The 132,120-nt window shown below is 40.6% G+C and overlaps 2 protein-coding genes across 7 annotated transcripts; one reads left to right on the top strand and one right to left on the bottom strand.

Moving 5' to 3' along the window:
- Window positions 1–18,986: 18,986 nt before the first annotated feature.
- CEP63 (centrosomal protein 63) lies at window positions 18,987–106,149 on the bottom strand. 6 transcript variants are annotated; one of them, XM_032630829.1, is made up of 15 exons: window positions 106,018–106,149; window positions 97,683–97,751; window positions 96,568–96,745; window positions 77,074–77,169; window positions 76,104–76,226; window positions 70,585–70,698; window positions 41,213–41,446; window positions 40,797–40,936; window positions 39,814–39,951; window positions 29,279–29,393; window positions 28,205–28,402; window positions 26,417–26,503; window positions 22,357–22,562; window positions 21,301–21,580; window positions 18,987–19,507 (listed from the first exon to the last, which is right to left on the bottom strand). In XM_032630829.1, exons 2-15 carry the CDS (start codon window positions 97,724–97,726, stop codon window positions 19,349–19,351), a joined length of 2,112 nt encoding a protein of 703 aa, XP_032486720.1. In that variant the 5' UTR covers window positions 97,727–97,751; window positions 106,018–106,149; the 3' UTR covers window positions 18,987–19,348. The 6 variants fall into 6 exon arrangements, with proteins under 6 accessions (XP_032486720.1, XP_032486719.1, XP_032486717.1 ...); XM_032630828.1 differs by lacking the exon at window positions 106,018–106,149 and adding an exon at window positions 105,872–106,006; XM_032630826.1 differs by lacking the exon at window positions 106,018–106,149 and adding an exon at window positions 105,428–105,835.
- On the top strand, window positions 105,983–112,487 carry ANAPC13 (anaphase promoting complex subunit 13). Its single transcript, XM_032630833.1, has 3 exons — window positions 105,983–106,110; window positions 107,432–107,557; window positions 111,468–112,487. Exons 2-3 carry the CDS (start codon window positions 107,459–107,461, stop codon window positions 111,591–111,593), a joined length of 225 nt encoding a protein of 74 aa, XP_032486724.1. The 5' UTR covers window positions 105,983–106,110; window positions 107,432–107,458; the 3' UTR covers window positions 111,594–112,487.
- The last annotated feature ends 19,633 nt before the right edge of the window (window positions 112,488–132,120 follow it).

The raw sequence follows: 132,120 nt of genomic DNA, 5'->3' as shown, positions 1-132,120 counted from the left end.
CTCCCATGATAACAGGGCCCTGCTAGCCCCAAGATCCCTACCACCAAAGCCACACCTGGGGGGACCTGGACCTGTCTTGGGAGGAGTTTCTGTGCTGATCGCTATCCTATGCTCCCTCCTCCCTTTCTCAGACAAGAGAGACCCCCAGGGCCCGCCTTCCGTAGGGACAGTCCGGAGCCCCTTACTTGCTCAGGCCTGAGAAGCATCGCTGCCCAGCCGGCCCTTAGCAGCACCTCGGGCCAACGTTGCCATGGCAACAGCAGAAAGGCTGGCTCCAGCAAGGGCAGCAGGAAGGGAAGGATGGAGAGGCCCCAAGAGGCCCTGCGTGGCCACTGCAGCACCATCCCAGCTCATGGAGACACTGGAGGTGGTTCCGCCTGCCCTCCTGGCTTCTCCAGCTCTGCAGCCCCTGCCTATCAGTGCCTCAGCCCCTGAGAGCCAGCACTGCCCAGCACTCTCCTCCCCACACATGCTCCACATGCCCGGGCTCAGCTACAGCCAGGGCCCCCAGGGATCCTCACAGCCTCCTGAGCCTTCATCCTCACGTTTGTATATTCAACAAATGTTCGTGGAGCACTTAATAAGCACCAGGTACGGCGTCGGTTGACCTTTCATGCTGGGGTTACAGAGGAAACCAAGGGGCCCCTGCCCTTGCCATCCCAGAGCTCAGGGTGGGTGGCAGCAGCCTCTCTTGCCCAGGCCTGTTTCAAGTTCCAGGCTCCTAACACTTCAGTCCATCATCCCCCTAGGATCTCTGCCCCAAAATCCCCACTGTCACCCAGTATGGGCCCAGTCCAGAGACATGTCACTACGGGGTGCCCATCCTCCACCAGGCGGGGGGCCCTGGAACTCAAGGGCAGTACACCGTGGAGGGCCAAGCTGCCCTGGCCTGTGTCCAGCCATCCTCTGATAGGCTCTGCCACGCAGGCATTCAGCACCGTGTCACTCATGTCTGGAAAATGCACAAAGGCCGCAGACGTGGAACCGCTGTGCACCACAACAGGGAAACAAGGGGAGTTTCTACACCCTGAAAACAGCCTTTTCTCACCCCTTTGATTTTATGGGCTGAAAGAATTGTGCTGTGTTCCATCAAAATAATAAGTGCCTTCTATGACTCATGTCACTCCCTGGACCCAGAGCTGGCTGCTAGTCCTGCCGGGAACAGCATGCATCCTTTACAAAACAATACAATTAATCTATACATTCTAGAGCACACAAAGGATGCCACCCAGAAAAATACGAGCTGTCCCTAGACGGAGACGGAGGCCCAGCCTCTCAAAGCGCTGGGGAGTATCAGCGGCCCTCCCTGCGCATTTCAACAGGCGCCCCCGCCCCTTGTAAAGACAGCTGTAGGCACAGTCAGACGACACGTGCATTTCTTCCCACTAAAGTAAAAATACATGAAATGAAATCCAATCTTCATGAATTTTTACACGCACGCTGCTCAGGGTAGAATTCGGGGTTGCATTTCGAAGTCTTTTATTCAAATCCCTATCTTTGTTTCCCGGTCGAGGCGTTCCAGCAGCCAGCGGAATGGCACGGGCGCCCCCTGGTGCCCGATGTGCGGAGCTGCGGGCGCTGCAAATCCCCTTGAGGCTGACTCTATCACCGGGGTTTTTACACAGAATTTGAAAAATGCAGCTGAGATGTTTATGTTAAATTCACGAGTGCTTTCTCGTGGATTCTCAGCGATTCCTCGTGTATACGTGGAGCACGTCGTTGCCACGCACAAGTTGTGAGGCGAGACTGGGGCCCTTCCTGGCATGGTGAGACGACGTGAATGTAATAGGATTGGGGAGTGTTTTGCCCGGAAATCCCTTCCCGTTGGAGTGGATGGAACAGTTTGACCACACTCATTCCTGCGCCAGTGAAGGATTGGAACTGATCGAACTCAGAGAGCTTTTGCTGCAAGTCCCCAGAAGGGCATGGAGGATCGTGGAGGGTGGGGGGAGTAGGATGGGGCAAATGGGCTACAAACACAACCGCAATTAACTTCTTTTCAGCTTGTTTCGGAAGCGCCACCAGCACAGCTGGACTCCGTTTTCAATCTGATTGTGATCATTGTGTGTTCCCCATATGTTACATTGTCCCACCAGGGCGAACCCCTCACAGCCTGCTGAGATTAAAAGGAAATAAATAGATTAACTGAAGCATGAAAGATTTAGGCTAGACATAAAGTATTTCCTGTTGTTAAGCAGGAGGGACAAGTTGCCAAGAAAGTTTGTGAAATCCTCTTCTTAAAGGACGGGAAAAATAGAAAAGTTTTCCCAGTGGTCTGGGGTCTTTGATGCCACACTAACCGGAAGGACTAGGTTCTTTCCAAACCAGTTTAATTCTTGAAATACGCTCGATCACCCACAGCAAACAGGGGACCAGAATGGTATGGTCGCGTCCTTTGCTGTTGGCTAAGCATTCAGAGGTTGTCGGCATCTGTGTCCCCCGTCAGTTTATCTGAGGTCGATCATTTCTTTTCATTTGGATGAGTAGTTGGAGCTCTGAAGAGGTGATTAGTTTTCATAACGTGTGCATTGAGTTGTGTGGGCCACTGGCTGTTGAGTATGCTTTCCCCCACATTGTTGCTCGTGTTGTTTTTCAATAAAATTTATATTCATTTTTATCCAACAATGTAATTATCGACCCATTCTTATCACTGTTCTCACAAGGGGGGTAAAGACCAGGAAAAAACACTTTGATGTTCAAAGGGAACACTAGGAAAAAAAATCAATGTCCCAGATATTTGAATGTGATGGTGAGATGCAAATAGAATGTCAGGCAAATAGCTATTTCACATTAAAGCAAACATAATTAGGTTAGCTCCAGCTCCTCTCCGGCACACGTGCCTTTGAAGAACATAAAGGCAGTGTTGGTTTCATTGAATCTTGTTTAACTTGAAATTTTTTAATTCGATCCTAATTTCTGTTTTTAGTGGGAGAAAAAAAAAAGTTCCAAAAATGCCTATCAGCCTACTTTTTGTTGTCGTTGTGAATATATATAAATATATATTCCTTGATATACGTATACTTGCAGAAACTTTCCAGGTTATCTAAACAGATTATTCATAAATTAGACATTTAGGGAAATATAGAAAATGAAAATCTAGACACCTCTAAGAAGCTGCCATAACCATGGAGACCATTCTCATAGCTGTCGTGTGAAGGACAAAAAGAATTCGTGTTCCCAAATCTGGCCTTGTCACGCCCCTCACTGCTAGACCCACAAACACAAGCCCCAGCACGCTTCTCCTTACGAAGGAGGCCCACAGGTGATCTTTAACAGCACGATAAGGGAAAGTCAGAAGACACACTTTCCACATGATAGAAGGGGGGACTCTCAAATTCTTAGACCAGTTTGAAAATGCCAGCCCCGAGGCTGCAGTGGATGACCTCTAAAATCCCTTCCAGTCCGGAGAGTTTGTGATGCTGTGTCTCCGTGAACAGATGCTGGCAGGCAGTAGGCCTGGGATTGTCAGTGACGGAACATCTGAAGGGCCCTGCTGGGTTAAGAGCCTGCCCTGCAGCCCCCAGCAGACTGCGCTGCTGGCTCCTCTCTTGCCTGAGGGACCAAAGGGGAAGCAGCAGCCCCTGACAGGATCTCTGATTTTGTGAGCAGAACTAAAAACTAAAAGTCAGGCGGCAACTGGGATGCCGTCTCTTGGAATGTCCCACCCGCATCCCTGAGTCAAAAGATACTGAACCAAAGTCACTTCTCTCCCCCAGATTACCTCCACCTCCTCCTGGGCCCCCAACAAATGCATCCCCATCCCCTAAGTCAAACTCATGGTGGCCACTAGTAACCCCAACATCCCCTTCAGTGAGGAAATCTGGTCCATTGTGCCGTGTTCCATATTGGGAACAGTCCAACGCCGTGCGCGTTCCTTTGAGCAGCCTTTGCCATAATTCTGGCCCTTCTCGTCTCCCGGTGACACTGTGTGCTTGCTTCCTCTGATGACATGAACCTCCACCTGCCCTGTGACTCTCCATGCTTCCTCTTACTTGAGTACCAGGACTAGTGTGTTGGTTAAGACAAGGTGTCCATGAAAACCTTCCAGAAGTTCGCCACCTCTGGAGAAGGCATAATTTGGTCAGGTGTTGGTGGAAAATGTAGGTCTTCAAACAAAACCTGGTTTTAATAGGGAGGCAGGTAAAATCCCAGAGTCTCCTCCTTTTCCTGGACTCTGAAGAGGCAAGGTGCTGAGGACGTCTCTAGGAGACAGTGTGGAGGATAGCTGTTAGCACCACAGCCAGGGGAGACCTCTGACAGGTGCAGCGGTGGTGGCTGCAGGTGGTCACCCTGCTGGTAAGGGTGATGGCAGAGGATGGTCAGGGACCCTCTGGCCATGAATAGTCTAATGGAGTTGCCTTTCCTTCATCTAACGGTGTTTCCTGCCCCAGCTTTTCCCCCAGGGCCCAGTCTGAAGGAGGCTCTATAACCTAAGCTTGGTGCTTCCGTTCAGGAACACAGATACCCTTGGAGGCACCTGCCAGTCCCACCCAAACAAGCCCAGCGAGTAAACCTTCCTACAGGAAAGCTTCTAAAACCCCAGGAAAACCTGTTACCTTAGGAAAGAGCTGCAAAAATGGCACATCTTTTGTTATTTAAGACCAAAAAGCATAAACATTTTTTACTGACAAAGCCTGAGTATTTTCAGGCCTATCTTCAGGAGGGAAGGTTGATGTCTCAGAAAACAATGGTCCAGTGAACACTCAGAGCTCCTGGTTCTTTGAGCATTACTGTCCCCAAGGCCGATCCTCTAAAGAGAAGCGCCTATAGGATGAGACATAGAAGAGACAAAATGCCTCAAGGTCCTTGTGTATCCAGTGGCAAAGCTGAGTCACAAGGGTTTGAGAATGAGAAGGAAACCTGGACTTAAACTGGCTCTCCACATGTTTGGTCATTACTGCCTGGAGCATTGGGTTAAGAAGGATTCTGAGGTCACATCGGGCTCAGTAGGAAAGAGTATTGTGATTAGCTAGTGATCCATAGACACTGGACTGAAGGGTGAGGTGCACCACGCATTTGCCAATTCTGAGCTAAAGGCAGCCAAACTCAAGCCAAGACCAAATGATACAGGAGATTATTCAGACCAGTGGGTGAGCGCTGGCTTCCCGGCAACTCTGCCCACGGACGGACAACCAGCCACCTCCCACCATAGACCCAAGGTTGTTGCTCTGGAGGCGTCCTGACCACCTCTGGGCTCCAGGAGGTCACCACCCCACCCACCCGCGTGGAGCATACACACGCGCGCAGACATAATGCTCCAGGAAGGAGGAAGCACCCCGAACTTGTGTGTTATTTCATCTCATGATGAAACAGTACCTTGCATTTAAAATAAGCAATCAGTACGTGTTTGAAGTGAACATCAGTTTGTCCTTTCAAAAGCGAAATTATAAATCACTGGATTTATTTACATGGCTGTTGACCGGAAAGACTGTTGAGTCATCTTCTTTTTCCCAACTAACTGAAAGCTATATGCTGGGCGACGAGCTCCTTTGCCCCTGTGGGAAATGTGGATTTAAGGGACACAAAGGTTGCCACCTGGCTGGGCGTACTCCTGGTGTTCACCTCCAAAGAGCAACCAGGGCAACCGGTCGATCAGAGGAGTGCCCTTCTTCCCGGGGGAACTGCCGCCCTAGGCTTGTCTGAGATTGCTCTGTTTCCACTGGGGGGGACGGCTGAATGCCTCCGTGACACGAGGAATCAGACATAATTCCACCCCAGCTGTGCGGGGACTGGGTGAGGATGCCCCCTCTAGGGTGGCAGGGAGGACGGTGGGGAGGATTGTGCCATGAGGGCAGAGGGGCAGCCACACCGAGAATAACCAGGAGGAATTGGGCCACACGATTAATGGAGAACAGATGTTAGGAGTGAGGGGCCCCTGGCAGCTCCCATATGGACAAGGAGTGGTGATGAGGGAAGACGAGGAACATTTATGTAAAAGAAATGACTGCAGGATGACAAATTGTCTGGTGAGCGCTCTGCCGGTCTGCATATGTATTAGTGTGTATGTGAACACCAAGGGGATCTGAAAGTTAACATTGGTCATTTCATTATATGACAAAAAATTAAATGTAGCCAAGATACCGTAGGCATCTGGAGGCTGTTCCCCACCTTGCCCTCAGGACTGGATGATGAGCCTGGGCACTGTGAACCCTCTCGTGTCTGTTTCATCAGCCTCAGATCCCCTTCCCCACCTCCCAGGAGAAATGCAGTGGAGAGAACCTGATCTTGGAAATCGACTTTGTCTGTGAAAGCTTCACTTGACATTTTTAAAGCTCAACAAGAGTGTTCAAAGGAAAGATGGCCTCTTAGTCGCTGGTCACTGTTTGAGCAAAAGTTGCCTTGTGCGGTCAGGAGCCATTAATGCACGACTGAAACCTCAGTTTCGCTCTGTAAACATTGGCTTGACTCAGGGTAGAGGGGGGCGGGGCCTGAGGATCCCCAGGGACCCCTCCTCGCAGAGCTCCTGAGGCCGGATCCGTGGACGACACGAGGATGGTACCAACCATGCAGTCAGCCACCCGGATTCCAACCCAGCGCGGCCACCTGCCACTGCTGTTGGCAAGTTACCAAGCCTCCTGTCTCAGTTTTGTCATCACTAAAATGGGGATAATCATAGCACCCACCATGTAAGCTCCTTATAGGGTTTGAATGAGTGAAAAAGAACACAGTGAACAAAGTCCCTGGCACATAGGAAGGGCTCAGTGAGACTCAGCTGTCATCATCACCACGCCACAGTTGTCACCAGCATCACGAGGATGATACTGATGTGCTGTGTGTTGTTCCCTGAAGAATCCGAAGGTCGCAGGCCCCTCATAAAATCATACCAGTCACTGATTCCAGCCTAATAAGAAGAAATCCTGTCTCCAACACTTGGTTACCTTGCTTGTCCTAGAATCTTCCAGAGACCAGGAGCTCTGCACTCCACAAGGCAGCTATTACATTGCTGGGCACTTCTGCTGAAAGGGGCATTAAGTGAGAGCAGTTGACCAATCCGCCCACTGGCTGGTGGATATATCTGTTATATTCCAGGACCACCATGTGGCAGGAGCCCTGAGCCACCAGTACAAGACCCATCTGATGCATCCCAACCCCACTTTCCCTTCACCGTCTCCCTCTTCAGAGGATGAGGGTGGAAATTCTTGCTTTATCTCAGTAATGTTTAGGAAACTTTTTTAGAGCCTTGCATATCTTTTATTAGATATACTTCTAAGTAAGCACAGATGTATTTTTCATGATGCAGTAAATGGTATCAATTTTTAAGTTCATTTTCTACTTGTTTTTTTCTAGTGTACAGAAATAACAATTATAGTACCTGAAATCATGCAGTGTGTTCTTTGTGGATGTGTACAAATACAAAAATATGGTTGTGAAATGTTAACACTATCACCAGGATAGCACTTGCTTCTGGGGATAGAAGAAAGGGCAAGAAATTAGAAAGGATCACAGAAAAGTTTTCGGTAATCTTTGATGCTAGGTAAGTTTTGAAGCACATATGATGAAATGCTGGCATTTGTTAAATCCAGGGGAAAACAAATCACCCAATACCACCATCTAAGAAAAAGAATCTTTGCCTAACCCAGGATCACGAAGATCTTCTCCTGTTTTCTTCTAGAGGTTTTATAGTTTTAGCTCTAAATGGAAGTCACTCTCTTCTATGAGCTCCGTTCTCCCTGGAGGATGGAAGGAGCACATGGCAGACAGCCAGCTGCTGTGGCCTCAGTGTCCCTCGGAGCTCTGCAGACAAGGGAAGGTGGCCTGTCCTCCTGCGGCCCTCCCCAACCCCTGTCCTAGAGGCCTTGGCTGTGGTGATGCAGCCTGGCCCCAGGTCATCCTTATCACCTCCACACTGGTGTGGGTAGAGGTTACAAACCTTACTGTTCAGACTGCACAGTGTTAACCGCAGCCACCATTTAAAAATCCGGAAAATCACAGTAAAATCTGACTGGCAACTTTTCCCGAGAAGCCTGTGAACAGCTCCACAGGGAACGGAGTTGCAGCGCCCCCTTTGGACGGTCTGGCTGCCCAGGTCAGATGGTCCTCTCCCTCTGACCATCTCCCAGACCCTGAAGCCAGGGTCAGCTACCCGCCCCTGAGTGGATGCTTTCCTACAGCTGCCCCCTTCAGTGACGGATATTACCTGTGAGGCCCCATCAACAGCTTTTTGATTCTCTTCCCTATTCAGCATCTCACCTGGCCTCAGGACAACCTCACTGAGCGAGTATCAGAGTCCACATTCTGCATATGAAGAAACTGCCCAAGGGCATACAGCTGGTAAGTGGAGACCCAGCTTTGAGGTTTCCCTCTCTGCTCTCAGACTCATTTCACTCGGCCCATCCCGCTGGGCACTAGGGCCTTCTTTAAGCATTGGTGATGCAAATTGCTAAGGGCGCAGGTGTGTTACTAGACCCGTCACGCACACTTGTCAGAGGTTCTGGGAGCTGGGGTCTGTGTCGCCGGCATCTTCAGGGAATCACAGGAGCTCGGGCTTCTAAGATGAGGAGTTTGCTTGATTAAATATTTGATGAATGAATTAATAAATGGATGAACTGTCATCTGAGTAGCCCACATAGGTTTAACTATTAATCACAACACATTTTAACTGCAGAAATATTTTAGCTCAGGCATAAAAGAAGAGGAGGAAGGGTAGCCTACAATGCACCCATGCCAAACCCTCCCTCGCCCCCGAGGCCTCCTTCTCATTTAAGGGAAGACTTCCCATGAAAAGCATAGACAATAATATTTGCACAACCCTCTGGGGTAAACTGGAGAGGATTTAAGGGTGTCTATATGAGACAAAATTCATTACATTTTCTCTGCAATATGTAATTTTGATGATAAAAATAAAATGCAAGTATTAGGAAAGACATTGAATTTATATAAAACTTCCAATATGATCTTTTCAAAATTTTTAATGAAAACCCTGAGCTTTCTTTCATGACCTTAACTTTTTTTATTGCAATATAGTTGATTCACGATATTGTGTTAGTTTCAGGTGTACAGCAAAGTGATTCAGTTACATATATATTTTTTCAGATTTTTTTCATTATAGGTTAATACAAAATATTGAATATTGTTCCCTGTGTTACACAATAAATTCTTGTTTCTTATCTATTTTATATGTAGTAGTTTGTTTCTATTAATCCCATACTCCTAATTTATCCCTCCCCCCTCCCCTTTCCCTTTTGGTAACCATAAGTTTGTTTTATATCTGTAAGTCTGTTTCTGTTTTGTAAATAAATTCATTTGTATTATTTTTTAGATTTCACATATAAGTGATATCATATGATATTTGTCTTTCTCTGTCTGACTTAGTAGGATAATCTCTAGGTCCATCCATGTTACTGCAAATGGCATTATTTCATTCATTTTTATGGCTGAGTAGTATTCCATTGTATATATGTACCACATCTTCTTTACCCATTCCTCTATTGACGGACACTTACGTTGCTTCCATGTCTTGGCTATTGTAGATAGTGCTGGCAATGAACATTGCGGTTCATGTATCTTTTGGAATTAGAGTTTTTGTTTTTTCCAGGTATATGCCCAGGAGTAGGATTGCTGGATCATATGGTAGCTCTATTTTTAGTTTTCTAAGAAACCTCCACACTGCTCTCCACAGTGGATGTACCAACTTACATTCCCAACAACAGTGTATGAGGGATCCCTTTTCTGCACACCCTCTCCAGCATTTATTTGTATTCTTTTTGATGATGGCCATTCTGACCAATGTGAGGTGATACCTCATTGTGGTTTTGATTTGCATTTCTCTAATAATTAACAATGTTGAGTATCTTTTCATGTGCCTGTTGGCCATCTGTATGTCTTTGGAGAAATGTCTGTTTAGGTTTTCTGCCCATTTTTTGACTGGGTTGTTTGTTTTTTTTGATATTGAGTTGTATGAGCTATTTGTATATTTTGGAAGTTAACCCCTTGTTGGTCATATCATTTGCAAGTATTTTCTCCCTTTCTGTAGGTTGTCTATTCATTTATTTGGTTGATGGTTTCTTTTGCTGTGCAAAAGCTTTTAAGTATGATTAATGACCTTAACTTTTTATATCAGGATTTATACTGGAAATTGTTACAAACAATTCTTAATTAAGATATTTTTAGCTAACAGTGTCTTTAAATTCCTTCTAGTCCACCTTGATGAGAAACTTTACAAAGTAGTGATAATTTTCTTTACAACATTAATTTGAAAACTACCATACTACAAAATGTATTTAAAGACTCATTGCAATTCCTCTTCTTTAACTGACAAATTTATTGTTGAAGTTTCTAGTAATTTATGGAGAGATTTTGAATCCAATGAAGCATTTTTAAGTCAACTGTTTAGTTATGAGAAACACTAGTTTAGGGAACTTCTGTTTCTCATTGGAGTAGAGTCATCTTGTAGCTGGCTCGGGGTGAGAGGCAAGGGTACACAACAGAGAGCTATGATTATCTGACCATTGCTGGATAAAACATTTGCTCTGTTTGTAGGATTTAATTTTAGGCCAAGGGTCCAAAATGCATGTCCTGAGATTCAGAGACTACTGGATTGTTTTGTGAAGACAGAGATTCAGGACTGCCATCTAGAGTTGTACCCACAGGAACTCCGACTGGCCTCCCTGTGTTACCAACCAGGGTTCTTGGCCTCCTTAATCAATAGAAATTGATCAGAGGCCAGACAAGAAATTCAGGCAAGGCTTTACTGGGCCCCCTGCTGCAGCAGGAGGGAGCGAGAACAAACAACAGGCTCCCTTCCTCGATCCCCAAGGGGCGGGGGTTTGGTTAGCTGGTTAATTATATGGGGTGAGTGTAGGGTTTGGTCCAAGGGTTGGGCCGGAGGGGCGGCTTAGGTAGTCTGCCCACCCCCTTGGGGGTGCTATGTGGGTTTTTGGTCTTTTTGTATTTTGTTGTTCATAATTTGCCCCTACTGCACATGCATGCAGTTATTTTTAGTCCCTTATCGTTCTTTGTATTCCATTGTTGGAGGATAGGCGTGTCCAGGTGCAAGCACTGCAGCAAAGGCTCCCAGGTCCCAGCCTGTCTCACCTGCACCAGCTACCCTCCTCCTGTCCCTTGCCCCACAGTCCCCGGGTGGCCGCCCTTGGGCTACAGAATTCTGCTTGGGTACACAGAGCCCCAGCTACCCCCGTGTTTCATAGCTCCTTGTCCACAGTGGACGGTGGCACCCTCTGCAGCTCTGTTGGAGGAGACATCCAAGTGGTCCAGCTTCTCCCTGATCACATGCAGCAAGCCTAAGATGCCACTTGTCACCCACTGGGTTTGTCACCTACAGGGACTGTGGGATGCTTGGCCAAACTTAGCTTTCCTCCGAGGAGCCCCAGGCCAGGAGCTCTGACCCTCCCAGGCTTGACCTGGCTGCCCTAAATGCTGAGAGCATCCACAGCCCAGGGTCCCCTGTAACTCAGGGGAATGCTCTGAGCTGTCGAGTGCCTAACACTAGTTCTCCAAGATGCCCAAAGTCACTCCACGAATAATAAAAAATAAGGTTCCTCTTGCATAAATTGGTTTGTGATCTCATCCGTTTAAAGACTGAGTTCTTAGAATCACAGGTGACACTAAGCACAAATACTGCCCCCACTACACAAGTGAATGTTCACAGAGAAACAGACTGACCAGGGACAAGGTGAAGCATAAATAAGCTCTAAGCCTCTAAATTCTTAACCTGGAGTCCATGGACCCCCTACCAAGGGGTCCAAGGAGAGAATTTAAGCCTCCATGAACTTGAGGGGGAAAACCCAACATCCTTATTCTCAATAAGCTCTAACTGAAATTTAGTTTCCATTCTATTAGGAATATTGGCTATAAACTACAGCAATACTAGTAGTACCTGGGGCTTTATTCCAAGAGAAATCACAGGTATTTTCACCTCTCACTACAGTTGTTGCAGACACCTCAAAATAGTACCTTCATACATCATTGCTTCGAAACATAGTGGGCAATAGACCTGTCACTGGGTCTCATTATTGAATGAGTTAATAAAGAGGTGCATGTCATACTTTAATCACAAATTTGTTTTTTCTCAGGTTTTGATAACTGAATGTCAATGTAATTGGTTTTCTTTTTAACATTATATATTTCATTTTGTGGACTTAGTCACTGTTCTGAGGAGTTCATAGGCTTCATCCCTCTGCCAAAGAAGTCCCTGGCACACAAAATGTTAAGAACGTCTAAGTGCCTAAGGCCCCCAGCTCCCAGTGATTTGGAAAGCACAGGGGAGACCATCAGGGAGAGGGATGCAGGGGTCGTGGCCAGTGGGAGGAAGAGAGGCAGCTCTCCCAATTCCATCCCCGCTCTGGGGGGATGACATGCAGCATTTCCCATTCTGCTTTGGTACATTTCTAAGGAGCTCTTATTAACATTTTGAAAAATTTCAGGTGTCTGGAACACAGTTTGAGAAATGTGGATTTAAGGAATGACTTAACCTGGGGATATACTGGAATTGAGTGGTGTTGCTAAACCATGTGTTAGTGTTAAAACTTGAAGCAAATTAAAGAGATCAGGGGATGCCTTCTTAGTCCACAAGCGGCAGCTCATGCAGGAGGTAGCAGGTTGGACACATCACCCTTCTAGAACCTTCCCCATCCTTTGCTCACGGTCCAACTCTTATTAATAAGAACAGGCTGCTGCCAGCGTTCCACGCGGGGCTGAGGCGCCTGTCAGCCCAGAGGAGAATCACTAGGGAAGCCACAGGGCTCCTGCCTCAGCCACCACTCTGTCGGGTTACACGGGGACCTGCACATTGTAGCACATGCTCCTGCTGGGAGCAAGGGCTGTGCTCAGCCATGGCTGAAGGGACTAACTGGTAGAAAACACTTGTTGCCTTGTTTGTGGCATTGAATTTTAGGCTGAGGATCTGAAATGCATGTCCTAGGTTGCAGAAAGATTCAGACTGGTGAGTTGTTTTAGTCCATATTACACATTAGGGGCAAGACACATCCAAGAGATGGCCCAGCGAGAGGCCCATGCCGCTTCCCCAAGCCAGTGCTTCGGGCCTCAGGACAGCTCCCAGAGCTAGCAGCCAGCTTATCCACACCGGATGCCTCCCAGAGCGTGGCGGGTCCATAACAGCACCGGGCAAAGGGGTGTCGACCAGTGTCCTAGTTGATCTTCTATCCTCTAGCTGAAGAAATGAGCGGGTGTATGGCGTGTACCTGGCTTTTCTTCCTCTGTTTTGCTGTCACGCTTGTAAAGACACTGGGGACTGGCCAAGCAGTCTTAGGGCAGTCTCGTATTCCCACACTTCCCAGTAGTGGTCTGGAACTCCATCTAAAACGTTCTGTAATCAGCCCTCCTCTAACCACTGAGAGAGCGTCGAGCATTCCCGTAGCCCCTCCAGACAATATACTTGGCCAAGAAGCTCTGCCTGGTTGATGACCACGGACGTTGCTGCCAGGGCCCTCAGTCATCCTGGAAGCTGCCCCGCTAGTGGCAGCAGAAGCCTGCGCTCCACTGCGGGGAGAGCAGGAGACCTCGGTGACCCGGATCCCGGCAAAGCCCTTACCCACGGTTTCTCAGTGTGTAATCTTGTCCCCACACAAGCAGTTATTCAGACAGAGCTTGATCACCACCCTCTAAAGAGGGGTGCCACTGTTACTCCCGAGTGTGAAAGTGGAAAATATGAAATTTTAGAATAGCATGTGCTGTATGTGCTGTAATGTTTTCTGAATATAAACTTGACTTTTTTAGGTGTTGCTGTGCATCAGAGGCTTTTTTTGGAAAGAGCTTCATTAAAATATAATTCACATGCCATATAAGTCATCCATTTAAAGTGTACAGTTCAATGGTTTTCAGTTGTGCTATATTCAGAGTTGTGCATCCATCACCACAATCAAATTTTTGAACATTTTCATAACCCCCAAAGTAACCCTTACCCTTTAGTCCCAATCCTGCCATACCCCCCAGCCCAAGGCAATCAGCAACTACTTCCTGTCTCTACAGATTTGCACATCATGGACTTTTCAAATAAATGGAATCACACATATGTGTTCTTTTGTGACTGGCTTCTTTCACTTAGCGTAATGCTTTCAGGTTTCATCCACATTGTAGCATCAGTATTTCATTCCTTTTTATTCCCAAACAATATTCCGTTGTATAGATATACCGTGTTTTGTTTATCCATTCACCAGTTGGTGGACATTTATGTTTTCTCCATTTGGGGGCTATTATGAATAATGTCGCTATGAGCATTTGTGTGCAACCCTTTGGACATATGTTTTCACTGATCTTGGGTATATACCTAGGCTCGGTATTGCTGGGTAATATGGTAAATCTAAATTTAACTTTTTGAGGAACTGCCAAATTGTTTTCCAAAGTAACAACCATTTTACATTCTCATCGGCAATGTATGAGTATTCCAATTTCTCCACATCCTTGTCAACATTTGTTATTTTCCATCTTTTTTTATTACACGTGGGTGTGAAGGGTTTTGAGTTGCATTTCCCTGAGAGCACATTTTCATGTGCTTATTAGCCATTTGTATAACTTCTTTAGAGAAATGTTCATTCAGATCTTTTCCCCTCTTTTAAATTGGGTTATTTGTCTTTTTATTATTGAAAAGCTTGAATTTTTCATGACTATTCAACTGCACTTTAAAACTCAGCCCCAATAGGAATTCGTTGGGCTCCTCCAATTTTGTATCTCTCCCCAGGAAATGGAACACCATTCTGGGAGAATTCCAGCCCCTAAAGTTGTGGTTCTTAATCTATTTTTGTCTCACAGATATCTTTGAGAGTCTGGTGGGAACTATGGATCTTCTCCCTGCATTTAGTATCAGGGAATTCCTGGACTTTCCACCATTCAAGCTTTGCCTTGACTAGGATCCTTCTTTTCATAAGAGGAGTATAAACCTACTTCTGATTGGATTGTCAAATCATTTGAATGTGGCCTTAATGGGCAACATAAGTTTCCCAAATTCTAAGCTCCCACAGAGAGAAAGAGTGAACCGTGTTGTTAAAGTTACTAAAATCACACTGTGGAGAAATGGCTTTTGTAGAAGATTGCTGTCCATCATTCCTCTAAATGTTCCCCTTTGATCAAGCCAGGCCATGAGAGCTTCACATCGTCATGCTGGGGACTTCTGGGAACCGGTTCCTCTGAATTGCACTTCAGCCTTACGCCAGCAGTCCACACTGAAGCCCCCGGTAAGGAAGCTGTACCGATCCTCTTATTAGTCAGTTACAAAAATGCTATGTCCCGCTCCAACGGCTCATACACACACTGAGAAAGAGAGTGCTTCCCTTGAACCCATGGTGTTTTGATTTTGTAATAATTAGTTAATAAACAATAATTTAATTATGTACTTAAGTAAGTAATAATGTTTTCTTCTCTACTCTGGCCCTTAAGAAGCTCAGAGCAGCATTGCTACCTGCCTCTGGCAACTGGACTGGACTAGCTGTTTGTTTGGGACCAGCGTTTATAGCCCTCACCTTCCTTTGGCCCAACCCCACTTGTCAGTTCCTTTTTAAAGCATTTTTGTATACTATTTCAAGCTGTTTCTAGAACAAGTCAACACATTTCTTTTTCTAACCTTGCCATTCTGCACCTCATGTTGTGCACTTCATGAAACGCCATGCATGACAGCTGTTTGCTTAATGTACGTTCTCAATGACAGGTAGAGCTTATCTTGTAGTTATTTTTCTCACATGTAACGTTTAGGTTCTGGACTCAAGGATATTTTGCAAACAGACAACCATCACCTATAGTTCACCAGGTGTTACATGTCTGTGTATGAAAAGGAAGGTAGAATTTTTTGCAGCTAAGCAGACATAATAGAAACACATAGCATTGTATTGTTTCCATTCAACAAGATACTTCCATGTTTACTAGGCCAGGCACTGTTCTAAGTGCTTTACAAATACTTATCTTCACAAATCCTATGAGGTAAGTACAATTTTTATTTCCCCCACATTACAGATGAGAAAATGAAGTCATGGAGAGGTTAATTATTTTGCTCAAGGTCACAGGGCTAATAAGTGGCAGAGCTAGGATTAGGAACAGGGTTGTGTGCCTGCAGAGTCCACACTCTCTATCCCCAGGAGCTGCTAGAAAGAGCTGGGGCTTTGGGACCCTGGGCAAGCCACTTAAATCCTCCCTGTCACATGGGACAATGACACTCACTGCCTCCTAGACTTGTTGAAATCAAATGAGGCTCCATGGGAGGGTCATGTCCATCCCATAGTGGGAACTCATCTGTGTCTTCTTCGGCTAAAATCTGTGTAGAAATCCAAACACAACTTCACTAGAATCCAGGCCAAGGAGAATAACTCACCCAACAAAACATCATCCGAAAACCCAAAAGTAGACAACAGCACCCTTATCTTTTCAGCTAATTTGGGCACCCTGATCACCGAGAGGTTTTGTAAAATGTATTGTATATGAAGAAACGAACTCAAATTGAATTTTGACACATTTTAATATTTGGCATATCTTTTTTTTTTTTTTTTTTTTTTTTTTTTGCGGTACGCCAGCCTCCCACTGCTGTGGCCTCTCCCGTTGCGGAGCACAGGCTCCGGACGCGCAGGCTCAGCGGCCATGGCTCACGGGCCCAGCCGCTCCACGGCATGTGGGATCTTCCCGGACCGGGGCACAAACCCACGTCCCCTGCATCAGCAGGCGGACTCTCAACCACTGCGCCACCAGGGAAGCCCCTGGCATATCTTTCTGAAGAATGAAGTTGAGAGATGAAATTACAATCAGATGTTCTGGCAAATTCAGACCATCATTAACTACTTCAACTTTAAACAACACAGTATAAATTTAAGGAAATACATAGCACCTCATGGTCCCTTAAGTGCTTCCAGTGACTACAGAGTCTGCCATCGTTCCTCCTAGTCAACAAGTACCATGAGCAGTCCAGAAGCAGGGGTTGTACCCTATATATTCTAAGTGGAAGCTTGGGACAGTCTTAAACTCAGCATCTCCTCACACCAGTCCACACTGGTACAGTATTTTCAGAGTCTGCAAAGCCCTCCAAGAAATACCTTTTCAGTAAATCCTCTCAACCCCATGAAGTATTATCCCCGTTTTAGAGGTCAGTACAATGAAAGCTAGAATGGTGGTGATTTTCATCTACCTCGTGTTTGCTTAGTATCTATTATGTGTTAGGCAGCCTGCTGACTGAGGATGGCCCCTGCTTTTGAGGAGTTTTCGGTTCAGTGGGAGAGACAAATTGTAAGAGGAAGCACAGAGTGCTCAGCGCTTTGAGAGACGCACACACAGGGCGCTGTCAGAAACGAGGAACTCCTCCTGGGATGTACGAAAGCCTTGCCAGTCGAGGTGCTAAGGTCACGGGGGGGTGTGGGGGTGTGGGGGTGGCAGCGTGTGGGAAGAGGGGCTGGCTGAAGGGACGGCATGCACAAAGGCTCACAGGGAAAATGTATTGCCTCTGAGGAAGGACATTTATTCACTGCTCTTTGAACTGAGCACCTCCAAGTGCTGGGCCTGTGTGGAGAGATGAGGGCCCCACCAGACTGCCAAGTCCTTCCCCTCAAGGAGCTTAATTCTAAAGGCAGAATAGACAATAAAAACGTAAATCAAGTAACAAAATGACTGCACAGTGGCGAGTACTATGAAGGAAATAACTCAGGGCAGGGAGCGAGAGAAGCTGGGAGAAGCGGGTTTTGGAGACAGCAGTCAGGGAGGCTTTGGAGAAAGCGCCTATGGCAGGCACGGTGAGAGAAAGAGACACCAGGTAAACGGCAAGTGCAGCAACCCTCACAGGTTACAGCTGGCAGCACTCGAGAGGCAGAAAGGAGGCCAGCGTGGCTGGAGCACGAGGGAAGGACGATGATGCCGCGGGTGACGGAGGCGGGCACGGGGTACTGAGGGCCTTGTAGGCGATGACAAGCAATTCAGATTTAAACTGAGAGCAGTAAGGAGCCTTTGAGGGCTTGAGGTGTTTAACTTACATTTCTAAAGGATATCTCCAGAGGCGCTGTGGAGAATGAATTAGTGGGGTCAAGAGTAGGAGTCGTCGTACCAATTAGGAGGCTACTGCCAGAACCTAGGTGAGTGACTGGCCGGCAGCCGTGAGAAGGAGAAATGGTTGGACCTGAGATAGGCGGCAGCATGGACAGGCCCTCCCGATGGCTTGGATACAGACGTGTGGGTAGGAAGGAATTAAGTATAACTCCTAGCAATCGGCACACATGACGCTGTCCTGACACGGAACCTAAGCAAGAGGGAGAATCGAGAGTTCTCTCTTGGAAATGTTCAACCTGAGATGCTTATCAGACATTCAAGTGCAGCCATTCCATAAGCAGTTCAATATGTAAGGCAGCAGCTCTGGGGAGAGGTCAAGATCAGTTCTGAATGCAGGGGTCACTGGTCTACAGATGGTACTAAAAGCTTGAAGTTGAATGGAACAGTCTAAGGAAGAGCATGTTGAGTGAGAAAACCCACATGGAAGTCCCGGGGGGTGGGGGCTTTAGAAGAGGAAAAGCCACAAGAGTAGAATGAGATGGAGTGGCCAGTGGGCAGGAGTGTCAGGTCAAAGAAGCCAGGAGTGGAAGAGGGAGGAGCCAAGTGTGTGAAATGATGCTCGGGACTAAGGAGGTCACTGGCAACCTCTAGAGCAGGAGAGCAGTTTCAGGGAGGGAAGTGGGGATGGAGAGGGTTAGGAAGACAATGGGAACAGTCACTGCAGACAATTCTCACCAGAGGTGTCTTCGTGAAGGGGAGCAAATGTATGCAGCAGTAGATAGGGAGGATATGGAACCGAGGTTTTGTTTTGCTTTAAAGAAAGAATAACAGGATGTTTCCATGCTGACGGGAAAGATCCACCGAAAGGGTCAGATCACAGAAGCCCCATCCTTGGTGGCAAGAGCCCTACACCTCACCTTCTGGTCTCTAGTCACACATTCCAGCTCCTCTGCTGGATCTAATCATGGCTAATGAGAAGCAAAACCAGTACACCAACCTGGATCACTCTGAGTCCGAGATCCATGCTTCCACTACATACAACGCTACTGCTCTCAGAGGAAGTTCCTATAGTTACTTTATTTTCAACACGAATCATAAAATCTTTAGTTAGTCTACAGCTATTGACATTTAAGTCAGCATGAGAAAGTATCACTTTACGATAATAAATAGTAACATGAGAAAAAGTCTAGCAAAGTGGTTTATTTACAAGTTATTGCTGGAAAAAGTCCTTCGAACAAACCAGTGCAGTGAAAACACCTTAGAGCTAATATCAGTTTCTCAGACTCCTCATGGCAGCTTTATTAGTACATCTCATTTTTATGGTGTCTGTATGTTCAGCCTTTCAAAGAGCCGCTACTTCATGATGACAGTGACTCTTCGGTGTTTATTTTTATTTCCAAGGTGGTGATTTTTTAAGAGGCTACTTTCGGGCTGTGAATTGTTTCACTGTCTTTTCACTCTCTCTTTTTAGTTCTTCAATATGCGCATCCAGGCGCTCTAGAATGTGATGAGACCTCAGTTCCTCCTCTTCCAAAAATCTTGTGGCTATTGAACCAAGAGGAGACAGAGGCAAGGGGCGCTAGAAGAGAAACACATTTTGACATACATAAGTTGAATAGTATATTTCTAAGACACATTATTCATGATATTTTCTAACTAGCAATATTAAAAGGTGATGTTTTAAAAAATGCTTTCCTCTGAAAGCATTTGTATACCCTTCTACACCCCAGAAGAGAAATACTTAACGCCTATTATTTCAGACACACTTTTAAAATATGAATGTTACTTTTGTTTTAAAGCATAAAAAAGCTACCTATAATAAATCAGATATCAGTTAAAATCAATACTTTCCTTCTTCCAAATTTCGAGTCCACAGTGCTTTATCTGAAACCACTGGTTTCAGAATTTAGATTTTAGAAAGGTCACATGTACCAAGTTCAGTCAATCCTCATTTGCAGTAGTTATTTTCTAAGAAAGTCATCTCAAACACTGAATTAATGAATATTGAAACACTGTTCTTATGGGAAACACACACACACACACACACACACACACACACTTCACATAGACTATAATCCTAACTCCTAAAAACAACTCATCCAGTAGATTCTATTTTCTTTATTTTACAAAAGAGAAAACATGGTTGAGAGTGTTTAGTGACCTGCCCGAGGCCACCCCACTAAAGGGTGCCAGAGCTGGGGTTCAAACCCTGTTCAACGCCAGCATCCGAGCTTCTTGCGCTGCACTGTGCTGTCCCCCAGGGGCTCCATCCTCTGGGTACCTCAACTCAGCACAAGAGCTGAAACAAGAGGGCATAGTGCCACCCTGACTGACCTCAGCTGGAAACATGCAAGTCCAGTGACTCAAATTTTGTGCACCTCTGCACACGTTCACGAATGACTGTGGAAGTGCTCATGAGTACTGCTCAGGGCTTACAGTTTAGTGAGTAGACGAATTCGCAAATACAGACTCATGAGGGGTCAGAGGTAACTCCCATAATCAAACACACTGATATTTCTGAAGTAAAATGCTAAGTGGGATCAATAAAGTCTACACATACTATCACATCAGTTCAGTTCAGGCCAGGTGAGGTTTCAGCGCCAAGTAAGTTTTGCTGACAAACTTAGGAAGAAAGTTACTTGTCAGGACTTCTTTGGATTTCAGAAATACATATATTACATTTTGACAACTAAAAGAAAACCTTCCCATGGACTTGTTGGCACATTAAAAAGTCAAAAATACTGAACCTTCTCAGGTATACGACCACGGGAGGTTGATGGGAATGAATGGCCAGAGGCGAGTGCTTCAGCACAGAAGGTAAAGAAAAGATGGTGGAGTGGAGTCCTCACAGCAGCTGCGAGAACAAGGGGCCAGTCCACGTGGAAAGGCAGCCTCTGACACCAGGGCCACCACTGTGTGGCACCCAGTCCATGTTCTAGACACGTCAGATGCGACTCCTTCCCCCGCCTCTACCCACCTCTTTCCCTTTCCGACCGTTCCTTTTCTCCTTCCCCACTGTCTATGCCCCAGGACTATCTTGGCAGGTAGAGATATTCCTTGAACCAATCATCCCAACACAAAATTGACCCTCTCTGAAAAAGGCAGGAATGGAATTTCCCATTCAGGCTAAAAAGAAATGAATACCTATAACTTATGTTATATTTCTTAAGATGCATTTTGAAAAGTAGTCGTGGACGACAGTGTCTTCACAAGCAAAACCTTAAGACAGAAATAATTGAGGATAACAAAGGCTGCTTAAGAGAGAGAACCAGTAAGGGGGGTGGGAGGGGGAATACTGCTCCACCTTAAAATAAAAAATAAAATCAAACTAAATAAACTTAATACACTAGTAAGCTCAGCAAGTCTCCATACCGAAAATATAAAGTCTTCTTGGTCGTTTATACTTTCAGAGACAGTGTCAGAAAAATTGGTTTCATTTGCATCTAGCACTGAAGGCAAAGAGTGAGTTTTGCACAGAAAGTTAGAAGGCAGAGACATGGTGGAGCAGCAAGGGCTGATCTGATGACTCGGGGGGCTGAGGCCCCAGGACACAGGCTCTACGCTATCCAACGCTTGTCCTTGCGTAGAATGAAGACCTGCTTTGTAGTGCTCAGCCTCCATCCCATCATGCTTGCGCTGGCCACTGGCTGGCCTGGATAGCAGATTAGAAAATCAAACAGATAAACATTGTAGCAACTTTCCTCTTTTAAAACATACTTGTTGTTGAAGTTCACTTAAACTCACAGGACCAGGCTAAGAAGGCTGTAATTTACCAAACGAGCAGCCGGCTCCGACCAGATGGTCCTTCCCTCACTCCGGCCCCAATCCCCGATCCCCATCGCCAGGCCCCCGCCCCCACACACTTACAATACAGCAAGGAAGATAAGCAAGCTGCCAGGGTGACCCCGTGTGGTTGGTGCTTAGGATAGAGGGAAGCACTGTGCAGAGAGAAGGCCCTTATCTTCATCTGGGGAAGAGGTGGGAGTCGGGGTGAGGGTGTCAGCAAAGGCTGCCGGTAGGAAAACGTGTAAACCGTACCGTAGGAGCTGAAGCCAGGTGGTTTTTCACTGAATGCTGACTTCTTAAGTAACAGTCTATCATTAGTTGACCAAAAATACAAAAGAAGCTTTTTACAAAAAGCCAACTTCTACTTCTTATGGGGCAAGTGGGGCTGGAGAGGTAGGAGGCGGCATGAGGAGGCTCAGTGGAACAGGCTGCCATTTACACCTACGTCCAGAAGCCTCGATGAAAGTGCTCAGAACCCCTGCACCTCTTAACCTAACAGCTTTACTTGTGCACGGTGTACTTCAGGATTAAACAGAGTCCTTTGACGAAGGTTTAATTTCTGTAAATTGGAAATTATTCTCAAAGAAATGAGAATTATATTATAAAGATATATATTTTAAATAAGCTATGAAGAAATTTTACTTGAACTCCGTGTTCTTGAACTCAGGTACTCTGCTGTGTGTTGGTTTAAAGATCCTGTCCTGGTTTTTTTTGCAAATCTGAGTAGAAATCTCCAGCTGAGCTTTGGTATCCATCAAATCTTTCTGTAGTTGTTGATTTTCAGACACTAATTTATTTAATGCCTCAGTATAATTCTCCTGGAGGTCTGCTAGTGAAACCTCTTTTGCCTAATAAAAAAGAATACTAGAGTCACTTACTTTATACAAGAATAACTTGTAATCTGTGATACTGCTGTTGGAAAATTACTTTCAGCTGTGACTAGTTAATCTATGGCTTTACTCAGGAAAAAGTGAAGATTTGGTTTTGGTCCCCTAAAAGAGAAACAACGTTCTGTTTCTTACAGTAAATAGGGGCAGAAAACAAGGAGCACAGTGGGCTTCCCTGATGTGCCAAGGAATATCCAAGGAACTGGAGGAAAGCTGGAACTAGGATGGAAGAAAGCTACGGATGAGAATCAAAAACAGGGAAAAAGAAAGAAAATAGCAGCCATGGATTCTTCCTCAAGAAAGAGAACGTTGAGCTCAGTGAAATAAGTCAGAAAGAGAAATCCAGATACTGTATGTTATCACTTAGATGTGGAATCTAAAAAATAAAACCAACAAATGAATATTACAAAACAGAAACAGAACAAACTAGGGGTTTACCAATGGGGAGAGGGGAGGGGGAGGACCAGATAGGGGTAGGGGTTTAAGAGATACAAATGCATGTATATGTATAAATAAATGAGCCACAAGGATATATTGTACAGCACAGGGAATAAAGTCATTATTTTACAATAACTCTAAATGGGCTATAATCTATAAAAATACTGAATCATGTTGTATACTTTAATATAATATTGTAACTATACTATACAATTATACAACTATGCATTAACTTAAAAAAAAAGCTACTGATTAAAAAAAAAAAAAGGGAAGAGAAGGTTGAATAGCCCCAGAACACCTGTGGAAGAAAATCAAAAGACCTATTTCAAAGAAAGAAATTTGGACATAAGGCTCTGAAAAGGAATTCTGGCTGGCAGGGACAACTTTTAAATAAACAACTCTCTGGTCTTAAAGAGTTTTACATAATGTTGGCACCTATTCTGGTATGTGAAATAAATTTGGACGTGATAAGGCAGTATTCAAGGATAAGGTAGGTATGACTACTCTGATCTGGTCTGAATTCTGTGATTATTTATTGTTCTTCAATTCTAGGTGTTTCCTGGTAATACAGTACCTAAAAAAACAGAGGTCTGGACCATTTTCTTCTAATGACAAAATATTTTCATTAGCATTCTGAAAAATTATGGTTATCTTCTTTGGAATTTAATTCAATGTTTAGCTTGGTCTTTTCTATAAAGAACTTTCCAAAAATAAGCTGGTAAACAGTGGTGTGACAAACAGAATTTACCTAACACAAAAATAAATCTTAAAATGAAACCATTTAACTATCTGTTCTAGCAGTGACAGTAAGTTACAAAATGCTAAAATCTCAAAAAAGAATTTGCAGGACATAGGAGCTAAACTATAAACTACTGTCAATTTTTTTTTTTACTGTGGTAAATACTTTATCAGAGCTATTGCTTTTACTATTAAGATAATTAGATACTTTTATTAAAACAGTTATTTAGCTAAAATATTCATTTGTAAAAGTAATATCACCTTCCCCCAAGGTAAAATGCAAAACGGCACTTTCTAATAATTGTTCTTAATCCATACACCATGTTTACACTGTGTGTAACTTCAAAACCAGAGGAAGTATAAACTGCTAACAGGATTCTCACCAGCCAGAGTTTGATGTCTGATGTCATTAAATATACTTTTTAAAAGAAGATAATGTTTGCTTTTGCCAGGCAGGCATCTTTTAAATTTTTCTCAAATTTATTATTTTATTATCAACAATTACAGATAAATGAATGTGGAAGGTAATATAAAAAGTGCATAGCAAGCACACACCTTGCTGCGTAAAGAAAGGACATTACCACCACTGTTAGATAGAGGTTTCAGGAGAAATTAAGCTGAACAGATTCTCTGGTCATAGTCTGGCTTACGCACCCCTGAGAGTTCCCAACTCTTAAATATGAATAGGTAATCTCTGCATAAGATAAGATTCTGTCAATCAGCTATTGCCAAATCCTGAGACTTCTGAAGATTCTGTGGTACAAATCGGATTGGTTCTAGGTTTTCTCCACCACCAGCTTAGTATTGGGTTAAATCAGGGCATATAAAGTCATTTTCCTCCCTCCTTCCCTCCCTCCCTCCCTCCCTCCCTCCCTTCCTTCCTCCCTTCCTTCTTCCCCCTTACAAAATGTTTAGCTGTTGTCTCCTCTCCCACTTTTTCCATCCTTGTAGGTTTGTGTTTAAAAAAAAAAAAAAAAATCCTTTCATTATAGTTTTAGAGGGATTTGGGGAGGGAGCAAGATTAGATGTGCACACTCATCTGCCACCTTAAATGATGGCATATTTCCTAGTGTAGGAAGTCATGATTAACCATCCCTCTATAGATTAACATTGAGTTTTTTTCAAAATTTTGGATATTGCAAACAACACTGAAATGACCATTTTTATGCCTTTGCTCCTACAGGATGGGTTCTTTGGGAATGCAAACTGATATGACCTTTCTGGAAAACAATGATGATCAAAATCAGAAAAGCACATGACTCAGGACTTTATAGGCTACATGTATTTACATACAGTTAAATGGATATTGCTAAATTGCCCTCTAGAATAGTTATGTCAATTCACTTTCTCATTAACAGAGCACTGAAGAGCCTGTTCCTCTATATTTATTTATTTATTTATTTTGTTTTGATTATTAGAGGGGTGTAACTGCTTTTCTTCATTACTGGATTTTTGCATTACTTCTATGAATTATCTATTTATGTCCTTTACCCATTTTTCTACTGGATTCCAATCTTTTTATTATCTTTACAGGAAATCCTTATATATTAATATTTTATATTAACCTTTTATCTGTTAATAGATTGTTTTCCTCTAGTCTATTAGTCTTTTTTAATGGGGTCTTTTGTCATCCAGAAATTTTATATTTTTATGCTGTAAAATTCCTTATGTTGTAAAATTCTTTACGGTTTTGTGATGCTAAGAGAGTCTCACCCTCTCAAAATATTATAAAAATGGTCCCCCGTATTTTCTTTTAGCTGAAATAACGTATTCATGTAGTTTTTTGCATGTTCTGCCACCCCAGCCTCCATAATCCATGAGTGTGAAACTAAAACTACTTAGGAGCAAATAGGGGCATTGTGTGACCATGAATCTTTGGAGGCACACACTCTCTGGAAATACAGAAAAAAAGAATTTCTACAATCTCTGGGCATTTGATGTACATCAAGAAAAGATGGGTCAGAACAGATGGGTCATTTTGAAAATTATATAGATTTTATAACAAAATAGTTCAAAGAGCATCCATACAGTTTATAACTCACTGTTAGCTGATCATGTTCTCTGGTTTCACAGCAGTTTGTTTACATTTCTTATCCTCCCTACTAGATTACCCTCAATCTTGTAAAGGCAAGAATCTTATCTTAATTCATCTTTGTGTCCATTACACTGTCTACTAAAATACTCTGAACATAAAAGATTCTAGAATATTTGATGAAATGAACTATATCTTGTAGAAATATAACTAAAACCAAACTATTTAAAAGATCATATACTTTATAATGAAAAGATATTGTGAACACAATAATTTCAGTAATAATAATAACAGCATCAAACATTTATTGTGTATTTACTAAATGCCAGACACTATGCTAAGCCCTTTACATACATTCTCCCTATTAAGAACACATTATGTATTTTATCACATACATAATATTTTTTTAAATCTTCCAATTGCTGGAGTGGAGAGTCATATTTTGCTCACTCCCGTCACTGTCTTGACTTCTTTTCATTTGAGAAAGTTTTTGCAGAAGGATTGTTTCATAGTTTGATCTTAACTTTCTCTTTACAATATCAGTATTTACAAAGTGATTTCTTTAAAGGCTTGGATAGTAGAAAAACTTAAGTTTCTATTTATGTACCTCATGTAAACCCAATTCCAATTTCATCACCATTTCAGAAAGACGATGATTTTCTAACTTGAGTGACTCCAACTGAGCCAAAATCTCCTGAGAAGGGAAAAGCAAAAAACAAATAAATGTAACAAATAAATCAAACGCATCTTATAAAATTTTTCCACATGTAATTTTCATTAGGCGAGGTCACATTCTTCATTCATATATACAAATACTTTCTGAAAGGTTGTTGAAAAGGTGTTTCAACATGAATTCATATGCATGCAATTAGAATACTATTCTAAGAAGATGAATCAGGCACTGGTAACCCCCAGCACTCCTCTTACTGGCCTCCACCTCCAGCATCACGTGGACTGCACTCCTTTCACAAGGTAGTAAAACTTATTTTCAGTCCTCATTCTCCTTAGCTTTTCTGCTTAGCCATTCCTACTTGAAAAGATTCCTTCCTTCCCTGCCTTCCTACTTCCTTTGTGAAAACTACCTGATTTCCTTCCTTATTGCTACTTTTCTTTTTAGCTCCATTCCAACACCTTTTTACCCTAAATGAGTAGATTCCTAAGTTTGGTGCAAGTCTCTCCTCTTCATACTCTATGCCTTCTCGCTATAATATCAAAGTCTCTCAGGGTTTCAAATGCCAACTTCATGCAAAGATTTCCACAGCTAAATGTCTTACCTTGATTTTAATCTTGAACTCCAGGCCTTCTGTGGAATTGACTACTAGATATTTCCATGGAAGTCCAGCCTTTATCTCAAACCAGTGTCCCAGCTTGCCTATTTTATGTACCCTTTATACAAACTCATTATCCTCCTCAAACCTGCTCCCTATCTTTTCTGTATTTCACTAAAGAGCATCACTTCCTTTTCAGTTGCCCAAGCCAGAATCCTGAGTGACATCTTTTCCTAACTCTGTCTAACTCATTCTTCTGGTCCAATCAAATACAAAGTCCAGTCGATTTTCTCCAGAATGCATCCATTTCCCTCTGCCTCCCTGGCGCAGCGCTCGGGCCACAGTCCCGCTGCTGTGACAGCATCCGAGTGGTCTCTTTGCCTCCTCACTTATTCTCCACACGATAACCACAGAGACCTTTTACTCCTGCACAGGGTGGGCAGGCCCTTCAGGAGCAGGTCACTGCTTTCCAGTCTCATCCCTGACCACTCGCCCTGTCTGAACTCTGGTCTGTCACAGCGAACGTGGCACAGCCTTAATACACACCCTACACACCACAGAGAGGGTCTCTTCACTTGTCTCATCTACTCTCACCTCCCACCAATCTCCACTAGACTGCTTGTTAACCAGTCTACCCTTAGCCTGAAGGAGAGGGCTAATAAAAATTTACTAAATTAACTACTATGGAAATTATACCTTTAATAAATTGAATCTTCAAAAACAAACTTCAGGGGCTTCCCTGGTGGCACAGTTGTTGGGAATCCACCTGCCAATGCAGGGGACATGGGTTCAAGCCCTGGTCCGGGAAGATCCCACATGCCTCAGAGCAACTAAGCCCGTGCGCCACAACTACCGAGCCTGAGCTCTAGAGCCCACAAGCCACAACTACTGAGCCCGCGTGCCACAACTACTGAAGCCTGCACGCCTAGAGCCTGTGCTCCGCAACAAGAGAAGCCACTGCAATGAGAAGCCCGTGTACAGCAATGAAGAGTAGCCCCCGCTCACCACAACTAGAGAAAGCCTGCACACAGCAACAAAGACCCAATGCAGCCAAAAATAAATAAATAAATTTTAAAAACAAAAACAAAACAAACTTCAAATAAAGAGAATTTTTGTTCGAGTTTCACCTTGTGCTCTACTGCTTTTTCTTCTGCCTTTTGTATCTCTGCTTTGAGTTGCCTCTCCATGTCAGAGGAAGAACTTTTGGTGGAAGCAATAGTGATATCTCGCTGATGTAACTCTCGAGTTAGCTGGGAGATCTCCATTTTCATTCCCTCTAGTACAGAACTGTAACTCTGTTCAGCCTGCAAAATCTGTTCTTTCAACTACAAAGAAATAGAAGGCATTAAAAATTAAGAGAAAACATGTTAGATAGAAAAATATAATAATAAAGTAATTTTTACCTTACCTCAAGACATGAATTTTTCCCTGATTAAATCTGCAGAAAATTAGCAATTTACCAAGCTGCATATCTGTACTGAAGGTCAGGTGGTTATACCCACAATTACCTATTAGATTTCAAAACAGGGAGAGATGCCCTACTCAAATGCTGAGAACCAGTATCAAAGTCAAAGCCACATTGTTTAGAGGACAGCGCCTGTCACCTTCATTCTTTTTCTAGTTGCAAATCTAAAAATTTTGCTTATATAGTTTCCTGGTCCACAGAAGACAACAGAAAGGCAAGAGGAAGAAAGGGGCTAGAAGTAATCTCAAAGAAGTGATAAAAAATATGAGTCAACAAACAGGACAGCCAGGGCCCACTAACATAGAGACAAACTCTGCACACCTCAAATGCCAATGAGGATATAACTACCCACAGCACAGGAGAGAATACACATCCATCACCACCTTTGGTCAGTAAGAAAATATTAAATGCCAGCTCATATAACATGTTCATGTGCTTGTGCAAGCAAGAAGGTGCGTAGCTTCTAGAAAACTTTTCCTCAAGGCACATTTAAAATAACGTTGTAGAGTTCAAAGGGGCAGGCTTCAACTCTCTTGAAACTACTTACATGGCATCCCTGGGGATGACACAGAAAGACACTCTCCTAAGCACCTTCCAGGTACTCTCTACTTGTGAGCATCAAATGGCCTCTGGGTTACACTTTTCTCTCATTAAAAATAATTCCTGTAACCTCTCAACCCACAGCTCAGTCCATAAACACAAAGGGCTTTGCGATCCCAGGCATGCGGACCTTTACCTTCTTAATCTCGGCCCTGTACTCATTGTTATGCACTTCCATCTTCTTCAGTTCTTCATATTTTTCCATTAGCTCTTGGCTCAGCTGTTTACATGTTGTACTCACAGATTCCAAGCTGTATGACAAAATAAAGGTCACATATTTAAAATAAAACAAAACCCTGGAACCCACAAATTGAGTTATCTAACCTACCTTCTTGATGTCCAAGAAATACCCTTAAACATCACCTCCCACCCCAAAATAAAACTAATTTCCGATTTCCTTATCACTGGAGGCAGCTAAATCCAATTCACACTTCTGGAGATATTTTTGAGTTCTGTGTTTACCTATATTCTTTCTCTCTGCTTAGAATATTCCTGGTTATAAAATTCTAAAGATTATAGCAACTTAGGTAGCTTTTTTCTCTCTAGTTGTACAGGAGCTGCATCATAATCTCAGTCTTCACCAACTTAATTACAATCCCATCCTACACACAGCTGCCAAAAGAATCTTCTTCAAAGAGTTTCCAACTTGTTACCCTTACTTAAGAAAAAATCACTCATCAGATACAAGAACCTCAGGGGCACCATACCTCTCTTATCTCACAGCTCATACTTATAAAGTCTTTTTGCTGCTAAATTGCTGGGCTTTACTGTCTGCCATGTGCCATTTGCTAAGCCTGACTTCTTGTCTCTTCACACACCATCCCCTTGACCACACAGCGCCTTCCCCTCCTACCAGGCAATGGATAGTCAACACCCTTTCAAGAGTCAGATCAACATTTACCTGGATAGAGCCACACTGACACTCATTCCTTAATTACCTTAAAAACAGTCTATTTTCAATTGTTAGAGCTTGAATGTAGACATTTTCTAGAATTTTCACTTTAAATTGCTCTTAGGTCCTTTAATGTGCATATTATGTTTCTCGAACTACAAATTCTATGATTAAAATAATGTCTTTTACTTCTTATCTCCCTCTAACCTTGCCCACCATACCCTTATGCCCTGCATCATTTGGTTCCAGACTGTTCAATACAGGCTTAATAACTATCTAGGTTGTTTCACCCACACAGCCAACTTACCAAATAAGCTATCGTTCAAAAATACCATCTCTACAATACAACAACACAAAAACAATCACTTAAATTCCTACAGTTCCTGTTTCAGGGAATATTCTGTTCAAACTGAACAACACAAATAAGCTGTCTAAAAGGGTTCATTTTTCTACTTGTCTTTTGATACAGAAAAATAATTTTGAAAGTCTTTGTTTTACTACTGAACACTGGTATTTCTATCCATTTATTCCAACTTTACCTATTTCTAAAAATCCTAGAATGCTTATTTATTTGGTACTTAGAATGTGACTACAGTGTGTCAAACATTGAGGTAGAGCGAGAAGAAAATCAGATAATCTTGTCCTATCTACAGATGGGAAAATCGAGGCCTAAAGAGACTAAAGTGTACCAGGTCACAACGCAAGAGGCAGTGTGTCAGAAACAAGAGGCAAGCCTTCAGAGCCTGCTGAGAGCACAGCAAAACATGTAAAAGATCACTAAAAAGTCTATCAATGGAAAATCAGGATAAAAAATGTAAATATTAGTTCTAATGTCAATAAGAATACTAAGCTTTTATTCAATCTAAAGTATGCAAATATACCTCAGTAATGACAACTAAGAATATCTTAAGTATTCCAAGGTGAGAAAGAAATAAAGCAGGGGGGACCTTGAAGATGGCGGAAGAGTAAGACGCGGAGATCGCCTTCCTCCCCACGGATACACCAGAAATACATCTACACGTGGAACAACTCCTACAGAACACCTACTGAACGCTGGCAGAAGACCTCACACCTCCCAAAAGGCAAGAAACTCCCCACGTACCTGGGTAGGGCAAAAGAAAAAAAGAAAAAACAGAGACAAAAGAATAAGGACGGCACCTGCACCAGTGGGAGGGAGCTGTGAAGGAGTAAAAGTTTCCACACACTAGGAAGCCCCTCCGCGGGCGGAGACTGCGGGAGGCAGAGGGGGGAGTTTCGGGACCGCGGAGTAGTGCACAGCGACGGGTGCGGAGGGCAAAGCGGGGAGATTCCTGCACAGACGATCGGTGCCGACCGGCACTCACCAACCCGAGAGGCTTGTCTGCTCACCCATCGGGGCGGGCGGGGCTGCGAGCTGAGGCTCGGGTTTTGGTTTTGGACGGAGCGCAGGGAGAGGACTGGGGTTGGCGGCTTGAACATAGCCTGAAGGGGTTAGTGCACCACGACTAGCCGGGAGGGAGTACGGGGAAAAGCCTGCACCTGCCGAAGAGGCAAGAGACTTTTTCTTCCCTCTTTGTTTCCTGGTGCGCGAGGAGAGGGGTTTAAGAGCGCTGCTTAAAGGAACTCCAGAGACGGGCGCGAGCCGCGGCTAAAAGCGCGAACCCCAGAGACGGGCGCGAGCCGCAGCTAAAACCGCAGACCCCAGAGACGGGCGGGAGACGCTGGGGCTGCTGCTGCCGCCACCAAGGGGCCTGTGTGCGAGCACAGGTCACTCTCCACACCCCTCTTCCGCGGAGCCTGTGCAGCCCGCCACTGCCAGGTTCCCGGGATCCAGGGACAACTTCCCTGGGAGTACGCACGGCGGGCCTCAGGCTGGTGCAACGTCACGCCGGCCTCTGCCGCAACGTCACGCCGCCTCTGCCGCCGCAGGCCCGCCCCGCACGCAGTGCCCCTCCTTCCCCCATCCCCCAACCCCCGGCCTGAGTGAGCCGGAGCCCCCGAATCAGCGGCTTCTTTAACCCCGTCCTGTCTGAGCAAAAAACAGACGCCCTCCAGCGACCTACATGCAGAGGCAGGGCCAAATCCAAAGCTGAGCTCCTGTGAGCTGTGAGAACAAAGAAGAGAAAGGGAAATCTCTCCCAGCAGCCTCAGAAGCAGCGGATTAAAGCTCCACAATCAACTTGATATACCCTGCATCTGTGGAATACCTGAATAGACAAGGAATGATCCCAAATTGAAGAGGTGGAATTTAGGAGCGAGATCTATGATTTTTTTCCCTTTTCCTCTTTTTGTGAATGTGTACGTGTATGCTTCTGTGTGAGATCTTGTCTGTATACTCTTGCTTCCACCATTTGTCCTAGGGCTCTATCCGTCCATGGTTTTCTTAAAAAATTTTTTTCTTAATAAGTAATTTTAATCGTAATAACTTTATTATACTTTACCTTCATTCTTTCTTTCTTTCTTTCCTTCCTTCCCTCCTTTAGACAACGAATCACCCCAAATTGAGGAGGTGGTCTCTGAGAGCAAGATTTATGATTTTTCCCCCTTTACCTCTTTTTGTGAACGTGTATGTGTATGCTTCTGTGTAAGATTTTCTCTGTATAGCTTTGCTTCCAACATTTGTCCTAAGGTTCTATCCGTACCTTTTTTTTTTTCTAAATATTTTTTAATTCAATAACTATATTATACTTTTATTTTTACTGTATCTTCTTTCTTTCTGTCTTTTTTCCTTCTTTCCCTCCTTCCTTCCTTCCTTCCTCCCTCCCTCCCTCCTTTCTTTCCTTCTTTGCTTCTTTCTTCCTTCCTTCCTTTCCTCCTTTCCTTCTTTCTTTCCTCATACTTCTACTAATTCTCGCTACTTTTTCTCCCTTTTATTCTGAGCCGTGTGGATGAAAGGCTCTTGGTGCTCCAGCCCAGGAGTCAGGGCTCTGCCTCTGAGGTAGGAGAGCCAACTTCAGGACACTGGTCAACAAGAGACCTCCCAGCTCCACATAATATTAAACGGTGGAAATCTCCCAGAGACCTCCATCTTAACACCAGCACCCAGCTTCACTCAACGACCAGCAAGCCACAGTGCTGGACAACCTATGCCAAACAACTAGCAAAACAGGAACACAACCCCACCCATTAGCAGAGAGGCTGCCTAAAATCATAATAAGGCCACAGACACCCCAAAACACACCACCAGACGTGAACCTGCCCACTAGAGAGACAAGATCCAGCCTCATCCAGCACAACACAGGCACTAGTCCCCTCCACCAGGAAGCCTACACAACCCACTGAAACAACCTTAGCCACTGGAGACAGACATCAAAAACAACAGGAACTAGGAACGTGCAGCCTGCAAAAAGGAGACCCCAAACACAGTAAGATAAGCAAAATGAGAAGACAGAAAAACACACAGCAGATGAAGGAGCAAGATAAAAACCCACCAGACCTAACAAATGAAGAGGAAATAGGCAGTCTACCTGAAAAAGAATTCAGAATAATGATAGTAAGGATGATCCTAAATCTTGGAAGTAGAATGGGCAAAATGCAAGAAACAGTTAACAAGGACCTACAAGAACTAAAGATGAAACAAGCAACGATAAACAACGCAATAAATGAAATTAAAAGTACTCTAGATGGGATCAATAGCAGAATAACTGAGGCAGAAGAACGGATAAGTGACCTGGAAGATAAAGTAGTGGAAATAACTACTGCAGAGCAGAATAAAGAAAAAAGAATGAAAAGAACTGAGGACAGTCTCAGAGACCTCTGGGACAACATTAAACGCACCAACATTCGAATTATAGGGGTTCCAGAAGAAGAAGAAAAAAAGAAAGGGACTGAGAAAATATTTGAAGAGATTATAGTTTAAAACTTCCCTAATATGGGAAAGGAAATAGTTAATCAAGTCCAGGAAGCACAGAGAGTCCCATACAGGATAAATACAAGGAGAAATACGCCAAGACACATATTAATCAAACTGTCAAAAATTAAATACAAAGAAAGCATATTAAAAGCAGCAAGGGAAAAACAACAAATAACACACAAGGGAATCCCCATAAGGTTAACAGCTGATCTCTCAGCAGAAACCCTACAAGCCAGAAGGGAGTGGCAGGACATACTGAAAGTGATGAAGGAGAAAAACCTGCAACCAAGACTACTCTACCCAGCAAGGATCTCATTCAGATTTGATGGAGAAATTAAAACCTTTACAGACAAGCAAAAGCTGAGAGAGTTCAGCACCACCAAACCAGCTTTACAACAAATGCTAAAGGAACTTCTCTAGACAAGAAACACAAGAGAAGGAAACGACCTATAATAACGAACTCAAAACAATATAGAAAATGGGAATAGGAACATACATATCGATAATTACCTTAAATGTAAATGGACTAAATGCTCCCACCAAAAGACACAGATTGGCTGAATGGATACAAAAACAAGACCCTTATATATGCTGTCTACAAGAGACCCACTTCAGACCTAGAGACACATACAGACTGAAAGTAAGGGGATGGAAAAAGATATTCCATGCAAATGGAAACCAAAAGAAAGCTGGAGTAGCAATTCTCATATCAGACAAAATAGACTTTAAAATAAGGACTATTAAAAGGGACAAAGAAGGACACTACATAATGATCAAGGGATCGATCCAAGAAGAAGATATAACAATTGTAAATATTTATGCACCCAACATAGGAGCACCTCAATACATAAGGCAAATACTAACAGCCATAAAAGGGGAGATCGACAGTAACACATTCATAGTAGGGGACTTTAACACCCCACTTTCACCCATGGACAGATCATCCAAAATGAAAATAAATAAGGAAACACAAGCTTTAAATGATACATTAAACAAGATGGACTTAATTGTTATTTATAGGACACTCCATCCCAAAACAACAGAATACACATTTTTCTCAAGTGCTCATGGAACATTCTCCAGGATAGATCATATCTTGGGTCACAAATCAAGCCTTGGTGAATTTAAGAAAACTGAAATTGTATCAAGTATCTTTTCTGACCACAACGCCATGAGACTAGATATCAATTATAGGAAAAGATCTGTAAAAAATACAAACACATGGAGGCTAAACAATACACTACTTAATAATGAAGTGATCACTGAAGAAATCAAAGAGGAAATAAAAAAATACCTAGAAACAAATGACAATGGAGACACAACGACCCAAAACCTATGGGATGCAGCAAAAGCAGTTCTAAGGGGGAAGTTTATAGCAATACAAGCCCACCTTAAGAAGCAGGAAACATCTCGAATAAACAACCTAACCTTGCACCTCAAGCAATAAGAGAAAGAAGAACAAAAAAACCCCAAAGCTAGCAGAAGGAAAGAAATCATAAAAATCAGAACAGAAATAAATGAAAAAGAAATGAAGGAAACGATAAAAAAGATCAATAAAACTAAAAGCTGGTTCTTTGAGAAGATAAACAAAATAGATAAACCACTAGCCAGACTCATCAAGAAAAAAAGGGAGAAGACTCAAATCAATAGAATTAGAAATGAAAAAGGAGAAGTAACAACTAACACTGCAGAAATAAAAAAAATCATGAGAGATTACTACAAGCAACTCTATGCCAATAAAATGGACAATCTGGAAGAAATGGACAAATTCTTAGAAATGCACAACCTGCCAAGACTGAATCAGGAAGAAATACAAAATATGAATAGACCAATCACAGGCACTGAAATTGAAACTGTGATTAAAAATCTTCCAACAAACAAAAGCCCAGGACCAGATGGCTTCACAGGTGAATTCTATCAAACGTTTAGAGAAGAGCTAACACCTATCCTTCTCGAGCTCTTCCAAAATATAGCAGAGGGAGGAACACTCCCAAATTCCTTCTACGAGGCCACCATCACCTTGATACCAAAACCAGACAAGGATGTCACAAACAAAGAAAACTACAGGCCAATATCACTGATGAACATAGATGCAAAAATCCTCAACAAAATACTAGCAAACTGGGCTTCCCTGGTGGCGCAGTGGTTGAGAGTCCGCTTGCAGATGCAGCGGACATAGGTTCGTGCCCCGGTCCGGGAAGATCCCACATGCCGCGGAGCGGCTGGGCCCGTGAGCCATGGCCGCCGAGCCTGCGCGTCCGGAGCCTGTGCTCCGGCAACGGGAGAGGCCACAACAGTGAGAGGCCCAAGTACTTGAAAATTTAAAAAAAAAAAAAAAAAATACTAGCAAACAGAATCCAACAGCACATTAAAAGGATCATACATCATGATCAAGTGGGGTTTATTCCAGGAATGCAAGGATTCTTCAATATACGCAAATCTATCAATGTGATAAACCATATTAACAAATTGAAGGAGAAAAACTATATGATCATCTCAATAGATGCAGAGAAGGCTTTTGACAAAATTCAACACCCATTTATGATAAAAACCCTCCAGAAAGTAGGCATAGAGGGAACTTTCCTCAACGTAATAAAGGCCATATATGACAAGCCCACAGCCAACATCATCCTCAATGGTGAAAAACTGAAAGCATTTCCACTAAGATCAGGAACAAGACAAGGTTGCCCACTCTCACCACTCTTATTCAACATAGTTTTGGAAGTTTTAGCCACAGCAATCAGAGAAGAAAAGGAAATAAAAGGAATCCAAATCGGAAAAGAAGAAGTAAAGCTGTCACTGTTTGCAGATGACATGATACTATACATAGAGAATCCTAAAGATGCTACCAGAAAACTACTAGAGCTAATCAATGAATTTGGTAAAGTAGCAGGATACAAAATTAATGCACAGAAATCTCTGGCATTCCTATATACTAATGATGAAAAATCTGAAAGTGAAATCAAGAAAACACTCCCATTTACCATTGCAACAAAAAGAAAAAAAGATCTAGGAATAAACCTACCTAAGGAGACGAAAGACCTGTATGCAGAAAATTAAAGATGAAAGAAATTAAAGATGATACAAATAGATGGAGAGATATACCATGTTCTTGGATGGGAAGAACCAACATTGTGAAAATGACTCTACTACCCAAAGCAATCTACAGATTCAATGCAATCCCTATCAAACTACCACTGGCATTTTTCACAGAACTAGAACAAAAAATTTTGCAATTTGTATGGAAACACAAAAGACCCCGAATAGCCAAAGCAATCTTTAGAACGAAAAAAGGAGCTGGAGGAATCAGGCTCCCTGACTTCAGACTATACTTCAAAGCAACAGTAATCAAGACAGTATGGTACTGGCACAAAAACAGAAAGATAGATCAGTGGAACAGGATAGAAAGCCCAGAGATAAACCCACGCACATATGGACACCTTATCTTTGATAAAGGAGGCAGGAATGTACAGTGGAGAAAGGACAGCCTCTTCAATAAATGGTGCTGGGAAAACTGGACAGGTACATGTAAAAGTATGAGATTAGATCACTCCCTAACACCATACACAAAAATAAGCTCAAAATGGATTAAAGACCTAAATGTAAGGCCAGAAACTATCAAACTCTTAGAGGAAAACATAGGCAGAACACTCTATGACATAAATCACAGCAAGATCCTTTCTGACCCACCTCCTAGAGTAATGGAAATAAAAACAAAAATAAACAAATGGGACCTAATGAAACTTCAAAGCTTTTGCACAGCAAAGGAAACCATAATCAAGACCAAAAGACAACCCTCAGAATGGGAGAAAACATTTGCAAATGAAGCAACTGACAAAGGATTAATCTCCAAAATTTACAAGCAGCTCATGCAGCTCAATAACAAAAAAACAAACAACCCCATCCAAAAATGGGCAGAAGACCTAAATAGACATTTCTCCAAAGAAGATATACAGAATGCCAACAAACACATAAAAGAATGCTCAACATCATTAATCATTAGAGAAATGCAAATCAGAACTACAATGAGATATCATCTCACACCAGTCAGAATGGCCATCATCAAAAAATCTAGAAACAATAAATGCTGGAGAGGGTGTGGAGAAAAGGGGACACTCTTGCACTGCTGGTGGGAATGTGAATTGGTTCAGCCACTATGGAGAACAGTATGGAGGTTCCTTAAAAAACTACAAATAGAATTACCATATGACCCAGCAATCCCACTACTGGGCATATGCCCTGAGAAAACCAAAATTCAAAGAGAGTCATGTACCAAAATGTTCATTGCAGCTCTATTTACAATAGCCTGGAGATGGAAACAACCTAAGCGCCCATCATCGGATGAATGGATAAAGAAGATGTGGCACATATACACAATGGAATATTACTCAGCCTTAAAAAGAAATGAAATTGAGCTATTTGTAATGAGATGGATAGACCTAGAGTCTGTCATACAGAGTGAAGTAAGTCAGAAAGAAAAAGACAAATACCGTATGCTAACACATATATATGGAATTTAAGGGAAAAAAAATGTCATGAAGAACCTAGGGGTAAGACAGGAATAAAGACGCAGACCTACTGGAGAACGGACTTGAGGATATGGGGAGGGGGAAGGGTGAGTTTTGACAGGGCGAGAGAGAGTCATGGACATATACACACTAACAAACGTAGTAAGGTAGATAGCTGGGGGGAAGCAGCCGCAAGGCACAGGGATATTAGCTCGGTGCTTTGTGACAGCCTGGAGGGGTGGGATGGGGAGAGTGGGAGGGAGACGCAAGAGGGAAGACATATGGGAACATATGTATATGTATAGCTGATTCACTTTGTTATAAAGCAGAAACTAACACACCATTGTAAAGCAATTATACCCCAATAAAGATGTTTAAAAAAAAAAAAAAGAAAAAAAGAAATAAAGCAAAAACTCTGTGTGTGTATGCATGTATATTTAATATGTAAAGAAAATATTTAGTGGTTTGCAAAAACAGAAATAAAAGATATATTACTTAAAGATAGGACAAAAAACTTATTACTATACTTAAAAGGGTAAAACAGCAATTTTTTGGTTATCTGTTTGCCTAAAGGCTAACAGTTTATTTATTTTATTTTTATCTTCTACACAGCAGAAAATACTACTGTACAAATGACCATGATTTACGTTTAAACAAAATATCAAACTCTTCCCAATCAGCAAGTTCAGCGGGATGATAAAAAAAGTTCACAGTATGGTGATACAAGTGAACTGGGCATGGTATAGCATAAGTCAGGATTCAATCAACACACTAGGAAATATCAACAGCATTTCAGCACAGAAGGAAGGAGCACCATGTGTCCAGGGAGATCTTCCCAAGAGCAGCTCCACTGATGTGGCTGGTAGAGGGGAAAGGCTGCCTAACTGAAGGCCTTCTGCACAGGAGAAATGTGAAGACGTACAGTCAGTCAATAGAGACACCTCTTTTGAAGAATTTGGTTTTAAAGGACAGCAGACAAATACAGAAGTAACTTGACAGGGGTATAGAATTAAAGGAGGATTTTCATTTTTTTCCCAAGATGAGGAATATTAAAACATATTTTATACTAGTGGAAATGATTTAGCAGAGATTAAAAACTTGATGATGTAAAAGAGAAAAGGAGAAGCTGTAGAATCAGTATGTAAGTGGAGTCTTAGGAGCACAGACATCATCCATTGATTCATTCACTCTAACAGATTAAGGACACAGATAGATTGCAGGCTGACTGGTAGGTTTGGTGGTAAGAATATTAGGAAGTTCTCCTTTAACTGAGATTTACAGTTCTCCTTTAATCTCAATGAAATAAGAAGTTAGGTCATTTGTGAATGATAGAGAAAAAAAATTTTTTTCACTTGTTATATTAGCTTACTTTATCAACACGATGATTGAAAATAGTTTCTAACAATTTGAGTGTTTCTGAAATGTATGTAATTACCTACCTGCCTTCCAGACGAGTCACTTCTGCCTGCAGAAGTTCTTCACTAGTGTGGGTAAAATCCAGTCGGAAGAGCACATTCTCTAAGTCTCCCTGCCCTTGAGAGGCATACCTCCTTTCTGCCTGAGACTCCTCCAGTGACCTATGGGAAGATACAGGAGGACTGTTAAACGCCTTGTATCTTTGCAAACAAAAGCAACACACAGCCAGTTCATATTTCCCAACTCTTTTTGGTAATGAAACTCTTCAGAACTCTTCAGTTTGTTTCCTGATTTACAAAAAAACAAAACAAAACAAAAAACTGGGCGAGTAAAGAGGCAGAGATGATGCTTCTAAAAAAGTCAGCAACAGTTTACTCCTTTCTCAACTGGGATTTGGCCTGTTTTTCAAGGGAAAAAGACAAAATGGCAAAAATCACCTTGTTGACACTTGATACCTTGAGTCAAAGAAACTGAAAAGTTATAGACAAAAACAGAAATGTGCACCAGACTTAAATTACAAACTTCAGAGCAACAGTTCATACACAGAAATAAAATTAACTTTAGGAATTTTTTAAAGGGCTATCTCAATAGCTGGCTTATTGATGATAAGCAGCTACTAAACATGACCTGTTCTACCAAGGAAGGGAGGCCTCCCAGGAGACGTAGACTATAATTCCTTTCACGTTTGCAGTTTTGGCAAGGGTATGGATTGACAAAAGGGTTCCTAACTTTCTAAACATCAGAGTCTCTTGGTTAGGGATTGACAAAAGGGTTCCTAACTTTCTAAACATCAGAGTCTCTTGGTTAGGGGACCCAAACTGTAGGCAGAAAAAACTAATCATACAATTTTTTCTAAAGATATAAAAATTTAACTCAGAAATTAAAACTGAATAAGAAAACCCATAATATGATCAAACACAAAATTATGAATATGCAATATTAAAAATGGTGCTTCATACTAAACCACCCTGTGGCTAAGATTAATAATATTTAAGATTAAATATACCTTATGGTCTCTACTGTGTGTTGAGTGTCAGTTGCCTTTAATTTTGCTTGTAGCTTCTCCTTTTGTATTCTTGTCTCACACATGAAATTTTCTTGAGTCTGAAGAGCTGCCTTCAATTCTCTCTTTTCTTCTTGCAGAACCTGCAAAAATACTCAGAAAAAAAGTCAGATGTTATTAAATTTTTCTATTTCATGAGAAAACGTAGCCAGGGAATCAAACTGTAAGTTATATAACAGGCACCATATTAATAAGGCCTGTTATTAATATCTGATCCTGTTATTAATATCTATATATTGGCTACAGAGTAGGGAAGAAACCATAGATTTTGGAACCTAGTTCCAGGTTCATTAGTCTCTCTTAAAACACACATACACACATTTCCTCTGTTACAGTATATTACAATTTAAAAAACATACCTCTAACAGTTTTTCAGATTCCCTCAATTTTTCTTCTTTTTGCTGCTGGTCTTGCATAATAGTCATATTGGTTCCAACCAAGTCATTGACCCTCATGGTGAGGCGCTCTATTTCCAACTCATTGGCACAGATGGTGTCATTGGCCCGCTCCAGCTTACTGCTCAGGTGCTGAATTTCCGACTGGCTGGACAGTTCCACAGACTCTAATTTTTGTTTCCGATTGGCAAGCTGAGCCTAGAAACACATAAATTAACAACTGGTAAAAGTGAAAAGGTAAAAGAATAATCAATGAATAAGGAAAACTAAAATGAAACTGAGTTTTACTTCCATAAATACATATAGCATTAGCTCATTAAAAATATATAATCCAAAAAAAAAAAATATATATATATATATAATCCATTCATGATAAAAACAATTTCCATAATAAAAACTAGGAATAGAGGCGAACTTTCTCAATTTGGTAAAGACAATCTACAGAAACCTTACAGCCAACATTATACTTAAAGAGGGGAAACTTGATACTTTCCCACTAAGATCAGGTACAAGGCAAGGATGTCTCCTCACACCACTCCTTTTCAATGTCACACTGGATATCCTTGTTAATGCAATAAGGCAAGAAAAGGAAATAAAAGGTATACAGATCAGGAAAGAAGTCATAAAACTGTCTTTGTCCACAGATAACATGATCATCTATGTAGAAAATCTGAAAGAATCAACCAAAAAAAAAAAAATCTCCTGGAGTTAGTAAGCAATTATAGCAAGGTTGCAGGATATAAGGTTAATATATAAAAGTCAATCACTTTCCTATATGTCAACAATAAACATGTGGAATTTAAATTAAAAACACAATACTATGGGCTTCCCTGGTGGCGCAGTGGTTGAGAGTCCCCCTGCCGATGCAGGGGACGCGGGTTCGTGCCCCAGTCTGGGAAGATCCCGCATGCCGCAGAGCGGCTGGGCCCATGAGCCATGGCCACTGAGCCTGCGCGTCCGGAGCCTGTGCTCCGCAACAGAGAGGTCACAACAGTGAGAGGCCCGCATACTGCCAAAAAAAAAAAAAAAAAAAAAACCTCACAATACTACTTATAGTAACACCTAAATAAATCACTTAAGTATAAATCTAACAAAATATGTACAAGATCTATATGAGAAAAACTATAAAACTCTGATGAATGAAATTAAAAAACTAAATAAATGAGATATTCCATGTTCATGGAAAGAATCAATCCTGTCAAGATGTCAGTTCTTCCCAATATTATCTATGAATTCAACACAATCCCAATCAAAACATCAGCAAGTTATTTTATGGATATCAACAAACTACAGTTTATATGCAGAGGCAAAGACTAAGAATAGCCAATACAATATCAAAAGAGAAGAACAAAGTTGGATGACTGATGTTACCTAACTTCAAGATTTACTATAAAGCTACAGTAATCAAGACAGTGTAGTACTGGCAAAAGAACAGACAAACAGATTAATGTAACAGAATACAGAGCCCAGAAATAGACCTTTATAAATATAGTCAACTGATCTTTGATAAAAGAGCAAAGGTGATACAATGGAGCAAAGATAGTCTCTTCAACAAATGGTGCTGGAATAACTGGACATCCACATGCAAAAAAATGAATCCAGACAAAGGCCTTACACTCTCCACAAAAATTAACTAAAATGGATCATAGACATAAATATAAAATGAAAACTATAAAACTCTTAGAAGATAACATAGGAGACAACATAGATGACTTTGGGGACAGTAGGAGATAGGGGACCTACTGAGGTAGGAGATAGATGGACCCCTGGGCTGGACAGCTGGTGTCTGCAAGTGAAGTAAAATTGAAGCTTTGTTCTCACCCAGCCACTCCAAGGAGAAAGCTAGTGGCAGAAGCTGAGCTCTGCTGAAGTAAAAAGATGACCAGTCCTGAGGTCAAGGAAAACTTCCCTGTCTGCATATGTGCAGGAAGGCTCCTTGGGGGTCCAAAAGAGAGGGGGCGCCACCCCATAAGTGTGGACATATTCCCACAGGCCTCTGCAGTGGGATCCATCTTTGCAAAAAGTTGCGCACACATCTTGGGGAGGGTCCTAGGACCAGTCAGGTGTGAAAAAAGAAACAAGATAACTGGCCAAAGGTAAACAAAGACCTGGAAGAACTGTCCTACATAAAGGATTTAAATCAACTCTTTACTGCACTCCTCCTCATTAGACAGGACGCACATACTCTTTCTCTCTGGGTGTGTATTTATGCCTAGCTTCTGACTTACTGCACTCCTCATTCAGGATGACCACACTCCTCTCCTGGTATGTATTTCTGCCTTGCTTCTGTCTTAAATAAACTGCTTCTCTGTGTGCTCTCCTACATGATATGCTGTTTCTCTAATAATAAACTTTGTACCTGTTTTTACAGTTTTTGCCTCCTTGAAACATTCTTGCCTTCAATGGGGGTTACAGCCAGGGCCACAATGCTTCTATCCTCTAGTCCCTGGTGGTCTAGCAGCTAGGATTCCTGGTTTTCATCCAGACTACCCAGGTTCAATTCCTGGCCAGGAAACTAAGATCTCTCTTCAGGACCACTCACCACTATCTCTCCAAGATCAATATCTTTGTAGACACAACACCAAAGACACAATCCCTGAAAGAAATAACTGATAAGCTGAAATTCATTAAAATTGAAAACTTTTACTCTATGAAAGACAATGTCAAGAGATTGAGAAGACAAGCCAGGTCTGGGAGAAAATATTTGCAAAAGACACACCTGATAAAAGGACTGTTATACAACATATAAAAAGAACTCTTAAAATTCAACAAGAAAACAAACAACTCCATTAAAAAATAGGCCAAAGACTTGAATACAGATGGCAAACAAATATTATATATGAAAAGATGATCTATATCATATATCATCAAGGAAACGCAAATTAAAACAACAATTACATATCTATTAGAATGGCCAAAATCTGGAACACTGATAATAGTAAATTCTGGCGAGGATAAGGAGCAACAGGAACTCTCATTCATTGCTGGTGAGAATGCAAAATATTACAGCCATTTTGGAAGACAGTCTGATGTTTTCTTACAAAACATATTCTTACCATATAATCCAGCAATTGTGTTTCTTGGCATTTACCCAAAGAAGTTTGAAAATGTATGTCCACACAAAAACCTGAATATGGATGTTTAAAGCAGTTTTATTCATAATTGCCAAAACTTGGAAGCAACCAAGTACGTGTGGGGATAAGTAAACTGTGCTATATCCAGACAATGGAATATTATTCAATGCTAAAAAGGAATAAGCTATCAAGCCATGAAAACACATGAAGGAGTCTTAAACTCATATTACTAAGTGAAAGAAACCAGTCTGAAAAGGCTACATACTGTATGATTCCAACTATACAACATTCTGGAAAAGGGAAAACAATAGAGAAAATAAAAAGGTCAGTGATTATGGGGAGGGTAGGCAGGGGAGTGATGAATAGGCAGAGCACAGAGGAAATTTATGGCAGTGAAAATAATCTGTATGATATTATAATGATGGATATGTTTATGGATGGATGGAGAAGAGACGCTGCCTACCTACTGAAAAGACAGCTGCATTATTCTACCTACTTGTACAGAAGTTTAACTATATCCATGACTCATCATATAGGAAAACTGGATTTATCTCTTATTTAAAACATAGGAAAAAGGAACTATAGTGCCTTATTTTATTTCTTACAGAAGTGCAGAAATTAAAATTTTTTAAAAGTCACTAAACCACTTAAATTTCCAGGTCAAATTTTCCTCTCTCCCCACCCCCAAACATGTTTCATGTAGTTAATTATTGTGTTTTAACATTCTTTTCATGAAAATCACACACATTCCAATGATTCAAATTGACCACAAAAATGTTTACCTGTGGGAGGAAAGAAGTGGGGAGAAGAGAATTGTAGAATTTTGTTCCTTCAGGAAAAAGGTGTGTGGAGGGGAGGAAGGATTTGTTCTGTCATCAACTTTTGGACACTCCCTGAGCTAAAAGACTCAACTAAATACAGTGAATCTCAAAGTTTCCTTCTATGCTTTATCTACTGAGTTACATACCAATAAGACCACTTTAGCAACTGTCTCATGGACCTGCAGTACACAGTTCCTAGAACCTGGATGATTTTTTAGGCTATGTATCCCAGCTATACTGTTTTTTAGCTCCCAACTTTCTAGTTTTCAGAAATTTTAATCCAGCATCCTGAAAAGTACTTCATCTTCACACTGAAGATAAGCATAAATCATTTGTGTAAGTAAAACTTCCCTTATTCTAAATATTTTTAAAAGGTAAAGCAGGGCTTCCCTGGTGGCGCAGCGGTTAAGAGTCCGCCTGCCAATGCAGGGGACACAGGTTCGTGCCCCGGTCCGGGAGGATCCCACATGCCGCGGAGCGGCTGGGCCCGTGAGCCATGGCCGCTGAGCCTGCGCGTCCGGAGCCTGTGCTCCGCAACGGGAGAGGCCACAACAGTGAGAGGCCTGCGTACCACAAAAAAAAAGGTAAAGCACACAATTTTATTTTTAGAAATTTAAGTGGAAATGTCTCTGGGAAATCTATCTGCTGTGGATTTAAGGATTTTATTGTGAATAGTACAGGGCCAAAATCCTATATTGTGGGCACATAAAGTAGACGCTCAACAATGCCCATAAGCCAGAAAAAGGGTGGGAGGAGAAAGGCAAAGAGGCAGATAAATAGTGTTTATATAAATTACAGATCCAAGATTCCAGCACAAAGATTCAAAAAATTTTACCAGATTCCTGCAACAGTGTGAAAAAAGAACATCAAATAGGTTTAAATGCACAAGAATAACTGCCAGGATGCAACTGTCTCCAAACTTTTAAAATACAATATAAACTACCCGCCCCCAACAAGGGGAAATCTTACATAAAATTCTGTACAGAATATATAACTGAAGACATTGGATGAGGATGATAAGAAAGAGCCCAACATGCTGAACCTCCCCAACCCTACTTTAAACTGCACAGCAGCCCTGGGGCTTGACAGAACATAGCTAGAAAACTACTGTTCAACTGGATGCTCCAGATGAAAAACAATACATAACTGCAAAACACTAGCATTGTCTTTTTAACACTGTTAACAGCTATTTAACATTATTCAGTTCAGATCTGTGACCTTAAAGTAAACTGGTATTGAAGTTATAGTTTAACTAAGCTACAGTTTAACCAGCTGGCCAAGATTTGATACTTAAAAACTAAACAACTAGTTTTGTGGCATCAAGAACATAGCTTTTTTTTTTTTAACATCCTAATTGGAGTATAATTGCTTTACAATGGTGTGTTAGTTTCTGCTGTATAATAAAGTGAATCTGCTATATCCACATATACCCTCCCTCTTGCATCTCCCTCCCACCCTCCCTATCCCACCCTCTAAGTGGTCTCAAAGCACCTAGCTGATCTCCCTGTGCTATGCGGCTGCTTCCCACTAGCTATCTATTTTACATTTGGTAGTGTATAGATGTCAATGCCACTCTCTCACTGTGTCACAGCTTACCATTCCCCCTCCCCATGTCAAGTCCATTCTCTATGTCTGTGTCTTTAATCCTGATCTGCCCCTATGTTCTTCAGAAACTTTTTTTTCTTTTTTTTAGATTCCATATATATGTGTTAGCATTTCTCTTTCTGACTTACTTCAGTCTGTGTGACAGACTCTAGGTCCAACCACCTCACTACAAATAACTCAATTTTGTTTCTTTTTATGGCTAAGTAATATTGCATTGTGTATATGTGCCACATCTTCTTTATCCATTCATCTGTCGATGGACACTGGGGATGCTTCCATGTCCTGGCTACTGTAAATAGTGCTGCAATGAACATTGTGGTACATGACTCTTTTTGAATTATGGTTTTTTCAGGGCATATGCCCAGTAGTGGGATTGCTGGGTCATACAGTAGTTCTATTTTTAGTTTAAGGAACCTCCATACTGTTCTTCATAGTGGCTGTATCAATTTACATTCCCACCAACAGTGCAAGAGGGTTCCCTTTTCTCCACACCCTCTCCAGCATTTATTGTTTGTAGACTTTTTGATGATGGCCATTCTGACCAGTGTGACATGATACCTCGTGGTTTGGATTTGCATTTCTCTAATGATTAGTGATGTTCAGCATCCTTTCATGTGTTTGTGGGCAGTCTGTATATCTTCTTTGGAGAAATGTCTATTTAGGTCTTCTGCCCATTTTTGGATTGGGTTGTTTGTTTTTTTGTTATTGAGCTGCATGAGCTGCTTGTATATTTTGGAGATTAATCCTTTGTCAGTTGCTTCGTTTGTAAATATTTTCTCCCATTCTGAGAGTAGCCTTTTCATCTTGTTTATGGTTTCCTTTGCTGTGCAAAAGCTTTTAAGTTTCATTAGGTTTCATTTGTTTATTTTTGGTTTTATTTCCCTTTCTCTAGAAGGTGGGTCAAAAAGGATCTTGCTGTGATTTATGTCACAGAGTGTTATGCCTATGTTTTACTCTAAGAGTTTTATAGTGTCTGGCCTTACATTTAGGTCTTTAATCCATTTTGAGTTTATTTTTGTGTATGGTGTTAGGGAATGTTCTAATTTCATTCTTTTACATGTAGCTGTCCAGTTTTCCCAGCACCACTTATTGTAGAGGCTGTCTTTTCTCTATTGTATATTCTTGCTTCCTTTATCAAAGATAAGGTGACCACACGTGAGTGGGTTTATCTCTGGGCTTTCTCTCCTATTCCATTGAGCTATATTTCTGTTTTTGTGCCAGTACCATACTGTCTGTATTACTGTAGCTTTGTAGTATAGTCTGAAGTCCGGGAGCCTGATTCCTCCAGCTCTGTTTTTCTTTCTCAAGATTGCTTTGGCTATTCAGGGTCTTTAGTGTTTCCATGCAAATTGTGAAATTTTTTGTTCTAGAAGAACATAGGTTTACTTTTTTCTTTATGTTTTTAAACTGAAGTATAGTTGACATACAATATTATGTTAGTTTCAGGCTTACAGCATAGTGATTCTACACATATACATTACATATTGATCTCCATGATAAGTCTAGTAGCCATATATCACTATACAAAGTTATTACAATATTATAGACTATATTCCCTATGCTGCACATTTCATCCCCATTACTTAATTATTTTATAACTGGAAGTCTGTACCTCTTAATTCCCTTAGCCTATTTTGCCCAACTCCTCAACCCCAAACCCATGGCAACTACAGTTGTTCTCTGTATCTATGAGTCTGTCTCTGTTTTGTTGTTTGTTTCATCTTTTAGATTCCACATGTAAGTGAGGTCATATGGAATTTGTCTTTGTCTTTCACTTAGAGTAGTACTCTCTAGGTCCATCCATGTTGTTGCAAATGGTAAAAATTTCATTCTTTTTCTTGACTAATATTCCACTGTATACATATACCACATCTTGTTTATCCATTCATCTATCACTGGGCACTTAGGTTGCTTCTATATCTTGGCTACTGTGAATAATGCTGCAATGAATAGAAGGGTGCATATATCTTTTTGATTTTTTTTGGGGGGGGGAATGCCCAGAAGTATAATTGCTAGGTCATATGGTAGTTCTATTTTTAATTTTTGAGGAATCTCCATGCTGCTCTCCGTAGTGGCTGCACCAATTTACATTCCCACCAACAGTGCTTGAGGGTTCCCTTTTCTCCACATCCTCACCAACACTTGTTATTTGTTACCTTTTTGATAATAGCCAGTCTGACAGGTGTGAGGTGGTAGCTCAGTGTGGTTTTAATTTGCATTTCCCTGATGATTAGTGATGCTGAGCATCTTTTCTCATGTCTGTTGGCCATCTGTATGTCTTCTCTGGAAAAACGTCTATTCAGGTCCTCTGCCAATTTTTTACTCAAGTTGTTTTTTGATGTTGAGCTGTTTAAGTTCTTTGTATATTTTTGATATTAACTTCTTATCAAATAAATCATTTGCAAATATGTTCTCCCATTCAGTAGTCTACCTTTTCATTTTGTTGATAGTTTCCTTTGCTCTTCAAAGACATTTTAGTTTGATATAGTCCCACTTGTTTATCTTTGCTGTTGTTTTCCTTGCCTGAGGACACAGATCCAAAAGACTATTGCTAAGAATGATGTCAAAGAACATATTGCCTATGTTTTCTTCTAGGAGTTTTATGCTTTCAGGTCTCACATTTAAGTCTTTAATCCATTTTGAGTTTATTTTTGTACAGGGTATAAGAAAGTGATCCAGTTTCATTCTTTTGTCTATAGATGTATAGTTCTCCCAACACCATTTACTGAAGAGACTGTCTTTTCCCCATTGTATATTCTTGGCTCCCTTGTCATAAATTAATTGACCATATAAGCGTGGGTTTATTTCTGGACTCTCTATTCTGGTGCATTGATCTATGTGTCTGTTTTTTTGCCAGTACCATATAGTTTTTGTTTTTGTTTATGTTTTGCGGTACACGGGCCTCTCACTATTGTAGCCTCTCCCGTTGTGGAGCACAGGCTCTGGACGCGCACGGGCCCAGCTGCTCCACGGCATGTGGGATCCTCCCAGACCGGGGCACGAACCCGTGTCCCCTGCATCGGCAGGCGGACTATCAACCACTGCACCACCAGGGAAGCCCCATATAGTTTTGATTACTATAGACTTATAGTATAGTTTGAAATCAGGGAATATGACACCTCCAGCTTTATTTTTCTTTCTTAAGATTGCTTTAACTATTTGGGGTTTGGTTTTGTGTGTGTGTGGTTCTATACAAACTTTAGATTTATCTGTTCCAGTTCTGTGAAAAATGTCATTGGAATTTTGATAGGGACTGCACTGAATGTGTAGATTGCTTTAGGTAGTATGGCCATTCTAACAATATTTATTCTTCTAATCCATGAGTATGGTACATCTTTCCATTTATTTGTGTCATCTTCATCTTCTTTCATAAACATCTTAATAGTTTTCAAAGTATACGTGTTTCACCTTTTTGGTTAAACTTACTCCTAGGTATTTTATACTTTTTGATGCACTTGTAAATGGGACTGAAGTCTTAATTTATCTTTCTGATAGTTCATCATTAGTATATAAAAAAGCAACAGATTTCTGTATATTGATTTTGTAGCCTTCAACTTTACTGAATTAATTAGTTTTTTGTGTTTTTTTTTTTTTTTGCGGTACGCGGGCCTCTCACTGTTGTGGCCTCTCCCATTGCGGAGCACAGGCTCCGGACGTGCAGGCTCAGCAGTCATGGCTCACGGGCCCAGCCGCTCCACGGCATGTGGGATCTTCCCGGACCAGGGCACGAACCCGTGTCTCCTGCATTGGCAGGCAGACTCTCAACCACTACGCCACCAGGGAACCCCTGAATTAATTAGTTTTAATAGTGTTTTTTGGTGGAGGCTTTAGTTTTCTACATATAGTAACATACCATCTGCAAATAGTGACAGTTACTTCTTCCTTTCCAATTGGATGGCTTTCATCTCTTTTCCTTGTCTGCCTGCAATGCCTAGGACTTCTAGTATCATGCTGAATAAAAGTAGTGAGAATGGGCATCCTTGCCTTGTTCCTGATCTTAGAAGAAAAGCTTTCAGCTTTTCACAGTTGAGTATTACGCTAGCTGTGGGTTTGTCAAATATGGCCTTTATTATCTTGAGGTATGTTCCCTCTACACCTGCTTTCTTGAGAGTTCTTATCATAAATGAATGTTGAATGTTGTCAAATGATTTTCCTGCATCTATTGAGATGACCATATGATCTTTTATCATTTTTAAATGTGGTGTATAATACTAATTGATTTGCAGAAATTGACCCATCCTTCTATCCCTGGAATAAGTTCCACTTAATCATAGTGTATGATCCTTTTATTGTATTATTGAATTCGGATTAATAATATTTTGTTGAGGACTTTTGCATGTATGTTCATCAGGGATATTGGCCTATAATTTTCTGTTTGTTGCATCTCCATCTGGTTTTGTATCAGTGTAATGCTGGCCTTGCAGAATGAGTTTGGAAGTGTAGGAAGACTTTCTCTTCAATTTTTTGGGAACAGTTTGAGAAGGACAGGTATTAACTCTTCTTTAAATGTTTGATAGAATTCACTTGTGAAGCTGTGGTCCTGGACTTCTTTTTTTTTTTTTTTGAAGTTTTTTGATTACAGTTTCATTACTAGTGATTAGTCTGTTCAGAATTCCTATTTCTTCCTGATTCACCCTTAGAAAATTGAAATCTTCTAGGAATGTATCCATTTCTCCTAGGTTTTCCAAACTGTTGGCATAAAGTTGTTCATAGCAGTCTCTTATGATCCTTTGTATTTCTGTGGTGTCTGTTGTAACCTCTTTTGTTTCTCATTTTATTTATTTGGGCCCTTTCTTCTTTTCTTGATAAACCTGGCTAAAGGTTTATCAAATTGGTTATCTTCTCACAGAACCTTCTCTTAGTATCATTAATCTTTTCTATTGTCCTTTTAGTCTCTATTTCATTTATTTCTGCTCTGATCTTTATCATTCCCTTCTTTCTACTAATTTTGGGCTATATTTGTTCTTCTTTTTCTAGTACTATAGGTGCAAGGTTACACTGTTTATTTGAGATTTTCCTTGTCTCATGAGGTAGGCCTGTATCACGATGAATTTTCCTTTTAGAACTGCTTTTCCTGTGTCCCACAGATTTTGGAATGTTGTGTTTACAGTTTCATTTCTCTCAAAGTATTTTCTAAATTTCCTCTTTCATTTCTTCAATGATCTACTGGTTGTCAAAAAGCATGTTCTTTAGCCACCACGTTTGTGTTTTTTTCCACTTTTCTTCTTGTGCTTGATTTCTAGTTTCATACCACTGTGGTATTAAAATGATGCTTGATACAACTTCAAATTTCTTAAAGTTATTGAGACTTGTTTTGTGACCTAACATGTGATCTACTCTGGAGAATGTTCCATATGGACTTACAAAGAATCTGCATTCTGCTGTTTTGGGGTGAAATATTCTTTATATATTTATTAAGTCCATCTGGTCTAATGTATCATTTAAGGCCAATGTTGTGTCATTGATTTTCTGTATGGATGACATATCTATTCATTAAATGAGGTGTTACAGCCCCCTACTATTACTGCATTACTGTCAATATCTCCCTTTATGTCTGCTTTATGTATTTAGGTGCTCCTATGTTTGGTGCATATTTACAGGTATTACGTCCTCTTGATGAACTGGTTCCTTAATCATTATGTAATGACCTTCTTTGTCTCTTGTTACAGTCTTTGTTTTAAAGTCTATTCTGAAATTGATAAACCATTAGTCAGACTCATCAAGAAAAAGAGGGAGAGGACTCAAATCATTAAAATTAGAAATGAAAAAGGAGAAGCTACAACAGATACCGCAGAAATACAAACCATCCTAAGAGACTACTATAAGAAACTCTATGCCAATAAAATGTACAACCTGGAAGAAATGCACAAATTCTTAGAAAGTTATAGCCTTCCAAGACTGAACCAGGAAGAAATAGAAAATATGAACAGACCAATCACAAGTATTGAAATTGAAACTGTGATTAAAAATCTTCCAACAAACAAAAGTCCAGGACCAGATGGCTTCACAGGTGAATTCTATCAAACATTTAGAGAAGAGCTAACACCCGTCCTTCTCAAACTCTTCGAAAAAATTGTGGAGGAAGGAAAACTCCCAAACTCATTCTATGAGGCCACCATCACCCTGATACCAAAACCAAAGATACTACAAAACAAGAAAATTACAGACCAATATCACTGATGAATATAGATGCAAAAATCCTCAACAAAATACTAGCAAACAGAATCCAACAACACATTAAAATGATCATACACCATGATCAAGTGGGACTTAACCCAGGGATGCAAGGATTCTTCAATAAACGCAAATCAATCAATGTGATACACCACATTAACAAACTGAAGAATAAAAACCATATGATCATCTCAATAGATGCAGAAAAAGCTTTTGACAAAATTCAACACCCATTTATAATAAAAACTCACCAGAAAGTGGGCATAGAGAGAACCTACCTCAACATAATAAAGGCCATATACTACAAACCCACAGCAAACATCATTCTCAATGGAAAAAAACTGAAAGCATTTCCTCTGAGATCAGGAATGAGACAAGGATGTCCACTCTCACCACTATTATTCAACATAGTTTTGGAAGTCCTAGCCACAGCATTAAGAGAAGAAAAAGAACTAAAAGGAATACAAATTGGAAAAGAAGAAGTAAAACTGTCACTGTTTGCAGATGACATGATACTACACATAGAGAACCCTAAAGATGCCACCAGAAAACTACTAGAGCTAATCAATGAATTTGGTAAAGTTGCAGGACACAAAATTAATGCACAGAAATCTCTTGCATTCCTATATACTAATGATGAAAAATCTGAACAAGAAATTAAGGAAACACTCCCATTTACCACTGCAACAAAAAGAATAAAATACCTAGGAATAAACCTACCTAGGGAGACAAAAGACCTGTATGCAGAAAACTATAAGACACTGATGAAAGAAATTAAAGATGATACCAACAGATGGAGAGATATACCATGTTCTTGGATTGGAAGAATCAATATTGTGAAAATTACTATACTACCCAAAGTAATCTACAGATTCAATGCAATCCTATCAAATTATCAATGGCACATTTTACGGAACTAGAACAAAATATCTTAAAATTTGTATGGAGTCACAAAAGACCCCGAATAGCCAAAGCAGTCTTGAGGGAAAAAAACAGAGCTGGAGGAATCAGACTCTCTGACTTCAGACTATACTAGAAAGCTACAGTAATCAAGACAATATGGTACTGGCACAAAAACAGAAACATAGATCAATGGAACAAGATAGAAAGCTCAGAGATAAACCCATGCACCTATGGTCAACTAATCTATGACAAAGGAGGCAAGGATATATAATGGAGAAAAGACAGTCTCTTCAATAAGTGGTGCTGGGAAAACTGGACAGCTACATGTAAAAGAATGAAATTAGAAAACTCCTTAACATCATACACAAAAATAAACTCAAAATGGATTAGAGACCTAAATGTAAGACCAGACACTATAAAACTCTTAGACAAAAACATAGGAAGAACACTCTTTGATATAAATCACAGCACGATCTTTTTTGATCCACCTCCTAGAGTAATGGAAATAAAAACAAAAAGAAACAAATGGGACCTAATGAAACTTAAAAGCTTTTGCACAGCAAAGGAAACCATAAACAAGATGAAAAAACAACCCTCAGAATGGGAGAAATATTTGCAAACAAATCATCGGACATAGGATTAATCTCCAAAATATATAAACAGCTCATGCAGCTCAATATTAAAAAAACAAACAACCCAATCCAAAACTAGACAGAAGACCTAAATAGACATTTCTCCAAAGAAGACATACAGATGGCCAAGAAGCACATGAAAAGCTGCCCCACATCACTAATTATTAGAGAAATGCAAATCAAACTACGAGGTATCACCTCACACCAGTTAGAATGGGCATCATCAGAAAATCTACAAACAACAAATGCTGGAGAGGGTGTGGAGAAAAGGGAACCCTCTTGCACTGTTGGTGGGAATGTAAATTGATACAGCCACTATGAAGAACAGTATGGAGGTTCCTTAAAAAACTAAAAGTAGAATTACCATATGATCCAGCAATCCCAGTACTGGGCATATACCCAGAGAAAACCATAATTCAAAAAGACACGTGCACCTCAATGTTCACTGCAGCAGTATTTACAATAGCCAGGTCACGGTAGCAACCTAAACGCCCATTGACAGATCAAGCAAATATTACTCAGCCATAAAAAGGAACGAAATTGGGTCACTTGCTGAGACGTGGATGGATCTAGAGACTCATACAGAGTGAAGTAAGTCAGAAAGAGAAAAACAAATATCGTATATTAACACATATATGTGGAACCTAGATAAATGGTACAGATGAACCAGTTTGCAGGGCAGAAATTGAGACACAGATGTAGAGAACAAACATATGGTCACGAAAGTAGGAAAGGCGCAGGGGGGGTGGGGGTGAGGGTGTGATGAATTGGGCTACTGGGATTGACATGTATACAAGGATGTGCATAAAACCGATGACTAATAAAATAAATAAATAATAAAATGTACATTCAAATTTTTTAATGGGATTGAGTTATATCCACCTCTATAACACTTTCTCCTATTATGCCTAATAAACATTAAATTTTTCATTAATGAATAAATTAACCTATTAAAAAAAGTCTATTTTGTATGATATTAGTATTGCTGCTCCAGTTTTTTGTTTCCATTTGCATGGAATATATTTTTACATCCCTTCACTTTCAGTCTGTGCAAGACTTTAGATTTGAAGTGAGATCTTGTAGGTGAATCTCTTCCTTTTTTTTTTTTTTTGCGGCACGCGGGCTTCTCAGCGTTGCGGCCCCTCCCATTGCGGAGCACAGGCTCCGGACGCGCAGGCCCAGCGGCTATGGCTCACGGGCCCAGCTGCTCTGCGGCATGTGGGATCCTCCCGGACCGGGGCACGAACCCGCGTCCCCTGCGTCGGCAGGCGGACTCTCAACCACTGTGCCACCAGGGAAGCCCCGAATCTCTTCCTTTTTTATCCATTCAGCCACCCTTTGTTTTTTGGAACACTTAGTCCATTTACATTTAAAGTAACTATCGATAGGTATGTACTAATTGCCACTTTGTTAATTCCTGGTTGTTTTGTACTTCTTCTCCATTCCTTTCTTCTTCTCATGGTCTCTTCCCTTGGAATTTGATGACTTTCTTTAGTGTTATGTTTGGATTCCTTTGTCTTTATTTTTTGTGTATCTGTTACAGGTTTTTGGTTTGTGGTTACCATGAGGTTCATATGTAACAACTTACCTATTTTAACTTAATGGTTGCTTAAATTTGAGTGCATTTAAAAGCACTAAATTTTTACTCCCTATTTTGTTTTTGATGGCATATTTTACGTTTATTTTGTGTATCACTTACCTAATTTTATTATTTTATTACTTTTTCAATTTTTTTTAATGAAGATAGTTAATTTACAATGTTGTCTTAGCTTCTGGTGTACAGCAAGGTGATTTGGTTATACATATATATATATAAGATATGTGTGTGTGTGTATATATATATATATAGTTTCTCATATTCTTTTCCATTATAATTTATTACACAATATTGAATAGAGTTCACTGTGATGTACAGTAGGTCCTTGCTGTTTATTTTATACACAGTAGCTTCCAGCTACCAATCCCAAAACCCTAATTTATCCCTCCCCTCACCCCTGCTTTCCCATTTGGTGACCATAAGTTTGTTTTCTATGTCTGTTTCTGTTTTGTAAATAAGTTCACTTGTATCATATTTTAGATTCCACATATAAGTGATACCATGTGATATTTGTCTTCTTCTGTCTGACTTCACTTAGTATGATAATCTCTAGGTCCATCCATGTTGCTGCAAATGGCATGCTGCTGCAAATGGCATTATATCATTCCATTGTATATATATACCATATCTTCTTTAGCCGTTCATCTGCCAATGGACACTTAGGTTGCTTCCATGTCTTGGCTGTTGTAAATAGTGCTGCTATGAACATTTGGGGTATGTGTCTTTTTGAATTAGAGTTATCTCCTGATATATGCCCAGGAGTGGGATAGCTGGGTCATATGGTAACTCTATTTTTAGTATTTAAGGAAACCTCCATACTGCTTTCCATAGTGGCTGCACCAATTTACATTCCTGCCAACAGTGTAGGAAGGTCCCTTTTGCTCCACATCCTCTCCAGCATTTATTATTTGTAGACCTTTTAATGATGGCCATTCTGACCAGTGTGAGGTAATACCTCACTGTAGTTTTTATTTGCATTTCTCTAATAATTAGCAATGTTGAGCACCTTTTCATGTGCTTATTGGCCTCTGGAGAAATGTCTATTTATGTCATCTGCCCATTTTTGGATTATGTTGCCTTTTTGTTACTGAGTTTTATGAGCTGTTTATATATATTTAAAACTAAGGCCTTGCTGATTACATTGTTTGCAAATATTTTTTCCCCATCTATAGGTTGTCTTTTCATTTTGTTTATCATTTCCTTAGCTGTGCAAAAGCTTCTGAGTTTGATTAGGTCCCATTTGATTATTTTTTATTTTATCTACTGCCTTGGGAGGCTGACCTAAGCAAACACTGCTACGATTTATGTCAGATAATGTTTTGCCTATGTTCTCTTCTAGGCATTTTATGGTGTCATTTTCTTATATTTAAATCTTTAAGCCATTGTGAGTTTACTTTTGTGTATGGTGTGAGGGGGTATTCTAACTTCATTGATTTACCTGCAGCTGCCCAACTTTCCCAACACCATCTGCTGAAGAGACTGTCTTTTCTCCACTGTATATTCTTGCCTCCTTTAACAAAGATTAACTGATTGTGGGTGTGTGAGGTTTATTTCTGGGTTCTCTATTCTGTTCCATTGATCCATATGTCCTTTTTTGTGCCAATACCACACTCTTTTTTGTTTTTTGGCGGTACACGGGCCTCCCACTGCTGTGGCCTCTCCCGTTGCGGAGCGCTCCGGATGTGGAGGCTCAGTGGCCATGGCTCACGGTCCCAGCCACTCCGCAGCACGTGGGACCCTCCTGGACCGGGGCACGAACCCACGTCCCCTGCATCAGCAGGTGGACTATAAACCAACTGCGCCACCAGGGAAGCCCCACACTGTTTTGATTACTGTAGCTTTGTAGTATTGCCTGAAGTCTGGGAGGGTTATGGCTCCAGCTTTGTTCTTTTCCCTCAGCACTGCTTTGGCAATTCTGGGTCTTTTATGGTTCCACATATATTTTAGGACTATTTGTTCTAGTTCTGTGAAAAATGTCACGGGTAATTTGATAGAGATAGCATTAAATCTGTAGACTGCTTTGGGTAGTATGGCCATTTTAACAATATTAATTCTTCCAATCCAAGAGCCTGGGATACCTTCCCATTTTTTGGATCACCTTCAATTTCCTTTATCAAAGTTTTATAGTTCTCAGAAAATAAGTCATTCATTTCCTTGGTCAGGTTTATCTGTAAGTATTTTATTTTTTTGGATACAATTTTTAAAGGGATTTTTTTTTTTTTTTACTTTCCCTTTCTGATATTTCATTGTTTGTGTAAAGAAACGTGGCAAGTTTCTGTATGCTAATCTTGTACCCTGCTACCTTGCTGAATTTGTTTATCAGTTCTAGTAGTTTTTGTATGGAGTCTTTAGGGCTTTCTATATATAGTATTGTGTCATCTGCATATAATGATAATTTTACCTCTTCCCTCCCAATTTGAATATCTTTTATTTCTTTTTCTTGTCTGACTGCTTTGACTACGACTTCCAGTACTATATTGAATAGAAGTGGTGACAGTGGGCATCCTTATCTTGTTCCAGATTTTGGCAGGAAGGCTTTCAGCTTTTCACCATTGAGTATTATATTGGCTGTGGGTTTGTCATAAATAGCTTTTATTATATAGAAATATGTTCCTTCTATACCCACTTTGGTAAGAGTCCTTATCATGAATGGGTATTGAATTTTATCAAATGCTTTTTCTGCACCTATTGAGATGATTCTGTGTTTTTTGTCTTCTCTTTTGTTGATGTGGTGTATCACATTGATTGATTTGCATATGCTGAACCATCCTTGTGACCCTGGGATGAATCCAACATGACTGTGGTGTATCACCTTCTTTATGTGTTGGTGGATTCAGCTTGCTAATACTTTATTGAGAATATCTGCATCTACATTCATCAAAGATATTGGCCTGTAATTTTCTTTTTGGTACTGTCTTTGGTTTTGGTATTGGGGTGATAATGGCTTCACAGAATGACATTGGGAGTGTTGCCTCCTCTATTTTGGAATAGTTTGAGAAAAATCTATATAAGTTCTTCTTTGTATGTCTGGTAGATTCCCCATTGAAGGCATCCAGTCCTGGACATTTGTTTGCAGGGTGTTTTTGTTTTTTTGCTTATTACAGATTCTATTTGACTTCTAGTGATCAGGGTTTTCAAATTATCTATTTCTTCTTGATTCAGTTTTGGTGGGCTGTATGTTTCTAGAACCTTGTCCATTTCTTCTAGGTGGTCTAATGTGTTAGCATATAATTGTTCACAGTATTACCTTATGGGGTTTTTTTTGGTATTTCTGCAGTATTGGTTATTTCTCCTCCTTCATTTCTTACATTATATTATTTATTTGGGTCCTCTCTCTTTTCTTCTTGGTGAGCCTGGCAAGAGGTCTATTGATTTTGTTTACCCTTTCAGAAAACCAGCTCTTGGTTTTATTATTTTTCTATTGTTTTTTTAATCTCTATTTTATTTATTTCCTCTCTGATCTTTATTATTTCCTTCCTTTTGACTTTAGGTTTTGTTTGTTCTTCTTTTTCTAATTCTATTAGGTGGTAGGTTAGGTTGTTTATTTGAGATTTTTCTCATTTTTTGAGGAAGGCCTGTATCACTATGAACTTCCCTCTAAGAACTGCTTTTGCTGCATCCCAAGGATTTCACATGTTTGTGTTTTCATTTTCATTTGTCTCAAGGTATTTTTAAATTTCCTCTTTGATTTCATCATTGACCCAGTGTTTTTTTAGTAGCATGTTGTTTAGTCTCCACATAATCGTTTTTTCTTTTTCTTGTTTCTCTTTCTGTGGTTGATTTCTAGTTTCATGCCATTGTGATCAGAAAAGATGCTTCAAATAACTTCTATTCTCTTAAATTTGCTGAGGCTTGTTTTGCATCCTAGTATGTGGTCTATCCTAGAGAATGTTACATGTGCAGTTGAAAAGTTTGTATTTTAAGTCTTTTTTTTTTTTTTTTTCGAATGAAATGTCCTGAAAATGTCAATTAAGTCTAACTGTTCTATTGTGTCAATTAGGGTCTCTGTTGCCTTATTGATTTTCTGTCTGGAAGACTTGTCCATTGATATAAGTGGGGTGTTAAAGTCTCCTACTATTATTACATTCCTGTCAATTTCTCCCTTTATGTCTGTTAGTATTTATGTATTTAGGTGCTCCTATATTGGGTGCATATATGTTAACGAGTGTAATAACTTCTTGTATTTATCTTTTTCTCATTATATAGTATCTTTATGACCTTTAAATTTTGTCTGAGTATTGTTACCTCTGCTTTCTTGTCATTCTGTTTGCATGAAATATCTTCTTCCATCCTCTCACTTTCAATCTATGTGCGTCCTTCACCCTAAAGTGGGTCTTTTGTAGGCAGCATACTGTAGGCTCTTGTTTTATTATCCAGTCTGACACTCTGTCTTTTGACTGGACTATTTAGTTCACTAACATTTAAAGTAATTATTGATTGATATGTATTTACTGCCATCTTAAAACTTATTTTCCAGTTGATTTTGTATTTCTTCTTTGTTCCTCTCTTTTTGTTTTTCCTTTTGTGGTTTGATGGTTTTCTTTTGTATTATACTTGAGTTCTCTTCTGTTTGGTTTTTATGAATCTACTGTATGCTTTTTATTTGTTGTTACCCGTTTTTCAAGTAGTTAACCCACTACTATATATACTTGCTTTAGACTGATAGTCATATAGGCTTAAACACATTCTTGAAAAAAAAAAATCTACATTTTCTTACTCCCCTCCCCGACACCTTATGATTCTGATGTCCTCTTTTATATCTTCATGTTTATCCTTCTGCTGTTCATTGTAGTTATCATCACTTTCACACACACTAAAAAATTTTAACCTATGTACTGGCTTATTTAAGTGATTTGCTTTCCAATTGTGATTTTTCTCTTCCCTATAGATTCTTGTTTCTTTTCCATTTGGAAAGTTTTCAGCCATAATTTTTTCAAATAAACTTTCGATCCCCTTTTCTCTTTCTTCTCCTTCTGGGATCTGTATTATGCATTGGTCGGGATGCTTTATATTACCCCATAGGTCTCATACATTGCTTTCATTTTTTTTTCATTTGTCTTTCTGTCTGCTGTTCTGATTGGGTGATTTCCATTATTCTATCTTTCAGATCACTTATTCATTTTTCTGCATTATTTAGTTTGCTATTTATTGCCTTTAGTTCAGCTCTCATCTTGGCAAATGAGTTTTCTAATTTTAATTGGCTCCTCTTTATAGTTTCTAGTACCTTGTTACAGTGATCTACATTTCTATTGATAGCTTTTCTTAATTCCTTCAGTATTTTTATCACCTCCTTTTTGAACTTGGGGTCTGGTAGATTGGAGAGATCTGTTTCATTGTTTATTCTTTCAGGGGATTTCTCTTGTTCTTTTAATTGGGAGTGGTTCCTCTGCTTCTCCATTATCCTTATATTTCTCTGACTCTATAAATTTAGGAGAAATAGTTATCTACTGTGGTCTTGAAGGGCTGTTTTTATATGAGAGCATCCCTGTGTGGCCTGTGTGAGTCTAATATTTTTGGTGCAAGGGTTTTTTTTTAGAATGGGTGCCTGCCATGTCTTTCCTCAGGGTGTGCTGGCTGTTATCCCCTTGATACAGGGTGTGATTGCTGTTGTAGTGACCAGAGCCTGCACTGGATGTTGAGCGGGGCCATCTCCTCTTTGCTCTGTGGTTGTCAAAGCCCTGTCAGGAACAGGGTCTCTCCCCAGTTGTTGGAGTAGAAGCCCCCAGATCTATTTGTGAGCTTCAGTGTGGGGTAGGTGGGACTGGAGAACTTCCACTGGGAGAGGAGTCACTGAGTATTCCTCCACCCGAGCTGTCCACCAGGAAGTATGCTCTGTGGTGTTGTCCATCACCCATTGTGCATGCTCACAAAGTACACTGTTGTTGACACTGCCTTCAGGCCCACCTCAGCTGTGGGAATGTAGGACCAGGTGTCCTCAGGCACTGTGCTCACAAAGTCACCAGCACAGATCCACTGGCACAGATCTACTTATATCAGGCACTGGGACCCACCATAGTCACGAGTAGTTGTGCACCTGGACCCACCATGGGAGCTACAGTATCAGTGCAGACCCTGGCCCTGGCTCCACGAGTGCCTGCCCACAAAGCCCACAGCTGCTAACTCCAGACCCACCCCAACCACAGGAGCACAGTAATCTGCTCTGATGTCCTGATAACAATGAGCTTACAAAGGCACCTCAGCATAAATCCACTTAAGTTGCAAAGCCACCAGACATGGCTCAGATTTCAGCCCTGCTTCTAAAGTCATGTGGCCCCTGGGGATCTGCTCAAATTCCAGCCCCGCTTCCGTGTGTGGGCTTCCGTGTGTGGGCAACCCTCCCGCAACTGCACACTCCCAGAGCTCATAGAAGCAGAGCCATACCCACTGCAAGCGCACTGAAAATGAGGCTCCCACTGTGGGGCCCCACGTATCCCTTTGCATGCATGTTAACCATGGGGCTTCTAAAGTGGACCTGGGCTCTGTCCTGCATACACTCCCAGTTGTGGCCTGGCCAACACTCCAGCCCCTTCAGGCTATCTCCATGCAGCCAACCCCAGTCCTCTCCCCAGGTCTGTCCTCTGAAGCCCAAGTTTCAGCACCCAGCCCCCATGTGCACCATCAGATACATGTCTCCAGCTGGGGAGCAGTGAGGTGGCCAGGATTGTCTGGGTTGCTCTCTCTCTGTTCTCGCTGCCACAAGCCAGCTGCTGTACTCTCCTCTGAGCCTTTGAAGCTCTAACCTTGTCAGTTAGAGTACTCTTGGTTGTTAAGTATTTTTCTTTCAGCACTTTGAATATATCATGCCAGTCCCTTCTGGCCTGTAAAGTTTCTGCTTAAAAATCAGCTGACAACCTATGGGGGATTCCTTTTTACGTAACTAGCTCCTGTGTGTGTGTGCGTCCGCACACATGTTGATGCTTTTAAGATTCTCTTTATTTTTAACTTTTAACATCTAATTATATTGTGTCTTTATGTGAGCCTCTTTGGATTCATCTTGTTTGGAACTCCTGGGCTTCCTGGACTTTCATGCCTGTTTCCTTCACCAGGTTACGGAAGTTTTCAGTCATTATTTCTTCAGATAGGCTTTCTGACCCTTTCTCTCTCTCTTCTCCTTCCAGGACCCCTATAATGCCAATGATAGTATGCTTGATGTTATCTCAGGGATCCCTTAAACTATCCTCATTTTTTTAAATCCTTTGTTCTTTTTGCTGTTTTGATTGGATAATTTCTACTACCCTGTCTTCCAGATTGCTGATCCATTCTCTTACATTCTCTAATCTGCTTTTGATCCTCTCTAGTGCATTTTTCATTTCAGTTATTGTATTCTTCAGTTCTGACTAGATCTTTATATTTTCTATCACTTTGAGCTCTTACTGAGTTCATCCAATCTTGTCCCAAGTCTGGAGACTCTTTATGACTATTACTTTGAACTCTTTATCTGTTAAATTGCTTATCTCTGCTTCATATAGTTTTCTTTCCCTGAGGTTTGGTCTTAGCTTTCATTTGGAAGATATTCCTTTGTCTCCTCTGTGTTTGCCTAACTCTATGTTTGTTTCTATGTATGAGGTATATCAGCTACATCTTCAGGCAAGGGCTCCGGGGGTATCCCCTGTGTGGGTGTGCCCTCCTGTTTTGGTTGGACCACAATTACTGCAGGCATACTGGTAGGTGGGATTGGTCCCCAGGCCAGCTGACTGTAAAGCCTGGCCATGACTGCTGTGGGCAGGCATAGCCTATCTTTAATTATTCAATATTTCAATCACATACAAATACACCATTTTTAAGCATAGTGAAAATTACATAATTATTGCAAGAACAAATTCTAAATTTTCATTAACTAGAATGAATACACTAGGCCAATACAGCAGTCACTAGCCACACGTAGCCACTGAGCACCTGCATCGTGGTTAGTCCAAATTGAGATGTACTCAAAGCGTGAAGTACACACTGAATTTCAAAGACTCAATTTTTTAAAAATGAGAATGTAATAATATTTTTGACAAACTCAGATAAACAGAATATATTAATTTTGTTTCTTTTTACTTTTTTAATGTGACTGCTAGAAAATTTTATACATAGGTGACTCATTTCTATTGGACAAAGCTACACTACAATATCTCAAGACTACCTCTTTCCAATATGAAGAGAGTCAGAAATAAAAATGTAAACGTTATAAAATAATGATTATTTCTCTTAAGTATCTGGTGTTAGAGGTATCGTAAGGCTAATATATTTTTAAACCTTTTTTTTCCCACTAACCACTGCCACTAATTTTTTGAAACAGAAACCAGAGTTTCCTCTTACTAATATAATATATAGCATCCTAACTATTCTAGTGGAGTGGGTAGAATTATTTCAACAACATAAATCACAACAGAGGTGGTTAAAAGTAAAGAAATAGTTAAGAAAGAAATTTATGCCACGGAGATAAAAACAAAAACCGAGGGTGGGCAGCGAAAGTGTGAAAATAGTTTGGAAGGGCTGGGGATTGGGGGTTGAACACAAATCCTCCCCTGGCTTTGTGGTATGTAATCCTGGGACTTCAAGAAAATAACTTTTCCATATAGTGAGATTACTGAGAAGAATATGATACAAAGCAACAGGGTTTTTTATTTTCCAAAGGATCTCAACATGAAGTTATGGCCACTGCAGGCATCAATTTTTACTAGGCTCCCCATCAGAGTCAACTCCAAATGTGTCAGTGCAGGCCACAGCTCTGCAGTATTTCCACTAAGTAGCAGCTTGAAGAGCCAGCCCATTAACAGTACAGCTCCCAGTAAGACCTTCCTATCACTGTTGTGTCTCTGTCACCATAAACTTTTAAACAGTAGGTCTGAGCCAATTCAATTAACTCTGTGATAATTCTACCAAGACAACAGATTAATATTTGAGTTAGGATCATCTTTTCCTCATAAGGAAAATGGTGCTTTTAAAAATATAACATATATTCAAACCTATAAATACACATATATAATTGAACAGAGGATCTAAAACTAACTTGAACAATATCACATAGCTCATCTAAATATTTCAAAAGGAAAACATATACAATGCAGCCTTTACTTTTCTCACATACTATGAATAAGCTAAATATTTTACACTCTGTGTTGGCTTAATACTTTTAATTTTTTTTTCAAATGTTCTTATGTTCTCTAAGATTTCCCTGAATGTTTCCTTTTCACTCTTATACTATTTGAGCAGGAGGGAAAGGAGCAAGTGATTCTTTGACCTCTAAACAGAAAAGACCTTATGTTTTAGTGACTATACTGATCTTTTCCTATGCTTATAACAACCATCATTCTGTCTTTGCATCTAATAATTGTCATGTTGTTTAACAACTGTACTTTTAAATTTAATACATTTTAATATTTGATAAAAGAAACATCACCTTTACTCTTTTTAAAAATGTTGCCTAGGGCTTCCCTGGTGGCACAGTGGTGGAGAGTCCGCCTGCCGATGCAGGGGACACGGGTTCGTGCCCCGGTCCGGGAGGATCCCACATGCTGCGGAGCATCTGGGCCCGTGAGCCATGGCCGCTGAGCCTGCGCGTCCGGAGCCTGTGCTCCGCAGCGGAAGAGGCCACAGCAGTGAGAGGCCCGCGTACCACAAAAAAAAAAAAAAAAAAAAAAAAAAAAAATGTTGCCTAGTACCATTCATTTATCCTTCCATATGAATTTTAGAATCATTCTGTAAAGTTCTCAAAATGTAACAGTCAACAAATTATGTGGATAATCATTTGGAAAAAGACAAATATAGATTCCTACCGAATTCCTTATACCAAAATAATTTTCAGATCAAATATCTTAAGAAGAAATTACAAAGCATTAGAAATATTGGCTTAGTCAGGATTTATAGTATGACAACCAAGATAAAAACCTTAAAGAAAAAACTAATAGATTTAAGCCACTCTAAACAACTGTTTATAAAACAATTGCATTTCCATAAAAATTACTAAGCAGAATTAAGGTAAACTGGGAAAACACACACAATTGCAATGAAACAGCAAAGAGTTAATATAGTTAATGTAGGAAGAGCTCTTTCAAAATATAAATATAAATATTTATATTTATAAAATATAAATATCCTTAAAAAAATGAGCAAAGAATTTAAATGAAGTTGTGGCCACCTCTGTTGAAGGACAGGGCTCTAAGTTGATTGTGTAATAGATAATGCACTTTCTCAATGGCTCTACAGTCATTATTAACATGTCTTCCTTCCTCCCCACAAGGACATAAGGTCATTTCTGTCCTTCAAGTTTGAACAGTTAATAAATCAGAGAATCCAAGGGGTATGTTCTATTTCCCAGGAATGATTGACACTTTGGTGCTGGGGTTTTATGGGGGGGGTAGTTTTTGTTTAGCTTGTGTGGGATTGTGTGGGAGGGGAAATTTTGATTGTTTTTTCTTCTTTTCTTCTGTGAGCTGTTGACGCCTGAAGTAGAACAAGCACGTCTTCAGGTAAAGAGAGGGATTTCTCAGCCCACTTTCTGTGATGTCAGACTATTGGAGAAACCCTTTCAGCTGCTTTCCAGATGTACCTAAATTCAGTCAGATATTTTGGATTAAGAAACCTGAAGTCCTGACAGATCATATACTCCAAGGAAATACATCAGGGACAGATAATTGGCTGAAAACACTGATGCTTCAATGTGACACATTTTTATAGAACATTTCTACCAGGGGGTACTGACTTGATTTCTCCTACAAGGACCACACTGCCTTTGTGTTTAATGTAATGTAATCTGTGTACCTTCTAATCATATATCTGCAAAATTTTCTCATTTTTATAAAAAATCATGCCAGTAAGCTAGATGTTGAATGTATGTAAGCAGCATTTGGTAACTGTGCTAAGAGGCTACAAAAGTGCATTACTGGTTTAAAATTTTTTTTTTTTTTAGTTCTGATTTGGTTGGATAAGGTTTCATTATGACCTCTTCTGGGTCTCAGGCTCTAATGCTTGACTGAAATAGAAGAAAATATATTGGTTTTTGAAAATCAGTGTATTGTGACTTGAACTGCTATACATTCTTCCACACAATATGTCAGAGTCATTAGTGCTTTGTACATTTAGTCATTTTTATTTTATTGTTCTGAAAGAAAAAATATACTGAGTTTATAGAAAGTATTCTAATTAACAAAGTTTAAAATATTATCTCTACTGATTAAAATTACAACAGATAAATAAAATAACCAGAAAAAAAAGAGCAAAGAAAAGAACATAATTTACAAAAGAATGGAAATAGCCATAAGTAGATGAAAAAAATGCTCAATCTCATTCATAATTAAAGAAATACAAATTAAAACAAATAATCAGATACCATTTTTTCCACCTATCAGATTGACAAAGACAAGCCTAAAAGTAGGAGAAATTTTAAAAAATAATAAAATAAATAATAGTGCCCAATACTGAGAGTGGGAGGAAATGGACAATATTGAGAAAGTGTGAGGAAATGGACATTCCCAAACACTGCTGGTGAAAGTGTGTATCAATGCACCTTTGAAGAGTACTTTGACAATATATATTAAAATCTTTAAGAATGTATGACTACTCTGATGCAGCAATCTCACTTCTAGGGTCATTTCCTAAGAAAATAAATGGACATATACTCCTAAATATTTAAATAAGGATGTTCACCCATGCACTACTTATAAGAGTGAAAAAATAAAAAAACTAAATGTTCCACAACAAAAGATTAGTTATATAAATGAAGACATTTAATGGTAGATTGAACTTCTATACAATCATTATGACTCACATTTGTTGACATGTATTTAAAAAGGAAAATTTTTAACTTGTGAAAATTAAATAAAATATTGCATTATAAAGTGCTTAGCATACTGCCTGTCACATTGTAAGCATAAAATTTACATTTTCACATTATGTTTTATGGAAAATTTCAAACGTATACAATATGGAAAAAGTAAGATGATGAACCCCTATATATTCATCACCTAGCTTCAACAATTATCAGCATTTTGCCATTCTTAGGAATTTTTTAAGTTTGCAACTATTCCTCTCTTCCCATACACACACATACAGTGTTTTTCCTACCAAATGTACATGAATGCAATGTACACAGCATACAAGCACAGAAAAAGTCAGAAGAAACTTACATGCAAATGTTAACCATGGTAAATCTCTAAAGGATGGAATTATGAGTAATTTTATTTAATTCTCATTTCATCTACATTTTCTCATTTTTCTAAAATGAACATGTATTATGTCATTTTAATAGCTGACTAAAAGAAAAAAATCAAGCAAATATATGACTCAAAGAGTGAGAAGTTATTCTGAACTCCACTTTTTTTTTTTTGGTTATGTGGCTTGAGGGATCTTAGTTCCCCGACCAGGGATTGAACCTGGGCCCACAGCAGTGAAATCACTCAGTCCTAAACACTGGACCGCCAGGGAATTCCCTGAACTCCACTTTTAGATGTTAAAAAATACAGAAGAAAAAACTTTACATCAAAATTTTTTTTAAATTGAGGGGAAGTGTGGATGTTGATATCCATTTATCCAATCTGCAAGACTTTCTACCTTTATTGTTCAATGGTGATTCACATATCAACAAAATGCAATGTTTCAACCTTAACTGGAGTCCAACACATTATTTCACACAACTCAGGAAATTTGAACAGACTAGATATTAAATTATTTAAGAAGTTATTTAGTCTGTTAATGTGACTCTGGTATGTCTATTTTTTTTAAGTCCTATCTGTTGGGAAATAAGACAATGTCTGTGATTTGCTCTGTAATATTCCAGCCAAAAGTAAAAAGTAGGGAAGGATGAAACAAAATTGGCAAAATGAATTGTTGCTCAAAGAGTCTTAGTCTTGCAAGCTGAAAAAGTTCTAGAGATTTGTTACACAACAAGGGGCATATAGTTAACACTACTGTACTCTTTAAAATGGTTAAGATGGTAAGCTTTAATGCTTTTTACCACAATTTTTTAAAAGATTGGCAAAATGATAACTATTATTGCTGGGTAATGAGTATACAGAAATTCATTTTTTAAAAAAATTTTAAATGAGGACCACAAGGGAGAAAGAAATATAAGTAACATTTTTTACTTAATCAGAGCAGTTTTAGTTTAAAGAAAACTATCAGAAGAATAATTCAAATACCTTTAAGTAGGGAAAACAAACGTTGGCTTTTTAAAGGCATCTTACTCTAGCCCCAGCTAAATTATGGTAAATAAAAATCTCATTTTTACTAACAATGACGCTTTAATTATGCTGAGTAATCACAATAGTAATTTGAAAAAAGGATCTACAATCAACAATAAGCATACTACATAGATGAATAATTGAGAACTTAAAAACCAGGACTCAATTTTCTATTTTGCCAATCTGAGGCCTACAATATCTTACAGCTATTTATGTTTATACAGTGCTTTAGCATTCAGGCCAAAAATCGCTGGTCTAGACATCCAGGATTTTACTGGCCCACTCTGGCTGCATAGCTTGCTGCAGTCTAGTAAATAATTTTGTTCCTTGAGATTGCTGTGGGCCCCTCTTGCCATTCTGAGTAGACTCACTAACAGCAGAGCCATTTGTGGTAGTTTACTAGCCTGCTGATATTTCAGGGGGGATGATTAAAAGCCAATATATTACTGAAACTTAGAGCAGCAAATAATACAGATTGTTTCTTTAAAAAATTTTTTTAGAGCTTCTCTCTAGCTCTCTTAACTTCTCCAGTAATTCTCTCTTCTATAAAACTGAGATAACTACCAACCTTGACAAATTATCATGGTATTAAACAGATAACATATAACTATATATTCTAGATAACTACATTTAGAGGAAGCACTGAGACAGTGTCTAGCACACAGAAGATGGTCACAAATATTCACTACCCTCTATTCTCATTTCCCTTTTGATCTTGGTTTTTAATTGAAAAAGCAAACAAACTGAATACGTTCTAAGAAGAAAGTTCCTAAATTAGGTAGCTAATTTTTTGTTTTGTTTAAGCCATTACTTTTTCATTAAAAAACAGTTTCTAGTAGTGTCCTAAGAAGTGTTTCTGTTGCCACAAAGATACTGCTTTTAGTTAGTGTAAATCTTTCAATATTTGTGTCCAAACAGGTGGACTGGCCAAAGCTCCCTGGCTGAGGGACCTCAGCCAAGGCACCCCGAACTATCAGAGATGGAACAAGACACAGACAGAAGTGGAACCAAGGCAAGAGCCAGAAACAGCCAGAATAAGTAAGCCAGAGCCAGAAAGAAATGGAAAGGGAGACAAAGAGAGCAGAGGTAGAAAGAGAAAAGGAGAGAGGGAGAGACCAAGATTAGGAGAGTGAAACAAATGTGAGTGTGGAGTGAGCATGAGGACGTAAGACAGTGACAGAGTGAGAGAGCAAGAAAGAGCACGAGTGAGGAGTTAGGGACCGCTGAGAAAAGCAGCAAGCAAGGGAGCAAGAGGGAGTGGGGACGTGGGTGGACACGGTGAGCACATGCGCACCGCATTAAGCCAGCTCAAACTTAATCAAAACCTCTCTGCCTCTCATTATCCCAAAATGTCTTAAACTTACCTGAATTATCTCTGATTGTTCAGCCAGAGCCTTCCTTTGAGCCTCCAGAGAAGATACCTGTTGCTGATAAATCAAGCGCTGCTTCTCCCAGTCCAGTGATTTCTGACGAAATTCCTGAAGAAGCAATTAAGGTACTTAACTTCTAAGTGCGTCCCCTTGCTGTCACTACTTTCCAGATTCACTTTTACTTTAATTGTTCCCCAGGTCCCTGGGTACACATGCACCTTTCTCCACAGCAGGAGCCCCATTACTCACTTAGCTGACAGAACTATAGAGTAATACTAAATTCCTTACATACTGTGCCTCTGGAGATCTGTCTTTCTAAATTTAACACCCTAATGGTGAAGAGTATGAAATACAGACGCTAAATACTGGATTCATGATTTTCAAAGATCTGCTGCCACCTAAGGGCTGCTAATAATTTTTTTTAGTGATTTTTCAGAAAACTGATGCTAAGATAATGAAAATTTCAAAATATGATTACAGATACCCCTCACTGCCCAAATTCTTGATATCCAATTTGGGATATTCTTGATATGAATTTTCAGGTAAATCCCTGGGTAGCCCAATTCTTATCACTGTCTAAAACTCAGGAACCAAATAGATTCAGTTAACACAGTATCCTTTGATATCCAAATTTTTATTATCTCAACAGAACTGCAAAGACATGAATAACAAGAAATATCTGTATTAAATTTTAACAGATATCTGTAACCCAAAGCCAAACAGTTCAAAATCAATGATGGATCAATAGTAACTTCAAGTTGCATGATCAAGAAAATGAGCCCAGTATTTATGAAAATGAGGCAAACCAAAGAGAAAGGAAACTCAGTCTTTCCATCACTGTCCTCCAGGAGCCTCAACTCCAGAAGTCTCATGCTAGCTTAGGGTAATTACTGTTCACCAGCTGATACTCACTTATTCATTATTTCTACCATATACATGCCAGGTACTGTTCTAGGTGCTGGGGATACACTATATAACAACACAAAAATTCTAGCCCCACTCAATTGGAGGGAGATAGGCAACACATTCATTGTACAGTACATTAGATAGTAATACAGTCACCCCTCAGTATCTGTGGGGGACTAGTCCCAGGCCTCTGCAGATTCTAAAATCCACAGATGCTCACGTCCCTTATATAAAATGGTGTATTATTTGCATATAACCAATGCACATCCTCCCATATACTTGAAATCATTTCTAGATTACTTATAATACCTAATACAATGTAAATGCTATGTAAATAGTTGTAAATACAATGTAAATGCTATGAAAATAGTTGCTTGTGCATGACAGATTCAAGGTTTGCTTTCTGGAACTTTCTGGTATTTTTTTTCCCCAGAATATTTTAGATCCATGGTTGGTTGAATCCATGGATGCGGAACCCCCAGATACAGAAAGCCAACTGTACCTGTTTTGGGGAAAATAGAGCATGAAGTGCTCAGAGTTGGGGGCTGCAATTTTAAAAAGGAGTGGCCACATTGAGTAACATTTAAGTAAACACCAAGGGAGACAGGGATGAAGTTATACTGTTCTGGGAAGAGGGAACAGCAAGTACAAGGCCTTGAAGTGGAAGCATCCTGGTATGTTCAAGGATGAGCAAGGAGGTTGGTGTGGCTGGAATGAGTGAGTAAAAGGAAAAAAAGGAAGGGAAAGGTCAGAGTTAACAGGCGGTGAGACTACGTAGGTCATTATGATAACTTTGTCTTTTAAGAGAAGCTACTGGAAGGTTTATGTACAGGAGAGGACATGATTTGACTTACATTAAAACAGAATCATTCTGGCTATTGTGCTGGGAAAAGAGAAATCAAGGGTGACTCCAAGGTTTTTAGGCTTGAGCAATCTGAGGAATGGAGTTGCCATTAACTGAAACAGAAATGGTGCTGGAAGATAGGAGAGAAAAAAATCAGGACCTTTATTTTGGACATGTCAAGTTTGAGACAGCTTTAGACATTGGAGATGTGAAACAGGAGGTTGGAAATTATTCTGTAGCAAAAAGGAGAGGTCAGGACTAGATATACAAATGTGGGAATTATCAACATATACACAATGCTTAAAACTATGAGACTGAATGATATCACCAAGGGAGTGGGCCTAGACAGAAAAAAGAAGAGTACAATGACACAACCGTAAGGTGTTCCAATGCTAAAAGGTTGGGGAACAAAAGAGACTGAGAAAGAGTGGCAAACAAGTTAGGAGAAAACCCAGGAAAGTGCAATCGTTCTCCAAGCCAAATCCAGAAAGAGGTGTAAGGAGGACGGAGACCAGCTGGGTCCAGTGCTGCAGACAGGATGGGGAAGATGAGGGCTGGCCACAGGCTTGAGTAATGCGGAAGTCACTGGTGACCTCCGTGCAAATAGCTTCTGCAGAGAGAGGGGGCAAAAGCCTTACTGAGTGGGTGTAAGGAAAATGGAAGGAAAGGAACTGGAGACAAGTATAGGTACTTAAAGTAGTTTAGTTATAAAATGAAGAAGAAAAATGGGGCAGTATCCAGAGGATGAAGAGAGAGGTCAAGAAAGGATATTTAAGAGGGGGGAAGTTTGCATGTTGGTGGAAAATATCCAGTAGGGAGGAAAAACCTGATGATGCAGAAGAGAGGAGCATTTCTAGAGTGATGTGGGTAGGGAATAGGGAAAGCATGGACAGTCCCTCCAGCAGGAAGGCAGAGTATATGGGTGCAGTTGCAAATAGGCAGGTAGACACAAGGTTGGAAGTTTGTGAAAATTATCTTCTACTTTCTCAATGAAATAGAAAGAAAGATCATCATCCAAAAGTGAGGATGTGGGGAAAAGTGTTGAAAATTCAAAGAAAGAGAAAGTATGAAACAGTCATTATGGAAAGTAGGAGAGCGAGGGGAAATATATGATTCTGGGCAGCATGTGGACCCATTTGAGGTGAGTGACCATGAATTTAAAATGAGGCCAGTCAGCACGATTATATTTTTCTCCAGCCATGGTCTGCCACACATGACAGGTAGAAAGTGGGGAGAAAGCTGGATTTAACGAGAGTTACAGTTTTGCCAAGCAAAGGCGATGAAGTAAGAGAGAGCACAGAATTGAAGGGGAATATAAGGAGTGTAACCATGGGATGGAAGCTGGGTAAGGACTTGTAACTGAGGACACAAGGTAGAGAGAGAGCAGTGACAAGTGGCAGGATCCAAGCACTTTAAGGGATGGGGGGTCAGGTGAGTATTGAGCATCAGGAGCCAGAGGGAGAGAGCTGAAAAGACAGGGATGGTAGTTGGAGAATGCGATGCTTAAAAATGTGATTCTAGGAGGGTTGCAAGTATTGGTAATGATAACACCTAAGGAAGGACAATGGGAAAAGGGAGAAGAGACAGATAGGAGATCAAAATATCTGTGGAGGAAAGAACACCAAGGAACTCAAAGACCACAGTATTATCAGCATCACTGTGGATACTGAAATCCTCAAGAATTATGATAAGAGCAAGGTTGGAGAGAATGACAGTGAACTGGGAGCTGAAGTCTTTGAACAGGGGAGTAACCAGGGATCAGAAGATGACTAACTCTGGCTGTATGTACACTGGTTGGTGGTATATACTGATGACATGAAAATCAAAGATGGATTTTCTTGTTGGCGGGAATGTAAATTGATACAGCCACTATGGAGAACAGTATGGAGGTTCCTTAAAAAACTAAAAATAGAACTACCATACGACACAGCAATCCCACTACTGGGCACATACCCTGAGAAAACCATAATTCAAAAAGAGTCACGTACCACAATGTTCATTGCAGCTCTATTTACAATAGCCAGGACATGGAAGCAACCTAAGTGTCCATCACTGGATGAATGGATAAAGAAGATGTGGCACATATATACAATGGAATATTAGCCATAAAAAGAAACGAAATTGAATTATCTGTAATGAGGTGGATGGACCTAGAGTCTGTCATACAGAGTGAAGTAAGTCAGAAAGAGAAAAACAAATACCGTATGCTAACACATATATATGGAATCTAAAAAAAAAAAAAATGGTCAGAAGAACCTAGGGGCCAGACAGGAATAAAGGTACAGACCTACTAGAGAATGAACTTGAGGATACAGGGAGGGGGAAGGGTAAGCTGGGACAAAGTGAGAGAGTGGCATGCACATATATACATTACCAAACGTAAAATAGCTAGTGGGAAGCAGCCGCACAGCACAGGGAGATCAGCTTGGTGCTTTGTGACCACCTAGAGGGGTGGGATACGGAGGGTGGGAGGGAGGGAGACACAAGAGGCAAGAGATATGGGGACATATGTATATGTATAACTGATTCACTTTGTTACAAAGCAGAAACTAACACACCATTGTAAAGCAATTATACTCTAATAAGGATGTTAAAAAAAAGTAAGATGGAGTTTCTGAGGTACAAAGAAAAGACAATCATCAGGAAGTGGTAATGGGGAACAAGAACATGAGGGGTTTTTCAAAAAAGACCCAGATTTCACTGAAGAGGGCTGGAGGGAAAGCAGTATCTGATTCTAAGCTCTTCAAATGTATAAAAATATTGAGATATAAAAAATATTAAATGCAGAAATTAAAATTCTAGGTAGTAATAATATACTGGCATTTGTGGGTGACAGGTCACTGAGTAGAAAAATTGTAAGTAATCACACAAAGATGTTGAACAATGTTTTTTAATTAGCATTGGCTAGGGAAGCTAGATAAAATGCAGAGCCCTAGCTTGCATGCCATACAACTGGATCAAAATCTCTGAGAGCCTCAAGAGGGCCCTGGGTGACCCTTAGGTACCGCTGAGAACCAAGAGCACAGACAGAGGGGATCCAAGGGGAGAAAGTGAGCCTCGTGCTGCTCTTTCATCTACTCTTAGTGGTGTTAACCCACCACTCCCTTAACTCCTCTAGGGAATCAATATATACAATAATAATGAAAAATTAATAATAATAATAATAATAATGGAGTTATTCAGTCTCAATAAAAACAAAGTCAGCAAAGGGGGAGGTAAGTGACTTACCATATCTAAATGGGAACTGACAATAAACAATCTGATATGCAGAGTACTCCGTACAAAAAAGCTTCAACGCTTAGTACCTTCAACACTTACTAAGCCCCTACTCTGTTAGGTGATAAATAAGACAAGGACACTGCCCATGGAGGACAGCTAGTAACTGGTAGTCAATGTTCCTCAATATTGGCATTTTGGGTTCAATACTCCTTCCTGTGTGGAAAAGTCCCAGCCATGTTTAGTGTCCCTGGTCCCTGTGCCCTACACACCAGTTTCACTCCCAGCCATTCTGACAACCAAAACAATGTCTCCATACATTTCCAATGCCCTCAAAGGAGGGTACTGCCCTGTTGAGAGTTACTGATAGCTAGTAACCATCCTGGTGACAGGATGCACAGTGGATCACCCTCCCACCTTTGCAACAGCTCAGTAGTAGTCCTGGAGATGAGAGAAAATTGGTTTCAGGAAATAGCACTATTAGAAACAGCATTTTCCTACATGAAGGCTGACAATCACTATGAGCAAATCAGTACTATGAACATACCTCTATTTTTCCAGTTAATCTCTCAATTTCAGACCGATCTTCCCTGTGATTTCTGGCATTTCCTCTGAAGTCTCTTACATGCTTTCTCTGTAGCTTTTCATAGCTTCTCTTCAGTCTGCCTAACTGTAGACACAGTTATTTCTAGACTTAAAATTTAAGAATGTGTAAACAGTGCTGATACAACAAACTGGCATTATGAAAGCACGCATAGAGCTAACTAGTATCCCTGAAAATAGACAGCATGTCAGATAAAATAACAACTCAAAACTACATATAAAAAATAAACACCAGAAAAGAAATATATTGAGTCAAAGAAAAATAAAGGGAAAATATTTTATAAACAGAAGTTTAATTTTTCTTACAATGTACAATCGCCTTGCACTTAGGGGCCCCTAAACCCACCCCCACAATAAAAGCAGCAAATAAAAACCCTGTCTCTCTTCTCTAGGCCTGTGGTTCTTGAACCATTCTCCTGCAGAACACTGAGTAAGTAAGCAAGAGAGGAGTACTGTGGAATTAAATGAAAATAAAAGCAGTTTTTTCCCAATCTGAAGAATAAAAGTGAGTTAACTGATAGAATTTTCTTACTTTCCTTATCTATCCCAAAATGCTTCTGAAACCTTTGGATCCTCCATTATTTAAAATCTAGTAACTGATTCAACTTAAAAATTAAAACATTTAATATAAGCTTTTGGTATCAGTATTTCATGGTATTATACAAAAATAGCTCTATTTCTTTCAGGTACTCAACCAACAAACACATTTTAGAATCGCTGTTGTAGGTAGTATCAAACATATAAACAGGCAAGATTCTTTACCTGGGTTTAAGAACAGAGAAATAGATTTCCACCCCTGCACCTCCCTTAGTATACATACATCCACTCTATGAAGTAGAAACTGGCTCGTTAACAAAATTCTCATGTGTTGAAGAGACAGAATTATACAACACATAACAGAATTAAAATCTTACTTCTTCATGTAGTTTCTTTAACTCCAGCTTATACTCTATGGCCATCTCTTGCTTGACTTTTTCATGTTCTTCAACCTGCTGACGCAACATTCCAACCTAAAAGCAGAGAGGTGGTAGCATTTTTCATTTACTATTAGCATTGAAACAATAACCCTGAAACACAAAAATAGGAAATAACCTTTGCACTTATCTGTGAATACACATTCTCAACAGTACAATTTCTCAGGAAGTCAAATATCTAATTATTTAATAATCCATAACAATGCCAAAAAATGGAAAATGAGCAATTGTTCTAGAATTGCTAGGTTTAGAGGGAAACTTCCTCTGTCTCATTTATTCTCCCCAACCCTTTTTATCAAAAAAAAACCTCACAAAAAATTAAGAGAGATAAAGTTACAAGAACCTTGGAATCTAAAAATATGGAACAAAATCTATAAGACTTCAAGAATAAATTCTATAAATCAAAGTACAGAATAGTAACATCAGACAGAAAGATAGCAGGAGACTTGTACCTGCTTTACCATTTACCCCACTTCAAAGAAAACCAGTTTCACCAGCCAGAGTGAGCATCCTAACCCATTTTCCAGTGGTTTAATGCCAGCCACTGCTAGCTCATGCCCAGCCCTCACTTCCATCAATATCCATCAGCATTTCTCTACATCTCTCAATAACCAGTTAGCATTTCATCTACTAATAGCTAGAAGGGAAAGGAAGAACTGGGAACAGTAAGTAGTAATCTCAATCACAATACAGAATGGTAATTTGAAAATAAAAAAACTGTAGATCTTAAAAGTTCTCATCACAAGAAAAAAAAATTTTGTGACTATGTATGGTGACAGATGTTACTAGACTTACTGTGGTGATCATTTCACAATATATACAAATATCGAATCATTACATTGTATAACTAAACTAATATAATGTTATATCTCAATTACACCTGAATAAAAAAATGCAAAAATAAAATTCTTATAAGAACAAGGAGTTAATGCAATTGCAATTAAAAATTCTAGTAGAATTCTTTTTTGGAACAAAAAAGTGATTCTGAAGTTCAAACCAGAGGAATGATTAAATATAGCCAATAAAATAGAAAAAACTACTTAATTTTTTTTTTATTTAAATGAGTATTTACTGAATTCCTGGATAGGGAGAAACTGAGCTTAAAACTAATGAGTCATTTGAGAATGATAGATTTGACTCTGCAAAATATGAAACTTCTATATTTGAAAAAATTCCATTAAAATTAAAAATCAATAAACTGAGAAAAACATTTACAAAAGTATGTCAAAGGGTTTTTTAGTATTTAGGTATCTTTTCGTAACTTGTTTCCACTATGTTCAAAGAACATACTCCATTATTTCAAGACTCTGAGTTGTGTCAAGATTTTGGAAAGAGTTGCTTGTGCTAGAAAAAAACGTACACCACAGTTCTCTTGTGCAATGTTCTGTATATATAAATTAGGTCAAGTTTGTTGATCACGGTGCTCAAATCTACATCCTTACTGATATCTGTCTCTTGTTCCATCAGTTACTAAGAAAATTGGGTTAAAATCCCCAACTACAATTGTGGCTTCATCTATTCCTCCTTGTAGTTCTGCCACTCTTTGCATACAGATAAGAGAAACAGAGAGAAATTTAAAATTAATTAGAAACTTACAAATTCAGATTTTTTTTTGTCTTAGTTTGAGTTCTCCCAAAAGTGTAGATTTTAGGGCAGTTAGGTAATGGAGGTGATCCCAGCAAACACAGTAAGGAAATGAAGAGAGAGATCCAGAGAAGGAAAGAAAGCCAATAAAGTGTGTTACTGAGCTGATTTCTGCAGTAAGTGCTGGAGCCGCTCCCACAGGGAACTCACCAAGGAAACAAACAGAATGTGTTTCAGAATTGTCCCTCTAAGGGATGGGAAGTTGGAGAGTTTATCCACCGATTCCAGTCCCTCCACTGCTTGAGGCTTGCCCCAGGAGTGTTAACTGCCCCCACAATCCCAGGTTTCACCTGAGCAGCTTTTAAGTTTCCAGAAAGAGAAGCACAGTGTAGTGAGATGCTGGCAGTACACAGTGAGCTGTATGTAATATCCAGGTGAAATGAGGGGGCAAGGAGGATGTGATACAGGCCAATAAGAATATCTGCTACAGTTACATATACGGAGGTTTCATATTTTATCATTATGAAGTGTTTCTCTTCACCTTTGGTAACGTTCACTGCTTCTGCTTCAAGTACAGTTTAGCTACACCATCTCTCTATTCAAAGTGTTTGTATGGTATATATTTTTTACATTTTACTTTCAACTTTGCTGTATCTTTATAAACATCAAATAATTGAGTTCAATTATCTTTACCCAGTTGGACAATTTTTATCTTTTAATTAAGTCATTTAGTATATTTACATTTACGGGACCTCTTTCGATTTATGTCTATTGTCTTACTAAGTGCTATTTGTACTTAATAAGCTCTACGTTCCTATGTTCCTTTTTCTCTCCTTTCTTGCCTTCTTTGGGGCTGATAACTTCTTACTTCATTTTTCTCCTTCTGTTGGCTTAGAAGACATATACTCTATTAACATATTACTATATACTTTTAATGGTTCTCTCAAGATTAAAACTTAACTAATTAACACTAAACTTAACTAACGTTAATTAGATTAACATTAGCTAACATTAACATTAGTTTTACCAATTCCCAGACAACCCAAGGACTACAGAAATACTTTAATTCCATTTACCCCCCCACCAACTTGACTGAAATGCCATCATAATTCCACATATATGTTCAAATGAAGGCTCTTGTTGTTATATACAGTAAATATTCATTTAGATTTACCCACATATTTACTGTCGCCTTTCGTTTCTTCCTTTATCTCTTGAGCTTCCATCTGGGGTCACTTTCCTTCTGCCTGAAGAACATTCTTGTAGTATTTCCTTGGTGCAGGTCTCCTAGTGACAAATTCTCTCAATCTTTGTTGATCTGAAAATGTCTTGATTTCACCTTTATTCTGGGTATAGAATTTATTTCTGGTTTGGCAGGGAAGAAAGTCATTTCTTTGTGGACATCATTCTATTGTCTTCTGGCTTTCACTGTTTTAGCTGACAAGTCAGCTGTTAGAAGCTGTTCGTAGATCACCTTTTTTTCTTGGTAGATATCTGGTTTTGTTTTATTTTGTTTTCTTTGATAACTTTTCAGATGTCCTCTTTGTCTTTAGTTTTCAACCTAGGTAAATATTTCTTTCTGTTTATCTTGCTTGAGGTTTTCAGATTTCTTAAGTACATGGCCTTCCTCACTTTTGGCAAAATCTCGGTCAATTTATCTTCAAATATTGCTTTAGCCCATTCTCACTTTGTTTTCTCCTTCAGGGACCCCCAAAACACTCATATTTGACCTTCTCACTGTATCCTCTTTTCTCTTAACCTCTCTTCTATATTTTCTATCATTCTGTCTGTGCTTTATTCCAAACATTTTCTTCTGTCATATTTTCCAGTTCACCAATTATCTCTTAATCTTAAAGGTCTTAATTTTGTTTATTCTATTTTTCAACATTATGATTTCCACTCATCTTTTAATAGTTTCCAATTTTTTTCAAAAGATAAGAAATGCTCAATCTTATCTTTTATCTCCTTGAACACAGTAAACATAGCCTTTGCAATTTCCTTTCCTTTTCTTTCTTTTACTTTCTTTCTTCCTGTGAAAACATCCTTCCTGGAGCTTGCCATTCTCAAATATTGGTAAGTTACTCTAGACTACCTGTATTGCTGTCATCTTGGGAACTCCCTTCACCATTATTCTGGAGGCTTTCTGTGCTTTTCTGCTTTTTGCTTTTTTAAAAAATTCTGTCATCTTCTTCGTAAGTTTACTTCTCATTTTGGTAGAACATTCTTTTGAGATTTTACATGTCTGAAAATACCTTTATTCTCTTTTCACATCTGGTTGAAAGTTTGATTGGCTGTAGAATTTAGTAGTAAATTTCACTTAGGATGTTTTTAGTTAAATGTGAATCTTTCAGACTTTAACATTTGGTAATGGCAGACTAGGTATTCTGGGCCAGTCCATACACTGAGGACAACTATATAAGTAAGATTTCTTAAAAACTGTGCCTGAAGTCAAGCGCTAACATGATAGGGAAGAATTACCAGGTCAGCATCTGGGCTAGGCTAGAGGTGGAGGGAGGTGAGCCCAGAGTTTGGGGCAAGTATTAACTGAAACTAGAGAAGGCAGCTGAAAGGATAAGAGGCCGAATGGGAGTTTTGATAACTTCAAGGGACTAAGAGAATAAAAGATTTTGTGCCCAAGACAGCTCTGAACCCATCCTTGCTTTGAGTTGGGACCCTGAAAGGCTGTACCCTAGGAGTAAGAATAGGCCAGATGTAGAACAGGCCTTCTTGAAATTGCCAATCAACTGCAGACATCTGAATCTCTGAAATCAGTTTAAGATGATCTTAAGAGAGTGCTAACATCTGTCCCCAGGCATCTCCAAAGTGCTAGGGATTCCAGGAACTTGGAAAAAACAACCTAAACTTTCTCCAAAGGAAAAAAAAAAAACACTATTCTGTGTCTTAAACTATTTCTTCAAATAATTTTACAAATACAGTGCTTGATAACCCACTCAGAAAGTAACCCTACACATACAAGGAGATAAGACAACAAAAGTGAAAAAAAGTAGAAGCAATAAAAGAAAGAGATCCATGGCAAATCTAGATATTGGCATTATCAAATCTTCCTATCATTGAGAAGGTACTTTTCAAAAAAGCAAATAAAAATGAGACAGTTACTAATTCCCCAGAAAACAAAAACATTGCACAAGAAATAAGCTTGATTATTATTATGCTATCTGACTCAGTTGTAAATAATAATTACCATCTTAATGATATAAACACTAAACACTGACATAACGAAAAATTAAGATATACAATTCTGGCGGGATGAGGGGATGGAAATTGTATATGAGAGCAAAGCCCTTAATTTTCATAGCAGCAAGTTATTAGATAAATAGTTAAAACTGAAAATTAAGAAGATTGCCATAAAATGTTATATAGAAATATGAAGAGAATAACAAAAAAAGAGTAAAAGACACTGAAATGACTGCCTCAGAGAAGCAAGAACCCTAGGTTCAGAGGACTAGGGCAGATGATCACTGTTTTTTCTTACGAGCTTTGTAGAACCATTTTTCTTTTCATTTAGTATGTAAGGCAAGCATAAATATAAAATGTGAAAAAAAGGTTGTTTAATTTCATTTATTTACCAGAGTCTGGTTCTTAGTGGGCATACAACAATATCTAAATTTCTTAAAGAAAAAGAGGAGGAAGAAAGAGCTTAATTACTGAGAGCAAGAGATGGCATTAGAGAAATGGAAGAGAGGTTTGAAAACTGTCAGTATGGATGATATCGTTTTAACTACAATTTAGAGTTTTCAAAGTGGTTTCTTAAAACAGTAACTCAATCTTCACAACAACACGGGAACATAGGGATTATATCCTAATTTTACACATGATGAAATGGACTCAGAGAGGTTAAATTATTTGTCCAAGGCCACTCAGCTGAGAAAAGGCACAGCCAGGACTCCAGATTCCTTACTTGTTTCATTAGCTCTACCTGCTCTGTAGGGCATTAGAAGGTAACAGCAGCAGAAACGTCCATTAAAACCAATCCAATCCCAACAATGTAATCAGAAAACAGATCATTCACTTATGAAACAAGTTGTTTATACTAGTACTCCTCCAAGTATGATCTGCAGATGGGTTGGAGCTGGTCACAATAGCAATCCAGTGTGAGATAAGAACCTTGAAGCAGAATGTAATCAACTATGTTACAAAACACACTGTTTAGTGCAACTGACATTTTTATACAGCAAAACTTTCTGTGAAGTGAAGGATGCAATGTACCACTTTACATCCTGGTGCAATCCTTTCATCTCACCATGGAACTGTCATTTCAGTAGCACTGGTTTATACCATAGGACTAACTGCTTCTAGGCCTGAAACTTTCAAACAAATAGAACTGACAAAAACTTAAAGCTCTATATTCTAGTTCTTCTATCATGTGCTTTTCAAAGTAGATTATAAACATATTATTACCAATAACACAGTAAAATTACAATTTCACAGACAAACTCCATGGAACAGATTCCTATAATTAGTATTTGGTAAAAACACTTTACCTCTAGAAATTTAATCAACTTCCAGCAACCCAATCAATGAAGCAGCAAATCATTGACAGCTACATTTCTAAACATCTTTTATGTCCCCAGGCCAAACCTGTAATCTTCAAATCTTTACCAAGGAACCTATCTACTCAATCTCTTTAATTCCTCTTTATGGTATTAAGTACAGGCATACTTCAGAGATACTGCAGGTTCCTTCAAGATCACAATGAAGCAAATACTGTGATAAAATGAGTCACATGAATTTTTTTGGTTTCGCAGTGCATATAAATGTTATGTTTACACTGTACTGTAGTCAACTAAGTGTGCAAGAGTATTAAAAAAAATGTAGGGCTTCCCTGGTGGCGCAGTGGTTGAGAGTCCGCCTGCCGATGCAGGGGACGTGGGTTCGTGCCCCGGTCCGGGAAGATCCCACATGCCGCGAAGCGGCTAGGCCCATGAGCCATGGCCGCTGAGCCTGCGCGTCCGGAGCCTGTGCTCCGCAACGGGAGAGGCCACAGCAGTGAGAGGCCCGCGTACCTCAAAAAAAAGAGGCCCGCGTACCGCAAAAAAAAAAAAAAATGTATATATCTTAATTTAAAAACACTTTATTGCTAAAGAAAAAAATGCTAACCATCATCAGAGCCTTCAGTGAGTCATAATCTATATGTTGGTAGAGGATTTGAAATATTGCAAGAATCACCAAAATGTGACTCAGAGACATGAAGTGAGCAAATGCTATTAGAAAAAAGGTACCAACAGACTTGTTCAACACAAGGTTGCCACAAAACTTCAATTTGTAAAAAAATACAATATCGGCAAAGCATTACAGAGTGAAGAGCAATAAAATGAGTAGTTTTATTACTGCATGTAGTGCAGTAATGCCCTTGACATCAAAACTAAGCTGCAGCAGTAAGTTTCAACAGCCTCGGCATGAATATTCTCATGATCACACACACAGGAATTTCTTTAATGGGTTTCTAACGAAGTAAACAACTTAGATATCCACATATATAGCTGACGGTTTGAACTGTGCAGATCCACTTATACATGGATTTTTTTCGATAAATATGTACTACTGTACTACACCACCCAAAGTTGGTTGAATCTGCAGATTCAGAACAGATACAGATACAAGGGCCAACTGTAAAGTTATATGTAGATTTTCAACTACATCGGGGATCAGTGTCCCTAATTCACAGGTTGTTCAAGGGTCAACTGTACAGTGTTTTTTAACTAGGAAAGCACTATCACCTTAACTTTCTAAACAGAACTACTTTTGTTTTGCCCCAGGAGAAATAAAGAAGTAGTAACTAAAGTAATTTACCAAGGAGCACTGACCCTACCTAAATTACGATTTTTAAAAAATCAAATATGATTATCATTCCATGTACTTTTTTACCCACCTTCTATATCTTTTCATGAGGTCTAATTTTATTTTTTTTAATTTTTAAAATTTTATTTATTTATTTTTGGCTGCATTGGGTCTTCACTGCTGCACGTGGGCTTTCTCTAGTTGCAGCGAGCGGGGGCTAATCTTCGTGTGGTGTGTAGGCTTCTCATTGCGGTGGCTTCTCTTGTTGCGGAGCACGGGCTCTAGGCACGCGGGCTTCAGCAGTTGTGGCACATGGGCTTAGTTGCTCCGCGGCATGTGGGATCTTCCCGGACCAGGGCTCAAATCCATGTCCCCTGCATTGGCAGGCATATTCTTAACCACTGCGCCACCAGGGAAGTCCCAAGAGGTGTAATTTTAAAATACATTCTCAAAAGTCTACCCAAATTTTAAAATAAATTCCAGTTTAGCAAGTGGCATTCTCAGAACACTGAATCTAAATCTAACACGGCCAATGTTACTATGTATGGTTGACCCTTGAACAACATGGTTGAACTGCATGAGTCCACTTATATATGGATTTTTTTTCAATAAATACTATAGTACTACATGAATTCATGGATGTGGAATCTCAGATAAGGAAGATTGACTGTAAAGTTATATGTGGATTTTCGAGTGCATTAGGGGTTGATGCCCCCAACCTCCACGTTGTTCAAGGGTCAACTGTACTGCTTTGACCCAATGTGTGCATGGCCAATTGAGAGATTCTCTTGACAAGGAAAAAAACACTTTATGAAGCCTAACTCTTTCCTTGTGACATGAAACATTTCTAAAATATTCTTGATAAGTGAGTATCATCAACAGAATCTACCACTCACAGAAGCACCCCTGAAGAAGCTGAATGACAGCACTGGTGATCCTACTGGTAGGAAAGCCCATCCAAGTGGGGCTTGGGACCAGTGTTTCCCTACAACTCTTCCAATCCTTCTGAGATCAACACTGATGCCAGAAATTTAGGGGCAATTCTTGCACTTATATATGCTTTCTGCTTCCCTTTCAATATTAAATGTTCTTTTCACTGTACCAGCTAAATTAAGAGAAATCATCAGGGCTTCCCTGGTGGCGCAGTGGTTGGGAGTCTGGCTGCCGATGCATCCGAGAAGATCCCACATCCCTTGGAGCGGCTGGGCCCATGAGCCATGGCCGCTGAGCCTGCGCATCCGGAGCCTGTGCTCCACAACGGGAGAGGCCACAACAGTGAGAGGCCCGCATACCACAAAAAAAAAAAAAGAGAAATCAATTAGCAAATGTTATTAAACTTTTCCCCCAAATCAGCAATAACATTGGGTGATGAGATCACAAATAATATTTATTTTCCTCTTTTCTTTCTTTTTCCCTGTTAACAAGTGCAAATATAAATTTTTTTTTTTTTTTTTGCTGGGACGCAGGCCTCTTACCTCTCCCGTTGCGGAGCACAGGCTCCGGGCGCGCAGGCCCAGCGGCCACGGCCCACGGGCCCAGCCGCTCTGCGGCATGTGGTATCCTCCCGGACCAGGGCACAAACCCGTGTCCCCTGCATCAGCAGGCGGACTCTCAACCACTGTGCCACCAGGGAAGCCCACAAATATAAATTTTTTAAGAAGATTTTTCTGAATTTTATTTTAAACCTAACCAAAAGAAGCCAATTATTGAATTTGGGGCTTAACTTTTTACACTAGTCATACAATGAGGCCAAAAACAATGTTCGCTAAACTCGGTGATTATTAACATAGGCATGTAATAGAATGAAGGTTACAAGGATCATGTGACACCCTTCACATTTTCTTAAAGAAGTTATTGTATGGCACATTAAAAGGATCATACACCATGATCAAGTGGGGTTTATTCCAGGAATGCAAGGATTCTTCAATATACGCAAATCTATCAATGTGATAAACTATATTAACAAATTGAAGGAGAAAAACCATATGATCATCTCAATAGATGCAGAGAAAGCTTTCGACAAAATTCAACACCCATTTATGATAAAAACCCTCCAGAAAGTAGGCATAGAGGGAACTTTCCTAAACATAATAAAAGCCATATATGACGAGCCCACAGCAAACATCATCCTCAATGGTGAAAAACTGAAAGCATTTCCACTAAGATCAGGAACAAGACAAGGTTGCCCACTCTCACCACTCTTATTCAACATAGTTTTGGAAGTTTTAGCCACAGCAATCAGAGAAGAAAAGGAAATAAAAGGAATCCAAATCGGAAAAGAAGAAGTAAAGCTGTCACTGTTTGCAGATGACATGATACTATACATAGAGAATCCTAAAGATGCTACCAGAAAACTACTAGAGCTAATCAATGAATTTGGTAAAGTAGCAGGATACAAAATTAATGCACAGAAATCTCTGGCATTCCTATATACTAATGATGAAAAATCTGAAAGTGAAATCAAGAAAACACTCCCATTTACCATTGCAACAAAAAGAATAAAATATCTAGGAATAAACCTACCTAAGGATACGAAAGACCTGTATGCAGAAAATTATAAGACACTGATGAAAGAAATTAAAGATGATACAAATAGATGGAGAGATATACCATGTTCTTGGATGGGAAGAATCAACATTGTGAAAATGACTCTACTACCCAAAGCAATCTACAGATTCAATGCAATCCCTATCAAACTACCACTGGCATTTTTCACAGAACTAGAACAAAAAATTTCGCAATTTGTATGGAAACACAAAAGACCCCGAATAGCCAAAGCAATCTTTAGAACGAAAAAAGGAGCTGGAGGAATCAGGCTCCCTGACTTCAGACTATATTACAAAGCAACAGTAATCAAGACAGTATGGTACTGGCACAAAAACAGAAAGATAGATCAGTGGAACAGGATAGAAAGCCCAGAGATAAACCCACGCACATATGGACACCTTATCTTTGATAAAGGAGGCAGGAATGTACAGTGGAGAAAGGGCAGCCTCTTCAATAAATGGTGCTGGGAAAACTGGACAGGTACATGTAAAAGTATGAGATTAGATCACTCCCTAACACCATACACAAAAATAAGCTCAAAATAAGCTCTTAGAAGAAAACATAGGAAGAACACTCTATGACATAAATCACAGCAAGATCCTTTCTGACCCACCTCCTAGAGTAATGGAAATAAAAACAAAAATAAACAAATGGGACCTAATGAAACTTCAAAGCTTTTGCACAGCAAAGGAAACCATAATCAAGACCAAAAGACAACCCTCAGAATGGGAGAAAACATTTGCAAATGAAGCAACTGACAAAGGATTAATCTCCAAAATTTACAAGCAGCTCATGCAGCTCAATAACAAAAAAACAAACAACCCCATCCAAAAATGGGCAGAAGACCTAAATAGACATTTCTCCAAAGAAGATATACAGAATGCCAACAAACACATGAAAGAATGCTCAACATCATTAATCATTAGAGAAATGCAAATCAAAACTACAATGAGATATCATCTCACACCAGTCAGAATGGCCATCATCAAAAAATCAAGAAACAATAAATGCTGGAGAGGGTGTGGAGAAAAGGGGACACTCTTGCACTGCTGGTGGGAATGTGAATTGGTTCAGCCACTGTGGAGAACAGTATGGAGGTTCCTTAAAAAACTACAAATAGAATTACCATATGACCCAGCAATCCCACTACTTGGCATATACCCTGAGAAAACCAAAATTCAAAGAGAGCCATGTACCAAAATGTTCATTGCAGCTCTATTTACAATAGCCAGGACATGGAAACAACCTAAGCGCCCATCATCGGATGAATGGATAAAGAAGATGTGGCACATATACACAATGGAATATTACTCAGCCTTAAAAAGAAATGAAATTGAGCTATTTGTAATGAGATGGATAGACCTAGAATCTGTCATACAGAGTGAAGTAAGTCAGAAAGAAAAAGACAAATACCGTATGCTAACACATATATATGGAATTTAAGGGAAAAAAATGTCATGAAGAACCTAGGGGTAAGATAGGAATAAAGACGCAGACCTACTGGAGAACGGACTTAAGGATATGGGGAGGGGGAAGGGTGAGTTTTGACAGGGCGAGAGAGAGTCATGGACATATACACACTAACAAATGTAGTAAGGTAGATAGCTGGGGGGAAGCAGCCGCAAGGCACAGGGATATTAGCTCGGTGCTTTGTGACAGCCTGGAAGGGTGGGATGGGGAGAGTGGGAGGGAGGGAGACGCAAGAGGGAAGACATATGGGAACATATGTATATGTATAGCTGATTCACTTTGTTGTAAAGCAGAAACTAACACACCATTGTAAAGCAATTATACCCCAATAAAGATGTTTAAAAAAAAAAAAAAAAAGAAGTTATTGTATGTATTACATGTGACCAAGGTAACATGATCCTTGAAATAAATATTAATACTCTTATGCATTTTCACCAACGATTCTTCTTCTGAAAGAAACCATCAGAATTTGACACACAAATGCTTTCTTTGCATTATGAAAAAGACAGTATCACCAGTTCAAGATGGCAGTGTAGGAAGATACTGAACTCACCTCCTCCGACAGACTCACTGGATCTACAGCTAAATATGGAACAATTTCTTCTCGAAAAAAGAACCTAAAGGCTGGCTGCGTGATGACTACACACTGGGTAAAAGAGAAGAAAACCATACAAAAGCCTGTAGGGGAGATGGGGACACAATCTCACCATAAACCTCACCCCTGATTTAGCAACTAACAACCAGAAGGGAACTCAAAACTCCCTGAGGAGCAAAGGATTCAAACCCCACATTGGGCACCCCAGCTTTTAAGACATGCACTTGACAGATAAGCCCCCAAAACATCTAATTTTTGAAAACCAATGGGTCTTGTGTCCCAAGACCCACAAAATGATAGTGATGAGAAACACCTCTTAGAGGGCTCATGTGCTTGGACTCACCCACCCCAGAGTCCAGCTCAGAGGCAGCCAATCATGCCTAGACTTAAAGTGAATAAGGCTCACCTGCTTATATTAAAACCTCCATCAGAGGGGCAGGAATCTAGTTCAACACACACATCTAGGAGCCTGCTGGAACGCTCTGGGAACAAAGACTGGCAGGCACTACCTTTGCTGTGCTCCAGAGCACCAGTATCTCTCAGCAGGGAGCTTTAACACACAACAGGTGTCCTGACTTTTACAGCTGCTACCCAGGATATGATTCTTGTTACCTGGCTCTGGAGGCCAGGGGAGCTTGTGTTCTGGGTCCCAAGGAACTGTAGTAATTGGTGTCACCCAGAAAGGAGCTCATGCCCCTGTCTGGTGCCTGGATTTTTGTGACTGATGCTAGGGAACACCTCTACATCAACTGGCTCTGGTAGTCAGTGGGGCTTATACTCATGGGTCCTACAGGGCTGTAGCCCAAGGAGAAAGAGTTCTTAAACAGTTACAACCCCAAGGGCACAGCAAAGGCAACAGACCCAGGAGCTCAATCTTTGTGCGAAGGGAGACTATTAACTGATCATCCTGACTGCTAACTGAGGGGCAAGCTTCTGATTAGGCATGCATCTTGGGGTTGACTGTAATCCTTTCCAGAGACCTTGGAGGCAGGTGCTACCTTTGCTCTCACACTCTGCTGCCTCTAGTGCACCAGTGTCTCCTGGAGGGTAGCTATACACATGGCTGGTGCCCAGGGGCCGCCCCTCAATTACCTAGCTCTAGGTGACTGGAGGGATTTGCATTCCTGGATCCCACAAGACTATGGCAATCAGAGGGATAGTTCTTGGCAGGCTACCAACCCCAAGGCACTGCACAGAAAGCAGAATGAGGCATACTCCCTAGGGTCTCTGTGAAAGAGTCCTCTTTACTTGTCTTGGACCTTCGGCCTGAGGAGCAGGCTTCAGGTTTGGCTCACATTCAGTGGCCTACGGAGTTGCTATCAAGAAACACAGGCTGTGGACGCCATCTAGGCACTCTCCCTCTGCCTTGCTCCAACCCATCAGTATCACCCAGAAAATAGTTCATCTGGACCCCACATAGTGGACACCTCCAGATCACCTGGCTCCGAGGACCAATGTGGCCTACCCTCACAGCCCCTCAGAACTATATATATTTGCATACTTTAAAAGCTGCTGCCTGAGGGTCCAGATTCCAGTCAGCCTGAATCTAGGTGCTGAGATCCTCCACTCTGGGACAGTGACAGGCCTTGGCACATCCTCAACTACTGGGAGCTACTAAAAATATAATAGGCTGCCTGGACAAGCACAGAGGTTTAAGAGAAAACCAGGAGCTGAGGCAGGGTTGAATAACAAGGTTCATCTCCTACACAAGGCCACTCAGTCAAGACCGGAAGAAGTGGTTGTTTCATCTACTGTACAGAAACCAACAGAGAGTCAAGCACACTGAAGAAACAGAGGAATATGTTCCAAATGAAAGAACAAGATAAACCTCAGAAAAAATCTTAACGAAATGGAGATCAGTAATTTACCTGATAAGGGTTCAAAGTAATGGTCATAAAGATGGGGAGAAGAATGGATGAACACAGTGAGAACTTCAACAAAGAGATGAAAAAATATAAGAAAGTACCAAATAGAAGTCACAGAGCCAAAGAATGTATTAACTGAACTGAAAAACATACACTAGAGGGGTTCAACAGCAGACTAGATGAAGCAGAAGAAAATATCAGTCAACTCAAGGACAAGGCAGTGGAACTTACCCAACCAGAGCAGCAGAAAGAAAAAAGAATGAAAAAAGGAATTTATGGAACAACATCAAACAGACTAACATTTACTTCATAGGGCTCCCAGAAGAAGAGAGAAAGGGGCAGAAAACTTATTTGAAAATATAATGGCTGAAAACTTCCCTAACTTGGGGAAGGAAACAGACGTTCAGATCCAGGAAGCCCTGAGAGTCCTAAAAAAGATGCTACCAAAGAGACCCACACCAAGACACATTATAATTAAAATGTCAAAAGTTAAAGACAAGGAGAGAATCTTAAAAGAAGCAGAAGAAAAACAACTAGTTCTATACAAGGGAACCCTCATAAAACTATCAGCAGATTTTTCAGCACAAACGTTGCAGGCCAGAAAGCACGATACATTCAAAGTGCTGAAAGAAGAAAACTTCCAACCAAGAATACTCTACCGAGCAAAGTTTTCATTCAGAATTGAAGAAGAGATAACAAGTTTTCCAGAGAAGCAAAAGTTAAAGGAATTCACCACCACTAAACTAAACTGGCCTGACAACAAATTTTAAAGGAACTTCTTTAAGCTGAAAGAAAGGATGCTAATTAGTAACAAGAACACATATGAAAGGATAAATCTCACCAGAAAAATAAATATATAGTGAAGGTAGTGGATTAATCACTAATAAAGCTAGTATAAAGGTTAAAAGACAGAACTATGATTACAATAATTAGCTAAAAGATACACAAGGTAAAAATACATAAAATGTGACATCAAAAACATAAAACATGAGAGTAAGTGTTGAGCTTTAGAATAGGATCAAACTTAAGATGCTATCAGCTTAAAACAGACTGTTATAGATATAAGTTGTTAAGTGTAAGACTCACGTCAACCACAAAGCAAAAACCTAGAATAAATACACAAAAGAGAAAAAGAAAGGAATATAAGCATACCACTAAAGAAAGTCATCAAACCACAAAGGAAGAGAGCAAGAGAAGAAAAAAGGAACAGAGAGAAACTGCAAAAACTGCTAGAAAACAATTAACAAAATGGCAATAAGTACATACCCATCAATAATAACTTTAAATGTAAATGGACTAAATTCTCCAACAAAAAGACATAGAGTGGCTGAAGGAATAAACAGCAAGACACACCTATATATGCTGCCTGTAATAGATACAATTTCGATATAAGGACACAGACTGAAAGTGAAGGGATGGTAAAAGAGATTCCATGCAAATGGAAACGGAAAAGAAAGATGGAGTAGCTACACTTATATCACACACACACAAAAAAGACTTTAATACAAATGCTTTAATAAGAGACAAAGAAGACATTACATAATGATAAAGGGGTTAATCCAATTAGAGGATATAACATTTGTAAATCTTTATGCAGCCAACATAGGAGCACCTAAACATGTAGCACAATTATTAACAGACCTAAAGGGAGACATAGACAGCAATACAATAACAGTAGGGAACTTTAATATCCCACTTACATCAATGGAAAGATCATCCAGACAGAAAATCAATAAGGAGACATCAGCCTTAAACAACATGTTAAACCAGATGGACTTAACACATATATATAGACTATTCTATCCAAAAGCAACAGAATACATATTCTTCTCAAGTGTATATGGAACATCTTCCAAGATAGATCATATGTTAGGCCACAGATCAAGTCTTAATAAATTTAAGAAGACTGCAATCATATCAAGCATCTTTTCCAACCACAATGGCATGAAATGAGAAATTACACGAAGAAAAATGGGAAATACACAAATATGTGGAGATTAAACAACATGCTACTGAATAACCAACGGGCAAAGAAGAAATCAAAAGAGAAATTAAAAAATACCTTGAGAAAAACAAAATGGAAAGGTAACATGCCAAAATTTACAGAATGCGGCAAAAACAGTTCTATGAGGGAAGTGCATAGTGATAAACACCTACCTCTAGAAACAAGAAAAGCCTCAGACAAACAACCTAACTACACCTTAAGGAACTAGAAAAAGAACAAAAAAAGCCCAAAGTTAGTAAATTAGGGCAGAAATAAATGAAATAGAGACTAAAAAGACAACAGAAAAGATCAATGAAACTAAGAGTTAGTTCTGTGAAAAGAGAAATAAAATTGACAAAACCTCAGCTAGACTCACCAAGAAAATATAAAGACTCAAGTAAGTCAGAAATGAAAGAGGAGATATTACAAGCGACACCACAGAAATACAAAGGATCATACAGACTACTATGAAAAATTACATGCCAACAAACTGGACAAACTAGAAGTGGATAAACTCTGACAAACGTATAAGCTACTAAGACTGAATCATGACGAAATAGAAAATCTGAACAGACCACTTACCAGCAAGCAGATCAATTCATTAAACAAAAACTCTCAACAAACAAAAGTCCAGGACCAAATGGCTTCACTGGTGAATTCCACCAAACATTCAAAGAAGAATTAATATCAAGCTTTTTCAAATTCTTCCAAAAAATATAAGAGGGGGAATCTTTTCAAAACACATTTTATGAGGCCAGTATTAGCCTGATACCAAAACCAGACAAGAGTGCCACCAAACAAAAAAAATTTCTTTTTACAGGCTAATATCCCTGATGAACATAGATGCAAAAATTCTCAACAAAATATTATCAAACTGAATTCAGCAACACATTGAAAGGATCATATACAATCATGAAGTGAAATTTATTCTGAGGATACAGGGATGGTCCAATATCTGTAAATCAGTCAGTGTGATACACTTCATTAACAAAATGAAGACAAAAATCATATGATCATCTCAACAGATGCATAAAAAGCATTTGACAAAATGTAAATCCATTTATAATAAAATCTCAAATCTCTCAAAAAAGCAGGTATAGAGGAAACATACCTCAACATAGTTAAGGTCATATATGACAAGCCTACAGCTAAATCATACTCAATGTTGAAAAGCTCAAAGCTTTTCCTCTAAGGTCAGGAACAGGACAAGGATGTCCACTCTTACCACTTTTATTCAACATAGTATTGGAAATACCAGCCAGAATAGTTAGGCAAGAAAAAGAAATAAAAGGCATCCAAATTGAAAAGGCAGAAGTAAAACTCACTGTTTGCAGATCACATGAAAATAGCTAGGAAACCCTAAAGACTCTATCACAAACTAACAGAACTAATAAATGAATTCAATAAAGTTACTGGATACGATATGAATACACAAAAATCTATTTTTTAAATAATAACTATCAAAAAGAGAAATTAAGAAAACAATCCCATATACAACTGCATCAAAAAGAATAAAATACCTAGGAATAAATTTAACCAAGGAGGTGAAAGATCTGTATACTGAAAACTACGAGACATTAATGAAAGAAACTGAAAAAGACACAAATAAGTGGAAAGATATTCTATGCTCATGGATTGAGAGAATCAATATTGTTAAAACTGCCATACTATCCAAAGCAATCTACAGATTCAGTGCAATCCCTATCAAAATTCCAATGGCATTTCTCATACAAATAAAACAAAAAATCCTAAAACTTGCATGGAACTGAATAGCCAAAGCAATCTTGAGAAAGAAGAACAAAGCTGGAGGCACCACACTCCCTAACTTCAAAGTATATTATAAGGCTATTATTACATACAAATGGTACTGTATTGGCATAAAAACAGAGACTTAGATCGATAGAACAGAACAGAGAATAGAGATCGCAGAAATAAACCCACACATATATGGTCAATTAATTTATGACAAATAAACCAAGAATATATGATGGGGAAAGGACAGTTTCTTCAATAAATGATGTTGGGAAAACTGGACAGCCACATGCAAGTGAATGAAGCTGGACTACTATCTTACACCATTCACAAAAATTAACTCAAAATGGATTAAAGACTTGAACATAAGACCTGAAACCATAAAACTCCTAGAAGAAAACATAGGCAGTAAGCTCCTTGATATATGTCTTAGTGATGATATTTTGAATCTGCACCAAAAGCAAAAGCAAAAAAAGTAAAAGCAGCAAAAGCAAAACTACATAAGTGGGACTACATCAAGCTAAAAAGCTTCTAAACAGCAAAGTAAATCATCAACAACATGAAAAGGCAACTTACTGAATGGGAGAAAATAACTGCACATCATGTAACTGACAAGGGGCTGATATCCAAAATATACAAAGAACTTTTACAATTCAATAGCAAAAAAACAAACTATCCACTGAAAAAATGGACAGAAGAGCCAAACAGACATTTTTCCAAAGAAGACATACAGATGACCAACAGGTACATGAAAAAGATGGTCAACATCACTAATCATCAGGGAAATGCATATCAAAACCACAGAGATATCAACTCACACCTTGCAGAATGGCTAGTATCAAAAAGACAACAAATAACAAGTGTTGGCAAGGGTGTGGACAAAAGGGAACCCTTGTACACTTGGTTGAGAATGTTAAGTTGGTGCAACCATTATGGAAAATAGTATGGAGATGCCTCAAAAAATTAAAAATAGAACTACCATATGATCCAGTAATTCCACTCTGGGTATTTATCTGAAGAAAACAAAAAAAAAATTAATTCAAAAAGATATATGCACCCGCCTGTTCACTGCAGCTTCATTTACAATAACAAAGATACTTAGAAACAACCTAAGTATCTACTGATGAATGAATGGATAAGGAAACTGTGGGGGGCTTCCCTGGTGGCGCAGTGGTTCAGAGTCTGCCTGCCAGTGCAGGGGACACAGGTTTGAGCCCTGGTCTGGGAAGATCCCACATGCCATGGAGCAACTGGGCCCGTGAGCCACTACTGAGCCTGCGCATCTGGAGCCTGTGCTCCACAACAAGAGAGGCCGCAACAGTGAGAGGCCCGCACACCGTGATGAAGAGTGGCTCCCGCTTGCCACAACTAGAGAAAGCCCTCGCACAGAAACAAAGACCCAACACAGCCAAAAATAAAATAAATAAATTTATTAAAAAAAAAAAAGAAACTGTGGTACACATACACATATATAAAGAATATTATTCAGCCATTAAAAAAAAGTTGCCATATGCCACAGCATGGATAGACCTTGAAGGCATTATGCTAACTGAAATAATTCAGACAAAGAAAGACAAATATTGTATGATCTCCCTTACATGTAGAATCTACAGAAACAAACAAAAAATAAGCTCATAGATATAGAGAACAGATTGGTGGCTGCAAGAGACAAGGCTTGGATCAGGGGATGGGAGAAATGGGTGAACTGTGTTTTGTTTTGTTTTAAATAAATTGAACTCAAAAATTTTAAAATGCTTTCTTCAACAAATATTTAAGAAACATTTATTATAAAAGGTAAGGTGAAAATATCAAAAAGAGTAGCAAATCATCTGCTTTACCTCTTTGTGTTTCATATCCACCTGACTCCTGAGAGCCTTAAGTTCCCGTTCACGGTTGTCCAAGCAAGTTTCTAGAACATGTGTCTGTCCTTCCCACTCAGATTTTTTATGAGCTACCATTATGTCAATCTGTTTCATGAGCTCCTGTAGTTCTGCTTCACAGGATGTCAAAAATCCCCTATAAATAAGGACAGACCCTTAAGAACATAGAACATATCTCCAAGTGGCTTTTCATCTTTCACATGTAAAAATATAGCAGATGTAAAGCTACCTGACGTGGAACAAATAATCAGAAGCAGAGAACAGGATCTCTGAGCTTTTCCTTTTAATGCTCACATAAGATGATCACTTATTCCACGGAAGTTTGTCTTCCTCCAGTAGCCGACCTAAAGCCTAAGTCAACTAGTCAAACGCAAGGTTTATGTTTGAAGTCTGGTTTGTGAGTGAGACTTCCACAACCAACAACTAGCTCTCCTGTAACATTTTAGGGAAGCTTTCAGGAAGAATCCAGGCAAGCATATGTCACATTCTCAGCTAGTCAAACAAAATAAAAAGCTTTGGAAACAAGTAGGCTATTGGGAAAATGACAATACAATTTTAAGAGCTGTTTTAAGAACCTCCATCCTTGAGCCAAATTTATTCCAACTATTTCTTTCCAACTTATTATTAGAAACTTACCGCATCCTATCTTATTGTTGTAAACTTACTGATGTCCTTCAATGTTTCTGGAGATGCCAAATGTTACAAAGGTAGAAACAGAAGTGGACACAGATGTATTGGATTCAGAGATTTCCGGGAATGGCCACAGAGAGATAACTCCTAAGGTTTAATACTTTAAAAAAAAAAAAGCATTTGTTCTTAGTGTCACAAAACCTCTATAGCCTTTTGCTTTTTAAAAGCAGAAAATTTAACTGGGATGATAGTAAGCATCCAGCTTCACACTGCTGAGATGAGGGAAACACCCCAAGGAGAGAGACTGTCCACAAACACGACATGGATCAGCTTATATTTTGGTCACACTTCTGCTTCTGTACCCAAAGCACAAAATGGTCAGAGGCATAACTCAGACATGCTTTTTCAACTCAGTGAGAAGCTTAAGGTCAAAGCAAACTTACCCATCATGTCCCCGATTTTGTATTCCTTCCAACAAAGCCTCCATCGCCAAATCCCCTTTGTTTTGGCAACTGGGAAAGCAAAGAACTCTGTCAGGAGAAAATTCATTTTTTATGTTCTAACATTCCAACTTACAAACTTAAGAATGTGAATGAAAGCATACAAATAACAATGAGAAAATGCAGCACTTCTTAAGATGACTGTAGAAGCAGTCAAGGAATATCTCTTCAAGAAATACTAGAACCAAATACATTTCAGACTAAAACAAAACAATTTAAAATGATCTGAATTGCTACTGACACTCCCCCTGCACGACTGAAATCAAATACCTCACTGTCACGTCCCTACTTCCTCATGTAAGAGTGGGCCTGGGTGGAGATGGGGTGCTAGCAATAGAGGAACAGTGACACTAACAAATTGAGAGGTCAGAGGAAACGTGTAGCTTCTTTTAAAGAGATATTGTAAAAAGGTTAAATGCCCTGCGCTTCAACTTCTTGGCCCATCACGGGAGATCCTACTCACCGGCTAGATGACAGGCCCATGAAGCTCCTAGAACACCCTCCCTCACCTAAGAGGCAGCTACATGGGCCCTCCCTCCTCTGCACTTCATTGTTCCCAGTCCTTAACAGGTTCTTTCATAGGAGTTACACCACCCTGGAAATGTCCTTTTGCACACCTTTTTCCCCTACTATTCAACCGTCAAGGGTAGAAAACCAGTTTTTTTCACACCTGCAGCTCCAGGGCTTAGAGTAGCATTTCAGCCTGGCCTGTGCTGAATGCTTTTGGCTGAATGTATCTCAATTCCCCTCCCTTTTCACCTATCCCCCTATGCAAACTGGTCATAGCTGGAGAACTACAGAGAAGAGTCTAGCAGAGAAAGAAGGGAAGGGAGATAAAACAGACACAGGAGAATGAGAAGACTGCAAAATACAACCACTACACGTTATTTGCATCTATTTCTAAAGTTACTAATAGGAGTACTAAATAACTGTTCACGCACACATATGGCAGAGAGGATTTCTTTCCAGCTGGTTTATCCTTTGTATTACACCAACATTAGACAAAATAAAAACCTAAAGAAAAATGTTTTCATGGTCTATTCCACTTTCTTTCAAACAATGACACAGTCAATTACAAGAGGACGCAGATTCTGTGTTTTGATCCACTCTAAGGAACTGAGAGGCAGTACACAGTTCACACAGTACCATGTATATGGAAACCCAGGATAAAGTCCTGCTCTGCAACTAAGTAGCTTTGTGTCCTTGGACTTCAGTTTTTGCCTCTATAAAGTAAGAAGCATGATCTATATAATCTCCAAGGTTTCTTCCAGCTTTTTAATGGGATTCTAATAGCCAATTACATATATTCTGCACCATGCTCCTGACAACTCTACATGGATATTTATTAAATAAGTAGGAAAGTGCTCTTCCTAAGGACAGAGCTACTACAGTTATTCAAAACTATCATTAGTAAAATTATACTCCTTTAGGTCATGTTATTCTTAAAAAATACATTTAGTAATATATATTAGAAACAGATTTAGTAACATACATTAATATATTTTCTGGATGATATTATTTAGTAATTAGGAATATTTATAATAGAAGCTAAGTCATTGAATGCTCAACTCTTCTGCCTGTCTATATTGTCAGATTCAATCTTCATAACAATTTTAAAACATAACTACTATTACTTTGAGGAAACTGAGGCTCAGAAGGTTAAATAACTTGATTATGGTAAACTACAAACCACAGTCCTAGGATTCAAACCTAGGCAATGTGACTCCTAAGTTCCAGCCAATGTGCAATCTTTATATATTTTACAGTATTCCAGATCTTAAAATACATCAGCATATCTTCTTTTTATTTAATAATGTGTTCTTGGCATAAACAAAATCAAACCAAATTGAAAAGTCTGGACACAGGAAAAAATATACAAACTTAATTATGATGTCACCACCATGGCCACCAGGTGGCAGTAGCACAACAGTGAAAATAGTCCACATAGGGGAAAATAGCCATTTCAGAAATTAAAATCATGGTCTAAGACTTAGTTAAGGAGATCTCTGTTTTTTAAAAAAAAAAGGTGGGAGGGGCTCCCCTGGTGGCGCAGTGGTTGAGAGTCCGCCTGCCAATTCAGGGGACATGGGTTCGTGCCCCGGTCCGGGAAGATCCCACGTGCCGCGAAGCGGCTGGGCTCGTGAGCCATGGCCGCTGAGCCTGCGCGTCTGGAGCCTGTGCTCCGCAACGGGAGAGGCCACAACAGTGAGAGGCCCGCGTAACGCAAAAAAAAAAAAAAAGGTGGGGATGGGGTGGGGAAGAACCAGTAACATTCTCTGTGGAAAATAATCTTACTAATATATAATGATCTTTTAACAATACTTTCACCATCTCCTCGAGCAGCTGACCAACACCATCATTTCTCATTCCTGAGGATCAGGTAAATAGCAAGGATTCAGATCTTCTGTGGACTTTTCTCATCCGAGTTTCTCATAGCTATATCACTGACTCATTTCCTAACCAACCTGACCCTCATTCAGCTCCGTGCACTACACCACTTGCTTTCTTTTTTGCCTGTGCCATGTGGTAAGTATATAAAATTTATTCTTTATCCAAATAAATACAAATTTAAGCAATTACTGTTTGATAATCTGCTACTCCTTGCCACTAACATGAAATGTTAATGTAGTTAAATGGAAATTGTGTAGCTCTACAATTGGTACAGGACACTCTTAGTCATTTCTGCAGTTAGACCAAGATATCAACGAACAGAGGTTATATTTAAAACTCTCGTTTCGAATGAAGGCTACTTTAAATCAGTGAAATCTAGAATAAAATGGTTAAAGGAAATACAGGCTTTTTCACCAAGTCTGGGAAGCAGGGAAAACATACTTTAAACCTTAGGAAAAAAGAATCCAAAGAGGTTACCTAGGGACTTCCCTGGTGGTCCAGTGGTTAAGAATCCGCCTTCCAATGCAGGGGATGCGGGTTCAATCCCTGGTCGGAAAACTAAGATCCCACAAGCTGCAGGGCAACTAAAGCCTGCACACCACAACTAGAGAAGCCCACGTGCTGCAGCGAAGACCCAGCACAACCAAAATAAAAAAAACAAAGAGGGTATCTAGTAATGGGCAAATCTTTGATATTCATTAACATATTGGAATTTAAGAGCTAGAAAGAACCCAAAGGACTCCAATTTAACCTCTTTATTTTACAGATCAGGAAAAATATCCAGAGTATGCACCCAAGATCAAATTACTCACAAAATGGGACACAGGAAGAAAATAAAAACTCTGGTTAGATATGTGTACTAAGAGAAGGAATATGCCTACTCATCAAGTCTCATTTAAAGGAAGATAACAATGCTTTGTCCCTTACCTGCCTTGGTGTTACTGTGATTACAAAGATTTATGGCTATGACAGATATACTATGACTGATAAACTGTGCCTGCTCCAATAAATAATCAATATCATTTATGACTGCCCAGAAAGGTTCCTGCTTAAATTTAAGGGAAAAAATTATCAGATAAAGTATCAAAGAAATTTTCCAAAATAAAAATGAAATTTTAAAACACTGTTCAAACTATGACTCAAAATCCAGAAAGAATAAGGGGCTAAGACTAAGAAATCTTAGGAGACAAAACTACACTTTTACATGGGAAAAATGCTGTAAGCAAAGCTGAAAGATAGATGACAACATTACTTGAAAGTTTTATCACAAGGGGTTAATTAACCAAATACATAAAGAGCTTCTAAAAACTGAAGGAAAAATAAAAATCTATAGAAAAATGTGCAGAAGGTATGAACAAAGAGTTCTCATAAAAAGAAATGCAAATGACCTTAAACATATGAAAACATGCTCAACCTTGTTTACAATAAGAGAAACAAATTTAAACTACACTGAGTTACCCTTTCTTCTGTATTAGATTAATGAAAAATTAAGTTTGAAAATGCACTCTGATGACAAGGCTATGGGAACAGGCATTCACATACACTGTAGGTAGGAATGCAAAACGGTACAACTACTATAGAGGAAATTTTGGCAATACTTAGCAACTGAAATATATGCATTTACCCTTTGATCCAACAATGCCACTTCTAGGAATCTATCCCAAACATATGTTGCCAAGAATACAAAACCATACATGCAGCAGGATATACACTGCAGGACTATTTGCAAGAGTAGGAAACAACACAAATGCCTATTGACAGGGAACTAGTTGAATATTCATCCACCAATGGTATAATACTATGAAGCTGTGAAAAGGGAAAACGATCTCTACATACTTCTATGGTGGGATCTACAGGGCACATAATATTAGATGAAAAAAGCAAGATAGAAAACAGTATATGCAAACCCTACTTTTTACCTACGAAAGGGAGAAAATTATAGATATATATTATATATATTGCATAAATATAAATTATATATTATATATGTTATGTATAATATAAATTTCAGAATATATTAAGGATATATAATTATATATAAATATATAACATATATAGTGTATTTGTTCTTCTGGAAGGACAAGCTCAAAGCTGGTAAATATGACACCTGTAAGGATGGGAAATAGTCAGGGTAGAGAAAACAGGAAGCTAAACTTGTCTGGATGTATACCTTAACAGCTATTTGTTTTATAGGCACTATGCTAATGTTTTATAATATAATGAAAGAAATCCAGTTGGAAAAAAAAAAAGCAGTATTGAAAAATATTGGAAACAGGGGCTTCCCTGGTGGCGCAGTGGTTGAGAGTCCGCCTGCCGATGCAGCGGACATGGGTTCCTGCCCCGGTCCGGGAAGATCCCACATGCCGCGGAGCGGCTGGGCCCGTAAGCCATGGCCGCTGAGCCTGCGCGTCCGGAGCCTGTGCTCTGCAACGGGAGAGGCCACAACAGTGAGAGGCCCGCGTACCGCAAAAACAAACAAACAAAAATATTGGAAACAAAATGAAATAAATCAACTATCAATTAGATATCAAGTTGGCACCCTTACCATATAACAAATTGTTTCATTGGTTTTAAAATGCAACAATTTTACTGTACATATTCCAACTGGGATATATACTAAGGACAAAAACGTACTACAGAGAATCCCTAAACATCACTCAGGAATCATATTGTTAATAGTAAAATTGGTATCATTAATTTGAAAGCATTATATATAATACAGAAAAAGTATGTTAATAGGCAAATGAGAAAAAGATACAAATATAAAATCAAGTGTTTAAAGAAACTATGAAATTAAATTGGAAATATCACTGTGAATTCTGGATACTTCTCTTTTTAAAAAATGTACATATTTCCTAATTTTGGCCACTGTAAATCCTAAAACCAGTGACCAATCTAGTAGCAAGAGTACCTTCAGTACCCAGACTGGTCTCTAAACACCATCTCCCACTGAAAGGAACCAGGACTTCTTGGTGGCCAGAAATGTTTAAATGAGCCAGGAACATGTTTTACCAGAAAATAAGGAAACTCTCAAAGATTACTGGTCATATCAAAGTGGACAGAAGCCAACTTAAATAGGCTGCCACTCGCCAACAACAGGACAACTTGAGTAACCCCCCAACAAAAAGACTGCAGTAGGTTGAAACAGTTTAAATATATTTAAGTCTATAATTTCATGATGATAAAAAAAAAAAAAAGGCAAAACCCTCATGGTTACCTTTGAGGTTGCCAGGCCACCAACTTATTACTGTGCTCTGAAAATAGAGGGAAAGAATTAAGCATTTTTCTTGCCTTTCCTATACAAACTGTATTTCAAATAGCTGGTGGGGTAGTCAAATAGCTGGTGAAGTAAAAAGTTCTTATTCATAAAAAATTTCCAGCTAATAAATGCTGAGGAATGACAGAATCAGAAAATCACCGTATTGCAACCATCGATGCAATAGTGGATACAGGCAACCTAAATCCATGAAAGGATCTCACCATTAAGTGAAAGGCTCATGGAGAATTTCATGATGGATGGACTGGGCTGACAACACCTGAACCCACTACGATGCTCGATTTTAAAATCACAGAGAGAAAACTCAGACATCATGTGCCTCTCTGGAGTGTTTTGCACCACTCATGAAATTTTGCCCTGCCCTCACCCCCACAAAAAAAGTCAAGGTTGAATCTGATCAATCTTCTAGACCAGTGCTCTTCAACAGAACTTTATGCAATTATGGAAATATTTTACATATACACCAAACTATTGGGCCCTTGAAATGTTGCCAATGCAACTAGGGAACTGAAATTTTTAGCTTTATTTCATTTTAATTCATTTAAATAGCCACCAATGGCTGATAGCTACTATATTGGACAGTGCATTTCTAGACCTTACTACCAGTTTAGAGGGAATAAAGGGAATAGATGTACAAGTTAAAGGATACCATGTGGATGCAATCAACTAAATCTAGAATGTTAAGGGAAAAAAGAGAGGCAATGAAACTGCTATATTAAAAAAGACTGAAAAAGTGTTATCAACTCAATGCAACACGTGGATCTCTACGAGATTTTGATCCAAACAAGCTACTTATAAAAATACATGTATGGGACAAGTGGGGAAACCTGAACCCAGACTGAATATTGACATTATGGGATTTTTATTAATTTTCATAGATGTGATGACAATACTGTGGTTTTGTAAAACTGAAAACACAAACTTAGTTCTTGAAGAACAAAAACCCAAAGTAACATAAAAACCGAAAATTCAATTCCTGAAGCCCAGGTCAATGTTGGCTTTAGCTGAATTTCAAATCAAATTGACATATGTTTAAAAGTAGGAAGCTCTGATAAAGTGGACCACTGACGCTGTCACCATCTGCCACCACTACTGTATAAGTGAGAACAGGAAGGAACAAGCAAAGGTGTTCTACCTTTTAATGGGAGACAAGTGGCATCAGTACAATTAACATATACAATAACTACAAATAATTGTTAAAACCTGAATACATTTTAAAGAGCAGTGTAACTGAATGTTTATAAATATCTAACCCACTTTAATTTCAGTCATTCTTACCATACTGATCACTGGTAATGATATAGTCAAAAGGCAAGAAGCTCAGGATAAAAATCAACCTAAAGATGATACTGCATTCCAAATAAGAAAATACATACCCTTTGTTATATCATTAAGCTACAGCTATGATCAATATAAATAAAAATATTTGAAGGTAACATGTAGTTAACGATCCTTATGATTTCCTCTTCGTATCTTGAAAATAAAATTAAATGCAAGCATGTGGGGAACTGTATAAGTAAAGGGCACAAATCCTACAATACTGCTTTTATTAAAGGAAGAAAAAAAAATTTAAGACTGGCTTAAGAATCGTCTGTAAGGCTGAAGGAAAACTACTCTGCAAGTAAGAGTGCTGTTAACTGTAAACGATGACTAGTCGCTGAGAGCAAGCTCATCTTTACCCTGATGTTGTAAGTCATTAAAAAAACAAAACAACACATTATGAGCCGAGATTTACTGCCTTCAAATACCTTCATGATTAAAGTATTCTAAGAACCCGTTCCTTTTATTCCCTTACTTCATTATCTATTTCCCATCCCTGATTTGAATGGAGCAATCCAAAAGTTCAGGGTCCCCCAACTTCAGTCCTTCATGATTTCTGCCACATTTCAGTACCTAATGTACTAACATTAAGGTTTTTAAGTCAACTCACTTTTTACAACTTGCTGAACTTCTCACCCATAAATGAACCGCTATCACCTGCCATCAAAGACCTAAGTCTCAACAATGTTAGGAAGCTAACCAGATGAGGCGGCCCAGGCGGGAGGGCTGGGCCGGGGGCCTCTCCCCTGAAGTGGAAGACTGGCCCGCGGCCGACTCCGCTCGGGGAAGATGAGCAGCTCGCCCACCCCGCAGCCCTCCCTCCGGCCCGGCCTCCGGGGAAGGGCTGACCACGTGGCTGGGCCGAACAGTGCGCTGGGGGAGGCCATATCTGGCTTCGCGGGTCCGCAGAGCGTCTGCTGCGAGGCCGATGGGTGGGGCGCCGGGGCGGGCCCGGGCCGGCGCGGGCGAGCCTGGAGGCCAGCGGGCTGCTGAGGAAGCCGGCCCCAGGCCATACGATCGCACTGGCCGCGGCCCCACCGCAGCCAGAGCTGCCTGTGGACACTGCCGCGCCTCTCTCGTCCGACGTTCCCACATGCGGTTATGGGGATTCCGCGAGCGCGCCCCCGAAGCTTCCCGCCGTTACCTCCGGCCGGGGGCGCGCACGCGCGTCACCGCCAACCTAACGTCCAGCCACAGTCGTCTGCACGTTCGTTCCGCCCACTGCCCCCTCACTTGTAATAGAAGCAACATCCTCCCTGACTCCCCCTCCGCGCCTGCAAATGGGCTCACCCATATCTGGGGATCGGAGAGAAGACCGTGCTGATCACGTGACACTGAGAGGGTGGTCCGCTGGAGGCGGGCGCCGCGCTGGGCCGGGTGCTGGTAAGGGTTTCCCGCGCCCCTAGCCTAGGTCTTGGAGAAGCGGAAGCGCGTTCGGACTTATGCTGCTCCTCTTGGCCGAGGCCGTTCTCTTAACCTCATCCTTATAACCACCCTCCTCACCGCACCTTGGGAGGGGTGGAAAGGGACTTGCGCGGCGGTCCTGGGCCTCCCCCGCTGCCGCATTTGGTATATCCTGCCTCGGGCCGGAAGCCGCGGCTGTGGGGCCGCCTCCCACACCTGTACGGATGGCGGTGGCCTGCGAGGGTCATTTTTAGCGCGGGAAAAGGAGTTCTAGTTTTGCTGCTGTAACTACACGTTTGCAGAGCTCTAAAACAGAGATGGATAAAACTGCCCTGCCCGGGGGAACGTACGCACTGCCTGTCTGGGAAGACCCTGTGACGGGCAATGTAACAAGCTCCCGATGGGGACCATTCAGTGCGCCCAGGGAACTATGGGGCCCGCGGAGGGGCGGGGACCGCGTTCTCCTTGGCGCTTAGAGAAAGTTCCTGCAGGAGGCGACCTGGGCGCTAAGTTTTTAGACTGACTGAGGGTTAGGTAGGGAAAAAAGGAACAAGATCGTGCATTCCAAGCATTGGGATAGTCACACGTGTAAAAAAAAAATTTTGTTCAGGAAAGTGGTAATGGCTTGTTCTGGCAAGTGTGGCAAAGTGCTTGGGATGGTGGCCGTGTCCTGGTCATTGCACGCGTTATGCTATCCACCCTTCCAGCTCCTGAAGAGTGAAGGCACCTTAGCGCCTAATTCTGGAAATGGGATATTGACCCCGATGAGCTGACGCCGAACTTTGAGTTTGGAAGGAAGAGTAGTTATTAGTGATGGGGCAAAGAGACCTTTAAGTGCAAAGGTTGGAAAGTGTGACAGGGTTAGAGGTGTTTGGAAGAGGGACAGGTGGGAAAAGATTGAGGCCAGATTGGGGAAGGCTATGCTGAGTCATTGATACAAATTTTACACACAGCAATTGGAAACAGTAATGCCTGAGCAATCAGTCATAAAGCCGACCTAACTTGTTTAGTGGATCATAAGGACAAGAAGGAACCGGTCAAGGGCAGAATGTGTGCTGAAGCTGGAGTGATCTGAGAAAACTTTACAGAAAGGTGGAATCTGTGTGTGACCGGGAAAATCAGCTGGGAGGGACTATGGTCTTATAAATAAACTGCAACCTGACCCAGATGAGATGAGTCTTTCCCAGGGTGATATCATGCCACAATTCACATCCAGGCTAAAAAGCCTGGAGAACCCTACTGCTAGATTACATCATCTCCTCAGTCTTCATGTTTAAGAAATAATCTTTTTGGCTTACAGATCTGGCAAGATCAAAGCTGCAGGAGAATGGACAGTGAGGTACAGAGAGATGGAAGGATCTTGGATTTGATTGACGATGCTTGGCGAGAAGACAAGCTGCCTTATGAGGATGTTGCAATACCACTGGTAGGCTGTAATTTGTGCTGAGGGTGATAGGTTAAAGGTATGATCTGGTAGACCCTAGTAGGGGTAGGATATCAAGACAAACTAGTAAGGCAAAGAAATCAAAGCTGTGGAGTCCTCTAACTCTAGAAGCTTCTGGAGAACATTTAGCTTGACTTTGAAGAGAAATGTGGTTCAGAGGGCTGACGTGACCAGCTCAGTTAGGGGATCATTCCAGAACTAGAACCCAGGTCTTCTGAGCCATGTTCTGTCTACCACACCAAAGCTAGTAAACCGGATGATGAAAGTTTAATGCACACAATGAGGAGGAATAAGAAGCAGTGGCATATGCACTTTATCTCTTCTCTACCTGTGGTTTGTCAGTTGACATTTTTAGAAACTCACATTTTTGGAACACATACCTATTCTAGGTTCCCTGGAAAATATTTGGAAGAGAACTGGCTTTTCTTCTTTTGCATTTAGACCATCACACTCTTTTCTTTCCTGACCTCTGGAAAATTCTCCCGCAATGAGTTTGTTAAACCTAACGTAATAAGTGACCTAAACATTTTGCTTGAATAAATATTTATTAAAAATCCTATTTATGTCACAGAGGACTAGCAAGGAGAACAGAGACTGTCTTTCTTTAGAGCCTGCCAATTGCAAAGAGCCATTAATAAAATAGAGCTTGCAGGCAGACCATGTGCTGCTGCCATTTACATTTTCATCTAAGAATAAGAGGTAATATGTTCAGTGAATAATAAACATAGCAAATAACAAGTAACAGCTTAGTTCAAGTTTAGAAAAATAGTCAAAAGAGCATAATGAGAATTATAGTTCCATTTATTGAATACCTGTTTTGTGTCATAGACCAAGGTTGAAATCTGACATACATTATCTGTATCCTTAAGACACCCTTCAAGGGTGGTTGTGTTCTGCCCACTGTATAGGAAGGAAACAGAATCAAAGAGGGGAACTTGCCCAAAGGTTGGTAGCCAATAAGTTGGACTTCACACCGAAGTCTGTGAGGCTCCAGATCCTGTCCGGTGGTGGTTCTTTCATTCCGCAAGCAATTCTTGAAGCCTACTATGTGCCTTAAGACTTGGTAAGCATAAGTACAGTTTCTGCCCCTCGGAGTCTAGAGAGGCAACATATATCAATAAATAATTGTAATAGTAAGTGTTCTAAGTGAGGGTTGTGAACAGCTATGTAGTGTAAGAAGTGGCTGATTGCCTGGTGGGCATCAGGAAGGACTTCAGAGAGATAAATCACATTTGAGCTGGTCATAGGGAGGAAAAGAGGTTTAGTGAGGGTAGACAGGGGCCAACCAGCAGAGGGGACAGATGTGCAAAGGCTCAGAGTTTTAAACTGCTTTGGGAGATGGTGAGGCAATTCATTGTGGATGGAGGATATACTTCTCATAAAAGGTAGGGAGAAAAGTTGGTCTTGGACCCAATTTTGAGAGGAGCACTTGATGCCATGCTTAGCCCTCATCCTGAGGATATCCAGGAGTGAGTGGTCTTCAAAGTAGAGATCTGCCACGCTCAAATATATTAGAAAATCAGTTTAGCAACATTGTTAGAGAACGTGTGTCAAGGAGAAAGGGGCCAGTGACAGAGCAAAGAGACCAATTAGAAAGCTAACGCAGTGTCTAGACAAGGGAGGAGGACCTAAACAAAAGCAAGAAAGTGGAAGGGAATTGCTGAATTCTGGACATACTAATAGCAGGATTTGGGGACCATTTGTGTGGAAGGGGTTGAGTGAGAGGAAGATTTCCATGCTGACTTCCAAGTTGTAGCCTGGCCCTGTTGCTAATCTGTGTTTTTTCCCAGGACTTGTGATTCTAAGGCAATGTTTGTGTCATTAGCTTTTGTTGCTGCCTAACAAATAACCCCAAAACATAGTGGCTTAAAACAGCCGTTATTTATGTCATGATTTTGTCATTCAGCTGAGAGAGTCTTGTGATCTTTGCCAGCTCGGTTGATCTCTGCTGGACTTGGTGGTGTTTTGCAGTCGGCCAGCAGGCTGGCTGGAGGCTGGGATGATGAGCTGACTAGGCCACAGTCTCATGATCCTGCAGATTAGCCCAGACTTCACAATCATTTTAGGGTTCTAAGAGCAGCATGAGAGGAAACTGTAAGGCTTCATGGAGCCTAGGCCAAGAATTGTGGCCATTTTTGCAGTACCCCACAATAGATGATTGTTATGTTCACGATACTTTATGATACTTTGTGTTTGTTTTCCAGGCATATATGCAATTTTATATGTTGGCATTCATTGCAAGAGACAATAGTGACCAAATGAAAAACGTGTTATTTTAGAACAAGATGAAATTAAATAATATCTGAATTAAATAATTGATTAACCAAGGACTTGTTTATGGTTTGCCAGCTGTAAGTAGTTACTGAAACAAAACTTTCTCTTTGCATTATTGCTTTAGAGAAAATGGTAGTTCCTTTCAATTTGTACAAGTATGTTTGAATCTGAGTATTTGTAGAGCAAGATGTGATTCAAACATACTTGTACATATTGTAATTAAGTCATTTTAGTCACATTGAACATCACTTTGAAGGAAAAAAGTTATTATATTCATATACTGCACATTGGAGTCCAGTGGGAAATCATAAGTCTAGATATTGAATAACAGTTTGCTACCCTTAAATAAAAGTCGGGCTTCCATGGTGGCGCAGTGGTTGAGAGTCTGCCTGCCGATGCAGGGGAAGCGGGTTCGTGCCCCGGTCCAGGAGGATCCCACATGCCGCGGAGCAGCTGGGCCCGTGAGCCATGGCCGGTGAGCCTGTGCGTCCAGGGCCTGTGCTCCGCAACGGGAGAGGCCACAGCAGTGAGAGCCCCATGTACAGCAAAAAAAGTCTAAATTCAGATAACTGAAAAGAAATATATTGGTATCAGTGAATTCGTACGAAACAGAGTTCCAGTAGTAATAAATTTAAATTTAAAATACAAGGAAACTATCAAAAACTTCTCACCACACGCCAAAAAATGGTGAACTGTGCAAGGTGATGGATGTGTTAACCTTATTGCAGTAATCATTTCACAATATATATGTGTATCAAATCATCACATTGTACATTTTAAACTTACACAATGTTATATGTAAATTAAATCTCAGTAAAGCTCGAAATATATAAAAAAATTCCCCAGATTCTACATTAAGTGTGGCCCGTGGCTTACCATTTTAAGAAAGTTGCGGGTAGGCTATGTTGTTTTATGTTGCCCTGCTCCACCACTAGGGGGAAGCCTCATCTATTGTGTTACATTTTCAGTGCTCCTACCTCCATTATAATATAGGCACATTGGATACAGGATCGTTGTTGAATACCTTTCTTGTGCTTAAGGAACATGCCAGCAAATGTGGTATTCTATAAAGCAGCCTTCCCCAAAAAAGATATAGTACTGGCTCTTTTCAGTGTTCCTAGCCACTAGTAAGGATGACAGTTAGTCCTTGCACTGGATACCCCATGCAGTGCTGGGCACCTGACCTGCATTTCCTCATTTAGCCCTCACAGCAGTCCTGTGAGATGGTGACTACTTTTTTCTCTCGTTGCCTAAGAGGAAGCAAAGGCTGCAAGGGTCTGAATACCTTGCCTGAGTAACCCAACAAATGGTGGCGTCATGGCCTTGGATCCCAGTGGCTCCCAGAAGCCTGTGTCCTGAGCCTTCTGCCACGCTGCCTGCCACACAAGTACCAGAGTCATAATGCCATCACTCCCGGCTGGAGACGGATGAGGCACGTTTGAGCGAGGCTTGTGATGTTTCCTCACATTTTTTATTTTCTAGCTATTTCCATAGGATATGCTTCTATGCTGCCTGTTTCTAGGAACTCACAGGTTTTAATTCCAAGTGCTTTTGAGTTTTAAGGGGTTTGTTAACATAGAGTGTGACATCGTCCTGAATGTCCATTGTACCTTTTCAGAATGAGCTTCCTGAACCTGAACAGGACAATGGCGGCACCACAGAATCTGTTAAAGAACAAGAAATGAAGTGGACTGACTTGGCCTTACAGTACCTCCATGAGAACGTTCCCCCCATTGGAAACTGACGCCTGGCTCCTTGTTCATCCACAGATTTTTTTTAAATACACAGATACAAAATGTTTTCTTTCAGCCTCCTAATTTGAGTCTTTCAGTGTTAGATCAGCGCTCAAAAATGTACAACTAATTTTGTGGCCACAAAATGCAGTGTGAAAATACTCAACCCGAACCAGAAGCTGATTGCGATTTCTTGGGATTGCAGAATATCTGGCCCTTTGAACCTAAAGTTCTTCATTGACTAGCTAGTATTTGAGCATGATTGATTAAACATTTGCCTTTAACTCTGATTTTGCTTTACTGTCAGAGTTTAACACTTCCCAACTACTTATATATGTCCTGTGACACAGGTGATTGAAGATATGAGAGGGAAAGGCGAAGAACAACAAAGCCAGACATGAGAATTAACTTCTCATGTACCCCCATTCTGAGAATCATCTGAGTGGGTGTGTGTGGAGTCTGTAGATGTAATGGACGTATAGATGGCCCATTCACTGACTACTGGGATTCCTAAGATTCCCCATGAGATTTTCAAACTTTGGATAAATTTACAAATTAAAAGCTATCTTGACCGTTAACCCCTGATCTCCCTACAGCTTCCTTTGGTGCCGCTAGAAAGGCGAGATAGACCGTTAGTTTTATCCAGTAACAGGATTTCTTATTTTCTCAAAGCCTTTCCAGATATAACTGAAGCACCATGGAATCAATATTTAGTTGCACATTTGTGAAATAACTTGTATTTTGGAAAACGCCTTGATGGACATTATCTCCTAGAATTCTTTGCCTGTTTTATGTGGTATCTCTTTTATTCTCTCCCCAGATTGTAAATTCTGTGGGAAGAGGCCCTGGCTTTTACATCTGTATCCCTCACTGAAAAACTGGAAACACTGAATAATTGAAATTTCTCTTCTCGTCGTTTTTTTAACTGGGTCATTTTATTTACATACCTTTTAGGAGTAGGAAGTGTACCACAAAACAAATGAGCCGATTTTAGGGTTTCGATCAGAAACATGGTTGTAACAACTCACCTGACATCCAGACACACCCAGGCTGATCTCCCTGTGGATCAGTGACTTGCCTAGGAGTCATTTATCTCAGAATAAAGACCCCAAGTCAGCAGTCCCTCAATAACTGAAGACAGACAACCCAGTAGAAAAGAGAATTACGATGTGCAAAAAAAACATACCGAAAGAGAACAAAGCTTTTCAAAAAATTAAAGTAAAATTCCACAGTTCTTCCATGTTCTAGTTAAATGAGGGCTTTACTACAACTTTATTTGTGGTGTATAATACGTAAAACACTGACATCTGGATATTAGGAGATGTTCATATGAATCCACCCATGCTTGTGGACCCAGCCTTTCCCAGGGGTATTGGTGGAACAGTGAAATATGAAAGCTGTCTGGATTTCAGCTGAATCAGAATTAGGCTTGTAAGACAGGCAGCTGTTGGTTTATCTGCTTGGCTTGTGACCCTTATCTGAGAACTGCCCCCACGCCAAGTTTGTGACCTGTGATGTGGTGACAGCCATAGCTCATGTGAGGAATTAGGTGACAAATTCTGGGCCAAATTGTCAACTGCAGCTTTGGAATCTGCCCATCTAGGACTGGCTTGAGGATCATGGGCACAAGAGATGCTAGGCTGCCATTGTAGGGTGCCTTTTCAACCTTATGTGCCAGAATACCCAAGGAGGAAAGTGTCTGCAGAGGGAGGCTCAGAGGCTGTGTCCCTGTAGCTTTCCAGCTGGTTCCTGCGCCTTTGTTCCCGTAACTTTTGAGTTCAAAGCATGTGTGTTGCTCTCCTCTATGGGAGGCGCCTCACTTGTTGCTGAGAATGTGGCAGTGAACAAAATAAGTATGGCTTCTGCCTTCATTTAGTGAGGGAAACATGCATTAAACCAATAGGCATACAAATCTCTGATTTTAAATTGTGACACATGCTAGGAAGAAAAAATAGAAGATGCCCCTTAGGTTCCTGGAAGCAAAACCTGAAGCAGTTTCTTGTGCAAGGAATTTATTGAGATTGTGCGCTCAGGAGAAATCTGTGAGGGAAGCAGGGTAGGGCAGGGGAAGAACCTGAGCAAAGATGTGGCTTCAGCTGGAGTCTGGCCTCTGCCTGGTCCCACAGGAGCTGCAGAGCACGATGTTACCAAGAGTCTTCCCACCTTGAAGCAAGATCCTAGGCCTTCGTGTTGAGTATGTGGTGGTCAGCCATTGGCTCTGCCCTCCCTCCGTCCCCCAGGGAGGGCATAACCAGGCATTGCCAGGGGCCAGGGCTCTCCAGGGAACAGTGTATCTCCTGGCAGCCAACACAGTCAGGGAATGGGTGCACAGACAGACGGGGCAAAGGGGATCTGGGCCCCAGCAGTGACTACTGCAGGGTATAGGGAGTATGACTGGGGACCTGATTTAGATTAGATAATCACAGCAAAACTTTGTGATAAGTAGCTTTTATAGCACATAATTTCAAATATATTGTATTTGAATTTTTTCCATTGTCCAAGGAAGCAGCCAGGTCCTTAGTGCTTCCTGTTCACAGCAGAGAGCATGTGCTCAAAACCAACCCTACCCCCTTTAGGGGAGCAGGGGAGGGAGGAAGAGGAGGATCCTCTTAGGAGTAGTGGAAGTCTGTGCCCCAGTGGCTGGTGATACCCAGGGAGATGGTGAACTTCAGAAGCTCGTGGTTTGGGGGTGCCCCAAAGGATACCTGAAGTCAACCTGAGTCTCCCAGCTTGGGCAAAGACACCCTAGCGCTGGAACCACCTCCTTCAAGGGCCCCTCAGAGTTGACGGTGAGGATAGCAGCAGAAACGCAGATGGAGTGGAGAGTAGAGGTCCTCGCCCATTTTCAAGCTCATTTATGGACATCCTAAATGCTTGTGAGACCCTGAAAGAGGAAAGGATGCCTCAGGGACCACAGATCTAATTTCTGCTGCAGCACAGCAGAATGGAGCCTCCTTGAGTTTGTGGGCCAACACCTGATGGATGGGTAGGAGTAGCCAGGGGAAGAATTAGGGGGTGAGGATTGATGGCCAAGAGCAAATTGCATAAAGCTCAGAGGTGGAGCTGGCATCCCGAACAAGGTGGGTGGGGAGGCAGAAGGAGGTAGAGGAGTGGCCTAATCAGGTTTTATTTTTTTTAACCTTTTTTTTTTTTAACCTAAGTCACTCTGGGTTTGAGCAGGTAAGAACAGAAGTGGAAAGACAGAAGAGCTTTGCCTTGGCTCAAGTGAGGGATGATGATGGCTTGAACCAGCAATATGGGGGTGGCAGTAGAGGGACTTGGAATACCTTAGAGGTCATTGCCCACAAGTGCCAGGTGAGAGGTGTGTGTCAGGAAGCCAGCACCCCGGATGGTGGTTGTGTGGTTCAAAAGAGACTCGGGTGCCCAGTGTGAGTGCTAACCTGTGACCAAGGGGGAAATTCTCTGAGCCAGACACACGACTCTGGGTGCAGCTTCTGTCCTCTAGCAACGGAGAATCTGGTCCAGGAGCTGCCCATCCTTTGAAGTCCAACTTAAACCCACTTCTTAATAATATAGTAACAATAATACAGTTAATTGAGTGCTTCTTTGTGTTTTAGACGCGTGAACTCCAGCCCTCATGTCCACTTTTTAAGGTGGATATTATTGTCCTCATTGATCAAGTGATGGAAGCTTAAAATTGAATAATTCATTCCAAGTTAAAGTCACTCAAATAGTAAATGGGTTCCATCCTAGGCTGTCTGATCCTAAAATCTGTGTCCTCTTCCTGGACCACGTGATGTCCCCTGAAAAACCTTCTGTGACCACTGCATTCTGAAATGGGAAGAAAATCCTATTGGATCATTTAGAACTTCCAAATGTTTACCTTCTTTTACAATTGAGATTTAAAAAAACTGAAAAATTTTTGCTAGGAACCTAGGAGTCATGAAACATTTAAAAATTCAACCTATTACCAAACCTATATATAATTCATATAACTCATAATTTTACCACCATGAGTCATGTTGTTGTCACTTGTTTGTGTACAAGGTCAAATCCCTAAGATGTGTTTTCAGATTTTGGTGCTTTGACAGTTTGATGTCAATGCTACTTAGTACCCAGCAGGAGGCGCTCAATTCCTTTAAGAAAGTCAGAATTGCTGGCGGAACTTTAAGTAAACTCTAACTCAAGGTCCTGAATAAATGTGGTGTTTTGCTTGGGAGCGATTCTGCATATCTGGATTCCCAGTGTGTTGGGTAAGGGTTTGTGTGAGTCCCCGGAATTTTGGCTGGCCACACACGGACTGGACAGCTCACCTAGTGGGCTTCTCACTCCCACTCTGTGGGGGGCCAAGAGGGCACATGGAAGGTGCGGGGAGTTCAGAATTTGGGTTACAGAAAAAGGTAGCCAGAATCAGGGGTTTTGCCCACCTGTGACCCCAGCTTATAGAATAGTCCGGCCTGGGGACTCTTTACTATGCCGTTTCCCAGCTCTTTGTGTTAAGTTATTTGGAGATGTTAGGTACCATCCTGGAATGATCTATTAGACTCTAGAAAGACTGTTTGTTTCCCAAATCTTCCTCCTTGATGTGGCCCTGCCACGGTTAAATTCATCCCCCAGTCCATTGCCACTCTGCACCTCATCCATGGGCTCCTCTGGGAAGTACTGGGGGAGGTTAGGGGCTGGCGGGGAAAAGCAGCTGCGCCATCTCTTGAGAGGACTTCACGTCTGTGGCCTTCCTGGCCTTGGCCTCTGCACCTGAGCCAACCAGGACTGGCTTCGTGAGCACACAACCTGTGCAGACATACAGGCCCTGCACGCAGAAGGCCCTGCTGTGGCTCTGTTGAAACCAGTAATCATTTTTGAACAAGTAGCCCACATTTTCATTTTGTACTGGGCTCTGTAAATTCTGTAGCTGGTCCTTGGCAGTCATCTGTAGGGGTTCCACCTTGTTAGTGAGAATTCAAGACACCATGAGTATCGGCCTTTGGGGTGACAGAAAAGCAGGAAGGTCCGGGAAAAGGAAGAGAAAAGCTGGTGCAGACCTCCAGGCTTGCTGCGGAGTCCTGAAATGTATTCTGGCTCCTCAGCAAATCCTACAAGTGCAGTTGCTGAAATTGTTTCCTGAGCTCCTCTGTCATTCTTGCTGCCTGATAGCTGACCCTGGGGTGAGGGGTATGTATAGAAATCCTAGAAGTGCAGCAAGACAGATTTTTGTGGATGGCTAAGAGAACCTGAAGAGAGATGATCACCCAATCCAAGGCGTGTTCTTGCCCAAGTTTCATCTGGAGCTCAGCCAACTACTATATGGATGTGCACTCTGTCGCCCTGGGTACAGCAATGTAGCTGGCTCACGATATAGCCTCTGACCAAGTAAGAGGAGAAGCACAACTACAGAGCTGGGAAACACGGTCAACACATTCCTTCATGACGAGTTCTACCTAGGTTTTTATTTAGTTTACCCTTCTGTGTTGAGCCATATGAAAAAGCTGCTTTTATAGGTCAAAGTCATCAGTCACAATTTCCTCTGTCTTTAGCTAATATTCTTACCTAGAGCCAACTGTGTGTGAATACACCCAAAGACTCATACACACACAGCGCACACAAACCAGGTTTAATGGGGGAGGTGAGGAGTTGGCAAAGGGCGGAGAATGTGAAAACAGCCAAATGACTGGAAAGGAAGTGAGGGAGGTTGATGCATAAACCCATCCCAGTGATTCCACACCTCCCCTAGTGACTCAGCTCCCCTTTATCGTTGCGCCACCACCCAAGGCCAAAGAGGTTTTCCTCCGCCCTTGCCATGGTACTGCCTCCATTCTCCTGACACCTCTGCCCATGCAGCTCAGTCTCAAGCACTACCCGTTGCCCCCACCACCGTGCTCACAGATTGGTGCTCACTCTAACAGGCAGGCAGTCTAACTGTAAGGTCTTCTTGAGGAAGAGTGAGGTGGCAGCTTCCCTGCCTCTTTGCCAGTGGGGACACCCTTACATCTGTCATCCAGTAAGACCCTCCGCAGCCTACCCCATCTCAACCCAGACAGATGGGAACAGGCCTGCCTGGTGAGGCCCTTCTCTTCAGGCCCATCTTCCTGGCTTTCGCCTTCCCAGCCACTCTCCTCCCAGCTCAGGCTCTCAACTCCCAGGGCTATGCAGATGTTGGGAGATACTCCTTCTGCCCCACTTACAGCTGCTGTTCAGCCAGGGCTGCCCTCTAAGAGATTCAGTGCTGACAAATCCAAGCTCTTAGCCAGGGAGTACAGGCAGCAGAGGCTTCAGGAGTACAAGAAAAATGAGCCCCAGGCCGGACTGGAGGGTTCCTGATGGACTGGACTCAAGACAGGAGTGGAAGGGCTGTGGCTCTGGTCCCCCCTCCTCCCGTTGACTGCTTCCTGCCTCTTTCACCAGGTTTCAGTCTTTCTCTAAAATCAATCAAGGAATCAGTCTTTCTCTGTGTATGTTCCTATTTCTCTTTCTTGCTATTTTTCTCCCTTTCTCTTATTCAAGCATTTATCTAAATATCTTCCTCTATACATTAGACTTATCTTTCTTCTTTCATGTTGCAAATTCCTTTAAAGTAGAATTCACATCACATTTGCATCTTGTTTTATTTTACATAATAGTTACTTATATGAAATTACATATAAGTAAAGCGTATATAGGCTGCTGCAAAGTATAGGGGCTAAAAGTACAGACTTTGGAGGCAGAAAGACCTAGGTTGCAAACCCAGCGTAGAAAAAAAAAAAAAAAAAGCCAGCGTAGCACATCTGGTGCCCATCCTCAAATAAGTTATTTACCTTTCTGAACCTGAGTTTCCATATTGGAAATTGGGTTGACAATATTGCTTACGTGATGGCTTATTGGAGGACTAAATGAGACAATGCAAGTAAAGTACTTAGAACAGTTTCTGGCATGTGGGAAGCACTTGATAAACATTAGCTTTTATTTGTTTTCAATATAATAAAATAAGCATTTCCAAAATAATTCTACACTGATACTCAGAAGTAAAGCAAAGAATAATCCATTTTATTATGTAGATAATTATTCCCCCCAAATCCTCGGGGATTATTTTATATAATAGAACCAGCAATGAATTAGAAGGCAAAACACCTGGGTTCAAGTTCTAGCTCTATTACTTACCAGCTGTGTGACCAGGAGCCTGCCTGTCAACCTCTCTGAGCCTACATCACAGGGTTAGGGAATAAAATGAGTACAATAAATTCAAAACTGTTTTGTAGTTATAAAGAACTGTATACATTTACATTAGACATCTTTATTTACTTCATAAATTCACAATTTATTCTAAAATTCATGTTTCATAGAGCTCTTAACATATGTGCTAATTTAAACATAATAAATGTACATGTAGGTATATCTGTATGTGAATGTACATAAACATGTTTTTATAAGTCTGGATGGAAAGACAGCAAATTATTGGCAGTGGTTGCCTCTTGGAACAAGATTAGACTGGCCAAGAAGGAAATTGTCACATCTTACTCTATCTTCTTCTGGAAAAGGATAGTGTTGGGGTTATGGGTAACTTTTGAAAATTATAATGTAGATATTGTGAAAATCAGAATGGCATCGCTTTTAAAAAAAGTATTTCCACTGCCTTTGAATAAAGATTTGGAACGTACATTAAAACTTGTGTCAGAATTCAGTAACTCATTCTACTGACGTTCAGCAGGAACACCAGCTCTGTGCGAAGCACCCTGGGAGATGCAGAAGTAAATCAGATGTGGAATTTTACCTGAGATTACAACAGATCAGATAAGACACTTAGGCAAAGAGTCATAATCTAAGAAGAAAGTGGTCAGTGTGCTTGGTGTACTATAAGTGCTCAGTAAATACTTTCTGGATAGATAGACACAGGGAGGGGTGGATGGATGGATGGATGGAGATATAAAGATAATGCCATGAAAGAAGGAAGGCAGAAGAGGAATAGGTCTAGAGCTGAGGGAATTTAGAAAAGCTTTGTAGAAAAGATAGCCTTTGAAAGACAGGCTGGTTTTGGACATCTAGAGATGAAAAGGGGAATTGGGAAAGTCCCTTAGTGATGATATCCTTTCATTCCTGATTCAATCCCGGTTTTTCCTTCCCTCTCTCACTTCCTTCCAACTAAGAGGCAGAGCTGGTATGTTTGGAAACATGTGAGAAATTTTGGTGTTACAGTGACTGGGGTGGTGGGGAAGGGAGGTGTCAAAGGCTACTGCTGTATTTAGTGGTATTTTGGGCAGAGCTGTTAAATATACTGCAGTAAAGAATTATTCTAAAATATTGATGGTGACCACATTGAGAAATACCAGTTGGTGAGAGAAGCATCATAAACGATTATTACAATGTCATAAAGAAAGTGCTGGGCTTCCCTGGTGGCACAGTGGTTGAGAGTCCGCCTGCCGATGCAGGGGACATGGGTTCATGCCCCGGTCCAGGAAGATCCCACATGCCGTGGAGCGGCTGGGCCCGTGAGCCATGGCCACTGAGCCTGCGCGTCCGGAGCCTGTGCTCCGCAACGGGAGAGACCACAACAGAGAGAGGCCCACGTACCGCAAAACAAAAACAAAAACAAAAACAAAAAACACATATAACAAAAGTATATGTTTCTATTTAAACATGCATATGTCTGCAAAAATCAGACAAAGGTCAAGAAGGACACAAACCAAACTACCCTGAAGGGTGAGGAGGGACCAGCACAGGGCTTTTGCTTCTACTCTCTAATCTTCTGTATTATTTGAACATATGAATATTTTACAATAAGAATGTACTCATATATTACATAATTATAATACATAAGATATTATAAAACACTACAGGGGCAAGATTCCAACTTCCAAATACCTAGACATTTGACATAGAGATTGATCTATCTATCATCTCTCCATCTATCTAGAAAGACGCAGTGAGAGAGAGAGAGAGAGAGAGAAAGCAAATATGACAAAATGTAATACTTGTTGGATCTAGGTGGAGGGATATGGGTATCATTGTATTATTTTTTCAACTATTTTTAAATTTTTCTCATAAAGTTGGAAATAAAAACACATCAAATACACATCCTTGGACACATACACACTTTTCCTGCGCAAGCAAATTTTTCCAGATGTGTGAGCAAAGCCTGTGGCTTGCTCGGCTGCAATTATGGCCAAAAAGCATTGGCAATCCTTCCCCCTGGCTTCTTAAAGCGAGTGTGTCTCACTCCTGTGTCTTGAGTAGGCTGCAGAGGTCTCAGTGTACACTAATTGGGGTGGTCAGCAGCCCCCTCCCCAGTCCCTCTGCAGGCAGAGTCTGGACCAGGGCCTAGTGGGGAGCAGGGACCTAGCTGTCTCTCTGCCCCTCTTCCTACAGAGACCAAAGCCAAGGGCACCTTTAACATGAAATGTGCCCCACCCCAGGTGTGTATTTATGCCAGCCAACCCCATGAAGGGTAGAGGTGGCCACTGGTAAGAAGAGGACCTGGGGGCTCCTTCATGGCCACAGGACCCTTCATCAGTCTTCCACCTGGTGTTTATTTTTGAGATAGCAATGTGAGAAGAATGGGGGGAAAAGGAATTGCAAAAAAAGGAATTGGAATTTTAATGAGAACCATCTGGAGTGTTTGCCAAGGGTGTAATGTTTGGTATAAGAAAGTAATTCCTCAGCTTCAAAGAGGAAACGAGAAGAGAAGGAAATTGTTATATCGTGCTTACCCCCCAAAACTGATGCTGAACAGAGCCACCTATAACACGCACATCACACATGACCGGGGGTGAGGCAGGGCTGCGGGGAGAAGGAGAGGGCCGTTCTTCGCTCTGGTTCTCCTCTGTCAAGGAGACTTTGGGGGATGCGTTGTGATGGGCTCTGGGCCAGCGCCTGGAATCTGGGTAACCATGGAAACGGGCCCGCGGGTGACAACAAACACGGGTTGGAATTTCAGCGTTCGCAGCCAGGCCACGGAGGAATGGGAAAGTTCGGGAAAGTTTTTCTGTTTGTTTTTTACCCGGGGTTGCGGGGGAAGCACAGGAGGGAGCGGCGGTGCTCCGAATAAACGCTCCCTGCCCGGCACCCCAACGGAATCACAGCGAGCCAGATTCTCTCGGAGTCTCTGTCTTCACCTTATTCCTTTTATTATTTATAGCCCCCCGCGTTCCACCAAGCATTGCACCGGGTCTAAAGCCGCTCCTGAAAGGTGGCGGTGCACAGCCGATCCTTGCCTCAGCGGGAGACGGGCGGCCCCAAAATCGCAGAGCCTGAGGACGGCCCCCTCCGCATCGTCTCAATTCAGCCTCACAACAGCACTGCGGCCAGGGTGGCCAGGTCCCCACTTTACACAGGGGGTCAGGAAATTCAGAGAGCCAAAGTCGGAGGGCGGTCTTCCCAACCCAGCCCATCCTCCTCGCACCAGGCCATCCCACCTGTAATCGTTATTCTGAAACAAATGAATAATTACGGTAGTCAACATTTATGAAGAAAAGTCAACTGTTCTACATCCATTGGCACACAAATGCCAGCTATCCCTGTGGCTGAAGATGTGGATCTTGACTGAATGGGAAAAGATCTATATGATGGAAGGAAGAAATTTTTAGAGCTAACAGGCAGAAAAAATTAAAGAAAAGAACTCATGATATAAACAACAAGGTCCTACTGTATAGCACAGGGAACTATATTCAATATCTTGTAATAACCTACAATGGAAAGAATCTGAAAAAGAATATATATATATATATATATATATATATATACACATAAGTATCACTTTGCTGTACACCTGAAACATTGTAAATCAGCTATACTTCAATTAAAAATAAAATTAAAAAAAGAACCCATGGACTCTAGAATTTTCTTCTCTGAGACCTTTAGAAAGAGAATGCCTGGCAGAATCTCTAGACAGACGCACGCCTGAGACTGAAGGAACCGTAAAGACACTCACTGCGGGCTCTGTGCTTTGCAGACAGGGAAACCAAGGCAGAATTGGGGGCTGGGCCCCATGTCCTGCTTCCTAGTACAAGGTTGTCTTCTGGACAGCATGTCCCAGGACCCCAGAAACAAGCCCATGGTTGACCCTGGAGTCCAAAAGTGGGTTTTGGTGAAATAGTGTGAATCAGCAGGGTTAAAACAGTAGGCAATACAACTGTTACAGAGCAGAGGGCAGTTGCAGAAAAGGGGAAATAAAGCTTAACTTCATATTCTTCGCAACTGAGATCAATATGGTATAAAATCCTCCCTAGTTTCACCGTCGTGACCATCAATAGTTAAGAGCGAGTCTCCGTTCTGAAAAGAGAGACTCAACAGTTAAGAATTTAGCAAAGAAGATCGTTTTAAATGAGCAAAGTTACATAACTTTATAACAGTTTCAAGAAATCGTCTTGAAACTTCATTAGCAAAAAATGCCCCTGAAGAAGCCAACAGGAAATAAAGAATTGCAAGGAATTTCTGGAAATAGGAGAGTGTTTTTTTGTTTGTTTTCAAAACGGGAAAAAAAAGTTTTTAAGGAAAAAGGAAGCCCTGACCCACATAAAGATAGGGTTTCAGTGAAACTAATTTGAGGCGAAGAAGGAAAGTGTTGGCCTCTCAGCAGTTTGAGAGCCAGGCCCTGATGGCTTTGTGTGGGCTGCAGAGAGCAGCAGCTACCCCCAAAACATGGGCTCAAGAAACAGAGCCAGTTTTACACTAAAGATGAAATTTCATTCACAGGAAAGTGACGAATCTGCCCAACTGTCCACAGCCATGTTGAAATTTATATAGAAACTTAAAAATTGTTTCAGTGAGTAATCCAGGAATAGCTGCTATTTATCCTGAAGTCACTGGTTTTTCCCTAAAGCTCTGCCTTATAACTTTCTATCCTGACACCCCTATTTCCCTTATTTAGTTGTGAAAAATGGCGGGGGGGGGGTGGAATAGCATTCATTTTCTCAGCAAATATTTTTAACAACGTACTCTATGCCAGGCCCTGAATAAAGGGCTGCTACTGTATCAGATTATTGCCTCTTGGGCTTAATACCGTATCTGAGTTAATATTACGATGCAGAGTCTGCTGTGAATCTCTGAGACTCCCATAAAGTGTTGAGAGTACATAATACCATAAGTACTGTGCAAGCTTGAAGAAGCCACTGCCCGTTCTTAATGAGAATCTTCTGTTTATGATTCATGGATTAAACCCCCAAAACTGGTTTCATGTACATGCCCAAAATATGTGGATCCACAAGAGGTCTGAGTGTATTCACATAAGTATGTGTCTGCTCGTGAGAAAGTGTGTGTGGGACGGAGGGAAGGAGTAGAAACTGTTTTAATTTTTAAAAGCTTAGAGGGCAAGCAAAAACTATTTATATACATCATTACAAAAGTGAGTGTATAGGACATAAAGATGGGAGAAGCCAATGCATTTCCAAATTGTCATTCCTTTAGCTCTTGAAATGATGACTCCTTAATGGGAAATCATGGGCTGGTGTTTGTTTTCTCAGTGATAATTACACTGTTACTGTTGTTTTTTAATCCCAGTGATTCTAAAAAGGGGGTTTAAATAGGATTTTAAAAATCACTTTTTATCCTTTTATAAAAATGGTATTAAAAAAAACCCTTTATCACTCAGCTTTTCATTATCTCACGGATAATTACACTGAAAGGTCCCCACTGCCGTTGGCATGGTGGCCTCCACACCATTACAGCACGCAGTACTAGCCTGACTGATTTGAAAGGGCCTTAGACGAGATCATCTCAGCCCAGGGTGCCCAATTATTTGTCATGAGAAAGTGTTCTCCAGGCAAGGTGTCCCTTTCTGACCGACTCCAGATTGTACCCATTGGATGAGCAGAAGCTTAAGTATTGGGCGTGTTCTGAGTGAGGAACACCCTGCAGACCCTTTCCTGTCCCCTCCCTGGCCTGTCACCAATGGCTTGCTTCCAGCCTTCATGGGGACAAACCACCAGAAACATTAGAGCTATTACTTAGATGTTCTATGTTATGTAAAATTGAAGAGCATCACTTCTGTTTTTGCCAAAATGCCTACGTGAAGCTGGATTTTTCAACAATAACGCTGATAAAAAAACTATGAATCAGAATATATTGAACTCAGGTTTGTATTGTGCTGTCAAATGCATGTCCACAGACAAACCTGTATCACGGTAATATCCTATATCCAACAAGGAAACCTGCAATATCTGTGTGTTATTTAGTATGCTTTTGGCTGGAAGTAATACGAGACTCAACTAACAGAAGCTAAATCAAGGGGATTTATTATTTCATATAACCAACCCAGATCCAAGGTTGGTTAATTCCACAGCTAAATGACATCATCCAGAACCCAGGTTCCTGTCCATTGTTAAGGTTCTTGTGTCCTCCTCAGTTGTCAGCTTGCTCTGCTCTGGTCACAAGATGGCGGCCACAACTCTGGGCAACACATCCTCACATCTGAAGCAGAAAACCATTTATCTTTTCCCTCTGGTTCGAGGATGGGCTGATGGCAGAATCAGAGCCAATGAGAGCCTGTCACTTGCAACATAGAGACCTCACTCATACACCACTCTTGTCTAACTTTTCCAGCCCTGAACTGGTCCTCCAATTTTGTTTTGCTTTCTAAAAGCATTGCTGGTTGGGACGTCCTACAATATAGCTGGCCGGTACTCATTAAAACTGATGAGGTGTGATAAACAAAGACTGAGAAATGGCCTCAGATCAGAGGAGACTAAGGAGACATGAAAACCAAATGCAAAGTGGAATTCTGGATCAGATCCTGGGCGAGAAAAAGATATTAGTGAAAAAACTAGAAAAATCCAAATAAAGTCTGTAGATTAGTCCATAATATTGTACCTGTGTTAATTTCTTAAATATGCTGTGGTTAGTAATGCGTTAACATTAGGGGAAGCTGGGTGAAAGGTGTGGGAACTCTCTGTATTATCACTGCAAATTCTCTATGAATCTAAAATGATTCCAAAATAAAAACTTTTAAAAGATATATTACCAGTCCCTAATACTCCAAAGTCTAGTAAACACTGAACTTGTCTGCCTTCTTCAAGTCACAGATAAGCACATTAAGTCCCAGAGAGGTTAAGGGACTTGCCTACCTCACTTGGTGATTCATGTCAGAGCTAAGCCTGGAATCCAGGTCGTATCACCTGGACACACAAATCACCCTGCAGCCAGGGGACCCAGGGACCTTGCTCAAAGGAATTGGTTTCCATGGAAACAGCTCTTCTCTAAGCATACTAAATTCCCTTGCTGCTCCCCATATTAGCTCTGGACTATTACATTTCAAAGTCCATTTTTCACATTGATAAATGACACAATTACAGCAGTCCAGGAAGGAGCTATAACATCGTGGAAAAGGAATCTGTACCAGAAATTTAAGCTACCATAAGGTCAAGGGATTAACATCAACCATAAATAGAAACCATCACATTCTGTGGCGCCTGCCAATCACATTCACATGAATTAAGCATTTTCTGAAAAGCAATACACACAAAAAATATTAATTCAGGATAAGCCCAAGCCACTACATTTCCAAAGACGGATTTTTAACGGGGCCGTATCTCCAAGAAATTAGGTGGGAGGGAGCATGGAATCCTGGAAAAATACAACATTAGGTGACTCAAAAAGTGGTTCTAGTGATGACAGACACTGATGTCAAAGACTCGTCTGTAAAGCTTGGATAAAATGTGTTTCATACCATGTGAAGGAAGAAGCAGAATAAGGCTCAGCCCTCCTAGAGCAGTCTCCTGTACCATGCTGAGTTCCTCCATGTAGAACTGAATAATACAGCCTCAAAATGAGACTGAGTAAAAGGGAGCTACCCTGGTCCACCTGCTTCCCCCCAGACACACCAGTCCCGTCCTCCACGGTCCCCCTCCTGTGATGCTTGTGGCATCCACACCCTGGTACCCAGAGCTGGACAAGGAGCCGGCCACGGATGTTAGTTCCCTCCTCCCCTCTTTTCCCGCCCAATTATTACTCCTCTTCCACCTTGTGAGCATCGGCCCTTAGGCAGAGCTCAGGCATCTGCTGGTGTGTTGATCACAGAAGGTGAGCACCCAGGAGATCCCTGAGAAACATGGACAGAGGTAAGCTCATTAGCACCCTTCCCCATAATTGCTGGTGACTATTGGAATTATCTGATAAAAGTGATGACAATAGTCCCCCTTCGTTGGCACAGAGATGATTCAGGAAGCACATCCTGATAGAGGGAAAAGCCATAATTTCCAATGTTGGCTATGGTGTCCCTCATTACCTAATGGTTATATGACAGAAGATAAAAAATGAGCTTGACAGGCAAGAATAACGGGCCCCAAATGAGAAAATGTAATTTAGAAAGAATGTAGGCAGTGCCCTACAGTTAGGTTCCAGAAAGTGCCTTGCAGAGGTCCAGGTGGCAGCGTGTGGTGACAGCCAGGGAAGAGGGCTGGGCCTAGGAGTGCCAGGTCCCAGCAGAGCCTCTGGCAAGCTGGCTGTGCTTGGACAAGTTACTAGCTTCGGGGAATGCAGTGTTCTCATCTGGAAAATAAGAAAAATGGGATGCTCTTTCCTGTACGTCCCAGATTTGAAGCAATTTTTTGCCAACAATAGGAGGATGACTCAATGAATTATGGTGCGTCCTCATGATAGAGTATCATGCAGCTGTTACAATCCCTTTGTTTCCCAAAAATATCTAAGGTGAGAAAGTGCTTTTGACATGATGTTAAGTTAAAATTAAAAGTAGGATGAAAAAAATCAAATATGGATTATGATTCTAATTGTGCAAAATGGAATAGATGCCTCAGAGAAATAAAAGACTAGAAGAAACCACAAAAAATATTAACAGTGTTTACCATGGGTTGTTTAGTTTTTATTATTCAGAGCGCTTAGAATTGCATTTATTATTACAAATTGTAAATGCTTGATTAAAAATTCCAACAATACACAAGTATATACAGTAAAATATAAAGTTTCTCCTTTTTCCTCCCACTGCCACTCCCCAGATGTAAGCTATATTAACATTGTGAAGTAAATTGGACTTTACCGAGTTTGAAGCTGAATTTGCTAGAAGCGTCCTTTGGTACAAGCAGTCTATTTACAATGAGAAAGTTAGAAACATAGATGGTTTCTATTTTAAAATAAAACCTTTAAAACCATTGTAAACCCTAGGAAGAGAACTTCAATGAGATATTAGAATAAGAGTAAGAATTAGGATAAGAACAAATAATAATAATTAAATCTAGGTACTAGCACTTTTGTAAATGATTTTAATAGAAATCTAATAATCAGTTTTATGATGACTGATATTTGGAGTGTTATTACTTCTTAAAGTATTTAAGAAAGTCTAATATAATGAATTTGTAATTTTAGAATATGCTAAGTGTTTAGAAAATTAAATAATTTTCCATCAGTGGGAAAAAATGACTGGGAAAATTTAATTTGTAAGTCAATGAGTTTTGACTTATAATTGTGTAAGTGCTGTGTGAATATGTAGAGAAATATGGAACATTTAAAATTAATGGAATGTTAATCATTTGATAAATTTGGAAGATTGATGAATGAACCATTAAACAAAGTGCAGGAGTAGTAATTCTCCATCCTCAAAAGCCCTCAACCATTAAAGAATTGTTTATGTACATGCTTAGAGTTCAGGCCATACTTTGTTGAGGACACCAAAGTATGAGCCTCAGATGAGGGTGTGGGAAGGGGGAGGAAAGGGAAGTCAGCCTCCATCCCCACCTGCAGACCCTCCGCCTCTGCCAGAGGCTGCACCTGAATAGGAGACTCAGTCCCAGCTGGCCACTGATTTTCACCTGTGACCAGTGGTGTGACATCCTTCTGTGGTGAGGGTCCCAACAGCAGCAGAGGTCTCCAGGGACATCAGAGGCATCGGCTGTGATGCCTGATTCCTGGCTTCTGGGACAGGTCTGAGTTCTTCTCCACCGTGAGGCAGGATGCAACAAACACAAGTTAACAACTTGGACACTTCTCAGTTTACCCTGGCAGGGTAGACGCCAGGAAGAGAGAAAACATGAGTTGAGATTGGGGGCACAAGATGTTTAATTGGAATACTGCAAAGAGAGATATGACCTCAATTGTACCCCAAGCAGATGAAGTGGAACATATTGGTTACTTTTTTTTTAAATAGATCTTTATTGGAGTATAATTGCTTCACAATGCTGTGTTAGTTTCTGTTGTACACCAGAGTGAATCAGCCATATGCATATATATATCCCCATAGCCCCTCCTGGTTACTTTTAAATCTGTGGTTTAGTTGGAGTGCTATTGTTTTGCCCCCAAAGCATCTATTCACTCTTTTTACCGGGTAGCTGTACATCACTTCTCTTCTGGGGGACCACCTCTCCTCCATGGTCAGTGCACCTGTTCCTAGTGCCGTGGATTCCTACCCCTTCTCTACCTGCCGGACTGTGATCAGGACCAGCCAGTCAGAGCATCACTTGTAAACTATGGAGCCTGGAGCTCTGAAGGCCATCACATGGGGTGCTAGAATGAACCAAACACAAAGGAAGGCTGAACCTGTCAGCTAAACAGGGAGAAACCAGCCCCTGGACCATGGCAGTCCTGGAGCATTTCCTGGACTTTTCAGTTAGTTGAGCCAATAATTTCTCTTTGGGGCTTAAATCTATTTGATTTGGATTTTCAGTCATTTGTTACCAAAAGGGTAACAAACTTGTATCCTAACTGATACAAGTGCATCTGAGTGCTTGGAAGGATCTGGAAATTTCACCAAGGAGAGCAGCTGAGGAACTGGTGATGTAATCCAGAGAAGAGAAGATTCTAATACTACACAATAAGTCTTCAAATACCATGTCGATGGGTGTTAGTGTCCATTCAGCAGGTAGATGAGTTTTCTAATAATTAAAGTTGTGCAACAAAGGGACCAACTCCTTCAGATGGAGGTGACCTCCTTATCAGAGGAGCAATCCAGTCAAGGATGGATGGCTTCCTGACAAGGCTGTTGGCACTGAGATCCCTTCACTGGGTGGGAAACATGAATCTCAAATGACTCTTCTGACCCTAGCAGTCAACAGAAAGTCGGAGAAGATACAATAACTAGGGAAAATGAATGAAGGTACTGCAAAACTCTGCAAGGTCCTGGCTTGATCATTGAGAAGCTTTGGCGTCAACTCTCTGAATCCGCTTTGGTCTGCAGGTTGATGCTGCATAATAAGAGAGTTAACGTGGAAGTCAGAGGCCTCACTGGAAAGCATAGCGGGCTGACCACTTCCCTCTCGTAGAACACCGATTCTTTAAATGGGAATTCTGTAGTTGGTTTGGAATGCTCGTCTGCAAAGTCACTTCTGTTGACTTGGCCAAGATGAGAGTAAAATATGGAAGAGACCAGCCAGAAGCCTGGTGGGAACAAAGGATTCTACATACACCTGCATATATGTGTGACTATGGAAGTGACCAAAGTCAGCTCCCTGCCCCACTGGCACCTAGTGTTAGGGGCCTAGAGATCAAGATGGGCATAGAACAGTTAATGTTTTCCTTAGTGTGGCAGGTTGGCAGTTTTCACCACGTGCTCTACATCTCTGACCTCTTCTTCTCCCCCAAGCTCATTGCACTTGAATCACTTGGACTTTCTTTTGATTCCTCACATACATCTGGCTCATTCCCATCTTACAGCCTTGGCCCTCGCTCTTCCATTTACCCAGAAAGCCCTACTTCTAAGTCTTTGTATAGCTGGCTTCTTGGGGTTGTTCATGTATTAGCTCAAATGACACCTCCTTGGTGAGTTCTTTCCTGACCACCAACGCAAATTAGCAACTTTGTCCTCAACATGTGCCCGAAGAGCTCCCATTCTCTGCGTCACATTGTCTCCCAAGAACTCATTACTCTTGGAAATTGTCTTGCTCATTTATTTTCTGCCTGTTTTAGTCTTTCCTCTCCTTGAAAGCATAAGCTCTGTGAGAGCAGGAACCCTGTCTGCTTTGTTCACTACCACATCCTCAGCTCTTAGAACAATTCCTAGCACGTGGTACACATGTCATGAACATTTGTTGAATGAATAAATGATTGATTGAACCTACTCTTTCCCACCTTGCTCTTGGAGAAATTTCCTCCTATGTAACATAATGTTTTCTGGAAAACAGAGCAAGTGAGTGACTGAGACTCAGCTATAAAGACTCTTGTGTTGAAAGGACTCGTCCCTGGTATGGCAACTTGCCCTTTAATTGGTTTAGTGTCCTGAGGTGACCAAGGAGGAAGGGAACACAAGACTTCATCCAGAGCCCAGCTCTCTCTGTGAGCACACCTAACGTACTCTGCAAGAGCAAGCTGACCTTATTTGTTAAAGGAGCCACGGCTCAGCAACACCCAGCCCATGGGATGCTTACTGCCTTTTCAACCCATTAGCTCTCCTCTGGTCCTCTGTGAAGAGAAGCATAGACAGAGACCTCCCTCCTCCACTGTGAAAGCCCAGAGCCTCGAGCTCCATTCAGCTCTCAAGTGTGACTATCGTTTCTCCTCTTTGTATATACAAATAATTGCTTGCTAGCATGCCCAGTGCCTGAGATGATTGATAGAGGATGGTTTGTAAAGTATGCATGCAAATCAACAAAGCCAGGCTTGGATCACCTTCCAAGGACTTTGCCCTATGGGAAACTTCTTTCAGGACCTGGGGAGGAAGAGACCTGTAATTATTTAAATGAAAGAAGATGGGAGGAGTACTCTTTGGAATGTCATCTCACAGGCTTTCCTGAGTTAGGAGTAATCTCCAGGCACTCTAAACACGCTGGCCAATGTGGAGCTGGTTTTAGCTTCTCAGGGAAGTCTGGGTACAGAGGGTGGGGGAAGAGGCTTCCTACAAGGAATTTTTTTTAAACAACATCTTAAATACAGGAATGGCATCTCTAGGGCAGGGACAGATATTCAGGAGGGAAGGATTGCTCAGTGATGGCGTGAGAGGGTAACCAGACCCAACACAGGGACCATGCCCATTAGAAAGGTAGCCATGGGAGGGGTGTATTTTTTGGCTAGAATACTGAACTATTGGGAAAGCTTTTATTGCTTCACTCACTTTTATAGCTGCTGGAAGTATAAGAATATGGTCCATCCTGCATTTACTCACTCATTTATTCATCAGCCAACATTACTGAGTTGCTGTTATGTTTCAGACACCATTTTTGGTTCCAAGGAATCAGCTCTGAACAGTACAGACAGGGCCCCTTTGCACACGGAGATGACATTGTAGAGGTGAAGATGGACATTTAAGAGATATTTGCACCAGGAATTAATACAGATATGACGTTATATGTAGGTAAGTTGGCCAAATGAAAAAAGGTCATGAGGCCAGTTTGTTCCCTTTCACACTCCACCTGTTAAAAAACCCTGCAAGGAGTTGGGGGTGGGATGGGGGCCAATAATAGCCAGAGGCAGAAGGTGAGCAGCAGCCCTGGGTCCCAGGGTCCCTACACTCCGCCCAGAAAAGGGGCGATCTCGGGAGGCACAGAAACCAGAGGCGCAAAGCTTTCCCCATTTCACTTCCTGCTCAAGCCATGCTCTCAGGGGCAAGTGGCTCTGGGCAGGCCACTGCTGACCCGCCCCGCCCTCAAACCGTTTTTGCCCTCTCTGCTGACAGCTGAAAAGCCACATGTGGTATTTCTCACACAGACTTCCTCACATGTTAAATCAGTTCATGTT

The sequence above is a fragment of the Phocoena sinus genome, chromosome 4 (genome assembly GCF_008692025.1).
Source record: "Phocoena sinus isolate mPhoSin1 chromosome 4, mPhoSin1.pri, whole genome shotgun sequence".
Taxonomy (NCBI): domain Eukaryota; kingdom Metazoa; phylum Chordata; class Mammalia; order Artiodactyla; family Phocoenidae; genus Phocoena; species Phocoena sinus.
The sequence above is the reverse complement of the archived record's forward strand: the minus strand, read 5'-3'. Positions and strand labels throughout refer to the sequence as shown.

Coding starts and splice junctions, on each gene's coding strand:
- ANAPC13 (XM_032630833.1), top strand. CDS start 107,459: ATGGACAGTGAGGTACAGAGAGATGGAAGGATCTTGGATTTGATTGAC. Junction 107,558..111,467: donor AGGATGTTGCAATACCACTG/GTAGGCTGTAAT, acceptor GTACCTTTTCAG/AATGAGCTTCCTGAACCTGA.
- CEP63 (XM_032630826.1), bottom strand. CDS start 105,822: ATGTGGGAACGTCGGACGAGAGAGGCGCGGCAGTGTCCACAGGCAGCT. Junction 26,504..28,204: donor AAAAAGCAGTAGAGCACAAG/GTGAAACTCGAA, acceptor TTCCCTTCTCAG/GAGATTTTGGCTCAGTTGGA. Junction 19,508..21,300: donor AAGAAGACTTTATATTTTCG/GTATGGAGACTT, acceptor TTTCTCTTCTAG/CGCCCCTTGCCTCTGTCTCC.